At 39.1% G+C, this 144179-nt stretch overlaps 2 protein-coding genes, 2 long non-coding RNA genes and 1 pseudogene across 5 annotated transcripts; 3 read left to right on the top strand and 2 right to left on the bottom strand.

The window, feature by feature from the left end:
• Positions 1-42651: 42651 nt before the first annotated feature.
• LOC112656048 (SWI/SNF-related matrix-associated actin-dependent regulator of chromatin subfamily E member 1-like) lies at positions 42652-43984 on the bottom strand (annotated as a pseudogene).
• Positions 43985-53500: 9516 nt separating this feature from the next.
• On the top strand, positions 53501-96402 carry LOC112655965 (uncharacterized). Of its 2 annotated transcripts, XR_007404926.1 has the most exons (8): positions 53501-54851; positions 73399-73623; positions 79683-79772; positions 79926-80085; positions 80793-80897; positions 93759-93848; positions 94178-94329; positions 95907-96402. It is a non-coding gene; the product is annotated as an uncharacterized LOC112655965 (long non-coding RNA). The 2 variants fall into 2 exon arrangements; XR_007404927.1 differs by lacking the exon at positions 94178-94329.
• LOC125752068 (iron-sulfur cluster assembly 1 homolog, mitochondrial-like) lies at positions 62079-62693 on the top strand. Its single transcript, XM_049099359.1, has one exon. It carries the CDS (start codon positions 62094-62096, stop codon positions 62541-62543), a length of 450 nt encoding a protein of 149 aa, XP_048955316.1. The 5' UTR covers positions 62079-62093; the 3' UTR covers positions 62544-62693.
• LOC118351958 (uncharacterized) lies at positions 87706-119368 on the bottom strand. The gene is made up of 3 exons (XR_004808256.2): positions 118935-119368; positions 88998-89116; positions 87706-88661 (listed from the first exon to the last, which is right to left on the bottom strand). It is a non-coding gene; the product is annotated as an uncharacterized LOC118351958 (long non-coding RNA).
• On the top strand, positions 111702-132479 carry SLC10A2 (solute carrier family 10 member 2). Its single transcript, XM_025441183.3, has 6 exons — positions 111702-112284; positions 119414-119532; positions 123804-123892; positions 124991-125166; positions 127471-127628; positions 130172-132479. The coding sequence occupies exons 1-6, from the start codon at positions 111908-111910 to the stop codon at positions 130297-130299; spliced, it is 1047 nt and encodes a 348-aa protein (XP_025296968.1). The 5' UTR covers positions 111702-111907; the 3' UTR covers positions 130300-132479.
• The last annotated feature ends 11700 nt before the right edge of the window (positions 132480-144179 follow it).

The following is a 144179-nucleotide window of genomic DNA, read 5'->3' as shown; positions in this document are numbered from 1 at the left end:
ACCCCCTACCCCAGCATCATGCAATCCCCAAAGGAAGGAACCATAAGTTACACATCAGCATGTCTGCTCTTAGAGCCTAGTGGAAGACATCCTGCTTAGGAGGTGTTAAATATATTTTGTAAATGAATGATGGCTGCATGAAAATTCTCCAGGGTCCTCAGGCTTTCCTTGCAAAGTTTTGTCTAGAATATGGAAAGCAAGCTTCGGCCATTGCACCTAGCCCACTAACTCACAAATGAATACCATCTGCTGCTCCTTTCCACTGGCCCCTCTGGAGAGTCCCTTTAGGCTAATTGGTCACTCTCTGTTCTAGCTTGGATTTCTCTTAGTTCTCACTCCTGGGGAAATCTCACTTGGGCCAGGGGTCTAGGATGCTGGCTTCTAAGTTATATGCTAAACACCTAAACACCATATGCTTTTCCTCTTTAAACTCCTAATTATTACTTTCTTTTCAGTTACCTTCATTCCCCCCCCCCTCCTGAAATGTTCTGTTTCCAAGACTCTCTTGAAACTATCTCCTTTGAGCCATCTACAGAACATAAGGCAAACAGATGGTACTCCGATTACACTGGTAATTACCCCCTGAGAAAAGCATCCTTGTTCCCAAAGCAGGTAATTTGGGCTAAAATAGAACTTTCGACAGAATAACCCAGATAAGTAGGGCATTGAGCTATATCCATATATGATCATATTTTATATAATAGGAACATTATCATTAGTTTTTGACAAAGCCAGAATGTCGCTCCCTGCAAAGAAGGGTGCCCAACATCTAGAAACTACAATGAACTATGTTCTAAGGCTCCACTCACTTGCATACCCAGCTCCGCCTCTATGATGGGTTTGGGGCACCTGAATCCCAAGTTAAGAAACTCTTGAGATCTATTCTTGCCAACCATTGTGTAGGCTACTCCTCATATTTGGTTTCTAAGTGCAAAGACTTTATTTTTATTTTATTTTATTTTATTTTATTTTATTTTATTTCATCTTATTTTATTTTTATTTTAGAAAGAGGGGCAGAGGCAGAGGGAGAGGAAGAATCTTAAGCAGATTCCTTGCTGAGCTCGGAGCCCTACTCCAGGCTGAAAGGTGAAGGGGGGGTGGGGCGGTGCTCCATCTCGTGACCCTGAGATCACGACCTGAGCTGAAAACAAGAGTCAGATGCCCAACCGGGTCACCCAGGCACTCCAATGACTTCATTTTTTAAATGATATTTCTCTTTTTTAATTGCTGGAATGTGACTTCTACCAGCATATACGTTATTTTGACTTTTTGGCAAAGTCAATATCAAATCCTTGAACCTAGGCTTGGGCCACATGGGACAAACAAAGCCTTCTCTTTACTCCAGAATAAACAGAATTCTGCCCCTGCATTCACTGGTCTCTGATTGTAACTGCAGACCATGATCTGCTGAAATGTTTCTGTAACAGCAAGACTAGTTAGAGTACTTTCAGTCCAAGAGCAGGGGACTCTATGTCATCGGGCAAAAATGGCAAAAGGTCATCCAAATGTACTTCACATAAGAAGAGAAGCAGTGAGAAATGATAATTACCTTCTTTAACCCAGACCAAGTGCAATTACCATCAATTGTTTGTGGTGGTATTTTTTCCTGTCTTTTTTTTTTTTCATCTGGTATAATAGTGTGATCAACCAAACACTGCAATTTAGATGTAGGGCTCGTTAAAAAGAAGGCTGGGATTTTAATATGTAAACCCCACACAAAAGCAAGAGATTTATTGCAGTTGGCACATGGCAGAGGTTAAAATTTCATTGAAAAGACTTTTCAGAGATTAACATAACTACATATATCTTTTTCCTTCGTCCTTTCTCCCAGAATTATAAAATAGAGTAGGAAAAAATAAAATACTGAAGGATGACAAAGCTCCTGGTCAACTTGTCAGCTTCATCAATATTATGGATAGATGATGGCCAATTTTATAATAAAGTGCCTGTGGTCTCTGTGTTAGCCCTTTGGATCTTAATTGAGACAGCTGTTTTGTACTATTTGGTAATATTCTCTTCCTTTGCTTTTTCTGACATTTCAAATTGTCCAGACTATTTGTGTTTTCTCTTACTAACGTTCTAAACTCCCATCCACTCTGCAATAAACTTGCTGGGGCAAATAAAAAGTGGAAAAAGTGAGCAGCTGTTTTGTTTTTTATTATTCTACTTAAATCTCTTAAGGAAGTATTTTGCTACTTAAAAGTTAGTCACCTATATCCATGGGGGAGAAAAAGCATGTCCATGAAATAGCACCAGAAGCTCACAAGCATTAGCATTTCAAATAAGACACAAATTCTTGCAGTCTGGTGACTAGGAAAAAATAACTCTCTTGGTCTTTTGTAGGAATAAATTTAAACCAAATAATTCTGGTTATAAGGCTGACTGATTCATGAAGTAGTCAGAATGCCAGCAGAGATCGTTGCATATAGGAAGTGACTAATTGACAAAGGATAATTAATTAATATTATGACTAATAGTCAATAATTGGCTAATACATTTTATGGACTCTGCCAATGCAAATAGCTTTATTTTTAACCTGATAACTGCTCTTCACATTAACTCAAATTTGTATTTTGAAATAGTCCTTGATAAAGCCATGAACTGCACCTCCTCTTCACAGTACTTTGATGTTATTTATAAAACAATTAACATGCTCAATCAGTTTTAGATAGGCTATGTCAACATGGGCACAGCCTATGCATTGGACACTTTGTACACACCTTCTAAAACCTGTACTTAGAAAATTAGTCATTTATCCAATTAGGGTCCAATTCTTTTGAAGTTCTATTATGAACATGGGTAATTCTTTACCTAAAAGGAAGTCTATGTCTGATACGAGTCGTCCTTCAACAAACTGTAGACTGAGGCATAAAGTCCACATATCCTTCTGAATCAGTAGCACCTGTCAAAGTCTGACTCTTTGCTGACCGACAGGAAGCCATCACTGGACTACTCAGGAGCAGTGGTGCACAAAGTGGGGCCCTCCGATGAGTGGTAACAGCATCACCGGAAACTAGTGAAAAAAGGCAAACGATCAGACTCAGCCCAGACCTACTGAATAGGAAACATTGGGGGTGAGGACAAGCAATTTGTGTTTAAAAGTCCCCAAGTGATGCTGATACTCAACTGAAGTTTGAGAACCACTGTCCTGGAATGAGATTTCTCTGAATGTGGTGGAAGGACCTTGGGCATTAGAATTCCCCAGTGCAAATTCCTAGAGCCTATCCTATCTTGCTGAATTACAATATCCAGTAATCTATGCTTTTCCTAAGTACCCCAGGCCACTGGGTATACCAGGGAGTTTGAGCACCACCTAGCTGGATTTAAATGAGTAAAAGATTTTCCCACAGAAATGCAAAAGGAGGGCATGAATCCAACAACTGGATTAAAGGAAAATGTTTCATATTCGAAGGCATTGACCTAAGTCTCTTCTTCTAACTTGGATGCAGGTTGAAAGACCTTCTGCATTGGTTAGTACAGGAACTAAGGTATGCCTTTTCATTGCAGCTCTTAAAAAGTCTTTAGCCAATGAGAAAAGTGACTCTAATTGAAAAGAATAAAGCAGGAAAAAAAACTAACACTTTGGGGTCCCCAGATCATTCTGTAATTAATAGGAGGCTGCAAATAGCCCAAGAACTAGGCATTTTTTGTAAATCAGATTTGGGTTTGTTTGTTTGTTTGTTTGTTTGTTTGTTTGTTTGTTTTGGGGGGAGGTTTTTGCTTTCTTGCTTGTTTTGTGGTTAGAAATCTTGCTGGTGATAATGCAAACATCCCACAACACTCATCAAACTGCCACATCTTCCATCAGTAACATGAAGACTCTCCTTCTATTTCAAAACATAGGCAGAATTAGTTAAAAAAAAAAAACAACTTTGCCAATACTAACAAATCACCTCACGGATGAGGAGGAGCAGCAGACGTTGAGATGGGGGAAGAGAAGAAAAGGAAGGAAAAAAGTATAAAGGTGAAAAATGCAAAGACAGAAGCCAGGATTCATATTAGCCTTAGTAAAAGTCAGTCATCTCCCCCTTTATCTTGCTGAATGAAAATAAAAATATCTGCAAGAGCATTAACATTTTTCAAGCAAAGATTATAATCATGGCAGCAGCCCCAAAATCCCATCTTTTTCCTCTGAGCTCTCTGAAAATAAAAATCCACAGAAACAAAACAGCACATAATTAAAAAGCTGCACAGTGTAACTGTTGGACAGATCAGGTTTTCCCGGCAACTTCATACATCACGGAGCCTTTATCAAGGCAACACTTGGATTTGGCCAAATTAATCCTTTTTAGCCTTATCATTGTAAATGTATGTGTCTACTCTCCAATACTGCAAACAGCAACAAGAAACAGATGAATCTTTTAGATATTGTAGGAAACTGCTTTCTCACAGACAATGTGATATTTTGGAGAAAGCAAGATGTTTGCAGCAAGAAGGCCTGGGTTCAAATATCTGTTCTCCCATTTAATTGCTATGTTAAGGGGAGCATTTCAGTAAAACCAATCTGCATTTCAATGTTCCCATATAAAAAGGATCCTTCAGAGGGTTCTAGAGCATATCAGATAATGCTTGTGAAAAATTTTTAAGAGTAATGGGTTTTCAGGCCTTTCACTAGATTCTAAGTTCTAATGTTAGCAATTGTGTCTTTTTATCCTTTTCCTTCCAACTTACAGAATAATATATGATTTGTTTAATTGGTAGAATAATTAATTAGCTGTTGTCTGATCCTGTAAGTGGGGATCAGAAGTGGCCCCAGAAAACTGCTAGCCAAGTAGACCCAGACCACAGGGTCCAGAGCCAAACCAAGAATGGCAATTATACAAAATGGAGCTACCAGTTAGCACACACCTGTGTCAGAGGTTGAAAGGCGATGGTCCAAAAGGAGCTACTAAATCTGTCATCCTGGCCCAATGGGTCAGTGCAAGACCCACAACTCGAGGCAGTATCTAAATACCTAGGAGTAAACAAGCAGAGGAATGCAGAACAAGGTAAGAAGGCTTCAACCGTCACAAAGGACAAGACAGAGATGCCCCAGAGGGCCCTTAAATTAATTGGTGGGACACTCATAGACTTGTGTGACTCAGCCTGATCTAAAGCCCTGGTGTCATGGCAGATTGTGGGTTAATCTTTATTTAGCATTATTTAAAGGGGTGAACATAGTGTATTGAAAAAGCATGGGTGAGTTTTAAGCCAGATAGAACCAAGTTCAAATTCAATGCCGCAGTTTGCCAGCTGTGTGACCTTGCATGGCACACAGAGTATTAATTTCCCCCTCTTCCCATAAAATTAGGATCATGTCTTCCTCCCTGTGCTTTTGTGAGCATTAAATGAAATCAGGAGTCATGAAGGATCTGAAAAGATGTCTGACAACTGAGAAGCACACAACACATGTTAACTTCCTTCTCCTACCACCATTTCTAAACTTTTCTCTTGACCATATTTCTTTCTTTTTTTTTTTTTTTTAATTTATTTATGATAGTCACAGAGAGAGAGAGAGAGAGAGAGGCAGAGACACAGGCAGAGGGAGAAGCAGGCTCCATGCACCGGGAACCCGACGTGGGACTCGATCCCGGGTCTCCAGGATCGCGCTCTGGGCCAAAGGCAGGCGCCAAACCGCTGCGCCACTCAGGGATCCCGACCATATTTCTTATTAGCAATTTATTATCCTTATAAAGCTTTTAGTCAGTAAATCCTAATTGAAAAAAAAATACACTTTAATTTCTTATAGCCTTATTTCAAGATCTGCACCCAATTTTAACCATATCCCTCTCAACCCACAATTCTCTTGATTCTAATCATAAAGGGCAGCAGCAGGATGTTAGAAAATCATTTACTAGAATCCTCAGAAGTAGAGTCTTCCATAAAAGAAAACAACTTGCCCCATGTTGACTACATATGGCTCAATAATTATTCCATAAAACAGAGGTTTTCCCATGAACTAGTACTTGTCTTTCCAGAATGTGAAGCCTTGAGATTGGCCTTCACAGGTGATACACAAGAGATCATGAGAATTGACAAATGCATGTTTAATTTATTCATTTACTCAACACACATTCATTAAGCTCTCACTATATTTTGGATATTTGACTAAATGCTTTGGACACAGCATTGGAACACACACTCTGTCTGCCCTCAGGGTGCCTATAGCTTCATTTATCAGGATGGCTTAGTCCAGCCTGCATAATAAAGAAGCCTTAACATCTCCATGTTATAACAAAAGCAAGATGTGTTTTTCACTCATGTTAGGATCTAGCAGCTTTCCTTAGCAACTCTCTCAGTAGTGACACATGGATCCGAGTTCCTTCCATTTTTTCATGCCATCAACTTAAACACATGCCTTCCTGGGTCTTTAGAGAAAGAAAAGAGAGGAGATGGTCAGTATACTACCAGCCTAGAAGTGGTTTACACTTTACCCACATCCTCCTGGCCAGAATCCAATCAATCACATGGTCCCAACTTACTTATAAGGGAGGCTAAAAATGTAGTTTTTTTGCGTTTGCCCAAGAAGAAAAAAAAATTACAATGGGATTCAGTGAACATATGAAATTACATTTGACACATCTATTTGCAAGTTGCTATGTTGGATAGTAAGAGATGGATGCGTTCTTTTTTTCCTAGCCCCTTTTCAGGAACTTCTAATCTCACGAATGGTGACAAACACACATACAAAACTGATTAGAGATAGATTTGACATATGTTATTGTAGAGGGTCTCAGCCCTGAAAATATTGAGTTACTAGAGCATATTGATAGAAAAAATGTAATAAAGAAAGGAATAAACTTTTATAAGCAAATAAGAGGAGTTTGCAGGTGAGGAAAATTTGAGAAAAGGAAATGTTCAAGAGATGGCAGGGAGTCCAGTGGTGGCCGGCATAAAAAGCATATGACATGTGATAATTTTTGAAAGAAAAGTCATGGGTCAAATTGAGCAGGGTTTTGGATGTCATGGCTCAGAGTTTGAAATTATCCATATACACAGCAGGTAGAAGTAGCAGAAGGTTGTTTCAAGAATGCAGTCAAAAGGCACTGAGGTTCTCAACTGAGAATATTCCCATGCCACTTCTTGATCACGTGACCCTTGAAAATGAGTACTATGTCTCAGTCAACTTCTTTTCTTTTTTATTTTGTGTCTAATATCCCTCCACACTCACCTGCATAGACTGCATAGGCATAGACTACTCATTAGGTAGGTGTTGATTGACAAAATGACTGCCTGAATAAATGTATGACTAGAGACTTTCTGACAACAGTGAACACCATAAGTACACTGATAACTACCCCATATGTAGGAGATTCATATACAAGATCGAAGGCGAGGAACAGTAGCAAATGACCCATTTGGGCTTATTTAAGAGTTAGGACCACACATCGCTTGTTCTGCAATGCAAGAGTATGATTTGTAGACCAAGGCCCAAGAAATGGGAACACAAATGCATTCGTCTGTTCTTCCTTTCGCATCTCCTGTGGTGAGAAAGGCCTGCATGCTGGTTGCTGGGGATGCTGAGCTCTAATCGGCCTCCACGGATTTCTGGCTGATTACTCTTAGAGGAGCCAGGTGTTCATTCCATTTCTCCATCCAAATGCATTGATGTGGACAGTTACCTTACCCAGGTTTTAGGGAGGGAATTTTAGGGAAGTAAAAGCACTTTAAAAAGACTGAAGTCTTAAATAATGTATAAAGTACCCATTTTGATGAAAAGTGTTGCCTTCACATAAAAGAGCAAAGGGATGGAAGCAGAACACTGGTTAAAAGACGGTCAAATTCTAAAGTTTTATTCTCCCTGGCCAAAGAAACACATCCAGATACTTGGCCCATCTGTGATGCAGGCTTCCAATTCCAGCTGATTCTGACAGGTAGCATCCACATCAGCAACAGAACCAATTTCATACCCAAAGCAGCTTCTGCCTTGGGCTTTGTAGTTGTGATTAGCTTCTCTTATTTAGCATCCAGAGGGATTGGCTTGAACCACACTGTAGGGTGACTTAATTAAAGAATTAGATAAACAAAGAAAAGCCTCCCTCTCTGAATCAAGCCAAGTGTCATGAAAAATAAAACAATTAAGCAGAAACAAAGGCACCGATAACGTATTACAGCAGAACAAGTTTATACAGAAATGTAATGAGGGTTCATTATTACAAATCAGAAGGCTGAGAGGCAGCATGGTGAGCTCACGATGGTTACTTTTATCAGACTTACCTATAATGCAAAAGGGCTGGGAGACCAAAATGCACACTTACTCTGAAACTACATGCCACATCTGTGTCTGCATTGAGATTTAGAGGGTGCTCCCATAAGCAACATCTCATTTAATCGTTACGACAGCCTCTCTGAAGTAGGTATTAGCTTCATCTTACAGATAATGAAACAAAGACTTGAGGAGTTTATGTGACTTGCCCAAGTTTGCATAATGATAAAGTAACCACAGGAACTCCAACCTAGACTGCTCATCTCAAGACCCAGGTGCTTCCCATTATGTGACAATTAAATTCTAAACAAACCTGTTCTTGCTTGATGGGCATTATAGATGAGAACCATATTTTCTCATTCAACTGCAAAACCAAATATTCAATGAGCATCAGCTACCTTCACAACACTGTGTAGTGATGTGGATAAGATGGCAGGGAAGTTGACACAGTCCTAGATCTCATACAGTACATGTCTCTTCTTAGGGAAAATGCAAATACTTAAAATTTTCTCCCTGTACAACAATTTTAAAAGTTATGCCCAGAAATATTCAGTCTAGGAACTACAACTAACCAACACACACACACACACAAACACACACACAAAGATTTTCTAGAATTCTAAAGTGACCATTACTTCCTGATGTAATAAGATTGCTATATAAATACAGCAAATACAGGTAGCCTCATCACAGTGATCAACCTCCCCTGACGTCCTCCAGTATTTTTCCAAGAGCTCAGCCCAGGACTCAAAATCTTCCCACCATTTGTTTCAGTAGAGTTGAAGTCAATCTCCCTCCCCTGTGGTAACTGCTTTGATTCTATCAGTCTTAAATAAAGACTTCCTTGCTATTTAACTAGTCTGGTGCAATATTGTTTTTATAGTTCCTATGTACTAAGTAGGATGCAAGCTACTAGTCTTGCAGATATGAACGGGACAGTCTTCTGCTCTGAAGAGATCAAGATACAGATCTGTGGAAGCACTACATCAAGATCTATAAGGAGACACCTGGGTGCTAACTCCAGCTTTGCTAACAAATCCCTAAAGATCATAAAATGTAACCTATAAAACACAGCCTTAAACTTGAAATTATGTACCTTGTTGATGGATAACTTCCACAGAAGAACCTAGAGATAGAAATCTTGTCAGGGTTGGGGGAGGAGAGGAGAAGAGGTGAAAAGCAAGGAAAAAATGACAGAAACACCAAAGTCTCTCTTTCTCTTGCTTTTAAGAGATTAGGCTTACAAACCTCTATCTGCATGTTTCTATTATCAAGAAGGTGGCCATCAGGTGTTGTGTTTCCCCAGCCATATCCTGATTATAGACTGGCCTCCCTCCCTCTGCCTCCTTGATTTGTGACCACGCTGGACCCCATATCACTCCAATGAGGCACTCCATTTGTATGACTCATCCTCAAGGCTACAATTTTGATGTAAGAGAGAAGAGATGAAATATGGAACTGATGTAACCTGTCAGAAAGTAAGAACTCACACTTTGTAGTTTGAACCATTAGTGATTCTTATAGAGGAAATCTCAAAAGAGGTAGCAGATGCTATTCAGAAATATTTCTGAGCAAGCAAGGTTTTGATACATGCTGCAAAGCAGCATTGTCCATTTCTCTTACTGAACCGCCACCAACTTTGCATCTTACTCTGAGGTTCCTTCCTCTACGCTGAGTATTGCTGACATGGGGGGGCTTTGTTCAGTGATAATAGATCTGTATAAGGGTGAGAAAAATTGATAAATACTAACCTCAAAGGTAGTATAATTTGTGAACTTAGAAAATGCCTTCTGGCTGCCAGACTGCATGTTTGTTGCTGATGGTGTTGCTGTTGTTTCACATTAGAGGAAATGGAGAAGAAATGCCAGATCTAAGACAAAGAAGAAAAAAGGGGGGCAGAATATGAAGATAGGAGATAGGCTGCCAGTGAATAGAAAATCCTATAAATGTGGGCACTCATGTCAGCCAGGACATGAGCCCCATAATCAGGAGAATATGGGTACTGATGGCAGCAAATGGGAATGTGAGGTCAATTTGTAGCTGAAGTGGGGAGCACTTGGACCTTCCCCAAAGGTTTCTGGAGACGTGTAATCACGAGAGTCTTGAAATGTCAATGATACCTGACATGACAGAGAGACTAAAGGCAAAGTCAGAAAAATAAGAGTCAAGTTCAGACTCAAAGGTTAAACATGACTAATCCGTGGGCAAGGAGAAAAGCAGTCAGCGAAGGGTAGCAGGATAAAACAAAGAAATGAAGAAACCAAACCAAACCAAGAGAACAAAGATCCTCAAACCTCTATCAGTCAGAATCCCAGTAGGGAACTAATAGCATATTCACACTAGGATCACTGGGGGAGGGGGGGAAGTTGATAAAGGAGCCCTTACAATATGGAGGAAGGGCACTGGGAAGCCACACTAGAGAGTACTCCGGGTGCCAAGGAGCTGTTCCCATCCCGAGTACTGAAGGGATGTAAATAGAAAATAGTGACCGCACCCTATAAGGTGAGCCTTGTAGAGCACCATCTTGACTGGAGCCATGACCTCTTTTCAGTGAGCACAGCCAGCTTGAGGCTACCTGGAGGGTGGTTTCCTGGGGTCTAAGGACTCCAACCCCACTCCCTTCTCCCTCTCAGATCTCTTTCTGGGGCTCCTCAATGGTCAGATCCAACCAGAACCCAGACAGAGAGGGTGCCATTGATGTAATTCTTCAAGTCACCTTCCCCAGCCACAGAGTCAAGAGGAGAAAGATGGAAGGGTGCAGAAGGAAGATGACCAGCATAGAGGCCAAGGGAGCAAGAATCAATGCCTCTGACCAGCACCTAAACTTGGTACAGACAGCTAAATGGTTTCTAGCTATGAAATCTGAGTGCAAAGGAGAGCACTGAGGGACTAACTATATTTCAAAGCTCTCTGTGGGAGAATACAAAACCTATTTCCTTTACCAATCATCTACTCATCCAAACAAATATACATATAATTCACGTTGGCATCTGTTGTAAAGAATATTAACACCAAGAATAGAATGAATCTTTTGAGGAAAGCAACAGAATATTACCAGATAAAAATTTTAGTCCTTAATTAACGATCACAAAAGGCCCTACCATGTTTTTCCACCATGAGTTAAAGAGACCTCATTCAGCCTACACAAATGAAAAAGTCAGGCTCTCGGCTGCCAGCCCTTGGTGCTCCAGGGCCCGGCCACTCTTTGGGCAGCTTGCCTATGTTCGCCGCACTAACTCATTAGTAGTCTCTCTCCCTAAACACAACTCCCCCCACAACACACACTCCCGTCAACCTCTTTCAGCCACTGGAGAGTTCTCTTTGGAACATGGTGTGCTGAGGTTTAGAAAACAAACACAGGCACTTTTTTTTTTTTTTATGTGCCAAAGAATTATGGATACCATTATTGCTATCCCACATGGCCACCGTTAGTTTCCGATGATCGTGCATCTCTCATTTATTAAAGACTATTTGATTTAGAATGTAATAATAAAAAATGTTTTTCTACCTATGGCATCAATTATGCAGATTGGCTTTTCTGGGGGGAAAAAGTAACGAGACATCATCAGTATTCTTTGAATTTCTGACTTAATTCACACAGTTACCGTGAGAGCATAACTTATTATTTGGTACCCGAGGTTGATGAATTCTCCACAGGCTGTCAGTAATTATTCTCAAGTATCTATTATGAGGACACAGAAAATTGCTATTATGTGCTGACTCAGTAGTGTGTGTGAGTACTCCACTCCCTCCCTACTCGGTCTCCAGGCTCTGAGATTTTACCATGATATATCTTAGCTGGTTCACACTTGAAAGTTCTATTAAATTTCAAATTATCTAATCACACTACTGATGTTATATTAAGATATAAATAAAAGAAATATCGAGGTGATTTATCTGTGCATGTTAGCCAGTAAGGAAGAAAATGCAAAACGAAACCTTAGGATGATGTAAGTAACAACCACAACAAAAAATATTTCAAGGCATCTCTGTGGCTGCCTCTTCTCATTAGACTTCGATCTCAGGTTTCAGTGGAACATGAGAGACCCAATCACAGGACAACCCTCCTGAGGACACTGCTGAGGTCAGGACTCCGTGGGTGCAACTGAACACAAAACACAACCGAACTGGTTCTCAAGGAAGCAAAAAGGGAGGTGGTGGGTTTTCATAATGGAGAAGTCTGGCCTCAGGAATGGCAGACACTCAGATTATGCTCAAATGGCTCCCCTTCCATCTTATGATAGTGTATTGGTCCCTTCTTTCCCCCCCTGTATATTGGTTTTTATCTTGCTTGTTGCCCTGATGTTTATCCTTGAGGCATGAGGAGTAAAGGCCTGGATGACCTCTGGATGTGGCCATCTGAGTTTAAGGGCCTGGAGTGGGATGCAGAGGATGAGCCATGTTGTGACCAACAACCCAAAGGAAGGCAAAGTTATTGCCAACAGACATGTGGGAAGGAACAGTTGAGTGGACAAGATCAGGAAATGTCAACATGGATTCTAACACCATAGGACCTGAAGCCACCCATCCAGACAAACACAGATTTCTGTGGGAGTTCAGGGAGGCAAAGACAGGATCCTGAGCATATCACTGAAGGTCATGGGGCTTTAAAAAATGGTCTTCAGCTGAAGCTGTTGCTCATTATGTCATCCTTTACCCTTCTGTCGCAGAAGAGAAAACAAAAGAAGTCGTGAAGGGGGGATAATGTATCATGGAATGCTGGAAACCTGGAGAACTGGTACAAACTCCTTCATGATCATTTCCTCTACCCTCTAGGTACAAATTAAACAACCACCAACACAAACCAACCTAATTTTCTTTAGTTATTTTAGTGTTTTAATAAACATTCAGAACCTACTGAGAGCCTATATATCACCTCATAGTCCTGTAACAAGGTGGAAGAACATAGGATATTTTTATTGGAACAGTTTATAACTAATGGCTCTCCATGCTGACTTCTGGGTCTTTTCTTAAATGATTAACACCTTTTTGTTGCTGAAATGCTGATTGTGTATTTAAAAAGTGGCATCTGATAGGCACCGTGCCTTTCCATACTTATTTCTCAGTGGCACACAAGGTAAGTTCGACACAATTAAACAGGCTCTGTGGCTTCACCCTGCTGTGACAAGGGGAAAAAAAAACCAAAATACTTATTTGCATGGCCCTCTCCAGCTCTGCTTCATTCACTCATCCATGTCTTCCCCAAGCGCGATGGGCAAAGGTAAGTAAGACACGGTCTTTGCTCTCAAAATCCAGGGAAAGATAGTCACAACCACCAATAAATACTTATATGGCACAAGTATGTACATGGGTGACCATTTCACACAGAAGCCCAGAGGGCAAGAAACAAACTCCTGGGAAACCAGCGGGAAATCCAGAAGAGATGATGCTGAGTCTCAAAGGTCAGGAAGGACTCTGCCAAGCACCCATGAAGAGTGTGTGGGCTGAGATTGAAGCACTCCAGGCAGACATCTGTGTGGGGAACAGCCTAGAAATGGACAAGGGCACAATGTGGCAATTCAAATACAAGCACTAGATGTGACAAAAAGTACTGGAAGATGACATTGCTCCAAGAGACTGGGCCTGGCTGGTAAAAAAGTCTATGTCCCACGTGCATTAGTTTCCTAGGAGTGCCATGATGATCCCAAAACCAGATGACAAAACAACACTGATGCTCTCTCAGTTCTGGACACTGAAAATCTGAAATCAAGGTGGTGGCTCTGTGAAAAAACTGTTCCACAGTCTCTCCTATCTTCTGGTGTTTTCCAGCAATCCTTAGAATTCCTTGGTTTGCAGCTATATCACTCCAATCTCCGCCTCTGTCTTCACATGGCCTTCTCCCCTCCTGTGTTTATCTCTATGTGTTTCCTTTTCTTACAAGGACACTGGTCATATTGGATTCAGAGTCCACCCCACTATGGTATGAACTCATCATAATTATTTCTTTTTTTAAAGATTTTATTTATTTATTCAAGAGAGACACACACAGAGAGGCAAAGACACAGGCAGAGGGAGAAGCAGGTTCCCTGCAGCAGGTCCGATGTGGGGCTCAATCCCAGGACCCTGGGACCATGACCTGAGCTGAAGACAGATGCTCAACCACTGAGCCACCCAGGTGCCCCTAATTATGTCTTAATGACATCTACAAAGACCTTCTTTCCAAATAAGTTCACATTCATAGGTACCATATGTTTCTGGGATCAATTCAACCCACAATACCATGGTAATGAGTGTCAAAGAAAAATTGTACCAGACAAATTACACAGATAAGGAAAGCTTTTTTCCAGACTATTGCAATAGAAGTCAAGACTATTCACAATAAAAGAAAGAGACTGAACTGGAATCCACAGAAACAAAAAGTGGGAGAGTTTTAAGTGCTGGGGTGAGCTGGTGGAAATGTACCACGGGACATCAGGTGAGGTTGGTCACTATGATGAGGCCACCTGTGTTTCCCGACTCGTGCTTATAGAAGTTAGGCTCTGGTCCTCCCACAGAGACTAGGAGATGCAGCACCATCTTTCTTGATGATGTCATTTCAGAGGATGGCTCCCATATCCTTGAGAAAGACATCCCTGGGCTATAGGAGATCTACATCTCAAAGGGCAGGGAAATAAATTACACTTGCAAGTTTCTAAAGTAAACTCTCTAAGAAAGGGTAGGTCAGGGGCCTGTAGTCAGGGAGAAACCTGTCTAAAATTTAGACAGGATGAGCATCCATTGATAGCTTGTAAACCACTATCACTTTTCCCCTGTACAGAACAAGAGACAGGAAGAATGGAAGGGAAAAGGAAAGGAAGGATCAAGGTCTGTACCTGAATGATAATCAGAGCAGTTATTTTTCCAAACTGAAAGGCAGCACTCACTCAAAGACATCTTCAGCAGCTCTCAATAAACTCAAGATAGACCCCCAATTGGGGATCATGGGTTTGTGAAACACATGTTGTCTTCAGTCCACAGATTTTAATGTCCCTCAATTTAAAAAAAAAAAAAAAGAAAGAAAGAAAGAAAAAGGAGCTTTCTAAGAATTCCACGGGGGTCTCATTGAATAGAACAATCATCCTATCCTTTTCTGCTTGGAAAGAACTCTACTAGTATGCATCTTAGAAGATCTGGAGATACCAAACTGGGCAATGTTACATCATAACCAGTGTATTTCTAGGGAGGCACATGTTCTCAATGAAGGATTAGCAAATTTTTACTGAAAAGGGCCAGAGAGTAAATATTCATCACTTTGCAAGCCACATGGTCTCTGTCACCACTACTCAACTCTGTTGTGGCACAAAAGTAGTCAGAGATAATGTAACAATGAATGGGAATGCCTGTGTCCCAATAAAAATGTATAGACATCAAAATTTGACTTTCATATGTAATAATATTTTTCTTTTGAGTTTTTTCAATCATTTAAATATGTAATATCCATTCTTAGCTTATAAGTATACAAAAACAGGCAATGGGCCATATTTGGCCTGGAGTTGTAGATGACCCACCCTTGGTCTAAATGGAAAAGCAACTGCAAATTCCGCATATTCCCAGTGCATCTCATTTTCTTGCCTCACATCAAAATATGAGATAGTCATAGTGGGGGGAAATATCCCAGCACTTCTGTTGACAACAAGAGAAAGAGCGTCAAGTCTTACATTGTTTTGCCAGTATCCAGCCTCACAAGAGCCAAACACTACACAAAGCGATCATTAATTAACATATTCAACAAACATTTATTGAAGGACTGCTCTAAGCCAAGCACAATGCCAGGCAGTAAGAACATATACAGCAGTGATGAAAACCCTTAGCCTCATGGAGTTCACCCCCATACCTAGGTGAGCAGTAAAGTCACCTCCATCACTGTCAAAAACCACAGATGGTAGATATTTTTCAAAATATTCTTCAGACCAATTAAACCAGAATTTTAAGGTAGAGCCTAGTCATCCTCAGAGTGAATTGCTTTTGAAAACTCCAAGTGGCCACACTGTAGCCCAAAAGTGATTTGGTTGCTCTGTAAGTGGGCTTGGGCACAGGTAGTTTTTAAAGTTGTCCAGGTAGTTCTAAAGCCCAAACTGTATTGTGAACACTGGCCTAGCCCTTTTAAGTAGACAGACGTGATGCCTGAAACTCAAGGATCCCAAAAATGACACCCACAGCTGAAAGTAGTTTAGGGAAGACCCCCAACACTGACAGCCCCAGCCATGACTTCACTTCCATGGGACCAGAATGTTCAAGCTTTGGCTGATCCCTCAGATCCCTAGACCTTCCATAACCAGGCTCTAATCTTATAGCTTCCTACTTTGAGGTCTCAACTACCTCCCTTGTTCCACATGTTCATATCTTAGGTGCTTCTTTCTCAAAAAGCAGAACCGTTAAAACATAGTTTTCTCACTCTTAAAAGCTGTGTAGCTTAGTGATTCTTCTCAAAGGATGGTCCCTGATCCAGCAGCATCTAGCTCACCTGGAACGTACTAGAAATGCATATTCCTGACCTCACCCCAGACTTACGAATCAGGTGCACTGAGGGTGGGTCCCAGCAGCCTGTGTTATAACAACCCCTCCAAGGTGATTCTGAAACATCCCCAGGTTTTAAGAATCAATGGCACAGAGAAGTGAAGAGCTTGGTGAATTTTGAAGAGACCACCAGGTCAAGTGGCAGTTATTTTTTCAAAAATTAACCATTAGACTAAAATTTGAGGAGCTAAGTGTTTCAGAATTGTAGCTCTTGATCTCTTAGGACACTCAAACTTGAAAGAAAATAGAGCTCTTTCAGCCTTGAAAAAAAAAAAACAAAGAAAAAGAAGGAAATCCTGCCATTTGTGACAATAAGGATGAACCTGGAGGACATTATGCTAAACGAAATAAACCAGATGCAGAAAGAGAAATACTGCATGATCTCACGTATATGTGGAATACATCTTTTTTAGAAAAGTCAAATTCGTGACAACAGAGAGTAGAATGGTTGTTACCAGAGCCTGGGAGGTGGGGGATATGAGATGTCTGTCAAAGGTTACAAACATTCATTGTAAATTCTGCTGACTTAATGTCCAGCATGGTGACTGTAGTTAACAACACTTCACTGAATACTGGGAGTTTACCATGAGAGTGGATCCCAAGTGTTCTCACCACACACACTATACAATGGTCACCACGTGAGGTGGTAGATATGTTAATTAGTTTGATGATTGTAACTGTGTCCTAACAAATATGTATATCAAAATATCTCCTTGCATACTCTAACTATATACAATTTTTATTTGTCAATCATACCTCAATAGAACTGGGGGAAAAAATAATAGGGTTTTGTCAGCCAAAAACTGCAATTCGTGGGGATCACTGTCTCCAGAATTAGAATATTCTTTCCATATAGAGTTTCTAAAACATATCACAAGAACATTTCCATCATTTTTTTTTAAAGAGAGAGGCAGAGCAGGAGTGGCAGGGGTGGTGCCTGAGGGAGAAGGAGTGAGAGAATCTTAAGCAGGCTCCATGCCTAGTACAGAGCCCAAGGTGGGGCTTGAGCTCATGACCCTAAGATCATAACCTGAGCTGAAATCAAGAGTGGGACATTTAACTGACTGAGCCGCCCAGATTCCCTGGACATTTCCATCATTTTTAGGTCACTGGCATAGAACATAATTTGGGAGTGGAAGATAGAGCTCTATGGCTTGCTGGAAAACTAAACAGAAAAAGATTTGGGTTGGCTGGTGGAGTGGGTGGTGGCATTAGGCTTAAAGCTTTGAAGAGCTGGTCAGCATGAAGCTGGGGAGCTGCTAACCACAGGATTACTCCTCAGCCTGTCTACTTTGAGGCTGATCTAACTGTGGTAGTGGGATGTGCTATTTTTGGAAGTTCTGTTTCCTTTTCTTTTCATTGCCTACCATGCCACAAAAATGGAGGCCTCCAAGGCTCACAGAATATGGGTTCTACATAACCATTGTCAAAGATAACAAAGCCAGCCACTTGTTGAAGATGTACAGACAGATTTGAATCAGTGACATACTGTTGCAATAGGGGAAAGAATCCAGTGTGAACTCAACTTCAATTTGTGCAGAGGTGATTGTTCTAAAGGGAAGAGGAAGGTATAGATAGGGGGTACAGCAGGAGCTCCAGAAGAGTCAGGAAGGGAAAAACCACAAAAAAGCAGGGGCGGTGTTAGTCCCTATAAAACCATCTGGATTTGCTAACTGGTGCTTGTGGAAGTTAGGTTCCTCCTCTCCCATGGAGGCCAGGAGATGGGAGCCCTGTCTTCAGGTGCCACTGGGAACAGTCAAATGAAGCCACCTGCTTGTGCATTTGGGGGCATACCATCCCTATGTCCTAGTGTGTGTGTGTGTGTGTGTGTGTGTGTGTAAAGAACAGTGCTAAAATCTCTCCAGCCCACTGAAGAAATGGTATCAGGGAGAAATGAGCAGTTAAGAAACCTTTCAAAGATATTTTTATCTCAGAGAAAGTGGGACTCCACCCACGGCTGCATATACCCAGGAGAGAGTCTGTTTGGAAAACGCTGATACACCATGAACCTTAGAAGGGAGGTTCACAGAGACATTTCCTTTTTAACTTCAGGAAGAGAGACACCGCACTAAATATTCCAAACTGCTGCTCTAAATTTGTCAGAGACAAAAGAAACAGCAGAAAAGTCAAAGGCACGGTCATCTAAACACAACAGATGGTAGGAAGCTCATCTCCTGAGGGAAAAAAAATCTTGAAAAATAATCAGTGTACAACAAATGTTATTAAGTGGCAAAAGCAAACACAGTAAAATACAGGTGGAAAATATAGTCTTAGCTGTAACCAGGCTAGAAAACAAGACAATTAAGAAACTGTAAAAGACTTCAGAATATAATTAGAAGGGAAATAAGAATTAACTGCCAGCTAACGGAGAAGGTATGGAGTGAACATGCACCCTGGGTGTGTAATGAATGAAGTACAAGGAGAGGGAGAAAATATGTCACAGATTTTGACCCTCTTCCTCTTGTTCCTATTAAATTCCAATTGGAATCAAAGTTATACATGCAGAACAGCAGGCTTAAGAAGATGTAACATGAATAGATGTATAAAATTCATTCTTTGCCCAAGAAACTAAATTCAGTCACGATTCTCTCTCATGCTTTCCCCCCATGCTCTGTCCAGTGTTATATTTGTCACCCCTGTGCTCAGAGAAGCCCATACAAGTAAGGACATGAAGCATGATAATTGCTCAACACACCACCTACAAGGCTCAAGAGATGCTACAAGTTAAAGGCAATGGGCCCCAGATAGTGAAAACTTCCCACAGGTTTTATGGGCAAAGTAAGGGCAAAGGCAACTCATAGCTGGTGCTTTGAACGTTTCCCTGACTCAGGTGAGGGGCATTCCCGGGACACAGGTATGGCCAGTAGAAGGGGTGTGGAAGGCAGTCAATGAAGGACAGCCATGAAGCAGTAACCAGAGATGTCTGCACAGTTCTAGAGGGTGTGAATAGATCAGTGGTTCTCAGTGGTGGTCGTTTTATCTTCCAAGCAACATTTGACAATATCTGGAGACATTTTTGTCACACTGGGGGAGGGTGCCACTGACATTTGGTAAGTGCACGCCCAGAACACTGCTAACAGAACCCCCCACAAGGAAGACTTATCCAGCCCTAAATGTCCCTAAAGCTGAGATCAAGAAGCCATGGTGCAGACCAAGAAATTTAAAACAAAACAAAACAAGAAGAACTGTCAAAGTGTGAAAAGGATTCAGCTTGTGGCAGAAGAATCAGTATTAAATTTGGGGGAATGATGGAGATATGGCAAACCAGATCAGTAGCATAGCATGTGGATATTGGGATAGCAGGCGTGTTCTGAGAGAAAAGAGAAAAAGTCATTGGAACAATATGAACAAGAAGTCATACTAGATCTTTTACTTAATGCATAGTAGTTGGACAAGCTTGCACTAGATGTTTAAGATTTCTTATGAAGTAAGATATGCAAATAGCGCAGAACAAGGGGAATGGCCTGAGCCCTATGTAAGTCATGTGAAGTGGGCTGCAAGAGAGGCAAGCTGGATGGAAAGCACTTGAACTGGGCTGAAGAGATGGAAGGCTCACATCCCTGCCAGTCAGGAACAAGGTATGCAATCCTTAAATTGCAGATTTATAGGTTCTCAAAATAAACTTGTTTGTACAGTTGGAGGAGCAGCTTCTGCCATAGAAGGAGGCTGAAAGGGGAAAGTTCCTGGAAAAGTAGCATTAATTTGAAAATATTTCTTCTCCTGAGTAGAAAACTAGAAGTTACGGCATTAGCAGCCCATGAATATCCTATGAAGAGCTTCTTCCAAGATCCTCGATTTAAATATGGTGTGTTGGGGCCTCCACCATAGCTCTGACACCCTGGGACAGAAAGTTCAACCAAACCCTAACAATTATGAGCAGGACAACTGACCACGTCAGTCTAAAGCCATTTCCAGGGCCTGAGTTTCACTCTGCCTCATACTGACATGTCCTCATGGAGCCAAGGCCGATAGCAAATTTAATAAATCCCACAGATTGCGGTACTTAGTCCAAATCTAGTGTGTATTCCCCTAGCGGATTTTGTTTTATCATGCTTTAAGCAGTCTCTCCGGAACTCTCTGAGTAACTATGATTTTTTTTTAACAAATTTGTGTTCACTGATCCATAGATGTTGTGATACCATCGTAAATCCCTACAATACCAGGCATGCTTTCAGAGGTTTCATTTTTGGTTGCTTCTTATATTCTCATCTACTTTGATGTGAAGCAAAACCTTTACACAAATTTCAAAGGTCTACAACATTAAAAGGATTACAATGGCAAAATGTCAACAATTTTGCACAATGAGCTGAGAAATGTTTCTGAAAGCTGCTCTCTTTATCAAAAGAACATACACATCTAGTTATTCTGAATCTGTGCCAATCTTCCTGCAATGCTGTCTTTAAGAGCATTTAAAAGGCTTTTTGTTCCATTACTATGGTGGAATGATTAAAAAAAATACAGTTGGAAATGACACCTCAGTAAGTGAATTAAAAATGAAAGGGGGGAGGACTTAATAAGGCAAGGGCACATGCAAAGTACCATCATCTTTCAAAATCTGTTCACCTGGTTCACCTAGATTGAACCACCAGAAAATGCCATATCGATCCAAAGATACCTTAAAAATTACACTAAAATAAAAAAAAATGGTTGCTTCAAAAAAGTTTACATATATAATTTTTCTTTTTGTCAGAGAGTCTTTTCCAATAACTGTAAAGTTGTAACTTACTTTCGAAAATTCCTTAGTTCTTCATCAAATGTTCATGAATGTCACTTCTTATAATCATTGACCTCAATTTTCTTTTAAAAATAAGTTCTAAGAAACACACATAAGCATGCCTTGGGAACCTGATCTTCACTTCAGATGACCAGATAAAACCTATGAAAATTTTAAAGCTTGCTGCAATCTTAAAAAGCTTGCTTTTAGACAAGGGGAAAATTATATCCAACTTAGGACAACCTGCAGCCTGTGTTAAATAAATTTGAGTATCACCTATTTAATATTCTATATCTATATTTGCATATATCCAAGTAATTGACATTAAGACAAATAATAATTATCCTAAAAACACTTCATGTCTACCATACACTTTTATATAGAACTTTTTAAAAAAGATTTTGTTTATTTATTTGAGAGAGAGAACATGAGCAGAGGGAGGGGCAGAAGGAGAGGGATAAGCAAACTCCCCGCTGAGCATGGCTGATTCCCAGGGCCCTGCAATCATGACCTGAGCCTAAGTCGAATGCTTAACTGACTGATACACCCAGGCGCCCCTACACAGAAGTTTTACCATATCTCTTAAACAGGAATCTTCACACAAATAAGTTCATATAAAAGTACCTTACAGAAAATGTACAGAAGCGTAATACTGCTCAAGTGTGCAACAGGAAAGGATTAAAATGTTTCCTACTTAAATAACGCTAATAAAAATTCTTTGGAAAAAAAATTTGGAAAGATCTGTCAGCCAACAGATAAAAGTCAAAATTACAAAACATCAATTTCTATTTAAGTCCTTGATTTTCCACAGAGCAAAAAGAGAAAAAGTACAAGGGGGAGAAAACCAATATTCCAGAAGCATCCACCGTATTCCAGACACTCTGCTTGGTGCTTTGTGTCAATGACCTCACTCCACTGCAAGAATAACAATGTGGGATAGAAGCGTAACTGCATTACCTTAACATACCCAATTTTTGACAGCTAAAGTCGTAGTAACTACAGCTCGGTTTCTCCCACTGTCATACTTTTTTGACTATCCCAGAACTTTACAAAGACCTATAGGAAACAATGCTATTTGATTGTATTTTTTTCATCATGTCTCAAATTAATTTGAGACATTTTTTTTTCCTACCTTTTCCTACAAATGGCTGTTGAGGGAACATGGTAATACACCAGTCTTTTTAGTGTGAGTAAACTGAACCTATTACTGGAAGATGAAAACTATACGATCTGTTGAGGATACTCAAAACAAGTTCCTATGAAGGAATGTTGATCTAGGTACAATGCTACTTTTCACTTCTTGGCTCTTTAATACAGACATACCTCAAAGATATTGTAGGCTTGGTTCCCGACTACTGCAATAAAGCAAACATCACAACAAAGTAAGCCAAATGAACTTTTTAGTTCTGTAGTGCATTTGAAAGTTATGTTTATTAAAAAAAAAGAAAGTTATGTTTATACTATACACTAGTCTATTAAGTATGCAATAGCATTCTATCTTTTTTTTTGCATTCTATCTTTAAAAAGATACATACTTAAATTTTTGAAAATACATGATTGCTAAAAAATACTAATCATTATCTGAACTTCCAAAACATTGTAATCACTGATCATAGGTCACCATAACAAATATCACAATAATGAAAAAGTTTGGAATATTGTAAGAATTACTAAAATATGTCACAGAGACACAGAGTTCGCAAATGCTGTTAGGAAAATGGTATCAATAGATTTCCTTGATGCAGGTTGCCACACAAACCTTCAATTGTAAAAAAAAAAAAAAAAAAAAAAAGTTATATCAGAAGAATGATAAACTACAATAAAAGCAAGTGTGCCTGTATTCTAAGAATCCCAACTTGTCTCAAACAATTTGCAATAAATTGTTATAGCATAATTGGCTACTCTCTCCAGAAATATCTGCACATTAAAAAAAGAGAATGGGGCAGCCTGGTTGGCTCAGCGGTTTAGCGCCACCTTCAGCCCAGGGCATGATCCTGGAGACCGGGGATCCAGTCCCACATCAGGTTCCCTGCATGGAGCCTGCTTCTCCCTCTGCCTGTGTCTCTGCCTCTTTCTCTGTGTGTGTGTGTCTCTCATGAATAAATAAATAAAATCTTTTTTAAAAAATTTAAAAAATTAAATAAAAGAAAAGAACGGTGAGAATTCTCTCCTTTAACACAATGGTAAGATTTGAAGTGTTAAGGGTTTCATTGGAATAGCTAAGCTCTACAGAGCACCTCATATCTCAATACACTTGAGACGATCTGCTTGGCATATCTTGGGACAAGCACCAACTTGACCTAACTGCATCTTACTTTCCTCCAAGAAAATGTGAGTAACAAGATGCCACTTTGTACAGATGTACAGAAATACTTAACAAATGAGTGAACTGTTTGTAATGCAATTGGAGCTGCCCATGCAAAAGGTGTAGAAGGAGGCCTGTAAATGTAAAACACTCCTATCTGGTAAAGTCATTGATTGAACTTAAAGTACAGGTTTCCCTTAAAAAATGGCACAAACAGTGAAATGTATGACTTAGTAAGTCCAAAACACATTATATGAAAATGACTTTTTTAGTAAATCGGGAAGAAACTAAAAATGATTTTGACTATGAGTTTGTTAAAATATGACATTGTTACCATAATTTCCATATTTAAATATGAAGTAAATGCATAATTCTCATTTGTCAAAGTATCAGCAAGCCAAAGACTATTTAAATGGAGATAATCTCCTTTTTTATTTTCTTGTTACTGCTTTTCCACAAAAAGTTCAGCAGAATAAGTGAGAATATATTACAGAATTTCAGTTCTAATATTTTCACAGATTCCTCTATTTGTAGGGTGTTTTTCTCTACATTATTCTGTGTGAAATACTGTGCTAAAATGTGACTCTGAAAAATTCAAATCAAAGTTTTAGAAACTGCTGGCATTCACAACTTTCCAAATATTTATCTATTTTGCAAAATTAAAAACACACTGTTGCTGTAAAATAATTCACATACTCTAATTCCAGTATCCATAGCTAATTCTTTAAACATCAATTTTGGGCTGAATCTGTGCTAAAGGCACTATAGGAGGACACCCACACAAAAAGTTTATATAACATGGCCCCTCCCCTCACAGAACTAAGAATTCAATTATGAATTAAAATAACAAGCAAAATAGTGGCCAAACACCTTACTAAAGTACAGATCCTTGATACTCTTGAAAAAGGCATTCAGAGAGTTTCATGGGTCCCAAAGCATCAGGCTCTCCCTACAGCTCTCCTGGGTTACTGAAATGGGTAACACATAAGCTAAGTGACTTTCAGAATTGAAGCAAGAAGAGGAGAAATGATTAACTGAACTTTCATAGATTCCCAAGTCTACTTAAGAACAATTATGAAATTGTGTGATACTGACAGCAATGCTAATATTCAAAAAGGAAGGACATACACAATCATGTATACACAATAAATATTATTGCATATCCACTACGTACCTGGAAACTCTTGTTGGTGCCGCAAATATGGTAGTCAATAAATATATTTGCAATGATGTATTAGTAACATTTATTAGTCAATAAGTACCAAGACTATTCTCTTATGCAACTAATATTCCACTAGAAAGAGACAGGGAGTAAATCAATAAATATTTAGTTTCTCAGCCTATGCTATGAGTGCGAGAGACATAGGAAATGCTAGAAATGGGGCTTGGTTACTAGTTATACAGAATGGTCAGGAAATATTTCTCTGATAATTTGATATTTGAGTAAAGAACTAAAAATGTCAAAGAGAATGACAAAAAAAAAAGAGAAAAGCATGTGCTAAGACCCTAAGGTGGCAGTGATGTTAGCAAATTTGAGTAACAGTGAGATGGCCAGTGTGGCAGGAGGGAAGTGTGAGGGAGAGAGATGGAAATGATGTTAAGGATAGATCTGTATATAGGATATGGGCAACAAAAGTCAACAGTGCTGGCCAGAAGCACACATGATGTAGAGTCATATTAGAAAGTGTCATAACACCTTTCAAGGACACCTTTGCACAGATCTTGAAAGATAAATAAGATTTGTCCAACTAGAAGGGAAGGGTAAAAATATGGATTTATACTTAGCTCTATTAACTGCCTGATTTTTAAATATTTTTGATACCTTTGAGAACATTCAACAGAAGACCAAAACTTCTCCCCTGACTTCTCTTCAAGATGAATCTTCCATTCCTGGCCATTTTCTCCCACCAGAGCATCTTCTTAGAGCCCACTGAATTCTTCTAGCCAGTTCATGGCTTTCTAACTTTCTTCACTTTACTCTGGAAATTTCTCAAAAAAATAAGAAAGTATAATCAAACTACTCACATATGGCTCCATGTGAAAGGAAAACTTCTGAGAAACCATTAGTGTCTGATTAACATTTTTTAAAAAATCCATGGTGGCCTCAGTTGCTACCAGCTTATAGTAGCAGAAACCTTAAGAATGTAAAAAAAAGGTGAATTTTCAGACTGCTGTCTGATAAAGGTGTTCAAGCATGGTTTGGAAAAAAAAGGCGAGAACTAATCATGCAAGATGATCTCATCCTAAATATACATTAATTTATGAGGTGTTAACAGCATAGGAATTAACTTATGAAATAACTGCTTATTTTATTAAGCAAAATGGATCAAAATGTGATACTCATATTATAACAAATATGAAATACATCATACTAAAAGACAACTAAATAATGCCTGAAATGGATTTTATAAGGGCAACATGCCTACTCAGTGGTCCAACCCCTCTCAAGTTCAACATACTAAATCAGGAACTAAATTTTCAAACTCATTTCTTTAGCCTTAATAGACATACACAAGCAACTGGTGGCTGTTTCTGTGTTTCAATTTCCTTAGCTATTCATTGAGGAAAATACTATTTCTTTACTTCCCAAGGGGTATCTTTTACAGTTAGTTCATGTCTGCCAACTGCTAAATATAATGGTTTTTTATATTGTGTGTCTATAGACCTCAAAACAATTATTTGCAATTTTCGAGGCACAAAAAAGAAAAAATCAATGTATCCTACTTTCATTTATTGAAAATCTAAAAGGTCATTGGAGTGTATAGCCCAATATCCTGAACACCAGTTCCTTGGGTCTATGATTCATAGTGGAGATTTCTGTTGAGCTTACATAAATGAAAAAAAAGAAAAAAAACAATTCTAAGCATTTAATTGGGGATGAGAGTTTTAAAATCCTGCTACCTTCATAAAGCCTTTCCCAATCCGCTACATAAAAGCATTATCTCCCTCCTCAGAAATCCTGTAGCAATTATGGCCTGTATTATTCATTTGTCAATTTACTTTATACTGCTTTTGATAGCTCTTCTAATTTTTTTGCAGTTAAGTGTCATTTTAATATTTCATTGTTACATTGCTCCATACTTAAGGCTTACTTAACCAGATTTTTAAGCCTTATAAGATTAAAGACTAAAAATTAAATATCTATATAATCCCTCCTTCACAGCTAGGCACCAGGACAATATTTGGAATATTACGGTCCCTTCTGACAATACGCTGATTAGATTTTTGACCTTAAATTGTAGGAGAAAAGTCTGCAGCTGCTTAGTATTAGGCATAGATATCGACACCAAAGTGATTAAGTCTTCCAGAAAATATTCACTCAGGCCTAAAGAGGTCAATTTACAAAAACAATCCCAATCTTCACACAAATGAAGATACAAAAGCTGTGCATTGAGAGACATTCCAGGAAGATTCTGAGAAGATAGCAGAATAGGAAGAACCAGGGATCCGTCTCCTCACCAAGACAACAATTACACTTACAGCATCTGTGTACTGTAATTATTTTTGGAACTCTGGAGTCTATTGAAGCCTTGCAACATCCAGAGGAAGACTTGGGTGGTAACTTGTGGCTAATATTAGTCACTTCCAGCTCTTAGCACAGTAGCATCTCCAACTCCCTAACCCTAACCCTGCAGCAGGCCTTGGAGCAGTTTGCATATAGCTTGTGGGAGCCAGGTGGGGAGCAAAAAGGACTCTTGTCATTTACCAAGGGATAAACATCCAAATATCAGAAATCTGTGCTGTGATTACTAATGCCACTTCTAGTCACAGAGGGACAGACAAAGAGGAGGACAGCCACTGTTGTTGCATCTCCCTCCACTGTTGCAAGGCAGTCCTCCTCCAGTTGAAGTGACTTCTAGAGAATTTAAAAGGTCAGTGCCCTTTTATCTATTTCCCTTTATTTTTCTCTTTTCCTCTCTTGGGAACCAGACACTAAAGAATAGGGCATGCAAAAATAACTGCATAATGGAGAAAATTAAAAAGTGACTGCACATGCCCAGAGAAAGGCACAGGCTCAAAAAAGAACTGAGGAGGAAAAGAAAAGGCTGATCCTTGAGACAAAGATGGAGACAACAATCAAAATAACAATAAACAACAACAACAAAAACAATAAATAAAAACAATGACAAAACCCAGCAAAGCCTGTGGGAGAGGGAGAATCTGATTCTCAGAGTTATCATTAACCTGGATTCAAATAGGTACCATTCAAAGGAAAATAAATTAATTAAACAGAAACTTTCCTTCAAAAAGACCTGAGAGCAGATCTACTAGACAAAGATTTTTAAAACAAGTCTTTAAAATGCTCAAAGAGCTAAAGGAAGATGTACAAAAGGTTGAGAAAATAATACATGAACAAGGTGGAGATATCACTAAAGAGTAGAAAACCTAAAGGAAAACCAAAAGGACATTCTAGACCTGAAAAGTCCAATAACTGAAATGAAAAATTCACTAGTGGGATTCAAAGGCAGATATGCACACTAAAAAAAGAATCAGCAAACTTGAAGATTAGAAAAAAGGAAACTTTCAAGTCTGAGGAACAGAAACAAGACTGAGGAAAAGTAAACAGAACTAAGGGACCCGTGGGACACCAGAAAACAGGTCTACATACACATTTTGGGAGTCCCAGTCAGAAAAGAGAGGAAAGGGGGCATAGAAAATATTTGAAAAAGTAATTCCTGAAAACTTACAAATGTGATGAAAAACATAAATACATCCAAAAAGCTCAACAAATCCCATGTAAAATAAACTCAAAGAGATCCACACTAACACACATTACAATAGAATTTTCAAAAGCCAAAGATAAAAACGAATCCTGAAAGCAGCAAGAGTAAAACACTTACATGAGATACTAAGAGAAGTCAAAATCATAGACACAGAAAGAAGACTAGTGGTTGTTGGGGGCTGGGGTGGGGGCATGCAGGGGGAGGTTATTGTTTAATAACTATGGAGTTTCACTTTTACAAGATGAAAAGACGTATGAAGATGGATGGTGGTGATGATTGCACAACATTATGAGTGCATTTAATACCACTGAACTGTACTGTAGTTCAGTTTAAAATGGTTTTTTTTAAAAAATGCTGTGGATTGAAAAGCAGAATTCTGTAGAGAGCAAAACATGTACTATGACCTCAGAGAAATTTGGGTTCAATTCTCTGGTGCTCAGTTTATTGCATCTATGACATTGTATAAATTACAAACGTTCTCTAAACCTCCATTTCCTCATATACATAAAGGAAATGATAATATCTTCTTTGGAAATTTATTTTGAATAAGGAAGGAATACATTTAAAACACCTGGATAAGACAGAGGCTCAAGAAGCTGTCCATAGGTATTACAGCCCTCACTGGACACTAGCAGGTAATGTCTGTCATTAGCCAGATGGTCTTAGAGATAGGAAAAAAATATTGTAAGAGAGAATATTTTCTTGTTTAATTTTTATTTTTAAGATAATGCAGAGCTTTTATCCCAACTTTATTAGTAAACAAGCTCCGCTACATGCACTTTTGTGAACTAACTTTCCTTCTTAACTCATCTTACTTGTCTACTTCTGTTTTACTCTTACTCAGTATAATGTTTCTATTTATGTTTTATTTTATTATATTGTTTGTATTTGTGCAGCTGCAAAATTTTTAAGAAATTTCCTAAATACATGAACAAGGGAAATCAGCTAAGTGTTAGATGTTGAGGGATTTCCTAAAGGAGTACCTACTTCAATTATTGTTTTTTAAGTCAATAAGCAACAGAAGAAAAGAAGTTAAAAGCAAAACAGTCAAGTTTTCCACTTTTCAGTGGATTGTTGTGTCATTAAATAGAAAACCTATGGTTCTGGCAGTGGCTTATAAAAGCAAATATTAAAAAAAATAAAAAATAAAAGCAAATATTTTCATGCATTAAATTAAATAGGATCTTACAAGAGCATTGCTATGGTTTAGGGAGAAATCACTGCAAAGAATTAAGAAAAGGATATAATGGCTTTCACTAGTTCTCTCTACACCACTCATCCTCCATGAATGTCATGATTTTCTCATTTTACTGAGTTCAACAGGAAACCAAAAATTTCTGGAAAAGCTGAGATTTTTGGGTTAGCCCTATCACTTTATAAATGCTCTTAACAGCTTGAACCATACAATTTCGTACACATGGGAATACCCCCCAAGTCAGAGAGGTTGAAATTTTGACCTACACCTCTTACTTAGCACAAGATATCCCACTGCACCTGGTCTACAAATTAATGTTTGTAAAAGTCCCCACCCCTCAAAAAAACATTAACTTTTAAAATTGTGACTGAATCATTTCTTTGAGACTTTTTCAGAAAAATGCTGATCCTAACAGACTTGCTTTCAAAAATCTGGATATGATTTCCGTAACATTTTGAAGGCAAAATGCCAAATGTTCAGAACCATTAAAGACAGTGCAAATGACCAAGTAGACATACAGAAAATGTTATCAGCTATAAAAGCCATTGACTGGATAAGTTTCACTGGTAACTCTTGCATTTCCTCAGCTATGGACTTTTCTGGATCAGCTTTTTTCAGCAAATCTTATTATCTTTTGATCAAAAAGGAATCATAGTAAATGGAGAGTGAATTGGTACTATCCTTGGTGTAAAGTCACAGTTAAGGCATCACCACCTATATACATTCTCACAAGGGTTGCTATTTCCCCATTCAGGTAGTGGGTATGCTTTGTGCACATTTATGGAGCCATAATATTATGCTTTGTATGCTTTTGATATGTAAATTACAAAGATAAAAGTATGTTAAGTGGTTCTTAATAAGTGATATTGATATGAGGCTAAGCAGTAACTTTATTTTTCCAACACATTTAGCTTTACCAAGACAAGGTTTATTCATCCATTTAATTGAAGAGATACTAAAATAGGTAAGAGATATGAATGTTTTATGTGCATGTCAATCTGAGACATATACTGAATCCTGCACATTTGAAATACACATCAAATTCATTATAGGCAGTAATGAGAGGGAAGCAAGACAAGGAAAAAATGGAATCAGGGCACCTTAACTCTTTGCCACCACAATGGATATACCAAAAGTCTCTCATTATAAAGGAAGTAAAATGTATTTCCCAGAGAGAAATGGTGATTGAGAATTTAGTGATTATCACTGGGATTCCACGATTCAGTCTAATGCACACTCATTTGCATGGTATTTGAAAAGTATTCATAAATAAAATTATGACATCTACACACTATCTATTGATAATTGTTTTATACTTGATGTTCAGTCACTTATTCTGGATTTCCTCTTTTTCCTACTCTGAATGTTGCACCAAAGAACTTCCCCGCCTTGATCTATTCTTCTGTTTTGGGTCTAGAAAGGTGTGGCAAAGCTAATCAATTTTTACAATGATATTTGTATTCATTTTGAAAATGATAAAAAATGGGGGTGCCTGGGTGGCTCAGTCAGTTAAATGTCTGCCTTCAGCTCAGGTCATGATCCCAGGGTCCTGGGATGGAGCTCCACATAGAGCTCCCTGATCAGCAGAACTCCTTGCTTCTTCCCTTCTCTCTGCCCCTCCCTGTGTTCATGCTCACTCGCTCTCTCTCTCTCCCTACCTCTCAAATAAAACCTTTTAAAATAATAAAATAAAATTACAAAAATGATATTCATTTCAAGTTGATTTCCCAGATTCAACCTCCTGAGGCACCCATTATAATATCCCACAAGCTTCTCTTGATTATCATGGGTTAAGAAATCTAGATATCAGTCTGAATGATGGCATACCTATTTTTCGAAACAAAAGGTAAGTCATTGTATTCATTGTATTCATCTTTCGATGGTAATTGGTTGAATTTTTATGTTTACTTTCTCTAAATAGACATAAATCCCACATTGACTTACCTTTTGTTTCAAAAAATAGGTATGCCATCATTCAAACTGATATCAAAAAAAAAAAATTCAACCTATTAAAATGTGTGTGTGTGTGTGTGTGCTGTATGTGTCAGAAAGAGATAAAGAGACAGAGATAAGGAGAGAAGCGGAGACACAGGGAAACAGAGAGCAAGCATGAGAATGCTGGTTTGTAGAAACTGATCATTCCACACATCTATCACAACCTACCAAGTTTTATTCAAAAGCTACAGATTGTATAGCCCATTTTCACTGATATCCAACAAAAACAAGTTACATACTTATAAAGCCTTCTATGGCTATAAAGCACTTTTATATGTATCACTTCATTTGATCATTATAACCACCATTTTATAATGTAAGACAGTCATTAGTCTATCAGTTCCATGGGAAAGAAACTTTGGTAAATATTTTAGGGAAAACACACACACACACAAACACACACACACACACAAACCACATGCATACACACTCAACATGGGAAACATTCCCAAAGTCAAAAACAAGGAAATGCCAAAACTTTGTTTAACTGAAAACGTATGAAGTAGCTGAGAACCTGTTTAAACAATTCCACTTCATATTTTATCTGATTTTTTAAAATCTAGAAAATAAAACAGATTAAAAGGTCCAAATCAAACCATTAGTTGGGATTTTCAGAATATCTTCCACAATGTTTTTCTCTTCCTAAAGATGTACAGCTAAGAACCTGTGTTAATGGAGAGATGATAAGATTGTTCTGAATTATCCAGACTGACTTCACTCACACCATATTCACTGATTACTGATTTTTCTTTTTCAGATTATTATGCAAAACAAGAGAAAAAGAATTCAAGTCAATTCTAAGCAGGCAGTTTTTTAGTATGTGAAATTTCTATTTTAAAACAAGACCCCAATTTTTTCCAGTCGTATATGATAGTTATCACAAAAGTGTCATATGTTGCATGAAAACTTAAATTATAAAGAATTACTTATGAGATTAGCACATTTCAAGTATTAACAGACTAAAATAAAGGTCATAACTTTGTCAACACAAGTGCCTTTCACATAGTTGATTAATAACAAAAGAAGGTATTCTGGACCTAATTTTTTTACTAGCTTTCCAGTGTTAGATTGTGATATACTTATCACAAATATGATAAATATTCTTAATCAGTGATACTAGAGTTCTCATTAGGTACTCATTAAACTCCTCCACCTTAGGATAACCTTGAGAAGTGTATTAGATACTAATGAGTAAATGCCTTCATTATATACCTCTTATTAATGATAATGGAATTTACATGCATGCAGTAAGCAAAGGCAGTATGAACTGTAAAAATAATGGTGATTGGAATTTCAGATCTCAAGACCAAAATAAATAATATTTCGTTGATTTGTTAAGATAAAATTGTCTGCACAATGCCACACACAGGATACAAATTAGTTGAATGAAAAAAAGCCTTTAGACTTTAAATATTTAAATATTTGTCTATAAAGAGTTAAGATAAAACATGATGATTTTTTTAAATAAGAATAACTATTTAAAAACAAAGCACTTTGGGATTCTGTAGAATGTTATAGTGAAATTCCTTAACATTAGTAAGCAATACAGTTGATGAATTGATAAAGCACTGATCTCCCCTCCACCCTTTCTTTTTAATTTAATTTTCTTTTAACTTATTGTTATTGTTTATCTTTTTAAAAATATCCCCATGCTCAAAACTAACTGTCTTGCTGTGGGGAAAGACATCATATAGGTCAAATTAAACTATGAGTTAGAGGTAATATGAGCCTGCCTATTCACTTCCTCTTGATTTTGAACATGTCACAAAGTTATTTTAATAAATGACTATCCAAACTATTTTTCAAGTTAATCTGCATTCTAGATTTCCTAAGGCCTCTGACCAACCAAATCATGAATATCATTGTCTTTCAGGAATTCCTTTTTCCTTGCTACCTAAATTACCCTAATGTACTTAAATTCCATTTCTTCTTGAGTCTCTCTGGAGATGAGAAAAATAAGGCTGCCATCTTGGAATAGTAGAATCTTAGATCTGAAAGAACCTGAAGAGGTTATCTACCAAATAGTCATCATTCTTCCTGCACATCAGTAGCTTTGAGACGTCTAGTTATAGAAAAAGCAGTTTCAATTGTTAAAACATTCTTTCTCATAATTAGCTGAAATCTGCTCTGTGGATAATTTCTTTCCAAAAAGCCTAGCTCTGAAAGCTTAATGGAATAAGTTTAATTCCCCTTCCACATAATAGATCTCAGATACATGAAAGCTTGTTTCTGTGCTGATGTCTCTTTTTCCCACTGAACAATCACAGCACCTTCAAACTATTGCTTATGTAAGGTAGGGTTCATTACCCAATGACCTCTCCACATAGATGTCAGAGAGATGTTCTCCTTCCTCAGTAAGGGACCCAGAATTAATCGCAATTCGCCTGGCGTGGATTTCGTAGTGCTGAGTGCAGGGAGCTTATTATCCTCTGTGAACTGGATACCATTCTTCTCTCTATTAATGCAGCCTAGGATTGCATTAGATCTTTTGTCAGCCTTATCACCTTGGATAACCCTCCATATCCCTGGATATATTACCAGGAGGGAATTGAGAGGAACTTTTAACAGAGCATCTAATCTGCTCCCCTGATCCCTTGATCAAATAGCAGTGCTTTTATAGCAGGCTATCTGGAAACCTATATAAATGGGTCATTAAAAACTCTGTAGTTTTTGAACTGCTAAAGATGGAGGGGAGGGGGAATATTGTTCAAATATCCCTTCTTTCATTCTTGTCCTCAAAAATTCAGTATTTATTATTGAGCCCCAACCATGTGTCTGCCTGGGTCAGAAACATAGAGACCAGACCCCTGAATCTCAATTCCCAGGTTTTTCAGACAAGTAAATCAACAATAACCTACTGTGCTGAGTAGTGAGATAATGATATGTAATAGTGATGTGAGCTCACAAAAGAGGGACATTCAACTTAGCCTCAGAGGGTAGCCTCAGAAGCATCACCTAGAATCCTATGCTGAGTTGGTCCTTAATAAAAAGTGAGAGTTCTCCTGGCTCCCTCTCCCCTGTGCCTTAGAACAGAGCCTAGGTGCTGAAAAAAATGAATAGAAGTGTAAAATAACATAGAGGTGGATGAGTTAATTAGTTGATGAAATTACTGATCAACGAATGAATTAGAAATTGACTGGCATATTCCAGTCACCAAGATGGGAGTTTAACCTATTTATAGACAGGTAAGTGATTTGGTTAAGCTACAGTTTGATCTTGTAGAGGAAAAACAAGAACTAGGATTAGAGAAGTAAGTAATAGAGAAAGGAATGTGAAGGGAATGATTGGATGCAGAAGAACCAGCCAGTGCTTCTTTGGCAAAAGTCTGGGAGAAAGAAGGGAAGGAAAGGTGGGGTGCATTTAAAAGATATTGAGGGCCAGATATATGTCAGAGGTAAAGGGTAGAGATCATCATTTCTTTGTTTCCTGCTTGGGCAGCCCTACAGAAGAAGATTGCATTTACCAACCTTCAGACCACAGGTAACACGAGTTTTGAAAGTAGGGAACATGACAAATCCAGTTTTATTTAGATTGAATTGAAGATGGAATTTCAATTCCATGAGCCACCTATGCCCCATCTCCAGTTGGGGAGAGGAATTTAAACACAGTTATCTGGGTCATCAGAGGGTATAAGTAATAACTGAAGCCCTTGGTGTGGATGAGATTGTCCAGAAAATTGCACAGTGTGGAGAGAAAAATACCAAACAACAAGTACTCGAGAACATAAATAACTAAGGACTTGCCTAAGGAAAACAGTCTGCAAGCCAGACCTCGGAAAGTATTAAGAGGTTTCCCGCATAAGGTGGAAGGACTGAATATATTTCTATGCAGAGTAACAAAGGCCAACTGAGCAGAAGTTGAAAACGTAGGAAGGACAGAATAATTAATGGACCGAGGCTTCTTGCATTCATCCATGGTTCTGAAAAGCTCTACTCTCCTACAGACTTTAATTATAAAATAAGAACTTTATTCTCAAATTATACATTTTTCTAAGAAATCAGCTAAAAGGGTGGTTTCTTAATTATTAATCACTTTTGCTTTGGCATCTTTCTCATATTTGGAGTTTCCACTCAGCTACTTTCTGATGCTAAAAACTTCTAGAACTTTCTGGGACATTGAGATAGAGTTTTTTTGTTTTGTTTTGCTTTTTACAGTTCAATAAAGATAAGTTTATGCACTGTTTCGAAACAGATCTCCCAAACTTTTTCATCTTGCACTGATGAAACTGAAACCCTAATACCCATTAAATAACTCCTCATTTCGCCTCTCCAGCCCCTGACAGCTACCATATATTTTCTGTTTCTATGAATTTAACTACTTTAGACACTTCATATAAGTGTAATCATACACTTGTCTTTTTGTGTATAGATATTTTAAAGAATAATTATTTTAATACCTGGAGATCAAAACAAAGAGTTTTCTTTTTTTTTTTTTTGTATTTTTGAACAACTATTTTATTTTGTTTTTTTATTTTTAAATTTTACCTAAATTAAATTAATTAGCATATCAAGTATTATTGGTTTCAGAGGTAGATATCAGTGATTCATCAGTTTTTATAACACCCAACGCTCATCACATCAAGCGCCCTCCTTAATGCCCATCACGCAGTTCCCCTCTCCCTACCCCTTTCCCCTCCAGTGACCCTCAGTTTTTCCTATGATTTAAAGTCTCTTATTGTTTGTATCCCTCTCTGATTTCCTCATTTTATTTTTTCCTCCCTTCTCCTATGATCCTCTGTTTTGTTTCTTAAATTCCACATACGAGTGAGAACATATGATAACGGTCTTTCTCTGATTGACTTATTTTGCTTAGCATATTATCTTCTAGTTCCATCCACATCGTTGCAAATGGCTAGATTTCTTTTTTGATGGCTGAATAGTATTCCATTGTATATATATAAACTACATCTTCTTTATCCTGAGATGGAGTTTGAATTCAAATCTCTGTGAAGTAGGAAGCTCTCAACAGCTAACATTCAGCAGCTCTGGACTGGGGTGTCCAGACTTCACCAGTAGGTGCTGACATCTAATAAGACACCTGTGCTTAGGACCTCAGTCCTGGAGAATCCCAGGGAGTGTGGACCATTCTAGAGAGCCTGATGGTTTACCTCCTTAAGCAACCAAACTGCTGCCCACATCTCTTTATATTTTTAATGGATTTTTCCCTAAAACTTGTCTACAAATGTTTCCATCTTTAGATCTGTTTCTTATCATCTTATAGTGAGAAAATAGAAGTCATGAAGGGACTTTCCTTCTCTCAACACCACCAAGTTGACTAGCCTTTTCTTATTTCTATCAGTTGTCTGCCCTCCCTCTTTATGGCCTGGATCAAGTGCCTCAAACTGTACCAAAATCTATCCCTCCTCTGGTGCTCTACATCCCACCCTGACTTACTCACTTCACAAAGACTTTGCCTGGCTATTATCAGAAATTATCTCATCTCCCCTTTCTTCTACATCCTTAATTTTCCCTCAATGCTAGAACTTCCCTTTCAAAATACAAATATACTATACATCTCCCACCTTATCATTAACACGCAAATACCTTGACCAACCAAGGTTTATGCTCCCCCTCACAGAATAACTTCAACTGGGTGTGAACTGTTCTGACTGTCCCTACTTTCTCACTTCCATTTTCTCCACAACTGATGTTGCATCCCAATTGCCAATTTTGCAGTAGAATTTTGAACAGATTTCCAGTATCATAACAGAGCTCCAGTTAGATTTCTCTTCTGTCTATAAACTGACCAAATGAAGACACCAGTGAACTCCATGCTGGGAGATCCAGTAGCCCCTCCCCAACTATCATGGTATTCAGTCTTTTCCATGATACACTTGGCCACTTCTCCCTTTTTGGGCCACTTTCTTCTGTTGTCTTCTATGACAACACTAATTACCCACTCACCTGACCACCTGTTTCCCTTTGTTCATTTTTCCTCCTCCTCCCATGCTCTCCATTCCACATGTATGATGAACCTCGCACTCAGCACTGCAAAACAGGGCCTGTGATCTATATCCTGAATCCTCTCTTGCTAGTCCCCATTTCAGTAAAGACCACCAATAGCCAGTCATGCACACTTTGACATGCTTGAGTCAAAAGGCTGGAAATCTTCCTTGCTCCTTCCCTCTCCTCCCTTCACTCCCCACATGCGATCCACCAGCAAATCCCAACAGCTCTAACTTCTGAAGCACATCTGGATTTCACCCACTTCTCCCCACCTCTGTTGCCTCCTCCCTAGCTCCCAAACCCTCCTATCCCACCTGGACTTTCCTAACTACCTGACAAGCTCTCTCTGTTTGCCTTTTACTTCCCTGTAATCCAGAGTAATCTTTTTTTTTAACTGTTTTCAATTTATGTCAGCTTCCTGAATAACACCCTCCAGTGGCTCCCCAATTCACATAGACTAAATCCATATCAGGACCTTGTTTCTGGGCCCAGCCCCCTCCTCTATTTCACCTTTTCCAGAATTCTCTCTACTCACTGTGCGTCACCTGAGACACATGAGTCCTTCTGCTCCTTGAAATCACAAACCTTGTGTCAGCCTCAAGAACTCTGCATTTATAATCCAGCTGCCTGGAACTCCTTTCCCTGGTTGGGTCCTCTTCATTCAGATCTCTGCTGAAAGCTCACCACTGTTAATAGCCTTCCCTAGTCTAGACTCCCCTCTCCCAGCCGTAAGCTGGGTCTCTATCACATTATCCTGTTTTCTTCATATCACTTTTCACTATCAGAAATTAATCTTTTATTTCATTTTTATAGTGTTATCTGTCTTTTCCCACTAAGAATATAAATTTAATGAAACCAATATCTTTGCCTGTTTGAGTCACTTCTGGATCTCCCCAGTGCCTAGCATATATGAAGTGTTTAATAAATAATTAAAATAAACTAGAGATAAATGCTGCCTGGTTTTGCTTCCGAGATGCCTGATAAATCAAAATAACATTTATGGAGATAATAGTTTTCTCCCTTAAATGTTAAAAATCTCATGCCCTGACTAAGGTATTTGAAAACCTCTCATTTAAAATTGCAAAGATGGGCATGAAGCCTGAGGAATTTATTTTGACTTGGAATCCATACAAGGCTATGTAAATACATTTATATGTGACCTCTCCCAATGACATTAAATATTTTTTTAGAATTTTAGGCATTGCTGATTATTGTTTAATAATAAAGGGTGAATTAAAAATTTTTAAATAGTCTAATTCCGGGATCCCTGGGTGGTGCAGTGGTTTGGCGCCTGCCCTTGGCCCAGGGCGCGATCCTGGAGACCCGATATCGAATCCCATGTCGGGCTCCGGGTGCATGGAGCCTGTTTCTCCCTCTGCCTATGTCTCTGCCTCTCTCTCTCTCTCTCTCTGTGACTATCATAAATAAATAAAAATTTAAAAAAAATAGTCTAATTCCATTTCCAAATCAGGAAAGCAAACTTTGCTGAAACCACCCAAAGTTAACTACACTAATATGAAGCAGGGACCTTGAAAAGTTTGCAATTGCTCACAAGAGAGAAGTAAGCATCTAAGTGGCTATCCATTGCCCTCTCCTATTATGACCCCATTATAACACCAGCCCACAAACTGAGACATAAAAGACAGTGAGATGTAGCCTTCAGCAGAAGTTGTCTTAATAGAGTGGCCATGACCATTCATCAGTATCCCAACCACTGAAGGCTCCCTAAGCTCAGGAGCTGCTCAACATGTTTGACCCCCCCCCCCCTCACCTATATTCCCATGGTGATCAGTGCTCTAGATTAGAACACAAGTACCCTCTAGTTGTCTTAGGAGAGCCAGTTTCAAAGAGCCCCAGCGGGGGGGCCTGACAAGGCTGATGGGATGCTGTGAGCTTTACGACAGAAAGAACTGATGAGAATTACTCAGGCCTCCAGAATGAAAGGAAAGGGAGCATGGGGATCCAATTTGGGCCTAACAAACAGTAGAAACTAGATTTGCAGTAAAAGGGACTGTGATTTCTCCACACCACTCCATCAGCTTTAACGGCTGCACAGAGCCATCAAAACATCCTCAGGATGCCCCGGTCCGCTCCTTGGCCTTGAACCACAGGAAGTTGTTGCTTGACCTTTTGGAACTCAGCATTCTTATCTGCAAACACATGCAAGGGTCACTATTTTCTCCCAGGCCTGCTGGAAGAATTAAATAATATTAATAAGGCCATAGTAAAGACTTAATGGAGCTGTTATTATCATCACACAGGAGTGCAAAAACCATGGCTTCTTGTCTGCCTTCCACAGTTCTTTTGTATCCATCTTTGCTGTTGGACAAATATTTCTCAGAGGATCTACTTTAAGTAGCTTTTTCCTATCCATCAGACTCAGTACTACTTATTTGCAAAGGGCCTGAATTGTCTCAAAACTGACAATAAATTTATAATCTTCCATTTGTACTCTTCCCCCTTTGCTGTAAGCTCCATGAAGGCAGGTAAAGTCTGTTCTATTCTCTCTATACTCTCCCAGTTTTCCCCTGGGTTAAAGCAGACTTCTATTTGACTCCTGACTCAGTAAACATTTGTTGAACACTGCTGAGTGAGTGGCTAGAAATCTGGTAATCAGATCCATCAACTTAGTGATAAATGAGGATGTGAGTGACAGTTGGGGGCTCCATTACGAGGAGCATGCATAGTGGCACCTGGATAGCTCAGTTGGTTAAATGTCTGCCTTCAGCTCAAGTCATGATCCTGAGCTCCTGGGAACGAGTCCCTTGTTGGGTTCCCTGCTCGGCACAGAGTCCACTTGTCCCTCTCCCTGTGCCCCACCCTCCACCCATGCTCTCTCTCTCAAATAAATAAATAAAATATTTTTTAAAATTGTATTTGAGGAGCATGCATAAATATTAACGTATAAACTTTTTTAAAAGATTTATTTTATTTTAGAGAGAGAGTGCACACAGTGGGGAGGGGCAGAGGGAGAGAGTCTTAAGCAGACTCCATACTGAGTGCAAAGCCCAACACAGGGCTCAATTTCACTACCCTGAGATCACGACCTGAGCCAAAACAAGAGTCAGATGCCCAACCAATGCACCACACAGGCATCCCGTGTATGAGCTTTTAAAATAACTTCTCAGAGGCTGCTTTTGGAGAAACACTGCCTGGAGTGGGGAGGACATTTACCAACTTCTGTGAGTGACCCCATGGCAGCTGACTACCCTGAGCCTGAATTCATCCGTCTATGAAATGGAAATCACTGTGAACACACAGGAAGGTTATGAAGAAGAATCAGTGAGATGTAGAAATAATTTGCAAACTTATTCTTAAGCAGGAAACATGTTTTTTGACACAAATATGACAGGAAATCCCAAGATACAATGGGTCCAGTGGAGCTTCAGTGGGGAGGACTGTCTGCTTGGCACTTTGCAGCATCCTCAGGAAACCTTGTCAGAAGCCAGAGCTCAGGGGCCATGCTGGCAAACCCACTGACACTCAGGCTAAGGGAGAGTGTAATAGGCTTGCAGTAGATACCTTTGCTTTTCTCCATTGCATTTAGCTGAGGTTGCTTGATAAATAAGTTATAAGTCAAAATCAGTTATAGATCAAGTCATAGGTCAGAGGAGGGAAGGGATATGTGACTCTCCTCCAGCATGAAATTTAAGTTCTCATCTTAGAGCCAAACAAAACAAATGATCAGTCCTCTAAGTTTTAAATTTTGATATTTTAAATTTGTTGATATTGCGTTAAAAACACTCAAATCATTAAACACAAACTCCGGGCATAAAAAAAGAGCACTTGCACACATCATCTTAACTAAATTACATAGATAACACTGAGCCCCATCTGACGGATAAAGCAGGAAGCATTATTTGATCCCATCGTGAGCCATTTCTAGTAAATGCAGGGCCATTTCTAGTAAAAGCAACCAGCAAAAAAGATTTTAACAGCTACAAGTTGACTATGAAACACACAGGTGATACTCAATTTGTTGTTGTTTTTAATTCCCCCTCCAACAGAAGAGAGAGGGAGAGAGAGCTGGTACTCAGTGTTTTCCAGCAGAGAGAGAGCTGGTACCCAATGTTTTCCAGCAGCTGAACCCAGTTTCAGGATTGATGTGTTTGCACTTCTCTCCTCCCCAGGCACAGACCACACAGCTCTGCCAGAGGCTCCTGGGTCTGGCATAAGCTTTGCAGTTTCTGCCTGTCACTCTGGGCCCAGAGATCTCATCCAGCCCCTTGACTTCATCCATTCCATTGGGAAGGCCCATCTATTGACTTCATGGGCCTCCAGATAAAACAGTTCAGTTCCACAGGCACCCAGGGCACTGTGTTTTAACCTTTGCATTTGTTCATCCTTCAAGTTAGCTCAGGCACCTTGGTTTGCACTTAATGGTGCTTCTCACTCTGCCAGCAGGCATTGCTTCATCTATTTTGTATACAAAAGGACAGCCCACGGAGTCAACTTGGTAGGTAGCCTGTACAGCCTGACAAGACTGTTAGGATGCCTTTTCTCCCCTCTCAGTTCATGGGAAGTGCTCCCAGCCCACCAGATGGGAACTGCCTCTCTACCTCATGGGCAGCTCAACATTTGAGGGCATTTCCTAGGAATGCAGCAGAACGTCCAGCTCAAATGCCCTCTTATGAGAACACAATGCCCCATCTGAACAAGAGCCCAAAAAATGACCTGGAACTTTATTATTGTCTCTTATCCAAACCAGCATGATGCCCCAGAGAAGACATCCAAGACTTCTAACAAACACATTTACATAATCTTTCAAGTTTCCAAGTCTGAGGGGGGAAAAAAGTGGCAGGAAGCCAGCCTTAGGTAAAGTCTACTGATGCTTATCATCCACCAATTTAATTTTAAAAGCGGGGGTGGGGGGGTGGGGGGGGGAATATCAAGTGGTTGTAAATGATTTAAAGTTGATTTGGACAAGGCACAGTAGAAGATCATTGTTTCAGTCCCTGCAATTCCTTTTATGCCAACTGAGCATGGACCAGAATAAACCAACCCTTTTCTTAGCAAGGCAGGTCTTTTTTTTTTTTTTTTAAACTCAAAAAACTTTTTTTTTTTTTCATTTAAAAAAGTATTTAGAACACATAAAACAAGGCAACGTTTATTCTTTCTTCTCATCTTCTGGTGTGGGGTCTGTCGGTGGCTCCTCCACTGTTGCACTGTTGCTCTCTGAGCCAGTGTTACTATCACTGGTCCCTTCCTTGGCCATACTGTCCACCCCCTCCTGCCTGCTCTCCTTGTCCTCAGGAGTAGACGTGCCTTCTTCACCATTCTGTTGGCTTTCCGTTGCTTCTTCAAGGTGTGTCTCCTCTGTCTCCATAGGGATGCTTTCGTTGTCCTTCTTCCCCTGGGTCTTACTAGCAGCTGGCTCTTCCTCGGGAACCGTGCTGCTCTGACTACATTCAGCTTGCTCTGCTGCTTCTTTCTCCCTCTCCTCTTGTCTTTTGCGGGCCTGCTCTTCGGCCTGTGCAATTTCAGCGGCAACCTTTTCCGTATCCACTTCTACTTTCAAACCGCACAACCTTTTAAGTTCATTGTTAAATGAATCTGTGCTTTCTAGGAACTTCCTCTTCTTTTCCTGGTGTCGCTCCTCTATCTGAAGAAGTTCAGCTTCTAGTTTTCGCTGATGAACCATTAAGGACTGGACCTGTCGTTTGAGGACCTGCATTCTAGCTGTTGTGACAACTGACCGAACGTCTGGCACCACACTCCAAGGATTTCACTGATGAGGCAGTGGTTTCTCTGGAAACGGGCAGTGGCTGTAGGCTTCATTGAAAAGCCATCATCATAATCATCTGGATCTTCAGCAGGCTGAATGCTCAGGTAAGGTTCTCCTTTCTCCATGCGAGACTGTCTCTGTCGACTTTCTTCCTCTAAAGCAGCTTCTGCACGACTTTTCGCATTTATGTAAGCAAGGTATGTGGGGGAATTATGCTAGGCCTTCATAGATTCATTGTACTCTATCTTTTCTGCTTCGTATTCGTTTAAATATTCTTGTTTTTCTTCATCAGTGAGATCTTGCCACATGCCACCAATAATCTTGCCAATCTCCCACAACTTTAGGTCAGGGTTGGAAGCTTTTACTTGGTCCCAGACCTTTCTGCTGTACCTCATGTAGGGCATCAGAGGCTTATCTGGTGGCTTTGGGGGTTTTGGAATCGTAATACCAGAGGATGCCGTGCCCCGGCTGTTGGTGCCCGGGGTTCCCTCCCAGCCTGTAGTTGTTGTAGGCGAGATGACTGTATGGATTGTATCCCACAAACCCTGGTGTGCTGGGCATTTGTGTTGCAGGAGCTGGGGTGGGAGGTGGGGCATAAGATGGTCTTTTTGACATTTTGGAAGATTAAGTTCTCAGTTCCTTAAGAATGAATCTGAGACACCGCGGGCAGAAAAAGCGCCCCGCAGCTCCGGCCTCGTTTCTCTTTTTAGCAAGGCAGGTCTTAAAGGAACTTGATTGCTGCTTGCTTGCTGCCCAGGCCTTTCCGATCAGGAAAGCTGAGGAGCGGGCTGAGAGCCATTTCTAGCAGCAGACTCCTTAGCCAGTCTGCAGCAGAGAGCAGTGCCTACAAGGTTCACAGTCTGAGTAAGAGACACAGCAAAAACTGTCTGGGGACAACCAAGGAGGGCCTTAGCCACACAATACCAGGAGACCTCCACCGTGTCAGAGACTGAAAGGCAGAGCCAGGGCAGGCCTCCACCGGTTGTCTTCAAAACTGCCTGAGCTTCTTTGTTATGCTAACCAAAAATACAAAGAACCATGTAGGAGGAGTCAGAAAAGCAGGGAAAGGAGAGGGAGAAGGAGATGGAGATGGAGATGGAGATGGAGATGGAGATGGAGATGATGGAGATGGAGATGGAGATGATGGAGATGGAGATGGAGGGAGAAGTAGGGACAAATGCCCTGGGTGACAACTTGATTCCCTTGCCTCCTTCCAAGTACCATAGGGGTGGCCTCGGGCAGTCTGGCAACCTTATTCCCGACCTTATTTCCCCTTTCTGCTAATCGAACAGGAACAGAGAGAGCATAGAACCACTGATCCAAGGAGGAGCAACCAGAGATTCTCCCAGGGGTATGGAATTTGGAAACAAAAGAGAAATTCTCATTCTACCTGGAGGGCAAGATCTGTGGCATGCTGGTGTAAAAACAGCTGGCAGCCCTTGTTCTAAGCACTTTGGGTGCAGCACCTGTTGGGTCAAGGCAAGGGAGCACATCCCACCCACCAAACAGGAAAGCAGAGAGCCACCCAGCAGACATGTTAGAAATGACGCAGATAGATGCACAGGGCTCAGGGCCCAGACCCGTCATCTTCACAGGCAAGCCTGCCAGAGAATATTCCCATTGCTGAATCTCCTACTTCATGACCAAGTGGAAATCTGACCCAGGCTTAAACTCTAAGCAGAAAGTCTGTCATTCACTCATTCAAGAGCATTTGTCAAAACAATCACTGTTACAGGCAGTAGACAAACCAAACAACAACAGTAAAACCCTGTGGCCTTTGTAGAATTCACATTCTAGTGAGAACTAATTAAGAAAAAGCAAAACAATATAGAAAGTATATTATATAGCCTGTTAGGGCTTTTTTTTGGGGGGGGGAGCAGTGTAGGATAAGAACCACAAGTGTTGGGGGAATTCTAAAAGTTGAAATTCGAAGTTTCAAAGTAAACTTTTCTCAGGTGAGTAAAGATTTTGAGGGAGTGAGGAGGGAGCCATGTAGGTGTGTGGGGAAAAGCACTCTGGGCTGATGAAGCAGCCAGTGCAAAGGCCCAGAGGTAGAAACAGCAAGGCGCCATTGTGACCAGGCAAAATAGGGGTGCAGAAGAGTGATGGAGTCAAGGTCAGGAAAGGAAAGGGGCAGACTGTGTGGAACATTGCAGGCCATTGGAAGGACACTTTCCTTTGCTCTGAAAGAAAACAGGATTCATTGGTGGTGTTCATTAGGAGAGTAATGTTATCTGACTTCCCCTTCAACAGGTCATCTCTTACAGCTCCACTGAGAACACTGAAAGAGACCAATGACATTAACAGCATCAGAGAAATGCTTGGGAACCAACTCTGAGAGATGACAGTGGCTTGGATCCGGGTACTAGCTGGAGAGCTAGTTAGAGCTCTGGTAAGAGTTCCTCAACTCGGGGATCCCTGGGTGGTGCAGTGGTTTGGCGCCTGCCTTTGGCCCAGGGCGCAATCCTGGAGACCCGGGACTGAATCCCACGTCGGGCTCCCGGTGCATGGAGCCTGCTTCTCCCTCTGCCTGTGTCTCTGCCTCTCTCTCTCTCTGTGTGTGTGACTATCATAAATAAATAAAAATTTTTTAAAAAATTTAAAAAAAAGAGTTCCTCAACTCTTAGATACATTTCTAAGGTGGAAACAAAACAATTTATTGATATTAATTCATGTTATTATCTTTACATGATCCTCAATATTCTGACTACCCATTTATTCACTTTGCCTCTTTGAGCAGCTACTTTGTGTTCAGCCAGTGCTAAGTTTTTAAGCAATGAAATATGATTTAAAACAAGGATTCTAGGTTCCATGGGATTTACAATCTAGCTGGGAAGCAAGGATGAAAGCTATTTAAATAATTATACTACTTGGGGGTGAGGCCTGAAGAAAGCAGTTTCACCAAAGACATGCCTCCTTGCCAGGACAACCCAAGCTTTCTCCCATTTCAGGATGGCTCTAAAGGGTCCTCCCAGCCTCAGAGCACCCCAGAGAGTTGCCTATGGCCTCACAGAGACTACGACCTATTCTGAGATTTCTCTCTCTGCCCAATCCTGCTATTTTCTCTTCTCTTCTGGAGGTGATGATCCCAAGAACACACCTAGACAAACTTTCTGTGCGCTTAGCTCCCTTCTCAGAATCTACCTCATGATCAACACAACATGCAACACCGTTATGCAAATAAATCCAGTGAGCTAGATATGTGGACGTCTATACTATGTTCCCATCAGCATCTAGCTCCAGATTAAAGTTTGTCTTGAATGCATTTCTATGACTTATTTTGTCAGACAAAACAACCATCGCCCCCAAACTTTCCTTTTTGGCTCTAGCCGCCAGGAAACTTAAAGCTAGATACAATGATGAGTTATAAATAAAGACACATTTCTGCTGTCTGGAAGCATCAACTCCCTCTCATCCTATTTTTCAACCCAAGTGTCCTTCTTTCCATGATGTTCATTCTTATAAATCCTTCAAATCCCTTTGCATGACAATTGGCAAATAGTCTAGGAAAAGATATTTGCCGCAGGGGCTAATAATTTTTGAGGTATTTCCAGCTGCCTAAACTAGGGCTCAAAGACCACTAATACAGAAAACACTTCTTCACTTCTGTATCCTAAATGAGCTTTTGGCTTCATCTTCAAAAACCATTCAGAAGAGATACAAATCCAGATCCAAAAACCCTGAATAGCAATGTACATTTTTACTGAAGTTGAGGAAAGCAAGTGAACTGAGGTGACACCAAGGGTGCAGAGCAAAATTTCTATAACCCTGCCATCATCTCTCATCTTGGAGTGGTCAGGATGCTGTTGAGGACAGGTTTTAGAGACTTAATCAGATTCACACAAGAAAATACAGAATTTCTTAAATACTGGAAGTCCAAGACTGGACCTGCTCCTATCATGGTTGAATCCAGAGTCCCCAGTGGCATCATTAAGACTCCATGTCTCCCTCTGTCACTAGGCTCATCTCACTTCTTCATTGGTTTTGGTCTCAGGCTTTCACAACATGGTGTTAAGGATGGCCACCAGCTCCTGTGGGACTATGTAGTCATCGCAGCCATTGATCCCAAAGAAGAGAAACCCTTCTCTTCCCTGATACTTCCAGCAAATATTCCAAAGAGCTCTATGACTGACGCTTTGGATTCACGTGCCCATCTCCATGATGGGGTAAAGATGCATCTAACTCAAACCACGTGAAACAGGTTTACTCTAAGAAAGAAGAGTCCACAGAAGTGGAAAAGGAAATGTATTACAGGAAGACAGCAGTTCCCAATTTCTACAATGCTTAGGGGCTCTTGCTATGCTTTTAAAATTCTAGCACAAGCTCATTTCCTCCTCATTCTTCAGTCCTCTCTCTTTGCATCAGTTCATCTAAATCCTCCTACTCCAAGATCATATTTTTTCATCTATGTATTCCCTCCCTTTTCTTTGTTGACCATTGTCTCCAGTTTTCTAATGCTTGTCTTTACCACTCACAAGGATCAGCACAAAGGAGGCCAAGTAGCTAAGCATGTTGACTTTTTTATCTTTAGATGGTAAGGAAAGACAAGGGATTGTGTTTTAATATGATTTGGACTTATCATACCCCTGGTCCATATGCTTGTATCTATCGACATATTCAGCAGTTCTTACTTCATGAGTGAGGAAGGAATTTTGTTTGGAGGAGAGGGTCCTCAAAGAGGGATAAAAAAAAAAAAAACGGACAGGTTTTTAATCATGTTTCCAGATGAGGCTTTGAGTCTGTAGGGAGGGAAGTAAGAAACACAACCCAGTGGAATAGTTCAAACAGAATTTGAACAACTCTGAGCTCCTGAAGTCTAGAAGAACCAAGTGATAAACTGAGAAGAAGACCATTTTCCCCAACCTCTGAACCTAGCAATGCTCTTATACCAGAAGAACAGAAGCTTGGCAACATCTAGAGACAGCATCTGTGGCATGGCCCCTGGCATTCTGATAGCCAACAACAGATGAAATTTTCATAAGGGGTCTCACGGACATGGGCCAGAGAGCGCCCCAAAGTTGTATATCTACTCTGTACCATAGCTGGTAACCTGGACCATGGTCAACACCAAGTAAAACTTTGAAGATTCTACTGAGAGGCACTGGAGAGTTGCTAATTTCTTGTCAAACCAAAATGGTCCCATCCATGCTAGAATTATTTCAGGATTATATTTTACTCTGTAGCCACAAGCTGAGAGTAGGAATATTTGAGTTCCACAAATAAAGAGTTCAAACACATTTCTAAGAAAAGAATAGAATAGATAGAGGTACAGAAGATAAATTTTATAAATGAGGAAAGGTAAGGAACATTTTTAAATGTTCAACATCAATGGAAATAAATATTTTCAATCAAAGGTATTTTTTAACAAAGAAATGAAGTAAAACCTGGTAACACTACTAGGTTAACAGACTAATACATTACCATTAAAAATGAAAAGTGGCCAAAGTATATTGAAAATTGATTTAATCATATGCATTAAAACATTTTAAAAGTCTTTTCCTGTGAAATACCTCTTCTTTATCTTAAAAAAGTCTTAAATACATAAAGGTATTATGTAAAGCAGTGTTCACTATGGAAACTTTTGTAGTAAACATCTTAGAGAAGAGTGGCCAACTAAACTATGCTACATGTACTCAATTAAATTTCATGCAGATATTAAAAGTAAGGATTACATAGTTGTGGGAATAAATTTTTGGGACTAGTTTGTGATACAATGTAAGGTAAAATTACATATCCCATATAATTAAAAATATATGAAGTTAAATGTAAAAGAAGAATATGTTGGGAAAAAAGAAAGTAACACTAAATTCAGATCTGTAGGCAAGAAAAACCATGGAAATTTTTCTATTTTTTTTCTCTGTATACCAAATTATGTCATTTTTATAGTGGGAACATAGATCTATGAACAGTTTCTACCTAGAAATTGGCAGAAAGTAAATAAAAATAATCAAATATTCTTATACTCTTTTGTAATTATTTTCTACTAGTTCTCATCCACAACTGAATTTTCTGTATTCTATAGGAATGCAAATGAATAATTAAAGTATTGACATAACATGTTCATCAGAGTGTTTAGAACGTATAGAAGTGACATATTTAGGACCCTTGCAAACCTGAGGAAGATATGGGACATAATGCTGCAGATTGATATGGAATTTAATGAGTAAGAGGTTTTAAAGGAGCATTGTAGGTATGCCAGTGTGACATGCTCCATGCATTTTTGCAGAGTTTTCAAGGACTCCTTGACTCTTTCCTCTTGGTGGGAGTCAGTTCACCATATCCAACCATGGAAATGGAAGCACCCAGAGGTTCCTCTTCCCTTTTCACCACAGTAAGGGCCCTGGCCCTCTTTTTGACCTATGCCCAAGCCAGCAAATGAGTAAGTAGTGCCAAGATAAATAGCAGGCTGGACTGTCTTCACTGCAGAAGTAGTAACAAAGGTATCCTGCTATGAGTAGGGACAAAAAGATCTGACTGTGCCCGGTCTGGAAAAATACTGATTGTGTTCCGTAAGTCCCAACACCATTCTCACATGTTGTCTTGGCCACCACCATAATAAGAATTTATTCAGGTAAAAGTTATTCCTAGATCCTAGAGTGGCTGAGTCAAGGTTGGTGAGGAATAAGATATTTAGGACATCTCCAAATGCCTTCCAACAAATTGTATACTCATCTTGAAAGGGAAAATGATTACTTTATCATGGAGAAGCCACTGATAAACAAGTGATCAAAGTTAACGACATGGATCACTGGACCCCTTACCAGGCTGTGAGACTGTGAAAAAAAGGGTCCTGGTCTTATTCATCTTTGCTCTCCCAGATTCTATAACACCAAATGTTACAGCAAATGTGGAGAGAGCCAACATTTATTGGAACTCAGGTATGTTTTCACAGTTCTCTGTCAGGTGGTAAATCTCCCATTTGACACAGGAAGAAGCTGGTGGTCAAAGACAGCAAGAAACCTGTTCAAGGTAATTAGACAAGTCACATTCAAGATCCAGATTCGAGCCCAAATCTGCCTGACTGCAAAACCCATGTTCTCTTCCACAATGTTTTCGGTATGAAATCTAACCATAAAGCAATTGGATTCATCAGAGAAATTTATTCATCACAAGAATCAAGAACAAACATTTTGCATAGGCTGGTGTTGCAAACTCAAATGCCCATGATTGGCCCCTTAATATACAAAATGAGTGAGTTAATAAGAAAATGGTGCATGACTGGGCTGGGGTGAATTGAAAAATGAACAAATCATCCAGACAGGGCAGCTGCCTCCAGATCAGCTGGCATTTGTGGATGAGAACCCAGCACTGGAAGCTCTTCTGTTTCATGAGGGAAAGGAGATTTGGATGTGTGGAAAAACTTCCAGTTTTTAAACATTGGCAGCTAATGTTTAAAAAAGCAAAGCATTTAGTTTGCCAAACTCAACATATCTATGTGCCATACTTGGTCTGCAGTCACCAGTTCATGACCTCTGGCATGGAGCATTATTCTTACAACTCTTCACGTCGGTGGTGGTCCTGTCTTCACACATTAATGTTGGTGTGGGGATGTCACCTTACGTACCCATCCTGGAACTGCCACCACAGGAACACAGCAGACTGAGTTGAGCCTCAGCAGAAGTCAAAGTGAACAGGCTGATGTGATTGCTGGTGCTTCCTAACTGATTATCTAGGGAGCTAGAAGGAGGGCTGGAGGAGAACCCAAATTCCTTGGTCTGTAATGTCTCATCCCACTGGTTGACATTGCCTACAGAATCATGTGCCTTTAATTTAGTGACCCTCAAGGGCCCTTGCAGTGACAATATTGCTAAGAAATAATGATGTGTGTCTGAGAAATACATAGTCCAAGTATCTCTAATGCTCTGAGGTGATAAATTGGCAAATAAACATAAATACGATTGTCTGAAATGTGTTTGTACTCTGAATTTGGAGCTTCCTTCCTTCATTTAGTAAGGAAATATAGCGCAAGCACCTCCTTTCAATTCCAGGTGCTATCACCTATGTTTAGGCAAGTTACCGTGTATCAGTTTGCTTATATCCAATATGCAGGTAATAATAGTATCCATCCACCTTAGAGTGTTGATGTGAGTTCCACATGGGGATTTGATGACACAAAAGCAGTGTGTTTTATGTTGTTATCTATTATTATTATTAAACTAATAAGAAAGTGGCTAATTAAGAATAATATAGGGAAATAAGTGAACGTGTGGCCATAAATTATAACTTGTGAGTTTTAATTTGATAGGAAAAGAAATAGCTTCTTACAAGTTTGTTTTAAATACAATAATTTATTAAGAATCTCTTTAGCAGTAATTGAATGATGATAGCTACCAAAGTCATTAGGATCCTGCATAATTTGAAAGCAGATAACTTCCTTTATAGATATTCAGGATGAATTAATAATAAATAGAAGATGATAGAAATGGTTATAGACACTTAAGTAGAGTATTTTTCCCAGCATAAAAAGTCGATGTAACCATGACTCCATACGGAGGTGACATAAAATATCAATTCAGGAAAAGGATGATAAAAACTTTTTTTAAAGCATTTTGTCAGATACCTCCTAGAACTGCTAAATTGCCTTTCTATTCTCAATAACATGAGTCAAAGGCCTCAAAGCCAGTATAAAAAATGTGAAACAATCCATCTCTGAAGCAGCACCTGATAGGAGAAAACAGGATTTCCAAATCAATTTGTCATGATCCAATATGGATTAAGCAGTTTATTTGTTTTGACATTTCTCATTTGCTAAGTGCCAGGATGCCAAAGTAATCTCCTTGTGATACATACAGAGACCAGAACATTTATTATTATTTATTTGGGGGATTTATAGCCCCTTTTCCTCCAGAGAACTCATTTGAAGGCAAAAATATTTTGAAATTGGGACTGCAGGTGGTTTCACCTGATAATAATTTAATCTCGTCACTTTGCTCCTGCAGTGGAAAACCTTGGAAAACCTCTACCACCCTGGACAAAGTAGGAAAGGCCTTTCAGATTTATGTGGTGAACACAATCATCCAGGGTAGACTTGAACATCCACCCTTGACAAAAGTGGTAGAAACTCATTTGTATTCTAGAATCTTCCAAGTCCAGCATCTCTTAATCCCTTTCCATCCATCTTACTATTGAACTGGGGACAAGTAGAGCCTTAGAGACTGTTTATAGGGACTCCTGAATAGAGTTAAAATGGCAAGAGATAGAACAGGGGTAGTGAAATGATCACCTGATCTGGAGTCAGACCAATTGGAGTTCAGATCCCAGTACTTCCTTTATTGGCTATTTGACATGGAGCAAGTCCTCTCTTGGAACTTCAGTTTCCTCATCTATCGAATAGTGATATGATACTTTTCTTGTTGGATTATAGTGGCATTGAAATCAAAGAATATGGGTAAAATGGCAAGCACAGTGTCTGGAACTGGTACCTCAAGAAATGCTTGCCCTCTCCTTCCAGCACCCCTGCCTCCCCTCAGCCCTCATGTTGTGAGTTTTATAAGATGGGAGGTGGAGGAGGATAAAGGAGATACAAAAAAGTGGCTGGACATATTTCCAACAAGGTGCACACTCATATAACTTAAAATTATCCCCAGAGGCTCCACTCTCCAAAATGTTCTCTTCAGCCCACTTTAGGGAAGCTTGGAGAAATATACAACATGTCATAGAAGATGGGAGAGAAAAGAGGAAGGAATTAAAGAAAAATGACTAGCTCAGTGAAGGGGCTTTGCCCTGACACAGGAGAATAGATCTCCTGGCAAGAGAGGAATGCAGGTAGAAAAGAGGCATGTCCAGTGTCTCAAAGCCTGCTGTCCCAGGAGGGTTTTTCTTGGTGAGAATATCAGCTTCCTCAAATTACTAGCACTTTCTCTTATATGTTCCCTTTTGAACATTATGTATGTTCATTATTTCTTGAATGTATTGAATTAGGCACACTTTAGAATTTCCATTCATAGTTTGATCCTGAAAAGAATGGGCTATAACACCCAGCTGGAGGGCTTCTTTCTTTAAAAAAAGGGGGGGGGGATGCTGGGGAAGAGAACAGATTGAAAGCCCTGAGTTTCTGAGTTCCAAAATTTAAGTGGGATGAATTAAGGACATTAGCAGGTAGAAGCTGATCTCTGCCTGGTAGCCAGAGAAGGAAGTATAACTGGGACTCAGCCAAAGTAAGAACAATACCTCTACCTCCCACATTCTGCATTCCAAGAGCAAACATTCTAGAAGGGTCTGTGTGCTCAGCACTGGACTGAGCATCTTCCTGTATATACCTGTGTCTGGTCCTCATGGCAACACTCTTGGAGGGCATCGCTGAGGTCAGGAAACCCAGCCTTGGGGGTAATGGGTCCATACTGTTACTGAGGCTTTTCTAGTTCTGAAATCTGCACATAATTTTAAGTAAACTCCCTCCATATCAGCCTGTCTCCTGCAGGATGGACAAAAACAACCCATGCTTGGAAGATCTGGGCATGGAAAGTAAGTGACGAATGAAAAGTCTGAAGCAATAACTATCTGAATGAAATCTAAGAAACGTTACTGGTTAAACAATTCCTATTTACGTAGCTGTCTAGATTCACAGTTGAAAACAAGAACCAAGAAAGAAATTCAAGAGGTACCTATGAAATAGGGGACAACAGAGAGGGCTTCAGACAAAGGATTACAGTCATGAACTAAAAGCAATGCCTAAAAAGAGTGAATCAGGGCTGACCAGGAAAAGCAAAAGATGAACTCTAAATTTGGGATGAAGCTCCAGCTAGACCACACATGTGATACAGACTCTGAAGTGCAGCATGTGGTGGCAGATCTTTGAGTGAGTGATCACTTACATCCTCTGGTTCAGTAACCAGGAGAAGTGGTCCCTGCCAAGGGGTGAATATGCAATCTGCTGCCATTTGGATACCTAATCTTGCTCCAACCTCTATACACAAAAATGGAGCCTCTGTGGTCCTAACTCTCCACAATGAAGTCATGATTCAGTACTTATAGCTACAAAAGGAAATAGGGAGGTATGTGTCTGGCATTTTTCCTTCTACAGTAGGAGGCTGACTCTCTTCTACAAACACTCAGAAGATGGGGAATTCCCTAAGCACTGGCAGGGAAATCAAAGGAATAATAAAACTCACTGAGGAATTGTTTCAAATTATGCCACTTTGCTATGGCCTCTAAACACTACACAGATGGTCCCATAAGGCTCTCTTCACTACATTCCAAAACTCCAGAAAGTTGCAAGATTCCAGGGCTTGGAATCTTGGCTTGGAAAGTATAAATTGCTTCTTAAGCCTATCTTACCCCTACGATTGTCCATGCTGGATTTGATGAAATCTCAAACTCCCAGACCTACCACATTCTTCCGCAGAGTGGTTGGAAATGTATCAAACCATAGAGTTGTTTTGGAATGAAGCATTACTAAGGAAATTGCAGAACTAAATATATCTCAAAGTCATGCCACCATTTAAAGCTGTACCCCTAAATGGTTCTATGAGGCTATGTTGCTGCCCTACATCCCACATCATGGACACTTTGCCCTACAGGATTACTGAAATCTTGAACACTCTCAATTCTGGGGAGCCCAGTATATGGTAAGGCACCTTTTATTTGTACCTACCTGGCCTCATTCCATAACATCATTTAAATTTAAGTGTAGCTATGTTTTAGCACCAGAAGAAACTGTAGGTTAAAAAATTATGTTGTGGTTAAAGAGTGAGTCATGATTAAGACTTCCTGGCTCTACCACTCACTAGATATTTGATCTTGAGCAAATAGAACCTTTGTTCATCTGTAAATTAGGGTGCTAGCAGTTTCTGCCTCATAAGGTTTTTTTTTTTTTGAGAGGATTAACAATAATACATAATGATGCATTTAAAAGTATCTAAAATGGTTCCTGACATATTCAATGCCTTGACAATCCTATTATCAAAATTGAGGCTTAAGAAGATTAAGTAACTCATCCAAGATTATACAGCTATTTATGCGGAGGAGTGACTTTTTCTAAATTCATTCCAAAGAGTTGGCTAAGGATTCTAATGAGCTATGAAAAAATAAGTGAAAACCTAGATCAGAGAATATAGTGGACAAATCAAGAGATCCAAACCTGTTTCTACATCTTTAAAATGGGTAGATTGAGCTTCATTTCCAGGTTAAGTTGGCATTTATAGAGCAATTCCTGGTCTTTGCCAAATTACCCTCACTGAAAAAATTATAAAGACACAGGAAAATTTTTAATGTGCAATACTTCCAGGAAATTAAGGCTAGTGGCAAGTCATTGATGGACTTGGGAGGAACTTCTAATATATAGAAAATGGATACAGATAGACTCATCAACAAAACTGCTGGCCTACATATGTGTTGTTCTCTGAAACAGAACAGTATTCCTGCTTAGACAGTGGTAGAGAAACGCCAAATCTTATACCTACTATCCCAGTGCCTGCTTGGATTTAGAGGATCTGTAAAATCATAGATCGATAGATATGGATAGATAGATAGATGATAGATAGATAGATAGATAGATAGATAGATAGATAGATGATAGATCCGTTCCCACTCACCTTGCCTCACCCTACCATGCACACAACCTATTTCTATAAACTGTAAAAGTTATATCCCCCCAAGTGGCCACCACCATACCACCATATCCCATACACACATACAAGTATATTCACTTAAGACCTAGAACTTCAAAAACATATGTCCAAGAAGACAGTATCATTTTGGGAATTAATAAAGACCATCAGATGAGAATAGGCAAAGGCTACTTATTGAGAGCTTGCTATAGCAAGAGGGGGAGCCACCATCACCTGGGTTTGGCAGAGACTCAAAGGCAGACAGAGGATGGGAGGGCTTCACAGAGGAAAGGGGAAGGCTCCAAAGGTGTGCTAATTGGCCTGGGAGGCTGGAGGCAGGCTAATTAGAACTGGAATGACCTATTGGTTTGGCTAGGGCCCACATTTGGCTTTCTCTAATTAGTCCCAAGTTGGAAATGAGTTAAAAAATTAGGGAAGCTAGGACACCTAGGTGGCTCAGTGGTTGAGTGTCTGCCTTCCACTCAGGGCATGATCCTGGGGTCCCATAATTGAGTCCCACATCAAGCTTCCTGAAGGGAGCCTGCTTCCCCGTCTGCCTGTGTCTCTGCCTCTCTCTATGTCTCTCATGAATAAATAAATCTTGAAAAAAAATTAGGGAAGCTGTCAGTTATTAATTAAGTCCCAGTCATTTGGGGCCAATTGTTACAAGGGTTATTGTATGGTTGCTAGAGATAGTGGTGGAACTTCTGTTAGGTTTGACTTACAGGTAGTATGTTGGCTTCCCTGGCTGCATACTCTGGATAATGGGTTGCTTTCTTGGGCTGGTCACTACAAATCTCCTTTTATAAATGGTTTAGCCATTTTCTTTTTCTATATTCAACCTCTCAAATTTATTACATTTTGGTATATATACATAAAGGCAGAAATGGGAAACTCTGGTGTCCAAATATGATAGAAGATTCTAATTTTTCATATAAATGTTTCTGATTAGAAAAGAACTGTGGATGGCCACAGGAGATCTGGAGATAGAGTTTCTCAATCCTGCAGGCAAAGCACTTAAGCTGCAAGGTAGGAGAAGAGACTATCCAAGTCTAGGAGAATTTTACTGGATAATTTCTGCTTTCAAGATACCAGACTGGTTTTGGTCTGAGATCAGTTTCCAACAAGGCATCTAAGATGACACTGAGCACAGTTAAAGGAAGACTTTTTATTCTATCTGTTGGCAAAAACTAAAACTAGACCAAAGCCTCCTAAGTCTAGATGAAGACACAATAAGTCCTCATTTTCCCTAAGAATGATTATTCTATGGCATAAAGTCTTAAAGACTTTAGGGAATCATATCTCTGAAAACTATTTGCTTTAATTAAAGGAAGATTTTTAAAACATATTTTCCTTATCCTCAGAGATAAGCAAAAAATCAGACTCCATTGAAAAAATAATCATATAGAATAGGCTGCCCTAAAAAGAGACCAAGATAACACAAGAAGAAGACAAAGGCTGAGATTTAATCTGAGATAAGAAAAGACCTTCCCTAAAACTGCAAAGGCAGAATTGAAATCCAAAGACAGCCATCTTTAAAGAGAAGAATCTATATATATTTAGCTCCTACATAAGGAAAAACTAAAGTTACCTAGAATACAAAGGAAAAAAGTAAAAAGATTAGGAGTAGTGATACAACTGAGGGAAAGTGGTGAAGGGAGCCAAAGAAACTAAAATATATTATTTTTTATAGAAATTAAGAAGAAATTCCCTGAGTTGAAAAAACTAACTACTTCTGTAGATCAAAAGGATTTACTTAATTCCAGGAAGAGAATATAAAACTTGACAAGAGTGTTAAATTTCAAAGATCCAGAACAAAATTCCTGGTTTTTAGCAAAAGAAGAAACACCATATTAGCCTCATATGTCTCCTCCATCAGACTAGATTCCAGAAGAAAATGGATCCAGGTCTATAGAATTGGATAAGAAATCAGAGAATTTCCTACATCAAACTAGCTCATTTTATTTACAAATGGAAGGAAAGATTTTTTCAAATATGCTAGGAAACTGAAAAAGAATAGCTTTCATATAGATTGCCTAAAAACATATATTACAGATGATCAAGAATTTAATAAAAATTAAAGGGCCAAAAATATTCAGGACAGCATAAAGAAAATCTGAGAATGAACACTGAAAAAAATTGAACAATTACATATTAAGGATGTTTTTGGTAAATGAGATAAAATTAATATAAAATTTTAAAACTATCTTTCACAAAATAAAGCAAAATATAAAAAACATATAGCCTACTATTAATAATAGGTATCAATAAATTTCAGATTTGTTAATAAAATGGTAAAAAATGTAAAAAGTTTTTTGAAAGCATGCTGAGTTTAACTTTACATAGGTCAGAGTAAGAAGTTATTACCATTGCTGTTCATTGACAATTAGAAAAATTTAGATTAGATTGTGTTTTGAAAAAAACTTAAAAGATAATCATTACTGACATTAAGAACAGGATGCACACCTGTTTTCCAAATTACTACAGAACAAAAAAAGAAAATTCAAGAATCTGCAAAGAATAAAAATACCTAATGTTTATTTAATTCACACTATGCCAGGTGCTATACATACTTGCTTTTTTTTCTCATTATTCCTTACAACTATTCTATAAAGTAATTCTAATATTTTTCCCATTTTTTAGGGAATGAAATTGAAGATTAGAAAAATGTAATAATTCATTCAGTGACAAAATAACATTAGAGCCAGTATTTTAACTCAGAGAGCTGGACTTCAGAGTTAATGGTGACCCACTCCTATACATTGTCCCCTCTATATGTTTCCTGAGACCTTATGATATGCCAGGAACCATGCCATTAATTCATTTAACATTTCAACAGTTCTACAAGATAAACAAGAATGTAAAAAGGAGAAGCAGAAAAAAAAGACTTATCAAGCAGATCAGTTTACTAGTGACTTAAAAATGTTATATTAGGGGCACCTAAGTGGCTCACCCAGTTGAATATCTGACTCTTGGTTTCAGCTCAGGTCCTGATCTCAGGGTTGTGAGATCTAGCCCTGAGGCAGGCTCGGGTGTGAGGTGTCCGGATTCTCTTTCCCTCTGCCTCTGCCCCTCCCCCGGCTTCTGTGCGTGCTCTCTCTCTAAAATAAATTTTAAAATCTTTTAAAAAATTCATCAATAGGAATTTGGCAACTGATCATAAACTTGGCCAAAAAACATCTATCACATAGTTATAAAGTCAGGAATTATAGGATCCAGATTATCTGATTGTAAAACTATGATGTTGTGCTCACTTCGGCAGCACATATACTAAATCTATGATGTTATAAATTAATTTTTTCATGTAATACAAAAACTCTCATGATTAAAAAACTATTCAAATATTTAACAACAAACAAAAAAAGAGAAACATTATAAAATAAAATTAAGAGAAGGCTATAAAATATTTAAAAGTTTAGGATGTTATATTTTTAAATAAAAATTAATATAATTTAAATGGTTACTAAAAATATTAAAATTACGTTAACCAGACTATAATGCATTTGTGAACAGAAAAGAATTAAAAAAATAAGTTCAGGAAAAATTAATATTAATATATATTAATACAGAGATTGCTTCTTAGAGAATAAATTAACAGAAATACCAAATTAAGAAAAAAATCAAAATTAGTAAAGAAAAAGTTAAAGTAACTTTTAATATGGAATACTTTGTGTAATTCCATGTTAATTATTTGATATATTTCAAAGAAATGGAAGCTGCCCTGGAGCAATATAAAATAGCCAAAATGGGGCCACCTGGGTGGCTTAGTCAGGTAAGCATCCGCCTTCAGCTCAGGTCATGATTCCAGGGTCTTGGGATGGAGTACATCAGGCTCCCTGCTCTACCTCCCCTTCCTGCTTGTGCTCCCTCTCTCTCTCATTCTGTCTCTCAAATAAATAAATCTTTAAAAAACATAAAATAACCAAAATCAATTTAAGGAAAAAGAAAATATACCTATAAACAATGAATGCATGGGGAAAAGACCACTTCCAATTATGTCTTGGACACATTGCAAATTACTTCAACCTTTAACCTGCTAGATCATTCTACACCTTTATATGCCCTTTCAATATCTAGGGAGGAAAATAAGCTGAGCAATTTATCTTATGAATCCACTATAATCCAATCATCAAAGTTTGATAATGACAAAACAGAAACTAGAGATCAGCCTCATACATTTCTGTACATATACATGAAAGTCCTAACTGAAATACTCGCAAATTTATAATTCACTAAAATCAAGAAAAAATGCCTAGATGCTTCAATAAAGGTTTTAGCATTGAAATATGTTATTAACTCAAATGTGGGGGGAAAAAAACCTCAAATGTGGGAAACCTTGTGATTGCCTCGATTTGGGGTTAAAAAAATATTTACTAAAATTTAGTCATTATTCTTGATTTTATAAGCTTTAGCAAATCTAAGAATTAAAAACATGAGATACAGTAACAGTTTCATGCCAAAAGCCATTACCATTCTCACATCGATGAGAGTCAACCTAATTAAAGAAAGGGTATAATCATCACTCTTTTGTAGCATTGTTCTGGATGCTCCTATGAACCTAAAAACAGATGACAACAATTAGGAAGAGACATATTGTCAATATTAATGACTAATGTAGCTGTAAATCTAGAAAATCTACATAAATAAGCTGAAAAACCTCTCCTAATGCACACAAAGTTCAGCAAAGTGGATATACATACAATAAATACACAAAAAATCATTTTTTTCAATATACCAATAATAACTTTGCAGTGAATTTTGTAGGTTTTTCTTAAGATTTATTTATTTATTTTAGGGAGCGTGAGGGGGAGAAAGAGAGAGAGAGAAAGGTGGGGAGGGCCAGAGGGAAAGGAAGAATGTCAAACTCCACACTGAGCAAGGAGCCTGCCCAGTGTAGGGTTCAATTTCATGACCTTGAGGTCATGCACTGAGCCAAAACCAAGAGTCGGATGCTTAACTGACTGCACCACCCAAGGACCCCTAAAATTTGTAGTTTTTATAAAAGCATTTAAAACTGTTGACATTTTCTCTAGATGCTTTGTTGACAAAGTATCTTTTTCTTCCTACATATTTTGAACAATATAAAAGAAAATCTGAAGAAATCATCAGAAGTGTCCATGTTGCTAGATGAGTAGACAGAGGACATTAATTTCTTGCACCTCGATATATAGGTTAAACATAATTTCAATTAAACTCTTAAGTTTGGAAGTGAACAAGATAATTTTTAAGAATACAAAAATGTGAAAAAATACAAATTGAGAATTGCTAAGTAGTATTACCCAAAGAAAAACAATGAAAGATGATACGATTGCCAATACAACAAAATACACCATCAACTAAGATGTTTTCAAGTTTAGCAAAATACATGCAACATATATGATAAATCACAAATTTAGTTACAAAAATACTAAGATCCCAATAGACAGCTAGAGAACAGACAAAACCAGAAATTCATGAGAAGATTACATTGGCTAAACACTTGGGCAGGGTAATTACATCATGAACAATAATTAAAGAAATATTTGTTCACTTGTGAAATACTACTCATACCTATTAAATTTGCAAATATGATGCCAGTTGTATTGGTAGAGATGTGATAAAACACGTCATTGCCAATGAAAGTGTAATAATTTTCCAGGTTGTGATTTGGAAATGTGGAGGTGAGCAGAGGGTAAAGGGAGAGATATAGAAAAAAATATGAAAAATACTTATGCATCTCAGAGGAGTGAGACTTCTGTGGTGTTTTCTTCTGTATGCTTTTCTGTGCTTCTTAAATCTTTTATAATATGACGTAATAATATAAATATTACTTTTAATTAATATACAAATAGAATGAGAGCTTGAACTAGATCATCTCTAACAGACTTCCAGTTATGATTCCATTGACATGACAATGTCACCATTCAAATTCCCACAATTATTGTCTAAGTACAGGGGAGCAATATGCACCTAAACCATTTTTAAGGCTATTGATGGCCTACTATGAATTTTATTTTTTTAAGATTTTATTTATTTATTTATTTATTTATTTGACAGAGAGAGAGTACAAGCAAGGGGAGGGGCAGGCAGAGGGAGAGGGAGAAGTAGACTCCCCAGTGAGCAGGAAGCCTGATGTGGGACTCAGTCCCAGGATCTCAGGATCATAACCTGAGCTGAAGGCAGACAGATGCTTAGCTGACAGAGCCACCCAGGTGCCATGAATTTTAATGAATCTTAAATCTCTGTATCTTTATTTCTTTAAAAGGTTTTATTTATTTATTCATGAGAGACACAGAGAGAGAGAGAGAGAGAGGCAGAGACACAGACAGAGGAAGAAGCGAGGATGTTGCTTCGTTAGTCCAGGCCACTGTCCGGGCTGTGAGCAAGGGGAAGCTGCAGCCCACCGGGGCCGCCCTCACCCTGACCCCTTCAGCAGTAAACAAGATAAAACAGCTACTTAAAGATAAGCCTGAACACGTAGGTCTCAAAGTTGGTGTCCGAACCAGGGGTTGTAATGGCCTTTCCTATACTCTAGAATATACAAAGACAAAAGGAGATTCTGATGAAGAAGTTGTTCAAGATAGAGTCAGAGTGTTCATCGAAAAGAAAGCACAGCTAACACTTTTAGGAACAGAAATGGACTATGTTGAAGATAAATTATCCAGTGAGTTTATTTTCAATAACCCAAACATCAAAGGAACGTGTGGCTGTGGAGAAAGCTTTAATATTTGACTACTCTGGCGGTAAGCTCCAGGAAAATTCATGGAAGTCCTTGGGCTTACTGAAGAAATCATGTGACTGTCACGTGCTTAAAGTTTATAGTGTATGACTGCCTCATGAGGAAAATAAAATGATGCATTTTGAAAAAAAAAAAAAAAAAGGGAGCCTGATGTGGAACTTGATCCCAGGACTCCAGGATCACACCCTGGGCCAAGGACAGGCACTAAACCACTGAGCCACCCAGGGATTCCCCAAATCTCTGTATCTTTAATAAAGCTTGATGGTATATTTTTATGTTTTAGTAAAGTAGACTCTGAAGAAAATTGTCCAGCTTATTCTAAAACTATATTAAGATGTAAAGAGTGGGGGACACCTGGGTGGCTCAGTGGTTGGGCATCTCCCTTTGGCTCAGGTCATGATCCCGGGGTCCTGAGATCGAGTCCTGCATCAAGCTCTCCACAGGGAGCCTGCTTCTCCCTCTGCCTATGTCTGCCTCTCTGTGTGTGTCTCACATAACTAAATACATTTTTTAAAGATCTTTTAAAAAGATGTAAAGAATGGGAATAATTGGTGGCTTAGAACATACTTGAAAATTCTACAATTTAGACTCTTCAATGAGGAAAGCAAGTCTTTCAAGTGATATTTAACATATAAGTTTGAAATATCTATGAAAGAAAGTTTCTGCATATAGCCTGACAATGTGGGTAATGTATAATAGGAGCTGAGAAAGACTTATACAGTTTGAATTTTTATAAAAAAAGAAGGGAGAGAGTAGTGTCTATGACTTTGCTTAGTTAGATCTGAGAAAGATTTCTATCATCTGGGTTTAAAAGGAAAGAAAAGTGCTAAGGTGTTGTCGTCCATTCAGTTGTTCAGGTGAAACAAATTCACCAGATAGCTACTCATCAATTCACATCTTTTTTTTTTTCTAAGATTCTATTTATTTATTCATGAGAGATACAGAGAGATAGAGGCAAAGAAGCAGGCAGAGGGAGAAGCAGGCTCCATGCAGGGAGCCTGATGCGGGACTTGATCACGAGACTCCAGGATCACGCCCTGAGCTGAAGGCAGCCTCTTTTGAAAAACAAATCAGTTTGTTGTCATTATATATAGTCTTCAATTATATAGGGAAATAAAATTTAGGGGCAAAAGTTTGCAGAGGATCTGAGTGGCAGTCTAACTAAATTGTGGCCCCCAAATCAGCTGTCAAATATATATGAACTTATGTAATTGACTCAATGTATTTTGTTCTCTATATATGGTTGACAAGAAAAGTCATATCTAGATTGTCACTTGGATGCAGAAGAAAATAAGGTGGTTTTGCTTCTCTCTCTGTGCTCCAATCTAGGTTACCAGAGAGTTCTCTTCATTGAATTTTTCACCCCAAACCCAGCTAGCAATGCAGTGATACTTTGATTTCCTTTGCTATAGTCCCTTCTGTGTATATTTCTGTCAGGAACCTTGTGGGGAGAAAAGACATCACCTGTGGAAGAATTATTAGTAGTAATTCTGGTACTAGTAGTAGAATTAGTAGTAATCCTGGGTAGTAGACACAGGAAAGAAAACCTTCCCTTCCCTTCAGTAAAATCAAATTGAAGGTGCCGTTGATGGGTTTGCATTTCATCAATCTTATTACCCTTATCTCTTCCTTATTTGAGGGTTTAAAACTGAGATTTCTTCATTTTCACGAGTTCACTATTCTTTAGGAATCTAAAGGGAATACCTTCAAAATTTGCTTACCCAGTCCCAGTAAAGGCAAGATTGCTTTGGGGAGAATGTTTCTTAGAATAGAAACTCCATTATTTCCCTCTATTGTCAAGATCATCTTTTACTACAGAGACAAATTCCCAATCTAATTAATCATTAGTCTGACTTTCAGTACCTAAAAATTAGAAGAATTTTGCAGTTTCCCATGTATTTGTAACACTGAGCTAAACATAGCTAGTGAACTCAGGGAAATTGTTTCTACTGTCCTCTAGTCTCCGTGATAAACTGTTTACCTCAGCCACATGTTTGAGTCAATCAAAATACTATGAATCATTTGTTGTTAAAATGATTTGATTAATCACTTTAAGTTTCAAGAATCAATCCATACTAAAATCCTTTTCTTATTTTTTTTTTCCACCATATTCAGTCTTCCTATTTACCTTATTCTGTGTAAGCCAAGAAGTCTTCAATGCATCTTAACTCATAGTATTTTGCTCAGGTCTTGCTATCAATAGATGCTTTGAAACCATTATCCTGTCTTAAACTTCCTTTCTCCAAACTGGGAAACCTTTCAATTTCCTGTTCTTCTTAACCCTTAATGTATTTTTTGTTCTTGTCGGACACTGTTGATTTCAACCTTTTTCTAAACTCTGAGACTAACATTTTCTCTAATCCATTAGTTTATCTAGTGTTTCTATACAATTGAGCATATGATATGTACTAAGCTCCGTGAAGACTGGTGGGGGTGAGCAGGGCAAATACCTTGAATACCTACCCAAATGGCATGAGAGACCTCTCTCTCACTGGCAGTGTCTCCATGCCCACATCACAGCCATTTGATTTCTGTGCAGTGACAGTGAGTAGCTGGTTCTGACCTAATGATGCATTATCATTTGACCAATCCAGGCCATAGAGTTGCAAGGTAATTTCAATATCCTTTATCTGAGTTTTTTTTTTTTTTTTTTTTTAGATTTTATTTATTTATTCATGAGAGACCCAGAAAGAGGTAGAGACATAGGCAGAGGGAGAAGCAGGCTCCTCGCAGGGAGCCTGATGCCGGACTCCGCCCCAGACTGAGACCACGCCTTGAGTCAAAGGCAGATGCTCAACCACTGAGCCACTCAGGTGTCCCTCCTTTAGCTGAGTTTGATGTTGGTCCCTACATAGGTACTTTTGGTTTTAATACACAGCTCTTAATTTATCAAAGCCACTGTGCAATCATTGATGTCACTGACCAAAATCTCAGTATTTATTCCCATTCAGGAACTTGCATGCTGGATCTAGTTTGAAAAATAATTTGTTTTCTCTCCTTTCCCCTTTATTTTCTTTCACTATTTTTTATATTCCCCAAATGAAAATGAGTGGGAAATATCAGTGAGGGTGACAGAACATGAGAGACACCTAACTCTGGGAAACGAACAAGGGATAGTGGAAAGGGAGGTGGGTGGGGCGTGGGGGTGACTGGGTGACAGGGACTGAGAGGGACACTTGTCGGGATGAGCACTGAGTGTTATGCTATATGTTGGCAAATTGAACTCCAATTAAAAAAAATATACCAAAAAAAAAGAAAAAGAATGTGTTAATCTTCAGTACTAATCCATTCAATTAGTTATTTTATTCTTGAGACACACTGTGCTTAGAACCAGTATGACAGGTGTGGCCCTTTGAGGAAGTAGTATCCAAGGCCTTCAAGAAGCAATTTCACCTACTTGAGCTAGCAGGTTTTATCACCTCTTCTGCCTCTTGGTTTTGCCAACTTTGATTAGAACTCATCAAAATGGAAAGGGGAAATATTAAGACAACTAGAGAAGCCAAAATAGAATTGAAACGGACCAGAGAATGGATGAAGGATCAATAGATCCATACTCTGAAAAAGTATCAGCAGCACCTTAGGGCTTTCACAGTCCCTAATATTTTCAGAATACGGTTACAGACATCATCAGACTCTCTGTTCACTATGCTTCTCTCCTAATCAATAGTGACACATCCAATTATAATTCAGAATGAGCAGTGAATTTGGTTTGAGTTTAAGGAAATAGAAAACACAAAATAACAGTGGCTGAAGCAAGAAATAATTTATTCTTTCTCAGGTAGATAAAGTATGAGGGCTCCACAATCAGTGGGATCTCGGCCATTCTCACCGCATGGCAGAGACCTTGTTGATCAAGATGGCTGCCTCAGCTCTAGCAACGTGAGCTAGAAGTAGGCAAAAGGGAAGAGGAAAGGGCAGACATGTATTCTCCTTCCCTTTAAAGATCCTCACTGGAAGATGCCTATACCACTCTGTGCACATCACTTTGGCTAGAATTTAATTATATGGCCATACCAGCTGTGAAAGAGATTAGGGAATTTCATCTTTATCCTGGGAAATTAGGTTCCCAGCTAGCATTTGGATGTTCTATGATTAAAGAAGAAGGGAGAATGGATATTGAGGAAAAACTATCATTATCTGCCAAGAACTAATTATTTTTGTTAAATAATGATTGGAATCATTTAATGACACATGAAATCTGACCACCTTTTTTCTACTTATGCTCTCAGTTCACCTTCCCCTATGTAAAGTCTGACTGATTCATTTGTCCTAAAAAGCAGTTATAGCAAACCATGATTGTAGAAGAGATATCACCAAGCACAATATCTATATTTATCATGGATAACTTAAGTCTGTATTCAGATAAATCAGACCAAATAATCTATGCACAGCATTTCACATAGCAAAATAAAATACATATTAATGGTTATGAAAATCAATTCCTTAAACCTAAGTAATGTTTTGACAAATACATGAAAATGTGCATCTCTTCCCTGACTGCACTTTAGCATCATCTGGGGAGTTTGTCTTGTTGTTGTTACTATTTGCTTCATTATCTTCTAATAATTCCAATGCCCAGCACACACCTGAGACCAATTAATCCAGAATCTGAAGGGTGTAGAAAGGGAAGTGGGACTGAGATCTCTGTACCTTTTAAAAGCACTTTCTCCAGCATAGGACTCCATCCATAGTAACTGCTAATGAAGTCTTAGAATATAAGCATTAAACAGGGCAGCACCAATGCTTTTAATTGCACTCAAGAGTAAAGTGCAATTAAGAAAATCTGTGATGTGATTGATCTCTCTGTATATGGAAGGCTTTGCACTAAATAAAGTCAGTCACTAAGGTAAATTAAACACATTTCTGACTTTCCTCTGAAATCCAACATCTTTTTTTCCTTCCAAGTTAATTATATAAAGCAATTGCAACGATATAACACATAACAAAACACTCTTTAAGCACAGAAGGAGGGGAACTAAGGCACTCAACATAAGAGAAAATATAAGATTTGCTTGAGATCCTTTAATGTCTTCACAAAAAGTATTTCAGTTCTACCTGTCTGTACCAGGTGGCTGGGTGCCTCAGAGGTACCCACTGCTCTTTCAGCGAGTCGGTCTTTTTGGTTGTTCTAACACTCCTAAATGAAGGGGACAGGGCAGAATGACAAGGACTTTCCCCTAAAAAATAATGCAAGGGCCAAGCCTGACTTGCCAGGCTGAAAACACTTGGATTCCAAGCCTTGACCTGCCTGATTACCTATTTGACTTCTAATAGCTCATTCTCCCTACAGCAAGGCATCTTCATCTGTGAAACACAGGCATTTGACCAATGGTGTCCAGGTTCCCTTCTAGCTCCAGCCAGAATCCAAAGTTTCTACCCAGCAGTCATCCTACTTGGAGAGAAAATTAGTCATTCAGATTTCCTGTCCAAATAATTCCATCAGCCCTCCCCAACCAGGGTCATACCAGAATAACAGCAATGACTAGAGGGCAAATCCTCAATCTGAGTCTCTCCCAGGTCCTCCTGACACTTCAAATACATTAAGTTCAGGGCCTACGGTTAGAGTGTACTCAGAGTTCATGCACATAATAGAGAAAACACCTGAGATGAGTGCCTCATCTAGTGGTCTCTAGGGAGGACCATGATCAAGGCTTTTGAGACTTTCTAAGAGGCATTGATAGGCCATGGGATATATAACTTTCCAATGATCCAAAGAACCCAGCCGACTTCAGAATGGGTGGTAGAAGTGCTGCGGTTCTAATGGGATAGATCCCCATAAAAATTCAGATACTGAGATTCAATATGGAAACATGGACTGGAAAACAAGGAGGCTCATGGGTATGAGACAAGCCTGGAATGTGTCTTTTTCCCAGAATGAAGAACCACGGACAGAGCGAGGGCAATGCACACAGCATTAAAGATGGAATCAAGATACCTGAGGTTCTTTTACCGAGTTACAAGCAACTTGTTACAGAATCTGAGTGCAAAATGCATACAGTTAATGAGAAAAACACTGAGGGTCTAGGGAAGCATATATCAGAAACTAGAACACCAAAACTACCCAAAGACAGGGCCAGATGAAAGAAAGATTGATCATTAGGCTCAGGAAGGGATTAAGTTAGGGTGGATATCTTAGGCAGATGGTACACCAATATTTCTCCCATTGTTTCCTAAAGAATCCCAGTCTTTAGGAATCATTCAGGGCAGCAATCTATGTTGCCGGAAATAGTCTCACAGCCTCCCTGGCATGAGCAGGAGTGCAGGGGTGGGGATCAGGGTCACGAGATAGTTCTGGCTCCATGTGAGGGAGGTAGAAACCCCCAGAGACACCATCCTCTCCCCAACAAGGACAGATAGAATCTCTGAAAGAAGCAGGCTGCTGGCTCTCCCTCTTCCCTCAGCCTGACTATGAATATGAAGCTGGAGCCTCTATCCTGCAACCATGAGGTGGTAAGAAGGAAGTCAAAACACGAAGGTAAGAATGGGAGGAAAATGATGGGAGGAGGCTACGACAGGAGACATCACAAAACCACCAGACCATCCTAGACTCATGCTACAATGGGAAGGAAAGCACTAATAAAGGAAGCCAAATTACAGGAAAACTACAACATTTAATAAGCCCAACAGCTCATTAATTACAGTTTAATAATAGTCATGACTCCATACTGCAGGGGAATCAAAAAGCATGAAAACCTGTACAGTAGAGCATATCCTGCTCTTCCAACACCTGCCCGTAGGAACCAACTAAACATCTCTCATCAATAAGGTCATCTCCCTTGAGCTTAAAAAAAAGCTAAAAAGTCTTCAAAGAAAAAAAAAAAAAAAAAGTCTTCAAAGAGCCAGATGAACTCAGAACTCCAAGACACATGTGACCAAATGCTTAGAATGCCCCCACTGAACAGGGATGGTTTATGCCATTTCTATAAACAAGGAGGAAAGAGAGAAAGGAACTGAAATTAGAATCATGCCAAAACCCTGACATTTGAGATGATATTAAAACTACAAACTGGCACTTAAAAATGACGAGAAATTCACAGGAGACGAGCACATCTGCCTCATGTAGCTGATTAAAGTTTGAAAGGCAGCATTAAGACGCAGCAGTTACAGATAATGCCTGAAGAATTTCAGATTAGTTGAAGAGAGACAAGTAGGAAAACACTACTTTTCTGGTTCAGGAAGAGGTATCGAGGCCTGAACACCTGGTTGCTGGAATAAATAAGCTCCCTTGGGGTTGCGTTGCATTTATTGCTTGAAGTGAGTAGCATTTGACCTCAATACAGGCTGGTCAGGGCACATCAACCATGCAGCTAAGCCTGGTGACATCAGCGGTGCACTGCAATATTGTCAGCTACTATGCAGGCAGCAGTGAAAGTGCAAAAAAGAAAAAAAAAGAAAGGCCTCCCTGGCCCCAAGAGTTATTTGTATTAGGAAAACCCAAACTTTCAGAGGAGCTTCAGTGCAGAAATGCTGCCAGCAATGCTTTCAAATGCAGTTCCACCACAGAGTGGCAGTGTGCCTATACCATCCTTCTCCTTGCCAACCAAGGACATGACCCTGCCCGCCCCCCAACATTTCTGGTGGTGTGAATCCTGGTCAAGGGCCAGCACAGACTATGACCCAGAGCTGGCTGTGGCCTCACCACTGCTGGCTCCAGACAAGCCAGCTGAGCAACCATGGTGTCTGGGAGCTGGGACCCCAGCAGCAAGTCGGCCCCAATAGTGACTCTAAGACACCTTTAAGATGCCAACTCCTGATGCACCCAGTGGACAAATGAAGCTGAGCCACTCAGGCATGGACAGACATCCCACTGTGAGTGAAACGGGGTTTGGAGGATTTTTCCCTAAACTGCTAAAAACTTGGCTGAGTCTGATCAGAAATTACGTGAAGAAGCCTCTACTCCAACAAAGATGTAATGCACTCTATGACAGGAAACTTGAATTTTAATTGTGACTGTACTAGATACATGAAAAAAATCATAGCAACATGCTTGTCTTTGGGAAAAATGAGATAGACCTCAAATGGAAATCCAAATCCCTCAAAACTAGAGGTGCGACCCTAACTCGTTCACCCTACCACAGAATGCCAGGCTCTCGTTAAAAGGGCATCATCACAACCCCCTGGCAGGGACTCAAGCAAGATTAAATGAGACAGTATCCGCACAATGCTTGGCACTTTGGTAGTCAGTAGAATTGTGGCATCATTATTGGCATTCTCTAAAACGTGACTAATACTTCCCTCATGAGGAGAATATAGCTTCTGGATTAAATTCTATCATAGACAATAGTTTAGTCCACTAAAAGGGGACCTCTGACCTTATGTCTGAAAGATACAAATCCCCTTGACATGAGAAGATCCTGGTTTGCTCAAACCACTGACTAATTGCTAAAGACCAAAGTCTGCTAGCCCAGGAGGGTGCACTGCTCTTGATCCAGGGAGTGAACCTCCTCAAAGGAGCACTGAAAAGTGTATTTCCCCAGAGCAGGAGGCACTTGGGACAGAGATACTGAGGCGTGAGCTAGGATGGAACAAACCCACGGTGTGATCCAGAGTCAGGGCCCGGGGCAAAAAGGAAATGGTTTGTCTGGCACATGTTGGTCCTAAACACCACTGGTCTCCAAATAGCAATGAGTGCTGTCTGCACAATGATCTGGGGTGCAAGGAGACACAGGGCAAGCTCATGAAGCCATATCCATAATAGTTTGCATTACTGAGCATCTACCCTGTGCCCATCAAGGTATACTCACGCTCTCATTGAACCCTGGCAATCAAACTATGAGACAGATCTTGTTCTCTCCATTCCTATGAAGAAACACATGTCTCCTCAGCCACGTAGGTCATGCAAAGTGAGCAGAGATGAGTCTTTCTTGTCCTGAGTTTCCCTACCCCTTTCAACTTTACAAGGAACCTACGGCCTTCAGGCTGGTTCCTAGCTAGAATATCTATCTCTATGGTGACAGATAACTTGGGTCCTTCTGCCTTGCTACCTTGGGTCCCCTTCATCATCCAAACCTTTTCTGATTACAATTTCCTAAACATAACCTGATATGTCCTGCCTGGTTCTCTCATGGCTAAGATAATCTGATAACTAGATAATCTGATAAGCCTGGCAGTACTAATGTAAGCAAAGGTACTACTGTTCATCTCCTCTTGTGTGTGTATATATATATATATATATATATATATAAGCTTCTCCAAGAGTATTTTCAACAACCCTAAAAGTCCTCAAGAACTTTCAGTGGTCCATATGGCCAAACCATTTTTATAGTAATGCTGAGACATTGTTTGCCTTTCTCACTGTTCGTTATTCTCCTTGAAGTGATTGACCTATTTAGCTCATTTTTAAGAAAATATCTGCCAAATACCCAAGTCCAAAACACCATAGTTTCTCTACCATTTTTTCAAGTCCACTAAAAAAATAAAAAAAATAAAAAATAAATCTCACAACTCATACAACAGCACAAGGTCTTTCCTTGGGAATGCCATCAGACTTCGGATAAGCAGAAGTCAAAATATGTACTTGTCATTTCATTACTAAGGAATAGTATTAAAAACCTGTGCTAAACGGTTGAGATTTAATAAAATTATAATTTTTGCTTTTTCATCATAAACCTATTTAAGTGAAACTGATTTTTATTTCTTTACTTTCACTGTGCAGAGAGGGGAAGAATGCCATGGCAGTCCAGTCTCCTGTCACTGCCACGATTCATGTGCAGGTGCCAGCAGTTTTATTCACTGCTGCTTTTGCACCAATAGTGCAAGTGCCCCACATAGGGGAAAAGGTAGATTTGTTGCCAGGAATAAAATCTAAACTTTAAGAAAAAATTAGAAATTTAGAAAACCCATATTGTCAACGTGAGCTTTTCAAAAGTTTTTTTCTGGTAAAAGCAGAAGTGATATTAACAAATGTGGTTTTTTTTTTTTTTGACGTGCTAAAAATTTGATAATTGGAAGATCTTCATAACTCTATGAATCAATATTTTCCAAATTATCACAAATTATCATCATATGTGAGTAAAAGATCTGTTCAAAGTGCAAGATCATTGGGTATTAGAGTAATAGATTACAAAAAGTTCATTGATGTGTTTTTATATTCCACATTGCAATTAACCTTTTAAAAACTACCACCTGTCTTGCTTGTCAAACTCTGGTGTAGTATCAAAGAAGTATACCCACAATTATCTATAATTGAAACATCTCTCCCCCATTTTCAAACTACATAACTGTGTGAGGCTGGATGTTATTCATAAACTTCAACCAAAACAGCATATTACAAGAAATGGAATGAAAAATCAAATATAAGACTCAACTGTCTTCTATCAAACCAAAGAGATTTGCAAAAATGTGAAGCAATGCCACTTTTCTCACTAAAATTTTATTTTAGAAAATATGTTTAATTTTAATTAAAATGTCACTCATATTAACATGCAATAAGTTTGCTATGTACACTTCAGGTAAATTAATAAGTGTGTTTAAATTTTCTCAGTTTTAATTCCTAATGCAGTAAGTATCAATAGATATAGCCCAAGTAAACTAAAGCTCTTTGGTATCCTTAAGAATTTTAAGAATGTAGAAAGGACCCAAGCTGAAGAAGTCTGAGAGCTGCTGCCTTAAGTCAAAAAAATTCTAAGTACTCAAAAAAGTAGTATTTGGTAAAATAGGTCTCTTTGTACATTCCCTGAATTATTCAAGAGATGTAGAGTGCTAAGCAAATAATAACCCCTAATGAGGTCCAAGTCTTATTTCTTGGAACCTGGGAATCTGTTACTTTATGTGGTAAGAGGGGATTAATGCTGTAGGTGGAATTAAGGTCAATGATCAACTGACTTTAACATTGAAAGATAATCCCAGATTATGCAGGTGGAAGAGCAAGGCAGGAGGGTCCATGTCAAGGTGCTGTAACACGAGGACAACGCTACCAGCCATTGCTGACTTTGAAGACTGAAAGGAGCCACAAGCCAAGGAATGCAGTAGGCTCTAGAAGCTGAAAAATTTGAGAGAATATATCCTCCCCTGGAGCCTCCAGAAGGGAACACAGGCCTGCCAACAGCATGATTTTAATCCAGTGATGCCCATGTAAGACTTCCATCTTCCAGAATATAAGATAATAAATTTTCATTGTGTTAAGGCACTGAAAACTTTGGCTTTTACCTAAGCCCTGTAGTCCTGAAAAAACAGTCTATGTTGAACAAAATTTTATTGCTATTTTGTGCTCTGGGAAATAGCAAATAACCCTTCTTCCCCACAAGTGACTTAGATAAGATGCAAGGATGCCCCTCTTGCTTACCTAAGACAAGGCCACACACAAACCCTCCAAATCTCTGTTCTGTGCTTCAAAGATGATTGAGTGGACTGTTTTGTACACATTGACAAGTGGAGCAAAATCCGTGTTAATCAAACATCAGTTAAGTTTCTCTCCTTCCTCTGTGTCCCTGAACGTTGACCCAGCCTCAACCAGAGCCCCTCCTTAAAGTCCTCTCTTAAGAACAGGCTGACCAGAGGGTACAACATTCTCTGATCCACTGTCCTGTCATCCCGCTGCAGACACACACACCTGGTTTTACGCAGCCTTATTCACCCCTTCTTATTAAAGAGAAGGCTTTTTCTGCCTGACCTTGGAGTTGCTTGCAGATCTCAGGGACAGAATGTTCTCCCTATTCCAATTGTCATTCCACCTCTCTTGCAATAAGCCTTTTGAATAGAGTGCCTCCCTACCAAAGTCCACATTTGTTTCCCATTTGACCTCATTAGATGTGGGGTCATTTGTCACACAGCAGCAATAGGAAACTAACACACTGCCTAGCTCCACAAACAGTGGCTTACCATCTAAAGCCATCTTGGGAGAATGAACAAAGCAGGAGCAGGAGAAAATAACCTCATTTTCCACTCATCTATACTTCCCATTTCATTGCTAGTGTGGCAGTGCTCAGAGATAAGGCACTGACATTTTGGGGTTGAAGGAAGTCACCAAGATGAGGATCTCTGATCAATCAGATCAATGATCCCTCCATCCAGACTTGCAGGTGCATAGCAGGGAGTCTCAAAGAACTGGCTTAAATTCCTCAGGGGCCCAGAGTCCAGAGGATCATCATTATGGGAATTCCATGGCAGTCCAAACAACGGGTGCACTTGGCCTCATAGGTGATCTCTTCTCACACATGTCTGCATGTGAGAATTCTTATCCTATCTAAAAATCAAAAAGTAAAAGTTGCAGAATTAATGCATATCATACCATTCTCCAGAGTGAGAAATGAAAAGAGAATCTTCTCCCAATCATTATACTGTGGAACCCTTGAGGAATACCCCCAAACCTCACAACGTCTAGTATTTACAAGGATGTTCCTTCAACAAAAATGCAACATTGTATGCATTTTTCCTGTTTGCATTATTTTGAGCATTGGGAGATCCAATACGAGCAATGCTGATCATTGCTGACATTTTGAAGTTGCAAGATGAAACCATTTAGTTCTTATGAAAGAGACCTTTGCCTCCCAAAACTCACCCTGGTGAACCCAATGTTTGAGCAATACTGCGTATATTTTAACATCTTAAGTTCTCATTTTTTACTTGGATATTTAAAAAGGATGAAGTCTGAAAAAGGATGAACCTTAGCAGCACATAGAGCCTGGCTGGTGAACAAGTCACACATGTGCACTTTACACACATGCATGCACACTTCCATCAGTTGTATTGCTCCAACAGATGGCTGTTCAACTTCCCCCATCTAACTCCAGAGTTTGCAAACACTATCTACTGAGAACACTCACTACTGTGTAAGGGATCCCTGCTGTGCTAGAGACAACTGCCAAGCATTCACCTGAGCTGTCCCCATCTTTTCCACACGGTAGGTAGAATCTGAGATTTCTGACTTATCATCCTATAAAACTCAGAGCAGGCAATTTAGGATATCTCATAAAATAAAAAGGTTTTAAATAGGGAGACCTACCCACAGCTGTACTCCTGGCCACATTTTATTACAATTTCAGAGCCCAGAAGCCCGGTTTGCATTTCCCCTGCAGCTTGAAATCTGCAAGAGGCCTTTCCCAGCTGAGTGGCCTGCAGCAGGAGCTATGGCCCTTCTCCAAGGAGCACACAGGACGGCACATGTGTGCTGTTTCCAACCGGCCACCTGGAAAAACTGTGAATTGCCCCCACGTGAGGGTTGCAGGTTATGGAGGGGAGGTAGAAAAAGCAAGAGAAAAAAAGAAACAGCAGGTTGTGTTTAAAATGAACTCGACACGTGCGTGGACAATCAGCTGTCCCTAGTCCTCCTTCGATTCCTGCATATGTGAAGCCTTTCCAACCTGAGCTCCCCAAGCAGGTTTGGGGAGAAAGATGGTTTCCTGTTACTAGATGCAAAATTGGGGGTTGGAGGGTGAGCAGAAGTGGAAACGGCTTTTATCAGATTCTCAATAAAAGGTTAAAACCCACCTCGGTAAGTTTAAAATTCAATTGAGTCAGAAATATCCTCTTTAAATGCTCCAGCACAGCTCACAATAATCTCTCTCATATCTGTGTTTTAACTTTGGTTGTACCAAAGGGAAGTTACTGTTTCTTTCTTTTTTTTTTTTTTTCTGTCTCTAAGAAAAGAAAATTAAGGGGGGGAAAGGGGAAAGCATAGAAGAGAGAAAAGGAAGCAGAACTTGGAAAAGAAGACAAATTAACTTCTAGATAAAGAGAAAAGGTAAAGGTTATTCTTTGATTAAAAATATGGATCAAATGAGAAATTGCTGCTGTGTGAGAATTTGAGAGCTAAAGAGATCACTTATGGGTTGCATGGCTGGCTCAGTCAGAAGAACATGTGCCTCTTCATCTCGGGGTTCGGAGTTCAAGCCCCACATCGGGTGTAGAGACTACTTTTTAAAAGTTTTTTTTTTTAATTCAGATGTCTTTGGGGTGCCTGGGTGGCTCAGTCGGTTAAGCATCCAACTCTTGGTTTCGGCTCAGGTCATGATCTCAGGGTCATGAGATTGAGTCCCATGTGGTCAGAGTCTGCCTGTCCCTCTCCCTCCCTCTCTGCTCCTGTCCCAGCTCATGTGCTCTTTCTCTCTCTCAAATAAATAAGTAAATAACTAAGCTTTAAAAAGTACAAAATAAAGACATCACTTATTCCAACACTCTTTTAATAAGTGAAAATAATTAGTGATTTATCAAAGAGCATTCAGCTAAACGTTTGCCTGGTCACTCCTTCTTCCATCCCCAAATCAGCAGCCAGAAACGTGTTCAGGGTTGAGTGGGCAGTGGCGAATCATCACAAATGCCTCAGCTACTGGGTCACTAACAGTCTCCTTACCGAAGATATTTCCCTCTGCGTTTGTCTTTAAAAATATTATGGGTGCACAAAAGTATGCAGTGGCAACAGGACCAACATGGAGCAAACTCCAGTGCAGCTTTTGAAAATTCTATTTGGTATTTATTTGGTTTTCATACTTTTCTTTCTATTTATCCTTATGCCTTGGGAAGTAAAATAACTGGGTTTGGGAAACATTTTTGGATTTGCTGAACAGTGGACTCCGTTGTTTCATGCACATCTTTGTACCAGTGTGCATCTTATTGTTTAAAAAGATGTTTTTCAAGAGTATGAAGAGATCTGATCAGAACACGCTGGGGTGTCAAGGAATGGTTCATGGATCCTGGGGTCCTCCACAGTGACCTGTGTACACTTGATCTCCAACATTAACCTTCGCCAGCTCTCTTGCAGTGGTCACGAGGAATGTGGGCTGGTCAGAGCAGCCTCGCTCTGCCCTGGTCTTGGCCCTGTCAATGACCATCTCTCCAGAACACGCTTCCTCTCTTTTCTACCTGGCAACCACTTACTTGTATTTCCTCTCCTTCCCTGACCCCACCGCTGGCAGCAATGCCCCTCTTCTCTGTCATCCACCAGCCCCTAAGGATGTTAAAGGTAAGAACCACATCCTATTCATCTCTGAAGACACAGCTCTTGGCAGAGGGTGTGGCATATAGAAGGAAGTCTTTGACTTTAATAGTTGAACTGTAGATTTAATGAACTAACCTGACAAGCATTTGCTGATCATCTACTGTGTACCTGGTCTGTGCTATGAGGACAGGATGTAAAGATGAATAAGTCACAGTTTCTGTCTACACAGAGCTCTTAGACTAAGGGAAATGAATGCAAATCTGTCACCTCTATGGGAGAAAACATTCTAAGTTTATTCATTCCCTCTGATAATAGTTCAGAGGCTTCATATTCGCGGATAAGAAACCTACCCTTACATTCCACCAGTATAAGAATAGTCTACTATTCTTAGAGGAACTCTCTTAATTGTGTATAACATCTATGCCTAATGAAGGTTTAATAATTTGATATTTTTAAAGTTAAATTCAAGTTAACAGAGGCCTGGAGTTACTAGGTTTGGGGAGAGAAAGTACAGGAGACAAGGGAAGAAAATTAAATATGAGAACAAGAAAAATAGAAAAGATAATCAAATTTTACAGTAGGAGATTTCGTTCTATTTCTTTGTCTCAAAGTGAAGGCTAAGGAGAATTTCCCTTTATTCTTTAGAAAATCCGCAACTGGCCCAGGAGGCCAGGCACGTATTCAGTTCCCACCTCCAGACTCCATTTAGAGCATTCTCCTATTTTTAAAAATGGATTTCTGTAAAATGTTTCATAATGTGGATTGGTTTCTTTGGGGTCTGCCTCTGCACTATAGCTGCATAAAAAAAGACATTAATAACTTCTCCGTTAATGGGTTTTTCAGAGTCTCAAAAGACTCACCTTGTACATTATAACTTCCTCCCACTTAGCCCCCTGGCTAAATCTTGATTGCCCTTGTAAGACATCTTTAGGACATATTGCTGGAGTTAAAGATGGTCCTTCCGAGAAATAAGTTCTCATACAATGTACCATATACGCTCATAAACCAGCTGAGCAGAAGCCCCTTCATCTCATATGTCATCCTACCTTGATCCCATGAAACACTCTGCTCCAGGAGGGCTGACCCTGTCCCGGAAATGAAGAATTTCAGTGACATAGGCCACTGAAGCTCTCTCCTAGACCTGAGGGGTGGCTTCGAACCAATTATTTCACACAATTGTCATTTGCCAGGACACTCTAGTCAGCTTACCCAAGCTTCGTTTCACAAGGTGGCATGTGGTGTGCCTAGGGCAAAGTGGAAGAAAAGACTATATATGTGGTATGTGTCCTATAGTAGTGCCTATCCATGGATACACATACAGGAATATACAGACTTAGGAATGTGTGTATGATATGTGTGTGTGCATATATGTGTGTCTACCATATATGTGTGCATAAATGTACATGTGTGTATGTGTGCACATATGTATGTGTATGTGTATGTGTATTTCTGTGTATGTGAATACATGTGTGTAAATGTGTATATGTGTGTGCATGTGTATGTGTGCGTATATGCATATGTATGTGTGTATATGGTATGTGTATGTGTGTATATGGTATTTATATATCTACAGCATATAGTAACATAAAGATGGCAAAGGTAGAATCCTGCAATGGGTTGTCTCCAATTTTGCTCCATAGGGGCTGACCCCACAGGACATAAGCCAGTGGAGGGCAGGGACTCTGCTAGCTCATGTTTGTCACTGCTTCTAGCATTAAATCTTAGCTTTGGGCAGCCCCGGTGGCACAGAGGTTTGGCGCCGCCTGCAGCCTGGGGTGTGGTCCTGGGGACCCAGGATCGAGTCCCACATCAGACTTCCTGCGTGGAGCCTGCTTCTCCCTCTGCCTGTCTCTGCCCCCCTCTCTCTGTGTCTATGAATAAATAAATAAAATCTTTAAAAAAATTTTTAGCCTTTTCTGGTTCCCACAGGAATGGTGCCTGCATCACTATAAATGACTGTCCTTGGGACTAGTAACTGCTTTAGTTCAACAAGTAAAACCTGAATTCGGATATAACAAGCAAAGAATTTATGGCTCATCTTGCTGAAATAGGAGTTCCTTGCCTTTTATAACTAACAGCTTTAATCAATAAAAAAAAAAATCTTTAAAAAGGTACTCCATAGGCACAGACACACACAAGTTTGCATGTGATTTTTAGAAGATCATGGACGCCCAGTTAACTTAAAGTCTCTACTCTTGAAAACAATGTTCAAAAGCAGTTTGCCTCATCTCCTCCTATTTTTCCCTTTTGTCTGCAGCCGCACAGCTCTCTGTGTCATCTTGGTCCATCTTGTCTTCAGTGCTGCCCAGAGAACACTCCCCACCTAAGCCACCACTGAAATTAACAGGTAACTACTGTGGGGTGCATCTCAATGCACTGCCCCTAAATAAATGACAATCTGGTTAACAAAGCAGCACTGGTTTTAGACAGATGACAAAGCATTTATGGCACTGCAATGAGATTCAGAACAGCCATCTCACGCTACTCCCCACTCCATCAGGCGACTGTCCTGCGCGTCTCAGGATGCCTGGCCAACTGACGCTCAGAGGACATGACATGTATTGATGGCATCACGGCCTCCAAGTGCTCCACCAAATGTTCAAACACAGAGCAGGATGAAGAGGAGAGACACTGGGGTGGCAGCCACAAATAAGCAGCAGGTAATGAAGAGTTGCTTCCAAAATTCAGATGCACGGTTGTGACGCAGTGTAATGTGGTAGCTCAAAGCACTGGCTGTGAACTCCAGCAGACCTCTGACATGTATCTGCTACTGCACCCCCTGACCCTCAGTTTCTCCTTTATACAAAATGAGGCTATTGGAGGGAGGGAGGATCTCTATTTTCTAGGGTTAGAGAGAAAGGGAGAGGGGAAGAGTTCCCTGGTGTCTCTACTTATAAAAACAACAATCCCATCAGATCAGGATCCCACCCTCATGACCTGATTGAACCTCACTTATTTCCCAAAGACTCCATCTCCATGTACAGTCACATTGGGGGTTAGGGCTTCAATATATGAATTTGGTGAGGGGGAGTGGGGATGACATAATTCTGTCCATAGCAAGAGGTAATAGATTTTATGTATTCTGAGCAATTTGAAAACTATGATATTACCTCTGGTTTTGAAATTTTATAAATTTTGAACTGAGAGAAAACAAAATTGAGAAAAAAAAAAATCCCAGATAAGAGAAATTTCTTCTCCTTTGTTCAGAGGGAGCCAGGCTAAACATGGGAATTCTTCAACATTTGACCGGCCATGTGAGAGTATTTGTACAGGTTGAGATTTGGGTTATACAGCCAGATGTAGGGCAGAAGGAACACTCCAGCAAGATAGCATGGCCAGGTAAGGAAGGTAGCTCTCTGTACACCAGGCTTGCTTCACACCGGCTGGGCCCAGTGAAGATATCCAGAAGTCAGAATATTTGAGGCTCATATCCCAAAGAGAGTAAGGAAGAAAGAAGGGAATATTTTCTGAGGTGAGTAACACCTGTCTGGTTCTCTAACAAATTGGCATGGTTTTGCAACTAACGGGGGAAACTAAAATATGAGATAAAAGGCCTTCTGCGATTTCATGCTCCTTCCTTCCCTGAGGAGCAAAAGAGCCCTCCCAGAGGCAGGGCAGGTAAGGCTCACATCTACTCTGCTAGTCTCCTCCTGAGGGTTTGAATCCCCTCCCTCTTGCCCTGCACCTCAGCATGCTCCCTGACCCCACACTTACAACAGTGTAACCATTGCCGAAGTTCCTCACACCCTCGTGCCTCAGCTGCCTCATCTACAAGGTGAATATAATATTGGTGTATGTCTCGTTGATTTGTGACAAATACTGAAATCATCATCCTCTGTGCGTTAGTGTGGAAAAGTTTGTGTATCTCTTTTTGAAGTTCTCCGACCTTTATTTCTGCAGTGTCCAGTCAGCTAGCAAGCCCATCTACATATTCTGTATTTTAGAGGGATGCCTGGGTGGCTCAGTTGGTGAAGCATCTGCCTTCAGCTCAGGTCAGGATCCTGGGGTCCTGGGGTCGAGCCCCACTTTGGGCTCCCTGCTCAGAGGGGAATCTGCTTCTCCCTCTGCTCCTCCCCTCACTTGTGCACTCTCTCTCTCTCTCTCTCATAAATAAATAAAATCTTTAAAAAATTTTTTGTATTTCAGAGATATTTTTCAACTTTATAATTACATTTGGTTCTTCCATCTCTAATTTCTGTTCTTGCTGTATTCATGTTTTTGTTTAAATCTTTGAGCATATTTCTGACAGGAGTTTTAAAATTCCTGCCTGTTATTTCCATCATCACTGTCATTTCTAGACCTATTTCTATTGACATATCTCTACCCCCTAATTATGGGTCACATTTTTTTTTACTTATTTCATATCTAATAATATTTCACTGGATGGTAGATTTTGTGAATATGATGTTAGAGTATTTTGTTGTCTTCCTTAAGGAGTATTGTGTTTGTTTTGGCAGATACTTGAATAGCAGTGTGATCTTCTAGATGTTTTTAGGCTCCAAGACTGTAGATTCAGAATCGTCTTAATTCTGGGGCTATTTCAGCTCTAGGGCTGAGGCATGAACTCTTGGAGTCTCTACTAAGGCATGCATGATCTTCTGGAGTCTTTTTCTTTTTTTATTCATTTATTCATGAGAGACACAGAGAGAGAGAGGCAGAGACACAGGCAGAGGGAGAAGCAGGCTCCATGCAGGGAGCCCGATGTGGGACTCGATCCTGGGACTCCAGGATCATGCCCTGGGCTGAAGGCAGGTGCCAAACCGCTGAGCCACCCAGGGATCCCCTGATCTTCTGGAGTCTTGACTGAACGCCCCAGGTATTCCTTCTGACTTGTCAGAAATTGGATGTCTCCTAGTGCTGTGTCAGCTCTGGAAATTATCCATACGCAGTCCCGTGCTGGTTATCCTTGGCCCAGCCTTGTGGAGTTTCATCCTTTGCCTATGCAGCTTAGGGATCAGCCAAAGATCAAGGGCTGACCTACGTGCCGATTTCTAGAGCTCTTCCTCCTAGCAGTTTCCTTCATTAGCACTCTGCTCTGCAAATTCCAGCTACCTCCCCCTCAGGTCAGCACACCTGGCATGTTCTGTTTGTGTTCCCTCTTCTGGTCCTGAGGGCCATGAAGTACTCTCAGGCAGGAAATCTGAGACAACTGTAGGATTCACACTGTCAGTTTTCCTTCTTGAGATTGTGCTACCAATTTCAAATATCTGCAAATGGTATTTCCCACATATTGACCAGTGTCATAGTTGATTACAGCAGAAGGTGTGCCCCATATCACTTTTATGTACCCTTGTATACACAATTATTATACAATTATTATATATACACCCCCACTAAATCACACCGAGGTTGAGAATTTTTGTCCTTCCTAGATGTAGAACCTGAATCTAGCAAGATGCCTGGTACGGAATGAGCATTAGCACAAAATATTTGTTGAATCGATACATGGTTTCTTCTTCACTCTTGACCCCTTTCCAGGTGTGACTAACAGGCTGACTTAAGTATCTTTTTTTATTGACTGTTTTCCCTTATCATTGCCCCTGCTATTTTCAGATGTAGACATATGTGGCTTAAGGCCTATCTGGGAAGTCTACTCTGATTCCTATTTATTTCTTCACTTGATTTTTTTATTTGGAGATTTTTAACTAGACCATATCCCAAGTCCAACTAGATTAGCAGTAGAGCATAAAAGATGTGGACTTTCTCCCTTGGCCAGTCTACACAAATCAGTATGTGAAAGAATTTACGCAATCCCCAGCACATAGATGGTAGCTAATAAATGCATTATATTTCTATACTGTCAACCAATCAGTCATCATGGAGTCAGAAATAACCATAAGAACCCACCACATCTGGGATCCCTGGGTGGCGCAGCGGTTTGGCGCCTGCCTTTGGCCCAGGGCGCGATCCTGGAGACCCGGGATCGAATCCCACGTCGGGCTCCCGGTGCATGGAGCCTGCTTCTCCCTCTGCCTGTCTCTGCGCCTCTCTCTCTCTCTGTGACTATCATAAATAAATAAAAAATTAAAAAAAAAAAAAGAACCCACCACATCTGCATTCCCAAATACAAGTTAGGAGAAACACTCAGTGGTTAATTTGCCACTCTAATTACATACCTACCTTGCCTTTTATATGCAAAATTCTTAATGAGGCTTTGATCTCTAGTCACTATAAGGGTTTCTGTCCCCTCACTTAATAATTTCATGTTTTATGCTGCTATCTGTTCTTCAGACCCATAAGCTCCTGGTATGCAGTAAGATCAGGAATTGCCAATGCTTATCCAGCACTTGCTCTATGTCAAACACTATCGCAAGTGTTAAATATCTATTAACTCATTTAAACTTCCTGGGGCAGTGAGTACAATTATTATCTTTATTTTAAAGGTGAGAAAACTGAGGTCCATAAAGGTTATCCAGTGTACACAAGGTCACCTAACTAGGAAGTATAAGAGAAGTGATTTAAACCCTAGAACCTAAACTCCTACTTGCTGCAAGATACTGCTTCCGCAAGGATAATCTTACATCTTCTCACAATGCTCTAGTCTTCATACACAAATATGGTGTGTCTTTTTAATTGGATATCAGACGAGTTTACGCATTATCCCAGATCCATTCAGCTCCATCTCAGCTCCTCGCTTTGTCTCCTGGCCAGAATGGCTCCAGTAAAGACACATATTTCTACAGTCATTTCTTCCTGTCTCCAAACACCTGACAACTTTCTCAGCCTCTCCAAAGTGCTGGAGTCAGACTTTGTCATGGCTTCTACGCATTCACCCTTGCAAGAAGTACATAGTCCTTGTGCCCAGAGCCAATATGACAAGACCCTTGGAGAGTCTAGCATTCCTAGTAGTTGTCCAGAGTGACAAAATGATATTACTAAGGAACGTGAAGAGTTAATGCCCCGTGGGGAGTACTTTGACCCAAGACAGACAGGAAGAGGCTATCAAATAAATTCCTCTCCCTTCCTCCCCACTTAATTGCTCTAAGGCACAGTAGTGTCGTATCACTTCTCCACCCTTCTGGAGACACTTCCTGACTGAGCTATCAACTATGTCATCCTGAGAAACTGAAGCCAACTTTGTTAAGCACCACTTTGAATTTTTTCCTTTTCTTCCTCATCTCACTTTTCTTTTTCCTTCACTCTTGCTTGCTTCGGATTGACTCTCTAATATAACAAAAGCATGCAATCTTGACTTTAGGGCTGTTTTCTCAGGCTAAAACAGCTTGTTTCCTTCCAATAATACAGATTAAATGGTGCTGGCACATATATCCTCTCTCTTAGAATATTAATTAGTTTTTGTTGTACAACAAATTATCCAACACTTAGTGGCTCAAAACAATAAACATTTATTATTTCATTGTTTCCGTGGGTAAGGAATCAAGAAGTGGCTTAGCTCGGTTGCTCTGGCTCAAGGTGTCTCATGAAGTTGCAGTCAAGTTATGATCCGGGGCTGCAGTCATGTGAAGGCTTGATGGGGGCTGGAGGATCTGCTTTCAAGATGGCATCCTCACATGGTTATTAGCAGGAAGCCTCATTTCTCATTGACTCTTGGCCTTAGAAGGCCTTAATTTCTTAGACAATATGGATCTCTTCATTGGGCTGCTTTAGTGTTCTCAAAATGTGGTATTGGCTTTCTTAAGTGTGAGTAAACCAAGAGAGAGTGATAAGGAAGATGCAAACCCTTTCATGCCCCAATCTTTGAAATCACACACCATCATTTTCACCTCATTCACTACGTCTGGTCAACACTCAAAAGAAGCAAAATTCTGCTTTACTTCTTCAGGAAAAATGGTCAAAGAATTTGTGGGAAGATTTTAAAATCACCACACCTGGTTTTTCCTTAGTTGTCAAGAATAAATATTTACAGAACAGACTGCTAGGGATAGAGTCTGCAGGGTGATGCTAACAATCCTACAAAATCATTAAACTAAAGATCATCACCAAATAGCTGTCTTGTCGCATTGTACTATCAAAAATGGTTCAAAGTGGCTTTTAGATTTGAGTATAACGTCAAGGAAAGCACTATGGAAAGCACTATGAAGTCCTCTTATCACCAGCTAAACCCCAAGACCTGACCTTTATTGCCCACCTATTTGTACTCATCAAACTTGGTCCCCCATTTTTCCTTAAGCTCTTCTTTCCATCTTATCTCTTAACTTGGGCAAATGGAAAACAAAACCACCATTCAAGCAATAGTGACTGCCCTGACAAGACTTCCAACTGGACCAGACCACCCAGACCAGTCTGAGCTTAACGCCGGACTCCTGCCAGCACAAATGGAGTAATCTCTAGAGTAACCAACAACTACCTTTGCCTCATTATAATACTAAAATCTCTACCCAAGGAAGAACACAAGCCTCATTTACATAACATATAATGTGTGTATAAGCTTGTTTCCTTAAGATACACTTGTGACCTTATGCCTACATCAATATACAATGACAAGACCTCCCTATCTAAATATTTATCCTAACGCTAAATAAAAGGAACCCATCCTGCCTTGCTTGGGGAGTCATGGTTTTCAAAGCTGTGCCCCATAATCTCATTTGCTACAAATAAAGTTTTCTTTGTGTGACAACTAAACCTGGTGCAGCTTCTGACTCACCATGTAGCCAACTCATGTTGGTTTAGTTAGTCTTAGTATATTGTTTCTTTGTTTCCTCATATCCATGTCTCCATATTATAATCAATATCCCAATATCTGGTCAATCCAACCACCTCTACTATAAACTTTGACTGCATCTATTAGTGACTGTTAGCAAAAATAAATGTTCTCATTTGTCAGTAATCACAAGGTTATTAGAAGAATAAAATAATTTAGCAAGTTAAAAAATACTTTGGTGTACTACTTGGCACAGTAGATGTTCAATAAATGTTCTTCTCTAATCAAAACCAAAAAAAAAAAAAAATCTATACCAACTACCAATCAGCCAATAGCTTTTGACATGCTATTTGAGTCACTGCAGCTATGGTCATGTAAACTCTAGATCATATAACCTGATTTATTCCCCTCTGACCTCAACTGGTGGTAACTTGTCTCTTTCATCTGCTATTTTATTGGTACAAAATATATAAAAATAAAATGTCAGTTTGATCATTTTTCTACTTAACTGTCTTCTTTTCATACTTTGTCTATCCCTTTGCCTTTAACCTTGGTGAAACATGATGTTAATCTCTTTTTCACACTGTAGTTTTAATGAGGTTATTACCTTGCATATCCAATGAGATACTGGCTTATGTCATAAATTTGATACTTCAAGGTATATGCCTTCAGCTGTTGAATTAACATTTAACTGAAAATAAATTTTAATTGCTGATCACAACTAGAACTTTAGATGGATTATTAATAGTATTACTATTATTATTTAAAATGACTATTTTGCAGGACACCTGAATGGTTCAGTGGTTGAGCATCTGCCTCTGGCTCAGGGCATGATCCCGGAGTCCTGGGATCAAGTCCCTCATCAAGAGCCTGATGAGGGATTTGATCACAGGGAGCCTGCTTCTCCCTCTGCCTATGTCTCTGCCTCTCTCTCTGTCTCTCATGAATAAATAAATAAATAAAATCTTTAAAAATAATAATAAAATTAAATTAAATTAATATTTTACATGCAAGTAAGGTAAGCCTTGTGAATAAATAGTCACTAAAAATGTTTCTGTCTTATTAAGTTCCTATGTACAGCCAACTTAATTATTTGTGAAAATAGGTAATAACATAATTGAATTTAATGATCTAATAACTCTATTCTTTTTTCCAAAACTCTTTCATTTTCTCTTTACCACAACATCAAGCTTAAATAACTAAAGTTTCATCTCCTGTTTCTACTATCCATGTTTACAGATGAAGTGCTAATAAATAGATAAGCATCAAAATAGGTCAACTAGAAGGAGAAAAGAGATTAGTATACCCCAAAATTAATATTCATTCCCTAAATAAATAAGAATCAACTGCACTTCCTGTTATAACAAAGAAAACAAGAGACTTGCCACAAAGACAATGGTAAGTGATATGCCATCAGATCAAGAAACAGTGTTGCTCACTAAGCCAATCATTTTCAACTCATGTCCCAACTGCAATCTAAGGTACATGATGCAAAAACATTGCACTGGAAAGGATTCCAGAATCAAGGACATGAATGGAGAGAGGGTGGTGGCACATCTTACTCTCTCTAGGCTTTTGAGAACAGCTTCATTCATAATAAATTATGTAAACCATTTCATATCCATCATGTTCACTTAATTTACATAAGCCTCACTTTTGGGCCAACCATACCTTCCATTTCTGGGATGTAGGTTACCATTAAGCATTCACTTCCTGCACCCCACCACCACTAATCCAACTGCCTCTGTGGATTCCTCATGTCACTCACTCCAGAAAGAGAATGGCAGAAATGAAAGAAGTTATATGGAAAGTCCAAGCATGAAAAGGAATAGAGAAGAAAAGACAGCCATGCTCCATGAGAACAGTTAGGGATGATCATAGCATAAGGGAATTGTACTTTTTAAAGGGAAAAGAATAATGCAAGTTTTTGATGTCCCTGGAAATTTGCCTGGTAATTCACTGCCTTAAGGATGGACCCAGCTTGCCTTAAGGGTATATACTCAAGGGCTAGGGAACAGGGCAAATGGGTTTCGACAGCTGGCTTACAACTAGCTCTACCTGTCAGCTCTGGAAGACATTTCTTTGTACAAAGCAGTAGCTTTTCTATAGAAGGTAATGTTAAACGAACACACATTCAACAAGCATGCTTACCCAGTATCTAGTTTATGAAGGAACACTGTAGATTTATTGTTAGCACGTACTGTTATCTCTACCAAGTGACACTCTGGCAGAGAACTTGACACTCCTGGCCCTTTGGAGGTTAGCGCAAAGTACCAGTCTCACTTATCAGAGAGAGTCCAACCTTTTCTCTCAAAGAACCAGGAAACTACTCCACAGTTATTTCTCTCAGACACGGAGGATCCCTGGGTAGTCACAGAGGAGCAGTTTCTCTCCCCTGCCTCAGTGCAGCTCCCCAAGCACAGTTATGCCTCCAGCTGTCTTCAGTACCCATTTCTTTAATGAGTGCTTTGCCTTTACAAAGCTGACTCAGACAGATGCTCAAGGGCCCCATGCTTGATGTGCCTTACATCTTGAATGTCCTTCCAAACAAATGCCTAGTAGCTGAGAGCCCCATTTATTGAAGAGATGAATGCATTTGTTCCCGTTACAGAGCTGCAGGCAAAGTCTAGCAATCTGGAAGCAGGAAGAGGAAAAAAAAATCTTTGTATTGGTATGGCCTAAGCATGACTTCAATGTAGCAAGGCCAACAAACTGACAGGGTCAAAGAAACTTACACCAAAGACCTTCTATACCAATTTTAACATAGCCATGCAGATAGTTTGATTAAAAAAAAAAAAATCTGTTTTCAAGACTGAATCTTAATCTTGCAAATTTCTAATCTAAGTAACTATTCATTTATGTTAATAAATGGGTCCTTGATGAGATCCAAGTACAATTTTACCAGCATTTCTTTGATTTTAATATTGAAACACGGGATTTATTATTTTTTAAAATTCCTAGACCACTTACCTACATAATTACCTCTCTTACTATACAGTTCTTCTTTATAAGATGAATTAGAACTTGACCTCTTCCAGGCTGTGACAGTGAGTGAATCATTTCACCTCCATCTGCCTCAATCTCTTCACCTATGGGGTGAGGATATAATATTGGTGCTGAGGGAACTTAAGTGTCGTCGATACATTGAAAAGCACACAGAACCTAGGCAGGTGTAGACCTGTGCCATTTTCAGTTGAAGATGGCCTCAGAGAGAGAGAAAAAAATTCAGGTTACGATATCTCAGACTTTGATATTATATAGAGAATTAAATAAGTGTTAGTTATTGTTATCAGCCAAATGTCTAGCACCCAATAGGACCATGTGCCAGGTGTCCCAATCCTAGATATTCTTATCTCACTGTATCATGTTTCATCAGTAATGTCCCCACCATTAGCTGACTCCTGACGTTTTAGACTTTGTGTCTTCTCTGGTACCCAGGCGTGATGACAAGTTTGACTTCTGTGATCCTACTTCTCAAACTCTCCAGAAATGGTTTTGTACTTCTGGCTCAGATCTCTTCTAGTTGTCTTGAGTAACTTCATGCAATACCCATCCTCCAATGCTTCCCTCATAACACCTTTCCTAATATTAATTAAACAAAGATGCGCTGGTACCTATGCATGTAAGGTACCTGCTGAAGTGCGTCCTGAGCAGGCACGAGGCAAATCAGCACAGTCATATCTTTGGAGCTTGTTTGAACTCAGTCTTTCTTCCATCACTTGGCAGTTTAAAAAATGACAAATAATATTTTTAAATGTTGCTGTCATTACATTCAAGGAGAAAGAAAATTTGCCACCAACTAGATGGCAGCCTTGGCACATGCTCTAGTCCATTCCCACTTTCTTGCTTCCCAGAAAGTCCAGAACAAAGGAAGCATTTAAAAGATAAATGAGACACCTCTAAAACAGGAGCAGCAATGAGTTGAGTGGTTGGGTCTAGCCAGGCATCCTTGAAAGCCAGCAGCAGGATACTGCACGATGTGTGCCCTCCAGTCTCCACAGCTACTACCACCAGCCTCCTTTCTTCAAAAGCCTTCATAGATTAGCCTCAACCTATCTTTCTGGCCCGATCTCCTTTGATGATCCAAATACATAACACACTCCAGCAAGATTGGAGTATTCGATGTTCCGCAGTGATCTTTCTTGATGACTTGTGATATTATTTCCACCAGAAAGTTCTTTCCCACTTCTCCCCCAGCCTTGTTAATTTTTCCATATCAGATTTTACTTCCTCCATGAGCACAATCACCGTGTCCTCCCACTCTAGCAACAAGATGTAATCTCTCTCCACCTAATCTCTCTTAGCACCGTGGGTGTACCTCTCCTTGGGCCCTTATTCCATTCTGCTCTATATTATAATCATTCACATATTGAATTGTTTCCCTTACCACCATCAAGCTGTATTCACCTTGAGGGGAGAGACTGTATCATTGTATCCCCTGCCAGGCCTAAAACAGAGCTTGGCATGCTGAAAGCACTGAGTAAATATTTTTCATGTTGAATTAAAGATTGTATTGTGGATAAATATCCTTTGATTTACTTTATATTTATTTAAATTTATTTTGTTCCATTTTGCAAATATTACTGACTATATCAATTTAATATTTCTTTTTTCCCTGTTTTGTTCCTGTTACTGGCCATGAGCAGTTTTCTCAATATACTGTTTATGTGCCAAAAGCCAAAAAAGCAGAAAGAGCAACAAAAAATGGAGAAGCAGGACTTCTTTTTAATCTTGATGTTTTTTACATTTTCAGGTGAAAGTCCAAAAGTATCTCATGTTCTCAGATAACCTTCATACTGCACAAGGCTATGGTTCTACTGGAATAAAATGAAATTTTAAAAGCCAGGTTATATTATTACTCTTTGAGACCATACGTCTTAATTATCCTTTAGTTTATCTCTAGTCTTTCATCCTCACAAAATTCAGTGTTCTCTTCCTGTTATCATTGTAAACAATTCACTTCACAAATGTAGAATAATAAAATTGGGCTTTATAATAAGAAGTTCTGGATGCTGATAGAAAATAAATCATATCTCTTTGTTCTCCCTGAGCCTGGCTTCTTTGTCTCTGTGGTTTCTTCTCTCTGGATCTGTGCCTTTTAAATGCCTTATGATCAAAAAGTGGGAAGGTGGATGGGCACATGGGTGTCTCAGTTGATTTAGCATTCAACTTCTGATTTTGGTTCAGGTCATAATCTCAGGGTCATGGTATGGAGCTCTGTACCCGGCTTGGCAATGAGTCTGCTGGAGATTTTCTCTCTCCCTCTCCTTTTCCCCTCCTCCGCCCCACTCTCACATTCTCTCTCACTCACTCTCACTCTCTCTAGCTCTCTCTCATGCTCTCTCAAATAAATAAATAAATATTTTTTAAAAGTGAGAAGGTGGAAAAAATGAGAAAAATGACTTCAATGTGGCCAATTGGGTAGGGTGACTTTGTAGTCAATATGTTAGGTACAGAGCAAAGGAATGTTCATTTGAGAACCATCTCAAAGGTGTCATCTTGTATCTCAACAGGAACACCTGGAAGGATGTTACTATTTTTGTTTAAATGGATTTTTATAAGGTTCATCAGAGCCCAGTATATTATAGTAAACAGATGATACTCAATACAAACCATGTGATGAAGATAAAAACTCAATATTTTTTGTTTTCTCATTATTTAAAAGACATTGAATCACTGAACCACTTGGAAAGAAAGAAACAAAAAAAGAAAGGCAAAAAGGGAAGGAAAGTGGGAGGGAGGGAGAAATGCTGACCTCGGGAGAGTGAGCTCAAGCTGTCTCCTATAATAAGTAAATTGAAAAAGCGAAGGGAAGACTTTCAACTAACCTACACAGCACCTGTCAAAGTCTAGGGTTGAGTCTATCTAAAGAAAACAATATGGTCGGTTTCTACATTAAAGAGCTCCAATAAAGCCATTTGAAATGTTTAAATGGTTGTTTACTGTAACTCACTTATTTCGTAAACACTTAGCCACATGCCTATCTGTGATATAGTCCATGACATTTAAGGTATCCTTCCAGATTCAATGACCAAAAAACTAAGTGTCTAAGAAACCCTTCATCCTTTGCCTTATATGGCACTTCCATGCTGGGGAAAGGAGTAGACAACAAGATTGGGTGAAGGGTGTTCAAAAATTGGAATATACATTTTTAAAGAAAATCAGCAAGGAAAAGGGACTACTCTGGTCACTATCCTCTAACACAATTCTCCATTCAAATATTCCTACTCAAAGACTCAAGTTTTCTTAAAAGCAGAAGTTTCCTTAAAAGCATGCCTCCCTCTTTTTCTCTTGCTATTTCCTTAACTTAAAATTCCTTCTATTCTCTATTCCTCTTATTAGGATTGCCAGATTTTCCAAAGAAAAATACAGGACATCCAGTTTACTTTTATTTCAGTTAATTACAATTTTTTAGTAATATATATATTCATGCAGTATTGGGAAATTTGTACTAAAAAAAGATTCATTGTTTATCTGAAACTCAAATTTAAACAATGAATCATTATTTAGTGTAAGTATGTCCCAATTATTGCATGGGATATTCTTACCCTGAAATTTTATTTGTGTTTTATCTGAAGTTCAAACTGAACTGGACCTACTGTATTTTATCTGGCAGGTTTGCTCTTAGGTAAATTCTATCATTCAAACCCAGATTAAATGCTATTTCTTCCATGGGTGCTTCCATATCCATCTTATTTTGAAAGGATTCATGCATCTATTTATTACTCCCCAGTCTAATATATATTGAGCACCCATTTTCCTCCAGGAACTGTGTTAGTTACTGGGGATAAAAAGCAAACAAACAAAATCCATAGCTAACAGGCAGAGGATGGCCTTGAAGGCAGGCAATAATGACCCAGAAGAGTAAGTGTCATGAGAGTGAAAGACGCACAGGGTGGGCCACAGAAAATCCGTAAATAAGCCTCCTTGAAGGACTGCAGGCAGTCACTCTCATCCTCTATCTAACTCTATCTTATATTAACACTTAGAACTATATCTGTTTCTTCTCAGCCTCTTCCTGGTGTCGTACTCTGCCTGTAGTAGGTACTGATACTTGTTTTGTGTAATGAAGCCCTTTTTTTCCCGTTCACTTGCTCTTCTTTGGAGTTTTTAGAAAGATAACCACAAGATTGAGTTTAGTTTGTTTCACTTCAACCATAGTGAGAAATCACCCATTTTCCAGTGTACAAAATGGGTCAGCATCACTCTGTGTGCTTCACATAGTCACCTAATCCTCACACTGTCTCAGTGAATGAGGTGCTCTTTATATACCATTTTATGGAAGAGGAAACAAAGACACAAAATGGTTCATTAACTTGCTCCAAATCACACAGATAATAAAGGTGAAGCTGAGATTCAAACCCAGTTGACTGGCTTCAGAAAGCTGTGTTGCCACTCTATGATGGAGGTGATTTTAAAAATTAAAATTAAATAAACTTTGGATTTTTCTGTGGACACTTTATTTGTTCTCTTTTTTAAATTTTTATTTTTAGGGCAGCCCAGGTGGCACAGAGATTTAGCACCTGCCTTCAGCCCAGGGCGTGATCCTGGAGACCCGGGATTGAGTCCCACGTCGGGCTCCCTGCATGGAGCCTGCTTCTCCCTCTGCCTATGTCTCTGCCTCTCTCTGTGTGTATGTGTGTGTCTCTCATGAATAAATAAATAAAATCTTAAAAAAAAATAAATTTTGTTTTTAAAAAGAGTAATCCTTATGTTTCTGATGATCCACAGATGAACTGTTTAGGCTCAAATACAATTCAAGAGAAGAAAATTTAAGAAGAAAGCTAAAACAGCCTTTTTCAAGGAACCATTTAACTGAAGGTTAGTTATCATGGAGTTAGAAAAAGTAAAATCATTCTTCAACAGGTGTTATAAAATTTAGAGAAAGCCAAACATGATGCTGAGAGACAGACATAGGATGGAGTATTGTAACCTTATTACTTGCCTTATAAAAATACAAACTTAAGTGTACTAAATGTCCTAAATCTTATGACTTCCAAAATGTGACCTGGAGAAGCCTACTTGATGAATGTTAAAAATTTCCACTTTTCCATTTGCATAAAATGAGGATATTTAAAACATAAGAGATTAATTTGAAAGCACTCAAACCCACACTCGCTAAAAAGGATACTGCCCCTTCTCTCTTCTAGATGACTGGCACTTCTAGCAAATATATCCTGGTTAAATTTCATCTACATGGATACAAAGAGATTTCTGTCTTCAGGAAATCACCTCCCAGGCTGCTGTGGCCTGGTCTCAGTGTTTATGTCCCACTTGGTTTGGTGCCATACATCAGGGGAAGGTTAGCTCAGTATAACTGTTGCTAATAAATAATGGTGTTAAAATAAGTAAAATTATGGAGAAGAGCTGTTTGTCCCTACACAGCATTCTGATACCAAAGCTAAGACTTTAAAGTCTGTGAACTAAAATATTGTCTATGGCTTCTTTCACTTTCTGAGTCAACAGACAGTGCAGAAATGGGAAATTATCATAAAAAATTATATTTAATACTTAATATAAATCCAAAGCTTCCAAATCTCAAAAATAAATGAAATTCTCTTACTTTGGGCAAATATTCCACCATATAAATTAATGGGAGCTTCATATATAATTGATAATAGTGTGACATTTGGAAAAATATAAAATGTCAACAGAGACATCTTGAGTAAACATGTCACAAAAGTCTTCTTTTATAACAATAAAAGATAAATCAGTTTGGAGGAATAATAGAATCTCAGAGGTTGAAAGAACTTTAAAGGTTATTGAGTTTACTACCCCAAGTTTTAATATACTCTCCAGCATCTTCTCCCACACTTCGGTAGCTCTGGCCCAGGTACAAGTGGACTGTACAGTATTACCCCAGAGTTTGTACCTACATTTCCACTCAGGAACCATCCCTGAGATTGATTTACTGACAACAAGAAAACAGGGCCAAGACTGGGCAGGGACCTTGAAAGGAACCTGTTTCCACTTGTCCCAAAACAAACAATCCTCTTCATCTTTCTTTTAACTTGCACCCACTTTGTCCTCCATGCCTTGGAAAGAATTTGGGCAACTGAGGAAGCCCAATGGGGTGAACCAAGAACCACAGGCAGGAACACTGGCACAAAATGAGAGCAAGGTCAAAAACAGGTGTGTGTGAGAGTCGGTGGGAACAGCACAGAGTTTTCAAGGAGGGCAGCAAGTGTCATCACCACCATCTGGAGCTGAGAAAAAGCCATGTGATCAGAGACTTCTTTTTTTCAGTCATGGGAAAAAATAAATAAATAAACACATAACATGAAATTGACCATCTTTTCCAGTTTTAAGTGAACTATACATTAGTGTTAACTACGGGTGCATTACTGTTAACTACAGATCTCTAGAAGCTTTCATCTTGCAAAACTGAAACCCTACCTTCACTGAACATCAACTCCCCTCTTCCTCTTCCTCTTCCCTCAGCCTCTGGCAACCCCATTCTATCTTCCCTTTACATGGGCTGACCACTTCAGATACCTCATGTAAACAGAATCATACAGTATTTGTCTTTTCATGATTGGCTTATTTCACTAATTATAATGTCCTCAAGGCTCATCCACGTCATAGCATGTAACAGACTTTCTTTCTTTTTTGAAGCTGAATAATATTCCATTGCGTGCATATGCCATCTTTTCTCTGTTCATTTACTGATGGGCATTTAGCTTGATTTCATCTCTCAGCTATTGTGAATAATGCTGTAATGAGCATAAGTGGGCAAATATCTTTTTGAGATCCTGTCTTCAATTCTTTTGGATATTATTCAGAAGTGGGATTGCTGAATTATATGGTAGTTCTATTTTTAATTTTTTGGAAATCTCAAGGCTTCTCTTTTTTAACTATATTGCTATGTGTTCTTTTCAGCTGCCAATTCTTCCAACTCCAGCTCCTGGGAAGATATTCTTAACACTATCCAGGGACATCTGGCAACAACCTTCCTCTGACTCCTCCTACACAGATTAGTGTCAATGCTGAGAGTAAGTCTTTCGGCATCGCTCTACACAGTCCTCCAAAGATAAAGCCCAGCTCAGTTATTCTTTGCCTACTACCTTAGGATGGAGAATATGTTGGTTCCTCTAATAATTGTTTCCCAGTCTATATTGCAAGAAAGTCTATAGGGACACAATTTCTATTTCAAAGGAATGATCTCCTTCCCCTCTTCTTTGGAGAAAGTAGTTTAGATATTGTTAGTTTAAAAAAAAAAATTCTGGGCAGCCCTGGTGGCTCAGTGGTTTAGCGCCACCTTCAGCCCAGGGTGTGATCCTGGAGTCCCAGGATCGAGTCCCACATCAGGCTCCCTGCATGGAGCCTGCTTCTCCCTCTGCCTGTGTCTCTGCCTCTCCCTCTCTCCTCTGTGTGTCTGTCATGAATAAATAAATAAAATATTTAAAAATAATAATAAAAAAATAGAAAAGTATTCTTTGGAGATATTTGATATGAAATGTGTATAAATATGTTGTTTATGTGTATAGTAATTTATGAACGTAACTTACAGGATTAGGTAATGCCCACCTAAAATCTCAAATTCAGGTATGCCCTGTGAATTAGATTACTGAATAAACACATCAGGGAAATGGCAAGTTTTAATGTTTCTAAGTAGAACTCTGAAAAAATAGAGCCTACCAGCCCAATAAAGACTTGACTTGTGTATTAGTCAAGATAGCTCCAGAGAAATAGAACTAAGACAGAAGGATGAGGAATTCGCACATGTGATTACAAAGACCAAGAAGTCCCCAAATCTGACATCCACAGGCAGGAGACACAGGAAACCCAGTGGTATAGTTTAGTCTGAGTCCAAAGGCCTGAGAACCAGAGAAGACAATGGTGTGAATCCCAGTTTGAGAGGAGAAAATGATATTAGATGGACTCTGCTTAATTACTTGAGGCAGGGGGGAAAAGGATGAATTCCTCCTTCCTTCTGCCTTTTGTTCTATTCAGGCCTTCAAACTATTGGAGGATTACCACCCATATTGGGGAGGATATTTTATCCTCCCCAAATTTTGAGTAGGTGGATCTATTCAAATGTGAATCTCATCCAGAAACACCTTCACAAATACAGCCAGAAACAATACTTAATTTGAGAACGCATGTCCCACTCAAACTGATACATAAAATTAACAATCACACCTGAGCATCAAGAAAATTTTGCTTAATTGGTGCATTATTCTGCAGAAGAAATGTGAACAGCAAGGGGCCAAAGAAAGACAAGTGCAAAACAGAGAAATTTTCCAGTGTTTGTTGAGAATGATTCAGAAGAAAACAAAACAAAACAAAAAAAACCCAGCAATACTGAACCCAAAGTGCTCTTTCTAGAGCTGGAGAATCTGAAAAGCAGGAAGAGCTCCCTGGATTTTCCAGAGCCTCAGGGTAATCTCTTTCTCTTTGTTCGATATCAAGGAGCAGAATTTTTATTACCCCCAACGTATCCTGATAGTTCAAAGGAGGTATCAGATGGAGGCCACTGGAAATAAATTTTCTTCATTGTCAGTAATGGTTTGTCACTATGTTCGTGCATCAATCTCTTGTGAGTTGGTTTAAGTTGTTAGTCTCTGGGAAGTTGATAAACTCTAACCACTCTGCACCAGCAAACCAGAAGACAAAACCACTCCCAGGGGCCCTCTCCAAAATTCCCCACTAAAGGCATACTCCACAAACAGCTGAGCCCTAGCATAGGTTTATCTTTGGTACCTAATTTCCACGTAAAGACAAAGGATATCTATCTGTCTGTTTATCTATCTAACCACTGCAAAGAATGAAGCTGAGTGGGAAGATCTACCACAGACTGTAAAAATGAAATTTGTCTCAACCTGAGATAAAGGGTAGAAACTAGAATGGTACAGGATGAAAACTTAAGTTGGGAAATGAGCACAGTAATTAAACCCAGGACACCCAATAAAAAAAAAAAAGTCCCAAGTCATGATACGCAGGACTAGACAGGAGTAACAGCACCAATCAAGACACACATGACTTTAACACCCTTCAGCCCTCCCCCACAGTTGGTGAAAGAATTCTGTTTGTCATCTGCATCTATTATCCCTGGGTGAGAACCTCTCTTTCTCTCCCTTTTTAGGGGCAACTCTCAGGAATAAATACAAAATCAGTCATTTACACCTTGACATGATTTTAATTCTGCTCAGGGGGTTCCTAGAGGTCCTCACATCATAAGCCTCAAGTTGTTATTAGGTGCCACCATGAATTGAGCTCATGGGATAAAGGTAGAGATGTTGGAGTGACCAAGTGGCAGGGAAGCAGATGAGGTCATCAGTAGGAATGCTAGGCCAAGGTAGGCTAGGTAAAGTTCAAAATCAAAAACTCAGGCACGGCAAGAGCTCAGATGATAAATAGTTCTAACCCTTCTGGACAAGTTTTGTAATAGACATCTGGCACTGACTGCAGCTTTTATTTCATTTTCTGGGTTTTTGTTAGTTTGCAGATTTTTGTTTGTCAGGTATGTTGGGGGTCACTGATGGGGAGGGGCAGAGGAGGAGGGTATGTTAGTCATTCTCTGCGAGAAACATAGATAAGAATGACCAGGATTCTGATTTCAAGTTTTGACCAGGTATCGAATAATATCTACAACCAACTCCGAAAAGATCTGGGAAAGTCATACACAAAACACAAGGATACATAAGGTTACATTGTATTTCTTTAACATTTTGTCCCATAACCCTTAATCTAAACAACTAATCCCCTTTCTGACATGTACCTAATCTAATCTTTGTCCTCCGTTGCTTCAAAAAACCACAGAAGGATGAGCCCAAGGGAAAAGCATGCCAAAAGAAAGAAATAGTGTGGTGCCAGGACCTGCTTTGAGAAAATAAGGTAAAAGGCAGGATCCACAGACAAAAATTGGCCCTGGTCTTTTATTTTAACTTTCTCTTGCTATGGCTATCACCCTTGTTTTTATTTAACAATGCAAGTTCTCTACCACTTCCTAACATATAGAAACCCAAAAAGTGACCAACTGCTTGGAATAAAAATGGAATTCTTACAGCAAAAATAGAAAAAAAAGTAATATCTCAAAAATTATCCTGCCACACATGCAACAAAAATTGAAAATGCTCTCCTCAATAATTATCAAATGTTAAGATAATCCTCAGTAAAACAGATGGAATAAATTAGAGTCAAATATTTAAACATTTATTGATGCTGCTGCAGCAACTTTCCAGACAGCCAAAAATTCCAGAGTAATATTCTTCAAGATGTGGCACAGATTTCTGGAGTTCTTACCACATCTGAGAAGCTCTGCTCCTTCTATTAGTTCTTCAGGAACAGGGAAGGGCATTCTGATGGATGACTTCCAAATCAATGAGATTTTCTGCTTGTGGAAACAAGATATGCCACAGGAAAATCAAGCCCATGTGTGAGTAAACTATGGTGCCTCCACATCTCTTTATGGGAATTGACATCCATTGATTTTTGAAAGTATACATTTTACCAGAACTCAACAATGTTTTTAACGAGGCCTTCTTCCACCATATCATCAGCTTCAGTCACTCTGTAATTAGATTCAATTAACATGTCCCAAATGCCAGAGAGGTTAGCAATAGTGACAACATTGAGTACAGTTAATGCATAAAAATTAAAATGTTTGCTCTCTATAATATTAAATTACATATCATATTCCTCTTTGCTTCTCTAATGCTTCTTTGTAGGAACCTTAAGAATTATGGTTTCTCTCTGTGGGTCATTCATATCAACATATTTTATAGACAAGTTTACTGGTAGATTATATAGTAAGAAGACAAGACAGTCAATTCCTCCTAAAAGTAAAAAGTTTCCATTCCAATCCCTCTTTCCTGTCAATCGTGGGGCTGAAATTGGCCTGCCTATCTGTATGAGCTTATCTTTGAGGATGAGAGAAGTGTAGTTTGAAAAAATAAAATGTAATCTTCCTCAAGATGTGTGATAGCAAAAAAAAATTTAAAAAAAGATGTGTGATAGCCACCTCCAATTCCATCAAATAAGGAGGATAGGATAAAATAAAATCTAAATAGAATCATACCTATAATATTTAGTGCCTACAGGAGTGTGAAGCAAAATATAGTGATAAGAGAAAGACAGCGAAAGAAAGAAAGAAAGAAAGAAAGAAAGAAAGAAAGAAAGAAAGAAAGAAAGACAGCAGACAGCAATAAACCACAGCATCAGGTCCGAGGTGGTACTTACTAGGACAACAGGCTGCAACAGTATTATCAAAGCAAAGTTTGCGCATGAATTCCAATTCCAAATTGATCAATTCATTGGCAGAAATAAAGTCACATGTAAATATCAACCAATAAAAGAGAATACTAAGAAATATTTGATTATTTATCAATGTAAAAGTACCAAAGTTACCAGAGTAAGCAACTTCAACCAGCATCCCGGTGGGATTAAAATAAGTATAAACACCTTTTAAAAACTGCTTGAGGGATCCCTGGGTGGCGCAGCGGTTTGGCACCTGCCTTTGGCCCAGGGCGCAATCCCGGAGACCCGGGATCGAGTCCCACGTCGGGCTCCAGGTGCATGGAGCCTGCTTCTCCCTCTGCCTGTGTCTCTGTCTCTCTCTCTCTCTGTGACTATCATAAATAAATAAATAAATAAAAATTATTAAAAATAAATAAATAAATAAATAAATAAATAAAAATAAAAACTGCTTGAAAATATAAAAGCTTATTTAATAATAGAGGAAGTACAGAGGTAAAAGGACGTTAACTAAGCATGGAAGGTGGGGGACATTTTTACCCAAGGCCCTTACAGTTCTGGAGGAGAGTTGAAGGGATTAGCTTCACGATTAACAGCTTTTTAGGGGGAGAATTACAGTGACTGGAGTCCAGCACATAATAAAAAATAACCAAAAACTCAAGGATACAAGGAAACCTAAATGAAATCCAGTGGGGGGGGGGGGGGGGGGCGGGGGGAAGGGAGGATAGAATCAGATGTATGATGTCTTCAGATATTAGAGTCTATATTTTTTAAAGTGTTATTATTGTTTTCAATAATTTCTTTAAATTTATAATTATCATCAGAAAACTAGACAATCTCAAAATAATGAAAATTCCAGAAATAAAAGGTACGTTGGCTGAAATTAGAAAGATATGAATGAGTTTAGCAGAATTAAGACAACTAAATGCAAAGAATATTGGTGAACTTGTAGATAGGCCAGAAAAAAAGATTCAAAATAAAGGATAAAGAAAATATTATGGAAAATAACATAAGAGTGTGAACAGGTCAGAAGTCACAGTGAAAAGCCTACAGTACATGTAATTTGTGTCTAAGAGAAAAGGTGGAAGAGAAGTAATAGTCACCAACACCAGGCTGGTAGTTTGCCAAAATTGAGGAAAGATATTGAACAACATATTTAAAAGTATGATAAAAAAAATAAAAAAATAAAAGTATGATAAAGTACTTCTAAATAAATTTTGTAATCAAAGAAGGAATCAAAACAAAACTTAGAAAAACATGTTCAACTCATTAATACTAGAAATTAAACATATCAGAACTTGCAGAATGCAACCAAAGATGCCAAAGTGTGTATATAGAAGAGAAGGGTTATATATCCAGCTCAAGAGATGAGGAAAAAGCACAGAAGTAAAATGGAGAACCTAACAAAAAGTTTATAAAATAGGAAAATTATAACCACTTTCATTCTTCATAAAATGTATTTGGAGAGAGTTTTAGAGTATTTAAAACAATTTATCAGTGAAACCTTTGGACCTGGAATTTTCTGTGAGAAAATTTTAATTACAAATCCAATTCTTTAGTAGCTGTGGAACTACTAGTATTTTCTATTTTTTCTTGAGTTAGTTTTAGTAAGCAGTATTGTTTAAGGAATGTGTCCACTTCATCTAAGTTTTCTAATTTATTGGCATAAAATTTTTCAGATTTGTTTATTATTATCCCTGTAATGTCCATAGGATTAGCAGTGATATTTTATCTTCCATTCCTAATGTTTATCATTAGGTTTTTTTCTAACTCAATCAGATATCCTGGCCATTTATCAATTTTACTGATATTTTCAAAACACTAATTTAGCTCTCTCAATTGTTTTATTCTCTTTCATAAATATCTTATTATGACTTATATATAGAATTTTTGCTTTTTTATCATCTTAAGCCTAACATGTGGATCATTAATTTTAAACTTTTCCTCTTTATTGTAAGCATTTGAAGCTAGTAATCCCCCTGTTTCTGCTGTACTCTACCTTTGATACTGTGTGCTTTCAGTTGCATACATTTCAAATGCTTTAAATATTTCCTGTGGTTTCTTCTTTGACCCACGGACAATTTAGAGAGTTTTTTAACTTCTAAATTTTTGAAATGTTTCCATTTCTCACATTGGTAGTTCCTTATAATTAATATCTTACAGTTAGATCACTTACTACAGACGATTTGATCTTCTTACATTTATCAACAACACATCTTTTGTCCTGTTATCTGATCTATCTTGTGACTGTTCCATGTATACTAGGAAATAAAAGTATGTATTCTATTCTTATTGGGTACAGTGTTTTTAAAATGCTGAGTAGGTGATTGTGGTTGATAGTGTTACTCAAATCTTCTACAACTTTCCTTAGTTTTTGGCTATATGTTCTATCAATCAGTGAGAGAGATGTTAAAAAATCACCAAGTATGCTTCTATATTTCTTCCTTTAGTTCTCTATTTATTTCATATATTTTGAAGTTCTGTCAGTAGGTGTATACACATTCAGGACTGTCACATCTCCAAAACAAATAGAATCTTTATGATTATGAAATATTTCCCTTATTGATAATATTGCTCCTTTTTCCCTGACTTCAGTTTAAGTGATATTAATAAAACCACACAAGCTTTCTTACACTTGGTAGTCTGATATATCTTCCATCCTTTTACTTTCATCAGTCTATGCCTTTGTATTATGATGGACTGAAAGATTTTGTCCCCCCAAAATTCATATGTTAAACCTCTAAGGTTTGGGAGGGTCCTTTGGGAGGTAATTAAGTATAGATGAGGTCCTAGAGGGAGGGTGGGCTCTCATAATGGGATTAGTGCCCATTCCACCACAATTCAGTGGTGAACATTCATAAACTTCTGTTCAGGGAAGGAAATACAATATCACCAGCACTCAAGATGCCCATTTGTGGATCCTCCCAACCACTATTCCCTCTACCTCTCTGCAAAGTAGAACTTCATTTTCAAGGTAATCACATCCTTTCTTCTCTTTACTATTTTGCTACCCAAGTATGCATCCCTAAAGACTAAAGTATGGTTTGGTTTGGTTTTTAAATAAATAAAATCACAGACTACTGTTTCTGGTAATGACACAGTGGCTTATGGTGAATTCATTCTCTTACAGATATCAATTATAAATTCTGGCAAAAATACTAAAAAGAACTACTTGAAAGTAATGAATGCCACCAAAGGCAGAACAAAACTGAAAGATTTTTGATCCTTGATAAAAGAGAACCACCATGAATGAGATCTATGATTACAAAGCTCTTCCCCCCAAGGCAGCCATCAGTTCATGCAGCATAGTGTAGTGGAATTAAAGCAAAAAGCCACACAAGCTTGAGATATCAAAGAAAAAAGTTTGCAATGGCCAGAGAATCTGAAAATTAAGGGATAAATCCCAGGAAAAAGGAAGATATAAAAACATTCCCCAATTTTGCATATAGTCTCCCCTAAATCTTTGGCTGACCCCTGATCCCTTGCTCATGTGCAAGGGAGATTCCAAAGAGTAAAGTAGAGAGAAAGAGCTGGAAGTCTGAAAAAGCTGATCATAGATTTAAGCTCCTGCCCACCAAAAAAGACACAACTTTGGATTTGAATTCCTACAAATTAAAGAGATACTGTAATTACCTCAAGATTTCATGAAAGAAGGGCCATGCCTCAAGAATAAAATCTGTGTCTCAGGACTAAGAGTCTAATCATAAGACTAGACTAAGTGCAAAACCAAAAGGCTCATTCTTGCAAAGTGAAAAGCCCATACAAGTTCAAAATAATAAGCCAGTAATTTAATTGCCCACCATGTCAACTGCCACTTGGGTTAGTTGCATTAGCTGCCACTCTCCAGAGGAAGGTCCTTAATTAGGACCTCTGCAGCACACAGTGTACAATGTCCAGTATAAACTGAAGAAAACAAAACATAGACACATGAAGAAACAAGAAAATGTGATTCATACTCAAGAGGAAAAGTAATAATGTCAAGGAATAAACCTCAAAATGCCACATTTTTGCCTCAAAAAATAGTAAGGTCCAGCTCTCTCTCTCTCTCTCTCTCTCTCTCTCTCTCTCTTTCACACACACACACACACACACACACACGTGCAAATCATCTGAAAACAAAGAAGTTGAGATACATAACCCAAAGCTACGATTTCAACATGTAGGATCCAAGGTAAGGAAAAAAAGACTCTAGATTCCATTATAGCAGAGCTCCTAAACCTGTTACGTGACAGCCATCCATTTTCCAGTTATGAAGAGGCAATATCCTATAATTGGTCACTAATATTCTAATATATGGAACCAACAAAGGGGCTGTGTCAGTGTGTGCATTTTAGAATAAATGCTCTAAATATGCTGGAGAATAATCCATAGTTCAAGGGTAAAATATATTTTCCTCAATAGGTGGAATAAATCCTGGCAAAAAAATAAACAGAATTTATTAAGCAGGAAAATGTGAGAGTATTGGAAAGAGGAAGAAAGAAGACAGGAAAGCATAGGAGAAAAGGAAAAGAAAAAAGAAAGAGAAAGAACAGTGCATGCAAGACATAGATAAGGAAACTAATCTAGAAGCAAATCTAACTCAAGGAACAGAAAAAAGCTCTGTGTGAGCACTTCCTACTTTAGAACAACTAAAAGTGAACTCAATGAAATAGAATTTAACAGATTAAGTGTTAAAAATACAGACTTTGATGTCATTGGACATTCCAGAACTAAGTAAACAATTTAAGGACAAATATATCATTTCCATGGGAAAAAAAATAATTTGGAAAGACAAGGAATCAAACAGATATATAAAAGACTGGAGATAATCACCATAAATGAAAAGAAAGGTGGAAAAGATATTTGTAAAAACTAGAGAGTAGATAACAGAAAGGAAGGGTCAACATAGTTATTCTAAATTAAGTAACTGATCTTTCCTTAGATATGAAAGCTAACATATGAAATAGGGAAAGTATCCAGAGATAAAATATAAGAAAACATCTTAATCAAAAAGGAGTACTTGAATCTAAATACACAGAGTATATAGTCTTCTAAGACATGTCAATATAGTATGACCAACCCAGAGTCATGTTCTGATTGGATTCCTGAACTTCAAAGTCAAAGAATAAGTTCTTTAAGTATTCAGGCAAGAAAAAAAAAAAAAGAAAGAAAACCACTGAAGAAAAAAATAATCTAGTCTGAGACTTCTCTATGGCAACATTCAGTGCCAAAAAGATAATATAGTACTGTCCATAAAGATCTAACAAGTAATGTGAAATAAGAATATTTTACCTTGCAATAGGAAGGTAAAAACTACACATTCACAAATAGGAAAGCACAGGGAATAAACTCCTAAAGTCTTTCTAGATAAAACTATCCAGTGGAACACACAATCAAAAATTAAAATTAAAATAGAGGAAAAAATAAGAGAACTCAAAGAAATAGAGAATTCATCTGTAGTGAATTAAAATTAACTGCTTTTTTTTTCAATTTCTGCAAAAATGTTGGGACTTTTTTTTTCCTTTTATCTGGAATCTTTGGTAGAAGTGATACTGTGCCAGTTTTAGGTTCAGCCTTTAAGGACTGGCAACTTTGGGATGATCTGGAAGGGAGCTTGAGATACCTTATGCCCCTGGAGAGGCAACATGTAGTTGTCCCAGTGGACAGTTCCAGTGGACTGTGTAATTGTCCCAGTGGCCAGTTCCAGTGGACAGTGTAGTTGTCCAGTGGTCAACCTCAGCTGAACTCCCGGCCACCAGCCAACATGGACTGCCAGCATATGAGTGAGCCATCTGAGAAGTACTGGTCAGCCCACAGAAATCAGGGGAGATAACATCACAGTTGTTGTTTTAAATCACTAAGCTCTGGGATATTTTGTTGCACAGCATTAGAAAACTAAAACACTAACAGAAGGATTGATAATAAGCACTAAGTTCATTTTAAAAAGCTAAACATCTGTGAAGATTATAGTTGCAAAGCAGAATGTAAATATTATAATCATTGCAATGAGAAAAAGAACAGTAACCAATAATGGCTCCCATTTCACTTTGGTTATCAGCCAACTTCCTCATAATGGCCTACAAGGGATCTCCGTGATCACCCTTCCATCCTGGACACTTTCTCTCCTCTTCCATTAGTCTGCTTTTCATCAACTCCATTCCAGTTGGGCCAGCCTCCTCACAGTTCCTGGACCTGCCAGGCACTCAGTAGGGATCCACTCTAGCTTTCCTGTGCCTAGAATGGTTACCCCAGACACTCCATCGACTCCATTCATCCTTTCCTCTCACCCTGCCTTTGTAATAAATGATTGGACTCCAACTATCTTCTCTCACTCCTACACATGGCACACCTGGTCCTTCCTACCCTTGTTTTTCTATTTCTGGTTTTTTTTTTTTAAGATTTTTTTAATTTATTCATTAGAGACACCCACACACACAGAGAGAGAGAGAGAGAGAGAGAGAGGCAGAGACACACAGGCAGAGCGAGAGGCAGGCTCCACGCAGGGAACCTGACGTGGGACTCAATCCCGGGTCTCCAGGATCACACCCCGGGCTGAAGGCGACGCTAAACTGCTGAGCCACCCAGGCTGCCCTGTTTCTGTTTATTTTTTGTTAACTAAACTATCATCATGTTTCCCTTCATTATTTATTTCCTTTTTCCCCCTGACCACATGATAAGTTCCACAAGAGCAGGGTCTACCCATTTTATTCACAGATGTATCCCCACCTAAAACAGTTTCTGGCTCAGAGTAGGCGTTCAACATATATGAATTAATACAATTTGGAAACTGGAAGGCAGGCAGAGAAGAAATGTGTGAATGTCCATTTTCCTACCTTTTATGGTAGGGAGTTAACATTGCATAAAATTCCATGTACGTTTTCAAATACCTTCAACAACTCATGCTTTCCATAATAGCCTCTCAATATTTACATGAAGCTGTATCATTCCTTTGATATTTTTCTATTAAAATTCATATACAATAATTTTAATACATCTAATTTTTACCTGAGCATGCAGATGTGATGCTATTGTCGAATGTAAGCTTGTCTCTCTATGCCAACAAAAGGACCTTTTCATTCTCATCATCTATCTGTAGAGGGAAATGTTTGTACCCATGCTCACTTTTAATATTAACAAAATGTCCAATAATTTGGACTTTTTTTTACTTCCATCTTCGAACCTTTTTGTATTAAATGAAATTTTTGTAATAAATATTTATCAGTTGTAAAAATTATAAAGTGAAATATAAAGGATAAATTACTTATTTCCTTAATGAGTTATCTCCACCCTAAATGTCCCCAAAATAGCTCATATACGCCATGTACTAAAAAAAGAAAAAAAAAAAAAAAGATTGGCCTTAATCCTTTTTACCCCAACATTGTTTTCTTGTGCGTCATCAAGGATGCTTATCAAATTGCAACTTGATTTTTAAATGTAACTTTGACTCCTATTTTAACAAGGCATCTAAGTATCAAGCATTCTCTGTTTTTAATTTTAATTAGCATCTCAAATCCAACTCAGCTCCTGTATTCCATTGCTGTGAGCAAATACCCTATGCAGGAGAAGTCCAAATTCCTCCACACATAACTCAAGAATCTTGAGAATCTGCCCCTGACGGCCCCTCCTTTATCAGTTCCTGTCTCTCCCCAGCCTGGCCACTGGGCTTGCATTCTGAAAAGCCAGAAAATTTGCTGATTTTAGGCTTTCCCGCCTTTCATTAATTTTGTTCTCAGCTCTCTCAATATTTAACAAAGTTCCCTTTGAAAAGCCAACCTTGTCTCAGAAATGTGGAGGAAAACAAGGAAAGGTTGTCTGTCCACTTTTTTGTTCTAGTTTTGCCTTGAGCTGGAAGTTTGAAAGGAGGTACAGTATGTAGAGATGGTGAAGAGGTGGTGCAAGTGTGGTACCATGGGGAACCAAGGGGATAAAATCTGAGAAGGGAAAGGAGACCAAGGGGCATATCCCACTGTTGCTTCATCTGCTTAATCAGCAGTCCTGCCACTTGAAGAGATATATTACCAGAATCTCACAGTTGCAATGTTGGATGATATAAAGGGTTTTTTTTTTAAGATTTTATTTATTTATTCACGAGACACAGAGAGAGAAGCAGAGACATGGGCAGAGGGAGAAGCAAAGGGCCCTATGTGGGAGTCAATCCCAGAATCCCAGGACCACGCCCTGAGGCGAAGGCAGATGCTCAACCACTGAACCACCCAGGCATCCCAGGTAATAGGTTTTATTAAACAGATTATCACCTTGAACTTTTTTTACAAAATGCCATTGAACAGAAGCCTCCTGAAATGATTGACATACAGCTGGTGCTCAGTGGTCAAGCCTTTGATCCCAATCAGATGAATGGACAGCTAGTCCAGCCCCAGTCTATTCTCCCCAGGGTATTTTGGCCTCAAAGATGGTCAGTGGAGGCTCCAAATAATAACTCCAAATAATAATAACTGTGAGACTTGCAGGTTCCATACGAGTTCAGCACGCAGGAAGGAATGGGAAAGAGGAGTGAGGGGGGGTCATCTCACCCAGAGGGAACTATTCAACGGAATCACTCAAATCCCAAATGACTGTTGATCTGAATAGAGCCACAATAGGAAACAGAAAGCCTGTCTTGCCCGTGTGATCTTCAGGGCAAACCCTTTGAAAAGCTGTTAAACCTTCACTACTCCAATGTGATACACAGGCACCAAATGGAAGCCTGAGCAGTCAAACTGACCCTCCAGCTGTTTGGTCTCTGCCCAGGAGGCCAGAGGCAGGAACCACCTGCTGGTTTCATAAAGATGGTCTGTACCCAAACCTAGCCCAGGGAGACAATGAGCCGAAAAGATTGAGGAGGATGACAGTGGGAATCAAGCCCCAGCCTCCTGACAGTGCACTCAGGTGCGCATCTGTTCCCTGATTCTGTGTTGCAATTAAAAAGAATGATTTTTACATATTTAGATATTTTCCATTTATCCTGGTCTGATGCCTGAATTTGAATACGGCTGAAGTTAAGGGTACTAATTAATTGTGAATCACTCCAATACTTGAATATGAGGCCTCTCGAGCCTAATGTGCAAATTTATGTAAAAACAATGTGAAAATTAGAAATGCATTGGCACATTTTTTTAAACCAGAACTGTAGCTTTCTGTCTAGTCGAACAGACTGCTCATTTGCAAGTTGTCTATATGCAAAGCGTTCTGCCCCTGGGAGCCTCAAATCTCCTTAGCAAGTCGTCTGAAATTTGAGAACAGCTTTGTTCTGAACCCACTTTCTACTCTCTTCACTTTCTCTCCTCCGGTTCAGCAGTGTGGAAAAAAGGCTAGGTACAGGTTTCACCTGGCAACCTAGCAGCAAGTCCAGCCCAGAACAGGAAGCCCACCCTGGGAAACAGGCCAGATCCCCCTGACAACCCAAAAGATTCAAGTGACCCTCTTGCAGACCAGCCCTGGGGAAGTGAAAGAGGCTGTTGGTGCGTAGGTCCCAGGCTAGCTTTCCCACGACTCTTGGGTGCCTTTTGAGGTTAAAGCACGGCAGCTGCCCTGAAAGCCCTCACCACTTGCGTATGTGTCAGGCCCTCAATTCTGCAGTCCTGTGTGGCCTCGCCGTGGCATCACGGGAAGAGCCAGCGCTGACAGGTGCCAAGGTGCAGCAGCAGGGGGAGCATTCGGCTCATCTGCCCTCAGCTGCCTGGCACCTAAGCCAAGAAGTGGGCCAGAGGCCAGTCCCAGAAGATGCTTGCAGGGGGCCAGCAGGGCAGGGCCAAGTCATTCCACATGTAGGAGTGGCAGGGGAGTCCTTATGGGAATTACCTAGCTAATCATTTAGCTGTGGGAGCAGAAAGGGTAGTGACAGAGACAGGAGAATTTCCCAGGAACTGGCCTGCAGCCAGACAGAGCTAATGGTCACCCACCCAGGCCAGCAGAGGCAGTGTGAAGCCCACCAGCTGAAGAGGGGCACTCCTGGAATAGAAGCTGCACCCACGAAGAGTGTGAACCATTGTCGACCCTTAGGGACATTGCTCAATGTTTTCCCAGCAGCTCAATCCCAGGTTAAAGAGACAGCACCCCTAGGACCCCAGTAGCTGGGACATCTGACACAACCGACTTCTTTGCTTGGTGCTCACAGCTCATGTTGACTCAAGTTATGAAAAAGGCAATTCCCCATATTGACTTGCTCTGTAAATGCTATTCTCAGTTGTAACCAGAAAACTCAATTTCCACCAGCTTTGGTGCCACGGTTGCCACCCTGATGTAGGTATTCTACGGTCTTGATACGCATAATGTGGTCCCCTAGATCGGCATCGGCACTGCCAACTCTGAGTTCGTCAGAAATGCAAACATCCTGGGGTCCACCCTAGACTTCCAGAATCAGAATCTGCGTAATAACAAGACCCTTAGAGGATTCACGTGTTTTAAGAAGTTCTGTTCTAAGGTTCTTCTAATTTTCACCAAGCCAGACTAAGTTTCAGGGGGTCCAGTTACCAGCTGGGTGACTAAATAAAGACCCTCAAGTCTTCATCTGTAAAATGGGGATGCTCATCCTACTTAATTTAACATGATTAAATTAAACAAATCAGGAATAATTGTCCTATAAAATGAGAATCCTGATCAAAATGCTCAATTTTATTCTTATGCTGCATCTTGACTCAGTAATTGGATTACAGACTCCTGAGAACAGGAACAATCTCTCTTCTACCTTTTTTCTTTTATCCTCCTAACACACCACGTACAGTGTCCTGCCTATAATAAGGTTGACTATTTGATGTTTACAAAACTCAACCTCTCTTGAAACCTCCAGGCACCACCCCCACCACAAATAAAAAATCTGATTTCAATTCCTGACTCCAAGCACAGAGCTCCTGTCACTCTGACCTAATCCTCTGAGGTTCATCCCTCTAAATAATTGTATTGTCTCTATCGAAAAACAGCACTTTGTTACCATGACGACACACACATAATCGCTTGTGTAATTGTGGATGGCTCTCCTAAGCAGCCCCCTTCCCTCCAGACGACACAGGAAACAGTCTACCCTCCCGCATGTTATTCCCCCATAGGTTTGCCTCAGAACCCTACACAGTTTCTCAAATTTACATAACCTTTATGACCGCTAGAGACCAATAAGAGCAGACTGATTGACACAGTAGGAAGATGATTTGGGGGGAGGAAAACTAGAGGTCTGGGTCCCAGGTCAGAGCCTGACACTATTTTGCAATCTAACATGGCACAAGACACCCGACTTTTCAGGACCCAATCCCCCCCCTATTCAAAGAGAGGTGAGTGAACAACGTGCTTTTCTACAGCTTACCTCTCTGATGTTCTATCATTTACTGACTTGTTTTTTAAGTGTCACTTAACTGAAATTATTTAACAAACCTTCGCAGCATTAAACATTAACACAGATCTTTTTATATGGCACGGTTCATTATCATGCCAATAAATGATTAATTACAATTCTCTGACTGAGCCAATAATTTGGCAGTACTTTTATGATTCATAATTTGTGTGTGTTGTAATGTCACCTCTGAAAACTGACAAACTAGCATTTACTGTTTTTTATTGCCTCTCTGAGGTGGCTTTTGAAAGAGACACCAAGTGACACATGGTTAAGAAGGGTTTAAAAGTTTGACGTGGTTGGATTAGGCATTATTTATCTCCTGAGGAGCAGAAGATCGGCACTTTTGTGGACTTCTGTGACTATTTGAGCAACAAATCCAGCAATGAATAATTCAACGGGCTGTTCGGCCAATGCCACAGTTTGCAATGGTGCGTCCTGTGTGGTAGCTCAGAATAACTTCAATGACATCCTCAGTGTGGTACTGAGTACTGTCTTAACCATCCTCCTGGCTATGGTGATGTTTTCCATGGGATGCAATGTGGAAATCAAGAAATTCCTAGGACACATAAAGCGGCCATGGGGCATATGCGTTGGCTTCCTCTGTCAATTTGGAATCATGCCCCTCACGGGATTCATCCTTTCAGTGGCCTTTGACATCCTCCCTCTCCAAGCCGTAGTGGTACTCATCATGGGATGCTGTCCTGGAGGAACTGCCTCCAACATCTTGGCCTACTGGGTAGATGGCGACATGGACTTGAGGTAAGATATCTAAGCCTCTGCACACTGCAATCACATTGAATGAATCTTTTCAGAAGCCTATGTCACTGTGATGTCCATCTGATCTGCCACTGATCTAGGCTACAGCTGAAGAGTTAAACAGAAGAAAATAAATGCTTTCACTCACAACTGCTTAGCTATTGGAATTTGGGGGTTATATTTTGTATTTTTGTTTTTTAATCTAACTCAGCTAACAGGGAGTTGACTAATCACTGCTTATCTTTGGGGAAAGATTCGAAGTTTTTCAAAAAAGAAATTCTAAAAAAAAAGAAAGAAAGAAAGAAAGAAAGAAAGAAAGAAAGAAAGAAAGAAAGAAAGAAGAAGAAGAAAGAAAGAAAGAAAGAAAGAAAGAAAGAAAGAAAGAAAGAAAGAAAGAAAGAAAGAAAGAAAGAAAGAAAGAAAAAAAGGAAGGAAGGAAGGAAGGAAGGAAGGAAGGAAGGAAGGAAGGAAGGAAGGAAGGAAGGAAAGAAGGAAGGAAATTCTTTCTGACCCACAAATGTACCTGAGGAAGTTTTCCTCGTTGGTATCAGCAACAAAACAAAGCAAACCTTTCTTTGTGGTGATGAGAAGCTCTATGAGCAATCATGAAATCAAAATGTTCATTTAACAGTAGAATCTGTGCTGAGATGATGGTCAGCTCTACAAATACAGCTAGATCTTTGAACAAGCTTTTTCCTGGTATAAAGCCTTAGGAAGAATTTGTGTATTTACTTCACTTCTACTGGCATTAAAAGAAAAAAAAAAAAAAAAACCTGCAACAGCTTTTTTTAAATTATGCTTACCTTACTATAAAATAAACAGAAATGGTTTCTCTGCTTCCCACAGAGTAATCTAAATTGTAATGTTTGCCCAATTCATCCCATGCCAGTCTGAACTAGCAGTGGGAAAAAAAAAAACTGATAGAAATAAGATGACGCATTAATGCGATGAGACTGAGAATTTTAATGCTTTAAGTTGAATAGAAAAATGTCTTTGTCCATACCTTACAATTCCTCATTTCCCGGGAAAGGTATGCATTTCTGCAAAGCAGCCAGGTGTTAATGTAACATATGCTTATTAAACACTGTACACAAAAAAATAAAAAATAAAAAAAAATAAACACTGTACAGTAGGCAATCAGCTCTGTTAATCACCAGCTTAACAGAAGAGCGAAGCTTAAGATATAGAAATGTAACCACTGCAAAATGTAAAATTGTACTCCATGTTGATCCAGTGCCTACTGAGCAACTGGGAGCCTTCCATCTCATCTCAGCTGGTGCTGATCTTCACAAAGCTTTAGAAAAGCCATACAGACTATGCGTCTGCACTTCACATAGTTTTCACTTAAGGAAATACCATATCCTCCTTGAAATAGATTTTTTTTCCTAAGGAAGGCTTGTAAGGAATGCAGGATGGCAAGTATTGCTCAGGTTTAGTTAATCTGTGAACCACCATATAGCAAAAGGTTCTTTTAGGTTTCAACTTAGTTTGATATGGACATAAGCACACAGAGGTGACAATTCCCAAAGCCAGTACCCTCTAAACTGTGGAGAGGGGCCTGAATTAAATATGGGACTTTGATGTCCGCTGAAGAGCTTTTACCTAATATTTGTAACTTTTCAGCAAAATGGAGGTCTTATGCCTCAACATAATGCCATGTATAATCATTTTGTAAGATGGAAAAATATGCATGATGCTGGGTTATTTGGCTGTTGAAACAGATTTCATTCCGCAAGCTAAAACTGGAGGGACCCAAACTAAAAGCTCCAACTTACACTTCTCTGTGGTTTTAAGGAAATCTTGTTTGTCTTGAAACAGATGATTATGTAATCCTATCTACCTCATATAACAATTCCTGTAAAAAAAATAAAATATTAAAAAATAAGAACCAGAGTAGAATTTGAAACCCTGGTAGAAAACAGCCAGCTGAATCACTGTATATGAATTGTTCAGCAAGTCAAAAGAATCCCTAAATGGGACATATGGCATTGAAATTTTTAATTTTCAATCTAAAAAGTGTGTACTCCACAGATCCCTTTTGTCTTGCAATAACAAAATAACACCAACAGCTCTGGTCCAGCAGTGATGCTAGCAATTCCACCTATCCAGAACTCAAATAAGACCCAGTAGAAGACTACACACCCCAAATACATCCTGCTTAATCTCATAAATGTTCCTTACACAGGACCTTCTTATTCTCCTAATCCTAGAGTTCTATTATGCAATTTCCCAGCACGAAGGATAAGACATAAGAAGTGGGGTAGGGAATGAGGCACTAGAGGGGCAGGCCTGTGTCCCACAGCAGCAAGTGGCCCAGAAAGCCTGACCTCAAGAGAGAAAACCAAAAATGCCTGCAAAGCAAAGAAGGCAACTCACAAGACACAGCAGCCTCTGTATCATCACTTAATCTACAGCCAAACAGCTCTTTAAACACAATGACCCAGAAGACATGGCTGTATTTTGGCAGAGCGAGTAATAATGTTTATCATAATGCTCATAATCATTGAAAGGAGCTAAATTCTGCTACTATATAAGATGATGACATTATGCATTGCATATGTTAAAGGAAAAACTGTTCAAATTTTTCTCTAAAGCAAATTTAGGGATTATCACCTCAGCTGTTGGGAAATAGTTCTCCAACACATTCTATTCTTCTGGAGTCAATTCTGTCCTCTAAGAACTTTACCTTCTCCACTTCCACTGGAACTCCAGCAATGGCAGCCAAGATATGATCATTTATACCAACAGTATCTGTACTGGTTACTAGTTGCTTGAACGGCTACCACACAATGCAAGTAAAACTACTCCGTCTACATTGACTTTCTTGGATGCGGTTTCTGGGAGAAAAAAATAAATAATTTCCCCCCAAGGACCCTGTCCCCTCCTCACCCCCACTCCTATCCCTCACCCACCACATTATTCCCCCCTCATACCCTTGTGTCCTCCTCCCCCCCTCATCCCCGATTTCCCTCACCCCTTCATTTCCCCCTAGGTTACCTCATCACTCCTCACCCCTACCATTTCTTCTGAACCTGGGAAGCATTGCATTTTGCAATCTCTAGTGGAAAAAAAAAAAAAAAAAAACAATAGCAGACAATTATCCTTAACAAAATTATGGACCTTGCTCATTGAAATACAGCAAGAGATATTTCAACTCCTTCTCAGACCATTCTAGCCTAGAAAATTGTTGCACGAATTTGATTAGTGTACAGGTGTTTCCTCCTGCTCTAGCTATGCGGTGGGCATCCTATGCACAAATGTTTCTGGGAGAAATGAAGGTGACACCTTCAGGTAAATCTGGTGACAGGACCCATAGTTCAAGGGACAAAAGAGATGTCTGCTTCTTTTGTGACTGCTATATTCCCAGAGATCCTCCAGTTTCAAAACCTCGTTTCTTAGCAGTGGCCTCAGCCATGCAAGGACTTTTCCTTCTCATTTTCCTTTCCTTGACTTCTTTGGGAAATCCCTGCTCATGCATCCTTTCCTCCACTTCTCTCAGTTCCTTCACTAAATCTATTAGCTGCATTCCCTGTAACTATTTTCTAGTGCTAATAGTTTCTAGATTTTCCTTCCACATCCTTTATTTTCTGGCTAAATATTGTTGCATTTTTCATCTTCCAGATAAGTTTTCTTGTTTTTTTTTAGCTGTTCAAGATCCCAAACCTCTGGCTTATGACAAATTCAAAGCAGTCTCTCCCATTTAAACCACATAAACGTCCAGCTCCTCTCTACTCTAAGAACTAATCTAACAGTATTGGACTTTTTCTGTTTTTTCTTCTAAGTAACCAAACTTTGTTTCTCTATTTATTTTTATTTTACTAGCTAGTATTGAGTTGGCACTATTATGAGCCATACTCAGTACAAGTATTCCACATAATTCTAAGAGAATTCCAAGATAATCCTCTTGAGGCCAGTACTATTATTTTCTGCATTTGACAGATGATAAAATTAAGGCTCAAAACCTTTACCAAAGTCACAGAGGTGGTACATGTCAGAGTCAGAATTTGAATCCAGACCCATCCACTTATCCCTATCCAGACTCTTATTCTTTGTTCAACATTGTATCTATTGCTTATCACATCCCCAATTTCTAGCAACACCTGTATACACTTTGTTTGATCCTTTGAATTTGGTGTTTCACTTCTAACATGATAAAAGTCTGTGCATTCCTCATCACCGACTTCACCAAATTCCTTAACATTTACTGAATTCTCACTTATTGTTTTTATTTCTAAAAGGAAAAAAAGAAAACAGTTATCCCCAGTGATTAATAGAGCTAATGCCAAAAATTAAAGACAGGAGATTTTTGCTTTTCTTACATATTTCCTCATCTCAATATAAATTCATGATAGTATTTCTATCATTGACATCTATATGTTTCTTATAAAATTTCAGATTTCATTCATGTAAAATGATTTTTTTCTTTTGCTAATCTGTTCTCCTACATTGCTCCCCAAAATTATGACTTGTGAATTTTTTAAATATTTTATTTATTTATTCATGAGAGACACAGGCAGAGGGAGAAGAGGGCTCCCTGCAGGGAGTCTTATGCAGGACTCATCCCAGGACCCTGGGATCACAACCTGAGCCAAAGGCAGACACTTAACACTGAGCCACCCAGGTTCCCCTACCTTTGAAATGTTTTTCATCTCATTTTGAGTGTTTCGATATTGTTCTCATATGAGTTCAAATGGCACCAACTTCTGGCCACCTATTCTCTTGTATCTCTGCAGTGCCTCATGGTCAGAATGGCTTGCTAAAGCTAGACCATTCCCTTCTCCAACTGCTGATTTGTCCTTCTTCATGGTCTTCTGGAAACCGTTCTTGCCAAACCCAAAACCATGATGCAACTTCATAAATTGCCTTAGCGATAACTCAAAATTGATTCGCAAAGATGTTTGAAAGAAAAAACAAAGACAGAAACAGACTTCCTTCTAAACATAGTTCTCATAGTTTAAAACAAAAAAACTCTTGGCCTTCTGTTGGCTATACGATCCAGGTAGTGAGCACCACTCCCTTTGTGCACCCCCTCCTGTTCTCTCCACTCTGGAAAGTACATCAGACATACTAGAATAAAAGTAATTTCATTATGGTGCTAACTAATCCATTCTAATTTATTTTTTAAGTAAAAGATAAAAAAGAGAATGTCAAAGGAAGGGTATTTACAAAGTAAATAGAGTTTACAAAGTCCCGTATTTTTATTATAAGTAGGACTCCTTATGAAAAGTATTATTCTGGTTTAGGATTCTTCCTTAACATCTCTTTTTTGTATCTAAATTAAGTTAACCTGTCACCATAATAGATGGAACTTCTTGAAAACGTTTTATATACATCTCTAGCATTGGTTGGTGTTATACTATTTTAGCTCCACCAGACAAGTATTTTTTTTTCCTAAAATCTTTAAACACATTTTAAGTGAGGTCATCTCCAGTTTTTAAAAAATGATTATTAAGGAAGTTAAGCCCCCTGATAAATATTGCCAGTTTTTGCCAAAACTGTGCTTAGTTAGATACATTAAAACAAAATTCCTCACCTCCAGCTGTTTTCCTTAGAATTGTGTAGTGTGGTTGTTGGTTTTTGTTAGGGGCGGCGGGGTGAGGGAGGGGGGCACAGATAATGTAATTTCACTTTTTCCTTCAAGTTCACATCTAATACCTTTAAGAAATTATTACTCTGATAGTCTCCATGATACAACTTTCTGGAAAAAGAACTTTCAGAAAAATTTCTCCAGTTTCCTGATTCTGTATTTTGCCAGAACACAACACAACACAACACAACACACACACACACACACACACACACACATAAAGGCAGGCACACACACTATGGCTGGATGGCTAATACAGTAACTGACTTTTAATAAGAGCCTTGCATTATTCTAAGTACTGGACTCGTTGGGTCATTAGTCCTCACAGTCTATGAGGTGGGGACGATCTTATCTTCATTTCACAGATAAGGAAGCTGGCAAAGGGAAATCAAGTAAATTACCTGAAGACTGTAGTACTTATGTAGTAAGTGGCCACACCTGCTTCCAGCCCGGGCAGTGTCTGCCTTCAACATCTGGCCCAGACATTTAACAGCTCGGCTCCCCAGGAGGAGAATGTGCCTCTGTGTATAGGGCCCTTTGATGGGACCAGGAAGACCCACTACCCAAAAACCTCTCTTCCATCCACTGTCACATCGTTGAAAATAGCACCATTCCGTATAAATTCCTCCATATCAAAAGCCAAAGATACCCAGCCAGATTTGCTCACTAAAATACAGATGCTCTCAGGAGGAATGGTACAAAACCCTGGTTCTTCTGAACACACATTTGGTAAAATTTCTTAGTGGAAATAGAATCCAGGCCTCCCCTGCCTGCTTACATGTCTTCTTTCATTTTTTTTTTAATTTTTTTTATTTATTTATGATAGTCACACAGAGAGAGAGAGAGAGAGAGAGAGAGAGAGAGAGAGACAGGCAGAGGGAGAAGCAGGCTCCATGCACCGGGAGCCTGACGTGGGATTCGATCCCGGGTCTCCAGGATCGCGCCCTGGGCCAAAGGCAGGCGCCAAACCGCTGCGCCACCCAGGGATCCCATTCTTTCATTTTTTTTAAGTCAGTTTCCTATTTATTTTCTCAAGCCATAGGCATTGGGGCAATAATCTGTTTACCTTGGAAAAAGACACTGAGGCTCCCTCTCTTGGACATGTGTTCTCCTCCAAGGTCCCAGGGAGGCCTGTCTCATCTCAGTACAGACAGATGCCGCAAAGCTCCTAAAGTTGTGGCTGGTGTAGAGGCGTTTGCTCTTCTCTGATTGGAGGTCCAAAGGGTGGCGTGTCCAAGCACCTTGTAACTTTTTAAATAATGAATTGAAGCAGTTATTAACTATCTTCTTTGATCCTCGAGAACCAAGGGGGAGGGAGGAATGACCCAAGACAAAGTAGAAAAACAAATCCGGATCTCAGCATTTTGCTCAAGGCTGGGACCTGTACAAAGATGGGCACGTGTTTGTGTCCTTCCATCAGCCTAGATGCTGCTGCTGTTGCTGGAGCATCTTTTGTGGGACTTCCTAATCACAAATTGCACCATGAAGCAAGCTTTCCCCCTAGAAAGCCCAGCTGGACGAATCAACCTGCCCATTTCCTTTCAGCATCAGCATGACTACATGCTCCACGCTGCTCGCCCTGGGAATGATGCCGCTGTGCCTCTTTATCTATACCAAAATGTGGGTCGACTCTGGGACGATCGTCATTCCCTTTGATAACATAGGTAAGTCATCCCCCTGCAAGATTTCTGGATATCCCCCTCCTATTCTCTGTTCATCGTCAGGCCAGGCTCAGTCCTAGCTAGTATTTACCTCTGGCACCAGCAGCAGCGTTGACCAATCCGGATTTCATTACAAGTCACACCTGCATTTGAATACGGGTTGGTAGAACCTAAATCCCAAACCTTGATCCCAAGGGAAAACCTGCTTTTCCTCCATTGAAATCAGCAGAGAGCGGGGCTGACTTAAGGCACAGCCATCTGGACCTGAGGAAGCCAAGATTGCTGGGCCACAGGGTGCTCTGTCCTTTCTGTAAACCACAGGACAATTAGTTTATGGGAATAGGAGTTTGCTCCCAGATACTCAGATTGAAGAAATAGAGAAAAACCATTTTTCCACTAATGATTTAACATTAGGGCACCTCATAAGCAATCATGAGTGTGACCCTGGGAAACTACCAGATAAAACATAGTGTAGATAACACCCGACTGTGAGCCACATCTTGGTTTAGAAGTTGATTGCCTGGCACAGTCTGTATACTATGCCCCAGAAGTCAGATCTGCTAGTCATGACTCTGTCTCCACTCGTTTTGCTCCCAGATGTTCACACCCACCCCAAAGGGACTGTGTTTCTGTTTCTGGGACAACAGATGACAGTAGAAAATTAAGTTGTTTGTATAACATGGAATCACGGCCAAGACAACACGGTTCCTGGCCTTCCCAAACCAGGCATTTCCCACAGAACCGTAATCACAAAGGATGAGATACAGGTGAGACGGCACATATCGCCAGGTACATGGCATGCTGCATAGTCTTTATTCAGCTGACTTTATTCAGGGCTACCTCAGGAGGTATGGGTGTCCACTGAAGGGAGCATAGCGTAAGCAAAGCTAGATGGCGACTCAGAAGGATATTTGTAAAGGAATTCTTGTTGGCATGGGAAGCTGGACTGGCTATATCTAAAGTCCCTTCCATCTCTACGAAAGATGCTTCCCTGTGATACTAACAAGACTGAGGTCTATACAACTGAATTAGAACAAACACTAATCTGGGACAATCTGTATTGACACACCTTACTCAGTATGGGATTTCTCCACACTAGGTCCTTCTACTGATCTGAGGAAGTCTCTCATATCAGATATAATCTCCTGTGAATAAGTTTTAAGGTGACCCTACAGAATCAATCACCTGCTACGCCTCAGGCTCCTTAACTCTCAGTCTGCCCCCTTGGAGGGCACCTTCTTTCAAGCTAAACAATGTAGACTGCTTGAGTAGTGTGCACTGTAGGTCTCTCAAAGAACCTGTCTGTTGAGTAAGGAGTTTAAGTCTGTATTACTTAGTGTTTTAAAAAATAATTTAAGCTTTAAAATATTCTCCTCTAGATGTTCATTCCTGCCTGGAAAACACTCCATGGCCTCATTGAATAATTCTAACTATACCATGAATGACTTAGAGCACATCCTAATAATAAGTTTTTTAAAAAAGAGAACATGAGAAAGAGTAATTAGCAAATGAGTGGCAGCCAAGATCAGGGCAAAAAGGAAAATAGAAAAAAAAAAAAGAGAGGGCAGCCCCGGTGGCTCAGCAGTTTAGCGCCACCTTCAGCTCAGGGTGTGATCCTAGAGACTGGGTATAGAGCCCTAAGTAAGGCTCCCTGTATGGAGACTGCTTCTCTCTCTCTCTCTCTCTCTCTCTCTCTTTTGGTGTGTGTTTCTAATAAATAAACTAAAAATCTATTAAAAAAAAGAAAAAAGAAGAGGAAAATACTTTTGAAAATGTTTAATGAGTTTGAAAAACAAGCTATTAACTCTGCTTCATCACCATTTTGCCCAGGCTTTTTTTCCACCCTAACCTTCTTACTATTGGCTCTTCCTAGTCCTTTAAGAAAACAACCTAATTACTTCACAGGTTGTTCTCACTACTTTTTAGATGAGGAAGCAAAGGCCTGGGTGACTAATTTGTCCTGGATGAGCAGTGAGCTGGAAGTGCCCTCTGGTCTGTGCATCCTCTCCGTGGGCAGGGCTGCAAGCCTAGGCTCCCCACGATGCCTGCCAAACTCTGCAGGGGCCACCTCTGGCTGAGCCCTTCCCATGGGGATGTAGGGGTGGAGGAGGGTGGCCGCAAGGCTGGGGCAGCTGAAAACAGCTGCAGCAGATTGCTGCCCCAACCCCCGCCCTGACTCTGCCATCTGTTTAAGGGTGTCTAGCACCATAAACTGTGCACCTGCTTCATCACCTAATTCCCATGGCAGCAGCATGAGCTAGATGCAACTCTACCCACCTCACAAATGGGGAAACCAGAGCACAGAGGAGCTGGACAGTTTGCATCCTCCCCACAGTCTGTAAGGTTCCACTCTGAGTCCATCTGGCCCCACACCACCCTGTGACTGTCCACCTCTCACTTTTATCCACCCTTCTTTCCTCCCATACCTGCTCTGTGAACTCTATTAAAGGCCGATTTAGGGTTCACATGGTGTAACTGCAAGCAGATGATTTCCCATCTGACTGGACAGGCATTTGACACGGGAGTGGGCAGGGAGTGGGGCAAGGGTCAGAGGCACATCAGGAAATCAAGAAGAGGGAAAACAGCCCTGAGAAGGAAAGAGAATCTTTACCCCCACTGAAGAGTCAAGAGTCCTACCCCCCCACCTCTCCAGGTGGGAGCCACACACTCTGAGTGCGAAGAAGGGCAAAGAGTATTGATGGGTTTCTTTTTTTTTTTTTTCCCTCTGGTCAACTTCTGACTCTGGAAAAACTGTCTCTGGCCTCATCTGGGTGAGAAAGGAAACACAATTTGGGCAGGTGGTCCTGCCTGCATGCTTATCCTGCAGCCTTGAGCTGCCAGGAAGAGATAAAGACTCATTGGGAGGAGCCCAAACCTGGTGAGGCAGGGTCTCTCCTTTCATGGAGCCAACACATTAAATATATATACATTACCAAAAACCTAACCACACTGACATTCCAAGCCCAGTATTTGCACTTAGATTGAAGCTACCACACTACAATCAATTCATATCAAGAAGGTTTTAATTTAAAGCCTACAGACTTTACACAATTTAGGGAGTAGTCTGGACACCCGGGGGAGGAAGTCTCCTCCCAAAGTAGCAGGATGTAAGGCTACCCAGAGGAGATTTTTCTGGGGGCTCTTACCAGCACATCTATCAACGACTCTTCCATATCCTGTGTTCCACCATTTTCTCCCCACCCTGTCCTTCCCCCCTCCGCCCCAACCTCCCGCCTGCCCTTTTTTTTCCTGCTATAGGTATTCCTGGCCATTACTTAATCCCTTTGAGTAATTTCTGAGAAAAAATAACTGCTGACCTTTATATTGTCAGGAGGACCAGAAGACTACAAAGAAATTATGTTTTCATCGCTGTTGTGATCATTTTAAATTCATATTTACAGCCCTGGAATCTAGAATCCATTCTCCAGTCCTCATTGAATCTACTCCAACACTAAGCAAAAACCACTCTCAAAATCTCATTATTCAATTCCACTTTCCCCTACTGCTTTAAAAGGATATTTGAAAAAGAAACAGCCCATGAGAAGTTCGAAGCTGTTGGTACTATATTATATAAAAGCAGTGATTGGACCAATGAGTGTTAAGTAACATGGAGAAACAAACCACATGTCATGGGAACAGCAGTAAATTTAACACAGGGAAATTGAAGTATGACTCTTTTATCTGGCTGGGTGAGCACGTTCCTGCAAAGAATTATAATTACTTGAGAGGTCGCCAAATATATTATCTCACAGAAAATTTAAAGCCTGCTTTTTCAACCTCTTCTCTCACCTCTCTGCTATAGATTTGAATAACCGAGCTCGGTCTGAGCCAGAAGTCATTGGCCCATAAAGTGCCTGGAGAATTTTGAACTTTTTGTTTTATTTCTGCTACTGTGAAGTTAACAGGCAGATGTAAAATATCTGGGTAAAACATACACACAAACTTTAAGAAGGTATTTTTCCTAGGACATAAAAACCCAAAGATCAAAGAAGCCAAGATTCTGACAAATTGAAACGAAGAGTGTCAATATAAAGAACTCTAAAAAGGATTTATATCTTCCATATTATCAGTGCTCTGCCAGTAATATTAAATTATTTGCTGGAGTGGGTGAAGGAGGAGAGTTTTGTTGTTGTTTCGCTTGTGTCTGTTTTGTGTGCTCAAGAAGGGAGACCCACCTACTACCTAAGCCTCTTCCAGGCTGCTTACTCTTTTGTCTTCGTCTTTCCTGTACTATGTGTATTCTGCTGATCAAATCCCTCTTCTGTCATTTTTAGGTACATCTTTGGTGGCTCTTGTTGTTCCGGTTTCCATTGGAATGTTAGTTAATCACAAATGGCCCCAGAAAGCCAAGATCATACTCAAGGTCAGTGTCCCATGCCATAGGTTGCTAAGTCAAATGCTCCACAGTGTGAGTTGCAATAATAGATCTCTCCAGCCACTAAATTTATTTTCTTATCATATTATAAACCTCCATCTGAGGAGACTTCAAGTGTTAGATATGCCATCCACTTTTCTACAATGCCACCTACAAGGCCACCCTTCCTGGCCCCACCTACAGGGAAGAATTCTATCCCCACTTTGAGATATCAAACTCAAACACCACCTCCTGCTTTTACCCTACCCTGCACTCCCATGGCACGTGGCTCTGATCTCTGTTCTGTGGGTTGGTGTTATAAAATAGACCTAGGTAGCTGTTTTTGAAAACATGTTTCTTTATCTCTGAATCCATATGGCCAGTCCAGTACCTGGCAACTGGTAGATATTAGTACCCATTAATAATTAGTAATCATGCATTCCCCTTCACCAGCTGTATTTGAGCCAGGTGAGATGGATACAGATAAAAGTGGTATAGATAAAACACACAGATGATGTAAATACCCAGACATTAATACAGATAAAGATATAGATATAGAGGTACATATACCCCACTGATCAGAAGACAAAATAAGCTAGGTGGTTTTTCTTTGTTCCTTTGGATCCCCCCTCCAAAAAAAAAAAAAAAGTTATAATCTCCAAATTTTTTTAGTGTGAAATGGAGAAAACAGTAATAACAGTGGTTTTGTTTTCATATGCTTTTTTAGCTTTTGTAGAATTTTATATCCCCTTTCTCATTACCATTATAACAAAAAGTGTCTGGGGCAAGATTTTATCCTCAATTACAGATGAAGAAACCAGGACTAAGAGAAGTTGTGTGACTTACCAAAGGAACGAGAGCAGGAGGAATTGAATCTGGAGCTCTTGTTGACTGGGCTTTCTTCCTCTCCAACAGGATAATTTGCAAGCTAGAACATCTTCTTCAGGCTAATGGAGCTCAGACTTTGAAGGTTCTGTTATTTTTTAAAAATGAGAACATGGGACAAGCACCAGAGTTTCTGGTGGGCTCACCACAGTCATCAGGAAAGGAAAACCCAGAGTGGTGACTTTGCTATCAAAGTTAAGTCAACTTGTATCTTCCCTCCAGGTTGGGTCCATCACGGGGGCAATCCTTATTGTGCTCATAGCTGTCGTCGGAGGAATTCTATACCAGAGTGCCTGGATCATCGCTCCCAAACTGTGGATCATAGGAACACTATTTCCTTTGGCTGGATACTCTCTAGGGTTTTTACTGGCTAGAATATCTGGTCAGTCCTGGCACAGGTATGGTGTTTTGATAAATCAGACTGGGAAGTTTCTTCTTGTAACAGCTGTCGTATGCATTTGTTATGGGCTGCTGTAGGGGAGGACCCCAGATAATGTGGCTTAAACAACAGAATCTGTTGTCTTACAGTTCTGGAGGTTAGAAGTCCAAACATCAGCATGTCAGCAGAATGGTTCCTTCTGAGGGATGTGAAGGGAGTTTGCCCCTTGGCTTGAAGATGGCTGTCATCACATTGTCTTTTTTCTATGAATGTCTCTGTGTCCAAATTTCCCCATATTATTTTCAATCATATTGGATGGGGGCCTACCCTAATCACTTTATCTTAACTAACTATATCTGTGATGACCCTATTTCCAAATAAGATCACATTCTGAGGTCCTGGGGGTTAGGACTTCGGCAGATGCATTTGGGAAGACACAATTCAACCCCTAACAGTTGTAAATACTGATAACAAACTCAAAATCTTTCACCTGTAATAACATTCACCCCATTTCTGAATATGTCATGATACAAACTCATTCATTCCTCAATTATACTAGTCCCCTAGGAAGAAAATATTGACTGCCTCTTTGTTGCTCAAATGCTTGGGGACCATTCCCCATACAATGTACATTGAGCTCTTCCAGTGTCTCACATTCTTAATCTCCAAGCAGAATAACTTCAACAAAAGCACTTAGGCTGGCCTTGTCACACACAGGGGCTCCTCCAGTCAGCAGTAGGATGAACTCACCATCCCAAAGTGCTGACATTAGAACTGGGTTCAGCAAATGTGAGTCTGGTACCGAGGAAAAACTTTTCCTCTCCTACCAGTGCATCTGAATCCATGGGCAGGTGTCAGAGTTGGAGCGTGTATGAGATTGGGAAAGAGATGAGCACCACTGGTTAGTGGGGAGTGTTACCTGTCCTCAGGCTGACCTGGCTTGCACTCTGACCTACCACCTCCGGACCTTGGGACCTCAGAACAGGCTTTCACTCTTCCTCTGACTTTTCTCATCTGTAGAATGGGGGCAGTAATACCTACCCGATAGATTTTTATCATGATTTAATCAGAAAAACAAAACCCACTTAAAAATAAAGGAACTCTAACAATATTCTATCTTGAGTGTTTTCTCAGCCCCTGCTCTATGCACTGCACTGTTACCAAGGGCATAATTGAAAAGAGTGAAATGAGCCCACTTTGAATTTATGGAACACTAATATAAATGATCCTACTCTTTTCATATCTGTATTTTTTATTTATATATACCTGCTTTAAACATATATGTATTGCTTAATATGCAATTTTATTTATATTAAATATATTACCTTTTTAATAAAGATTATAACATAATATAAATATTATCTTTATATATAAAGATATATATACATATACACACATACACATATATAAAGATACACACAGACATATAATATCTGTATAGATACATAAGGATATATTCCACTGCTCAGGAGGCAAAATAAGCTAGTAACTGTTCTTTGTTTCCCTGGACAAAAAAAAAAGTTATAAACTCTATTGTTTTTTTAATGTGAAAAGGAGAAAACAGTAACAACAGTGCTCTGTTTGCATATGCTTTTTTAACTTTGCAGAACTTTTATCTCTTTTCTCATTATCATAACAATCATAAAAGGTGACTAGGGAGGGTACCTGGGTAACTCAGTTAAGTATCCAACTCTTGGTTTTGTCTCAGGTCATGATTTCAAAGTCCTGGGATGGAACCCGAGTCAGGCTCCCTGCTCTGCTTGTCTCCCACTCTCTCTGCCCCTCTCCAATCTGGCTTTCACACTCTCTATCTCTCAAATGGATGGATAAATCTTTTTTTTTAAGGTGATTAGGCCAATATAGAATATTTATATAGTATATACAGCATATAATGACACATATTAAGAAGTTATATATCTATGTAGTATAAATAAAAGTTTATGTTGAATATATACATTAAAAGCAGATATAAATATATAGACATATATGTATCTGTTCTCATATCTGCTTTTTTTTTTTTTGAAAGAGAGCACACACGTGCACATGTGCAAGGGGAGGAGAAAGGGAGGGCAGAATGAGAGGAAGAGAGAGAATCTTAAGCAAGCTCCACAGCCAGCACAGAGCCCCATGAGGCTCAGTCTCATGACTATGAAATCATAACCTTTGAGCCAAAATCATGACTCTTGAGCCAAAATCAAGAGTCAGACGTTTAACCAACTGAACCACCCAGGCATCCCACATTATACCTGCTTTCAATGTTATACAATAACAAAGCAAAAAATAATGACAATAAAAGCATAAATCCTTGTAACATGTCTCACAGGTGCCGGACAGTTGCTTTGGAAACAGGGATGCAGAACACTCAGCTGTGCTCCACCATCGTGCAACTCTCTTTCACCCAGGAAGAGCTCAATGTTGTGTTTACCTTCCCACTCATCTACAGCATCTTCCAGCTTGCCTTTGCTGCAATATTCTTAGGAAGTATGGAATAATGCTAATCACATTGTCACTGATGACGTTCCTCTTTGAGAAATCATTGAGTTGCTAATATGACATTTTTTAAATAGCCTTTTTGTGGTGGTGAATTATAGAAATTAAATTAAATTTCCTTTATGTGATAGCAAAATAAATGGGTGGAAAAGGCCACCTGTAATGTAATCATGACTTCCCAACTGTAGATGAAAACATTGCAATTTTGTCAGAAGTTTTTAGTAAAGATTATTTATTTTTTTATATTTTATATGTTATATATTTACATATATTTTATATTTATGTATTTTATTTATTATTTTTAATGAAAAGTAATAGAGCTCGAGTCTCTCCACTAACGTTCTTTTTCTGAGTAATTGGGGAGGCATATTAACCTGCTAGGAACATTTTACTGTGTGCCTTTCTACATGCTTCCAGGAACCCCAATTGGTCATTTTTTTCCAAATCATCATCTTCATATGCTTTGTAAACATGGGACACTTATCTAAAAAAGAGGTATACAAGAGATATTTATCAGGCTAAGTCATGCTGGAAGACAGATTTTTGTGCATATGCATGTGCACATGTATTAAGTAACATCCATATAATTGGAACAGTTAAAACAAACATGTTCCTTATTTTAGGTATAAGGGATAGCTTGCCTGATTTTTAATTTTACTCCACTGTAGCATATGGCTGGGATCCTTAGCCCCTGCCACCTGCTGGCATTCACCTAGTTAAAGCTTTCCTTCATTTTGTTCTCCAAGGACTGATATGTTTAACCTTTATATTTAAACTCTATTTTTTTTCTAAATAAGAAGACTGGTGTCTTAAGCTTCATAGCTTTTTAAGGGAGGTTTTATAGTGAAGGTGAAAGACAAAAATAATGTGAGTGTTAAGTTATAGAATGCCCAGAGTCCACTGTTGTTTGGTCTGATTTTACTTTTTTACTCCGCTCCAATAGGTATTCCACTTGCCTATGGTCACTAATCCTTCTCTGCAGTCCTGTCTTGAACTCTCAAAGCAGAGTTTTTCAGAGAAAATAGACTGGTTGATAGAACACTTAAGTGAATTTACTAGTTGAATAACTAACTCAAAAGGGACTCATAGAAAAGCTGAAGGAATGATGGAAAGGCAGGAACTGGTATTGGTCATACCTTCCCACATTTTTATCAGTAGGAATAAAGATGAGGAAGTCATCTTTATTAATTACATGCATTGCCTTGGAACATATTTTGGTAAAAGGATTAGAGGTCTAAATTTGTTTTTTGGAACAAGGAAAATAAGGAAAGGAGGAATGGGAAGAGACAGAAGGAAGGAGAGAGCAAAGGACAGAAGGAAGGAGAAGCGAAGTAAGGAAGGGAGGGAGGAAGTGAGAGAAAGAAAGAAGGAAAGAAGAAAGAGAATAAACAATTTGGTTCAATAAAATAAGCAGCATGTGTTGGAGAAGTCCCAGATGAAAACAGTTTATAATAAAACTGTTGAGCTATTTTAATTAACCACAAGCTCAATTCAATAGATTCAATAGCTCAGTAGCTTCAGAATTAACATATCACTAAAAGCTCAGGGACCAACAAAGAGACGTGGATCTTGACATATTAAGATCTTTGAAGCAGGCCACTGTCTCTCTCAGTTGTGTATCATGACAGTTAACATTTCCTGTCCACTAACTATTCTTCCAGGGCCATACAAGTCACCTTACTATTTCATTTAATGTTCACAATCACCCTCTGAGATAGACAATATTACTATATCTATTTTAAGTGTGAGATTCCAATAAATAATACTTTCTCTTCCTCTGTTGACTTTGGAACCAGTTGAGAAGTAGAAGAAATATCAGATATTTAGATAACAAAATAGCATTCTTATTACAGATAGAGCTTAATTAGAAAATGTGGCTCAAAATTGTGACCAAATGGGCTTATTAAACCACCCCCTCCACTGCCCCATACATGTGCCCATATACACACACATGCACTGCTCACCTCCCCTCACCAGGGAGTCTTCCCAGGTGAGCTGACCTCAAAAATATGCTGAGAAGCCGCTGCCACCAGGGACTAGTAGCTTCCTAGAAGAGAGGAAGGCTGGTCACAGATCAGCCAAGGCTCCCACTTCGTGGGGAAGGAATGAGTGAAGTCAGGAGAGACGAAGTGTTATTCCAGCCCAGGTCTTCCCACAAAGAGCACTAGACCAGGGTCCTGGACACTGTGCCTTAGCATGTATCATATTTACTGAGTACCACAATAACTGGGACATGGTGGGCACAGAACAGGTGTCCACTACTGTTCTTGGTGAGCACAACCTGGTGGGGCTGATGCCTACAGATGTCATGTGAGCAAGTACCTACCCCCTGTGGTTGTGTGTCAGGTCTTCCTGAGATACAGCCATCCATGGGTGGCTATGGAATTCAAGAATGGGTTCTGCTTTCTCCAACTAGCGTGCAGCCTACAGAAAATGCAGGCTGATTTTGACTCATAGATTATAATCACTGTCCAAAGAAAGATTGCAGCTAATTGTTAGGAAACTTCACTAACCTCCTCTGTATTGCTTTCTAGTTTATGTGGCATACAAGAAATGTTATGAAAAAAACAATGCGGAATTTCCAGAGAGCAAAGACAACGAAACGGTCTCTGAGTCATCGCTCTATAAGGTGAATGAAGGATTTCAACCAGATGCAAAGTAGACACGAAGTGGAAAAAAAAGAAGAATTCTAAAGTACATGCTTCCATGATAAGATTTGTTTGTTTTGATGGGATATTTGGCAGGAAAAAGTTAAAGTGAAAATTTAAATTCCAATTGAATCCATATATTGGTTTTGGTACCAACTGACTGGTGGTCCAAATCCTTAATGTGACAAATATTTATATATATATATACATATTTATATATATATATACATATATATATACTGTCTTTGTTATATATATATACTGTCTTTGAAATATGCCCAAGAAATATCCTCAGGCCTCCTACTAAAACTGGCATCAGTAACATTGAGAACCTCATAACTCCTGAACTGGATTCTTACCCAGAATCTCATAACCCAGAGACGAGCACCTGACTTTTTTGTATCTTAACATAGATGCAATGAATTATTATTATTATTATTATTGTTATTATTATAAGTGACCAAGATTTTCTTCAGTATTTATGATTGTAAAAAATTGAAGTGAAAATCTTCCACTGACATATTAATTATTACTTTGAAATGTTGCAACCTATTTATTTATATAACTTTGTAGTGTAACATGGACAAATATCTGACTTCCTGTATTTGAAAAAAAAAAAAAAAAACAGCCTTCTTCAGTGACAGTCCAAAAGCAAAAATTAGAAAAAAGAGTTACTAAATAGAATTCAATCACCAAATTAGAATCAAGCCCATAACTCATCAGTGATATTTTATACATTGGTTGCTCTGCCTCAAGAGTCCAATGATGCCACTAGATGTTTTAGGAAAAGCAGAATTCTTTCCTATGGCTTGATTTTGGCAAAGAGCTCTTTAAGCTCTTCCTCGAGGGATTTCTTCAAGGTTTGCCTGCAGGAGGTAGGTCTGTTCAGTTCATGGGAAGGCCCCCATGGTAGGCATCATGGAGCAGGGAGAGGACAGGAGGCCCAAAACCTGCAGAAGTACTGGAAAAAGCGCCACTACTCTAGTGGGTGAGTTCAGTTCAATGGGAGAGCATGGGAAATGCAAAGAAAAACACAAATAATGAAGGCCCACTTGAAATGCATGATAAGAGTCAGTTAGATGTGCACAAGTGCATTATCAATAAAAAGAATTAAGTCAGGGAACCACAAGGGAAGTGAGCATTAAACAGTAGTTAAAGAAGAGGACATGCCCAGGGCCCAGAAGTAAGAAAGGTGTTGCCAGGTGAGTTCTCTGCATGCTATGAGTAGGTGTCACAAGAGGAAGCAGGGAAGATTTGATCAATGGCAGCAGAGTTTATTGTCAAGGGGGAGACAACTGGCCACATGCTAGATCTAATTTAATTCCTTTTCCTTCATTCTGCCACAACAGGGGGGCACATTCTTAACTCACTTCATAGTGGTTTAGTTCTGTTTTCCATTTGAGCAGTTTCCCTGCCTCATAGATTTTCTTTTGGATGCTTTGGCTCCAAAGGGCTTTTTGTATTCAGATGACATGAGTTCAGATCCTGTTGGGGCTCCTCAGCATTAAAAGAACATGAAGAGCAATTCATAGCTTTTAATGGAGTGTGAGGAATCTGTTTTTATTTTTATTTATTTTGGGAGGGGGGATCTGCTTTTAAAATTGTAACATTTACACCTTTTTATACAAGGTTCACATTTACGATTGAATAAATTTCCTATTTTTTTCTCATCATTACACAAATATATTAAAAGGAAATAAAGATTTTTATTAAAGGCCAGTAGGGGAGAGGTGGTACAAATTTTCCATTAGGGAGTTTCAAAGAACAGGCTTCCGGTGGTGCCAAAGGAAGACTTTGGGTTTGTCTGTTAAGTACTTCCTATGCTTTCCTCATCAAACAGACAACAGGCAGGTGCAGTAAAGCCATACTGTGAATTCCTATCTTCATTTCAACATACCCAGAGTCAAGGGCCCAGATGCCAGCAGCTGAAGCAAGCAGGCTTTTCCTCCCTATAGATCCAGATATGTGAGTCAAAACTTGGCTTTCTTACATAGTATAGTATCTTGTGAGTTGTGGTTTTTTTCCTAATGTGCTAGAGGGAAGAAAAATAGCTGAGCTTTGTAAAATGACAGCTCTCTATTTTTAAATGAGTTTGAAAAGCCGATTAAATTATGTATTTTATTGCCTCTGTGAATATCATATTAAATGAATATTTTATTTTAAAGCCTTGAATAAATGAAAATAATTTTTGTAATGTTTGGTCTATTCGAGTCTTTGTGACAACTGTCAAGATTTCTTTGCTGTTCAACTGTAGAGATATAAATAAGGTGGAGTTTCTCTAATATTAAATTGTTCTTTGAGTGGTGCCTGAAAGAAACTCTTAATTAAATACTCAAATAATTATGTCTCCCACTGATACAGATTGAGATTGTCCCCAAGCAAATCATACTGGGGGAGCATTAATCAAAGACTTAAAAACAGTGTGACAATGACAACTGATATAAAATAATAATAAAAATATTACATATACTTACAAATAAGACTACCATCACCTTTTATGAAAAATTTATAGAGTAATATATAAATATGAAAATGAATATATATTCATTTTGAATATATATATTTATATGTATAATATATAAATACATTTAGTGAGACACAGAGAAAGAGACTTCAATTATGGTGCCAGTGCATTAAAATCTCTCACCAAAGGATTGAAGAATTCTGGATATAAGCCCCATCTGACCCCTCAAAGACATCACTCTTTTGTCCCTCTAGGAAACTTGACTCTCTTCTAGCAGGAAGCAATTTATCTTTCTTGGGATATTTGACAACCCATTGCCTTTCAAGCATTTACCTCTTCAAAACCACATTGGTTTAGAACAAGAGTCTTCATACTATTTTATGGGTACTCCTGGGAGTTCATGAGATTGTCCAAGGAATATGCAGGCATGGACAGGGAATCAGTTTCCATTTCTTCAATTTCCATATGTACTCACTCAAAACTTCTGCTTGAGATGCCCCAGTGTTCCACATGAGCTGGGTTCTCCCTCCGCACCTCCCCTTTCCTGGAAGAGCTCTTCCCCTTGAAAACAAAAGCCTACTCTAGCCACCCCTAATCTACCTGTGGTGGATAGGCTCTGGGGGACAGAATTTTGGACACCAACTAAAGGAACAATTCAGAATATTAGTGTCTGAGAAAGGCTTATTTTTTTAATTGATTACATATCTATTTAAGACTTTAGGAATGGAGTATTTTTGCCTGCATTGGAACATTTTGAATATAGAAATATGAAGAAGTGGAAGTGAAGACAAATTTCCATGAAACTGCTAGCACTTCCATCTCCACCTTTTACCCACCCCCCCCAAAAAAAAAGCCTCACTCTTGAGGATAATCCAAACCCATATTGATATATTTGTTAGAACTGAAAAATGAAGTCAGATTTTTTTTCTGACAGAAAGAAAGTCTGATTTGGCTGATTGGTTTAACAAGGGCCTCTGTTTTGCCAATTAGGAAATATGAAGGACATTTTTCATTAATTAGATTAGCTGAATCTGTAGCTCCAAAGTTTTTAAAAAATATTTAAAGCATGTGGTAATATAGAGAGCATATTTTAAAAATAATTGACCTAGAATATATAGACTCTTACAACCCTATAATAAGAAAGTAAGTCAATTTTTTAAATGAGCAAAAGAATTTGAACAAATGAGCAAAGAATGGCCATAAAGCAAATAAGCACATGGCAATGGCAAATGAATATAGGAAAAGATGCTCAACATCATTAATAGTTAAATAAAGACAAACTAAAACCACAATAAGGTACCACTTAATACCCACAAAATAGCTAAAATAAAAAATTACCAATGATAGCAAGTATTGATGAGAATATAAACAATAACTCCCATAGACTTCATGTGGCATGGTCACTTCAAAATCAGTTTGCAGTTTCTTATAAAGTTAAGCAACCAGTAACCATATAACAGCAGTGTCACTCCTAGATATTTACCCAGTTACCAGAAGTAGAACACAGTAACAGAAAAATCAGAAGCCAGGAACTTGGAGAGGGCTTGACGATAAGAATCATAAGGGGACATTCAGGGTGATGGAAATGTTCCAAATCATGACTTGGGTGGTGGTTACACAACATCATACCCTCGTCAAAATGCATAGAACTGTACACTTTAAATTGGTGAATTTTATTTCACGTAAATTATACCATTAATAAAGCTAGTTTAAAATGTTATTGTCCACGAGTAGCAGGGAAAATTATTACATTTTTCCCGACCCTCTCTGAGAATATTGAGTTAAATTTGGAGCCTCTAAGTGAAAGAGTAACAGGCTCTAAGAACTGTCAAGCAAGTCTACGAAAGCCTTTTATTGTGATACTTCCTAGAAATTAAAAGCTCAAGTTCTAGAAACATTTTGAAAAACAAGTCTTTCCAGTTCTTTTCTTTCAACAAAACTGAAAAAGGTTCTCATTGAGTTGTCAATCTTCCCATTAAAAATTAAAAAAAAAAAATGTTTTGAGGATAGACCACTGTGGTTTTTTAGCATATAACTTGGAAGAAGTTCGAATTTGAGGGGCTATATGCACCAAAAGTCCCTGTCATCTACCTCTTGATGTGAAACAAAGTTGACCAGCACGTAAATCTAAAAAAAAAAAAAAAAAGAACAAAAAAGATGATGAAACTTAGGCACAGAGAGTTAAGAAACTTTCTCCATATCACACAGCCAGCAACTGCAAAACTTGGTTTGAACTTAAGAAAATTGGCTCTATATCCTGTGCTGTTGACCACATATATAGAATTTCAAATTTTTCATAAATTAATTACTTTAGAATAAAACTACACATTGGAAATGGAATTTAATGTAATTAAAATAAAATAATAATAAAAATTTAAGTAGAAAGGAAAATATGTGAAATTGCCAAATATGAAAGCAGAACTTGTCCATGTTTTTTTGACAATGCATATCATACCCATGAGTATACAGCTTCCATTAGACACAGTAAAAAGTGATATAACAATTTAAAATTTTCAAAATTGTATTTATAACCATTGTCAGAAATTCAATTTGTAATTATTTAATCTTAGTATGAGAAATGCCAATGTCAACTAAAAATGTACAAGGTACATATGGGTTAAAAGTTATTTGGAGGGTATGCTATCGAGTTTCTCTACATATTTTTTTAAATTTCAGTGTTCCAGCCTTCTCTTAACTTGCTAAGTTTTGCATTTAAAAGTCCAGTCAGTGTTATAAAGATGGTAGGGGAAGTTAAAGAATGACTGTCCTTTCTGCAGATAAAATATACAGACACACAAACACAACCTTATGTCTCAACTATAAGCATTCCTAACATATAGACCTGGTGATTACTATAACTGGAGGTGCCTTAAGTAAATGGTCTCCACACAAACATCTGAGAGAGCAGTGGTGGTGGACAAGAGGAGCACATAGTTGTAGAGAACTGTCAAGGCAGTTTCTTCGTGTAAGTTTTGCTCAGGGCACAAGGTGGCAAGTTTCATAAAAGCAATGACTATATAACATTCAATTTGCCATATCTCTTATCACAAAAGCAGCTCAATACATACTTGTGAAATTGAATACATTGGCCCTGAGTCAGATTATGAAAAATATTGCTCATTTTCAAGCCAAAAGAATCTTCTCCATAAACTTAAATCTGAAAGTAATAAATAGAAGTTGCAGATACAGGGAATGGGAATTTTTTTACATTATTTCCAAGGAGTTACTCCCAAGTTATGTGTTGTAATATTTCACTTTGTACCTGGCAGATCCCAATTTTTTATTAATTCTTCCTAGATTATTAAAAATTTTAAAGGGTAATTACACTATTCATTTGCTGCAACAAAAAAGAAATCCTGCCATATAGCTATCAGGTGGGATTGGGAGGATAGAAAACAAAAATTAAAATTACGTAATTCTAGCACGCAGTGGTAGTTTTTAAAGCTTTCAGATACAGAATTATTACACTGGGTTTCCAACTGCACATGGAATCCTCATTCTGACTACTCTTTGACTATTGAGTAAATATGCAGTAGGTGTGATTTTAAGTACTCATTATTAACTCAGCCAACCAGAACAAACCCATTAAGAATAAGTCTATCTGGTTTATCAAGTAGATTCTTAGGAATGTACTTACATGCCATATTTATTCATTAGACCTCGCTAGAATCCCAAAGTCATGTATTCATTATGTCAAATGATGTTCTCCAAAATGCTGAAGTGATAAAATTGGATTAAGTTTATAACCCAGGTGTTAATTCTCATGACATAAAAAGGGTCATGAATGACTCACCAACATTATAAAGAGCTTTGCTACCTTTGGTCTCTAAATGCCCCATCTATTGTCTCCCCAAACTTCCAGCCCCCACCTCTCCATTCACACTAGAAACTCGACCTCTTTCTTCTTTGCCTGGAGATTCTCCTGTTGAACCTCAGAATTTTCCTCAAATCAACAGTCATGCCTCTCCCAGGCCACTGGACAAAGTTCACTGCTTGAAGCTGCTCTTAAAACCAGCCTCCCTTTGGGGGAAATCCTCCATCTACTTAGAACCTGAGAAAGTGAGAATAAAAGCACTTGCCCACCATGAACTGACATCTCTAAGGGAATCATTTCATCATTCATGACACTCATCACATCAACTAAGATGGTAAAAAAATCATTTAATTTTGCGATTTGGTTATCTCGTCATTATTCTGTACTCTCACAGTTTTTATGATCCGCACTATCATTTGGCACTTCCCAAAGACTTGTTTGGTTAGTTTCCTTTCTCCTCCATGCCACATGAAGAGTTAAGGTTTGATGAATATCCATTAAATAATGGATATTTTAAAGTATTATAGATCTTTTAAAGGTTCAAAGTATCTTTATTCCTTTTCCATACCACCCAGCCAAAGATTTGTTATATCTGTGTTTCAAAAACCATGAGTCCTACAACATATTATTTCATGACTCACAAAATATACACTGGCTCCACACAAAGGAATCAGCAGCCCACTTACAGTTATACCTTCTTGTTTATATCCAGTGTTTCCTGGCTAAACAAACAAGCATTTATCTACAGCTAATATCTCACTGCAAAATCTTAACTGAACTGCAAAAATCCTTGGAAAGACTTACAAGAAATGACAGTAGCTACCAAAAGGCAAGCTGTATGATTATGTGTTTCATGTGTCTAATTAGTACAAAAAGAACCCTGATATTTATGGGTAAGATGTCTTCCATGAGTAATACTATCTTTGCAAAGGCAAGATATTCACAAAGGAGAGAACTTTTGATTATAACTTTAGTATGAGTTGTCGTCTTCTGAAGCTTGACTCCCATCATTTATTACATTCTGTTCTGACAATTCAGAAAAGGCCATGTCTTGTACTTAAAATCTAGTCAGCAGCTTCCTTGCCACGGTAATATGCCTTAAGTACCTAGTCCCTGCCCCACCTCTTCTACAACTCCCTTTTTCAAGGACTTGAGCATTTTATAGACTTGTAAAGAAACTGTATTATATCTAATGATAATTATGTACATCAGTCATAATCCTAAAGTTCTGCTCATTCTACACTGCATCTTATCTCTTTTTTATGACTCCATTTTATTGTCATTGTGATTACTGAACCATAAACATAAGGGGGGGGAAATGTTCCATTAAAACATATCTTTTATGCTATATTTGGGGGTTACACTGAGATTTTGAATCTTCATAATATAATGCATATCAGTTCTTTAAAATGTCTGTGATTGTATCACATGGCATTAGAATAGTCAACCTCCCTTGCATTCCCCCCCCCATCAATACATAACCTCCATGAGGTCAGGGAAGTTAATACTCAATACTACATAATTTAGCACCAGCACCTGAAATAATGTCTAACTCATAAGAGGTGCTCAACGATGTTTGTTAAATAAAAATCTATGAAAATCTATTGTTGAAAATACTGACATGTGAAACTTTTTGTTTTTCCTATTTCCTCAAACTACTCTACTCCCTATGAGTCTTCTATTCACCTTTCCATAGCCCCCTATGCCAGCTGTGGCCATCTCCAATATATATTTCTCGGCCCTATGATCTTTAACTTTACTTGTTACAGTAAATAAGTAATATGTCTCAAGTTAAATACAATGGCTTTAACTTTGCAGTTTTGACAATTCTAATACCTATATTTCCAACCTGAGTTCTAATTTGAACACCAGTCCTGTATCCCTAATAGTATGAAGAGCACAACCACTTTAAAGTGATGTCTGTGCTCTTCCTACCAAAGTTGGTACTTACCTAACCCCATTCTTTCTATCAGGGGCATTCTCCATGTCAGCTCCACTTGAAAACCTACTCTTCCATTTCCTTTATCCCATATAGCCAATTAGTTTCAATGACCAGTTCAGTATTAATTCAAGAAGCTTCCTAAATCCAGTCCCTCCTCTTTCATTCCACTAGACCACACTCCAACACTGTCTTTCATTCCTCACATCTGGACAACTACATTAGCCTGTTGGTTTCCCTTCCTCCAGCTTCTCTTCCCTCCAAAATCCTGTACACCCAACACTTGAAAGCATGTCCGATAAATATTAGGAGTCAAGCTTGTTCAGTGAATGGCTGAATGGATAGATAATGGATAAATGCTCTATCATAAAATGTGCCTTGGATATTCAGTTCATAACAGTCACCCCTGTCCTAATACGTCTGAACTCAGACTTCAAATTTATCTACAGTCTGACTCCAACTTTTGTCTACTATGTCCAAACTACCACACTGTCTCCAGTAGTTTTCCAGAATCAAGTTTCTCTAGCTCTGAAAGCACCCTTCCCTCTTTTCACACATGCAATGTGTGCCCTCTTACCTCCTGAATAGATGTCTAGAATGACTTGTGTCACTCATTAGCTGTCCATCTTCTCTGAATTCCCTATAACATTCCCTATATAATAGTAATAAATTTCAGTATTCTAATCTGCATTGATATTTCACAATTTCTTGTCTTTTTCCCTCAGCTAGATTTACATGATCCTGGAAAATGGACACTATGTCTTAAGGTATTTGCTTGACTGACTATAATGATTTAAAGGAAGAGGCATTTATTTAACTCTCTACACACTTCATTTTATCTTTGTATAGTTCCTGTGAAGAATAAAAAGGAAACAAATTTTAAAGCAGAACAAAATCTACATATAACAGGCTCCTGAAAGGAGAGAAAACCACACATTCTACACCAACTGATTAACATGATGTATATAACCCAAGAGGACCTTTATAAGTAGAGCTTCCTAAATGCTACATTTATAGCCATGAAATAGAGTGGAAAAGTAAAAAATCAAAATTTGAAGTAGAATATTTTACTTTTTCATTGTTACTTCCTGAAAAACCAAAATCGACTCACTCTTTATTCACAGCCGGGTTGAAATGGGAAAATATATATGTAAACTTATTCCTTTTCTTGTACAATACATATGTAGAGAAGCATATTTAATGTGATGACTTTCTATGTACTTAAAAACAAATCTGTGCAACCTGTTTTTTAAAAGCATCCAGTCCACTAATAGTAATGTCAAAAGAAAGACAATAAACAGAGATAGAAATCAAATATCAAAGAAAGCACCATATAATTTTATTAAGGATGCTTGTTCCCACAACTCAAAAGTTGAAAATGCTCTTATCAGATAAGTTTCAAAGATAAGAAGAATGACTGAAGAATCAAGTTTATTTTTTGACCCTCCAAAGTCTAGCGGGCATTTAGTAAAGTATTAAAAATAATAAAGGAAATAACTCACATTTTTGGCCCCAGGAAATACCCTGTTGTTTATGGAAGTAATTCCCCAATCTTTATCCCCTGTTTTTTCAGATAATTATTTCAGCATTCATTTGGCTTTGGTGCTTAATAATAAAATAAGAGTTTTTGAGGAAGGATCCCAACAAAAACATTAATATGTGAACAGAGCCACCCCCAGGCCATCCTGTCAGGTGAACTATGTATATCTTCTCCTTCCTCTGCATTCTGCTGCCCTCTTCCTGCCAGGTGCTCCCTGTGGGTCATTACAAATTTCTAGTCTTATCTTCCATCACTTTCTTGGCAGAAAACCTATTCTCCAAAAAGGTCAATCCACTCAGTATTTCACAATCCCTCCTCATAGCGACTTGACTCCACACCTCAATGTGAACCATTCCTGTCACCTTCAACATCTTCCTCTTGCCTTACTACCTATGCAGATTTCACCCATCCTGCAAGCCCCACTTTTTCTGTGGAGTCTCCACCCCCATCATAGTAGAGTTCGGTAATGCTGCATAGCTGTAGCATTCATGCAAATGCTATGTCTTCTGTCCTCATGTTTGCCCTGATGGAATGAAACCATGCTTTATATTTCAAAGGACAGGTGATTTTGGCCAAAAATATGGGCCTACCTTGTTAAAATTCCTACCTATTCCTTTACCTCTCTCCTCCACTTTCCTGGGTGGGGTCCTCCCATGAAGTTTTCACATCTTGCTTATAGCCTTTCATTTTGGTTAGTTTGTGTTTAGACATTTCTTATGTCCCTGACAATAAAACAAGCTTCTTGAGAGCAGGGCTATGTCCTATACTAGATGACTCAACCACCAAGATGAGAAATATCATACATATGCCAAGAAACAGGAGGGCACTCGGTAGACATCTGTTTAATGAAGGCAACAGAGTGGTCTAGAGTTCAAAGACATGGAATCAAAATATCACTGTGCTCCTTACTAGCAGCAGCAGTGCAACCTTGGCTTTGTTGTTTACCCTCCACCAATCTCAGCTGGTACATCTGTGACATGCAGTATCATCAGCTGCTTTCAGTATTGTTTTTGGTATTGTCCGGGTTATAGTGTCACCAGCAGTCTCCTTTCATCCATAACCTGAAGAATGGCCATGTCTGTGGTGAGAGACAACTTTTTATTTATGAAATCTTTACTGTCCCACTATACTCTCTGCAGAAATTCACTGACTCTTATCACTATATTTTTCTGAAGTTTGTCTTCCAAACTCATAAAAAGAAAAGTATGGGAAGGTAATAAAAATAAAAGGAAGGGAAACATTCATAATATATATGTTCACTCCTAAAAACCCAAACAAATGATACTGCAAAGGTCTTTACTGTCAAATATCACTTTGTAATCATTGATGGGCACCCCAACTCAATTATGAACAATACCCTGGGTTCTGGAGACGATTTTATGGTTCACTGCAGTCTCGGTCAAAGTCTTTAACCCATGACATTCGCGTCAGTGAAAAGGTTCAAAACCACGTTCAGTCATTTCAAACCTAATAACATCTGCTTGCTTTGTGCTATTGGAGTGTTTCTGCAGCATAAAGGTACACTCAAAAGGGATGTGGGCGGCCAAGTGGCAGTCCTCTGGGATGCTAATATTCACATGCCTGAGTGACTCTCTGACTCTCATATGCCAAAACAATTAAAGAAGCAGGGACTAAAAATTGTTAGAATTTTTTTTCTCTCTAAGTCATTGCCCACAGTTCCTATGCATAATTTGTTTTCCATTATACAGACTCTAACATCTTGTTTACCACCACGCAGATGGAGTGTTTCTATTCAGAAAAGTTTCTGAGTTTCTATGAATTGATTACGAGTGGGATTACAGAATATAAAGAGTAGTAACTATTCAGTGTGTGTGACAAATGCTCATGCCCAGGAGGTGAACTTACTCCAGAGCTCTCATTCATCTAAACATTACCGAGTTATTGAGCAAATGTGATATCCCAGGCAGTGTTCTAGGCATTGGGAGTAGCTCAATTGCTTTGCTTCAGGATCCTCTATATTGTCTTTTATATTTGCAATTCTTAATTAAGATGATCTGATTAACAAATCAAAAGGGAACACATTGCCCCTTCTAATAATCAATCTGAACTTAAGGAAAGGAGTTTAAAATCAACCTCGCAACAGTGTGATATGGCCAAATGAACTTCCTGCACATGGTTGTTGAAGGTGTTCTATTAGAGCGCCTCTCCATCATTCTCTAACCCTCCCCAACTTTCAAGATGTCAACTATATTATCTTAGCTAAAATCAGTTAGTCATAGCCTCTATGCCATAAACGCATAGTTGATTTAGCCCTTTTAAACTTTCATTTCACTATTTTTTGCCATCCTCCTCCTCCTTGGAAAATGTTCTTCCTACTCTGTCTCTGCCAAATTGAGACTTTTTCTCAAATTCAAGCAACAGATTTATTTCTCCTATGAAATCCTTCTATACATAGTTTTAGTTACAATGTTCACTTGAATAAAAGACATTCCAATCAATCTCAAACAATAGCTAGATTATTCTAAACTATAAATGTAAATATGCATTTACTATGCACCTTACACAGAATAGCTGTGTAATTAATATCTGATGAATGCATAAAATTTCCTTTATTTTTTCATCTCTCTACATGAAGATCTTTCCAGTGTACTATCATTCTATATTAGTGTACATTTTGGAACACCAACAGTTTTGCTAAGAGAAACCAATTATACAAAGTTATAAAGACCATTAGCAGTACTGGAAAAATTGTGTGGGCTTTGAGGAAAGACAAAATAAAGATTTAGTCATTTAGCAGTGTGAGCCACTTCAAAGGGGTTTGATTTTTAGAAGTTAGTCCTGAAGAATATAGACTAAGACTAATATAACAGATGCTAGACAAAGCTAGTCCCGGTTTCCCCAGGAAAATACACACACACACACACGCGCACAACAATGACTGGTCAACCCATAAATTGGTGTCTTTTGTCTAGGAATTTCAGTGGTAGACAGATCAGGGAAATTCACACAGAGGAAAAATTCCAACTTAGCCAACCAACAGACATGATCAGCAGAGCAGTTACCATTCTAAACTGGCCTCCCAGAGGTCTCCTTGGCCAGAAATGGTGGAGACCAGCAGAAACTTCTCGAATTATGCCAGAATCCTGGGATTGACCTGGAACAGAACCATCAGGAGGCTGGAACAGAAGCTGTTTGTTCATTTGCCAACATTTACCTCAGCATGAAACTGCCAAATAAAAAGTGCCAACAAATTTTTAAGAGAATTACCCTTAGCTACACAAGGGTCAGAAAGAAGGCTGAGCAGAGTCAAATGCACATATTTATAGCGCCCTCTTCTGAGTATTGAATCTTGCCTAATGTCTGACAGTAAAAAATATCATTTCACCAGTTTTGTGTCATAATCAACCCCAGGATAAGACCTTAAATCAGACCGTGAAAATCAGCTCAGATTTTTTCTCACATAGGCCCAGAAATGATGAGAAATGTAAATGTTAAAAGGGAATAGAGCTCTTTGCAGGACCTAAATCCAGAAAACAAAGGGGTAAATATATACCTTAACTTAGCTTTACGTTCCTTTCAACTGAATGTCCTATTAAAATAATGTAAAGAATAATGACCTGGTTATTGGCCCCAAAATATAGTTTTCTATGAAAATGTATCTCAGAATGAGGTCACTTGGGATAGTGGCTCACAATTGGGTGCTTAAGGGATTTCAGTAAAGATGCCTTTTTTACTGCATTGCAATAAAAATTTACAAGTTAATCCAATGCCATGAAATTTTTCCTTGATAATCTATGCAGCTAACAGCGCATGGTCGAGTAGCTGTTGAAATTCACAACTTCAAAGCAGGGGAAGTTTGCCGACAGGTATGACACAGAACATCTTGGGAGGAAAACACCCTTGGAAGTATTTTTTTTTTCATCATATTCTCAACGTCCTTATTCCCACCTATATGTGCAGCCCCAGGAACTGCCGGTTCTTCAGCAATGACATACAATCCGTTAGCTTCAAACACCAGAGAAGCCGAATGGGAGCCTTCTTTGGACTCTGCTGCATTATCTGTCTGCTGCGTGACTCTCAATACATGCCTTCTTGGGTCCCCTGACTCAGCCATCCCCTGTGAAGCATGCCTGCTTCACCATATATCGGCAGTGAATCAGCAAGGCTGGGTTCAGG

Source organism: Canis lupus, chromosome 22 (genome assembly GCF_003254725.2).
Source record: "Canis lupus dingo isolate Sandy chromosome 22, ASM325472v2, whole genome shotgun sequence".
NCBI classification, from domain to species: domain Eukaryota; kingdom Metazoa; phylum Chordata; class Mammalia; order Carnivora; family Canidae; genus Canis; species Canis lupus.
This window is presented reverse-complemented; position numbering and strand designations above follow the sequence as displayed.

Bases quoted from the DNA above. Each gene is read 5' to 3' on its own strand.
- LOC125752068 (XM_049099359.1), top strand. From the start codon at position 62,094: ATGAGAGACACAGAGAGAGAGAGAGAGAGAGGCAGAGACACAGACAGA.
- SLC10A2 (XM_025441183.3), top strand. From the start codon at position 111,908: ATGAATAATTCAACGGGCTGTTCGGCCAATGCCACAGTTTGCAATGGT. The intron at 123,893-124,990 runs GTCAGTGTCCCA...TCTTCCCTCCAG, and splicing joins AAGCCAAGATCATACTCAAG to GTTGGGTCCATCACGGGGGC. The intron at 125,167-127,470 runs GTATGGTGTTTT...CATGTCTCACAG, and splicing joins TCTGGTCAGTCCTGGCACAG to GTGCCGGACAGTTGCTTTGG.